Source organism: Acanthaster planci, linkage group LG16, assembly GCF_054643075.1.
Source record: "Acanthaster planci isolate LZ-2023a linkage group LG16, COTS_SCS, whole genome shotgun sequence".
NCBI lineage: Eukaryota > Metazoa > Echinodermata > Asteroidea > Valvatida > Acanthasteridae > Acanthaster > Acanthaster planci.
The window spans coordinates 13,747,603-13,855,372 of record NC_141792.1 but is presented as its reverse complement, the minus strand read 5'-3'; the positions used below and the strand labels follow the sequence as shown (position 1 = coordinate 13,855,372).

The following is a 107,770-nucleotide window of genomic DNA, read 5'->3' as shown; positions in this document are numbered from 1 at the left end:
GACAGCGACTCTGGTCAAGCATATAGTAATATACGCATTTAGAATTCTTGAGGAAACAATGTTATTGCAACTACTGCAGCGGCGAATCCAGCTTTTGGTGTCGGGGAGGGGGCAAATTAAAGTGAATGTGGCTTCAACATGATGTTTGGGGAGAACAAAATCAAAAGCCTTAAGATCTCGACATCCTTGCTTTTATTTGCTGGTGGTGTTTTCTAAGGATTTGGTGTTCATATTTGATAAATAAATATACGGATTACTTTCTTTCCTACTCACCTGTGACATATTCTTTGTTTAGGGGGAAATCCCCCCATGCGTCACTGAAAGGGCACAGTCCACTAATAGTATGCAAGCCCCATGCATTGAAAACAGTGTAAAATCAGCACTGTTCAGGGCCCAATAACATGCACGCCAACATCCCTGAGATTTCTAAATCACAAATGAAATTCTTGTCTGGTCACTAATCTTTCAATTTCTTTTCAATTTGTTGTGGGTTAACCAATTACTTTTTTAATTATTCCCACAAAACAAAATCACCCGCCGCCCCCCCCAAAAAGTCATCTTTCGGAAGTCTGATTGCAGCTATTCTTCAAGTGGCAACCCTCAACTTTCTGGGGCACTTAGGACCATTTTTTTCAACTGTAGTTTTTAGCCATTCTGCTCTCATATGAAAGCCCAAAGACCCAGGAAGTTGATCCTGGCAAGGATTTACACAATCTCACCATTTTGGGGGGCCAAACAATCTCCTTTTTCAAAAGATATGTGGGGGGGGGGCACTTTTAATGCTAATGAGCTTGCCAGAAACTCTCACTTGAATTTAGTGGTTTGCACCCTGAACTACTACTGCCAGTACTGCACTGGAGTCAACAGATTGACTTGTGAGTGCTCTTTTTGCCTTTTGGCTGTAATAGCGCCCTCTACAATAACTTAACTTTCCAAAATGGCAACCTACATCATGCGATGCCAAAGGAAACTGTCCGAAGAATGTGCTCAATTAATTCGGCAAATAGTCCTGCAGAAACGTGCTGGTGCAGTGAAGAATAAGCAATTTTCGTGTTATTCAAATCTTCAAGGATCCCAAAAAGGTAAGTTTTTGAACTGAATGTCGTCTAGTCTAGGTTAAACTATCACGCTGGCCATGGCGCGTTCTGGGCGCATTGCATCAGTTGCATTGGCCACTTTTGCACTCGAACTCGCCTAGCCCCACTCGTGTGACACGGACTCTCACTCCCGACCCATCCTTAGCCACTCATCCGTATGCGCAATTTCGTGTCGGCGTACTGAACATTTTCGGCGCACCCACTTATCATCGTGGGCGCAATTTCTTTTGCACACGAACATGATTCTTGACCTTTCCGTTTTCTAAAAACTATTTATTGAATGATTTCACTCACGTTATTGAGGTACTTGTATTTTCCAGTCTTTTTGCCTTTATCCATTCAATCTAACAGGCTCACTCTCACAGTCGCCAACTTTAAAATAAGGTCGTTGAACAATACGTCATTTGACCCCTCATCGTCTTGACGGCTCTTCCATGTGAAGACATCTAAACTGCTGCCAAAGTTTTAGAAGAGCCCATTGGTAAATGTAGTATCTTATCGCTCAGTCCGTTTATTACATATGTCACATGTAAAAATGTGAGAAAAAAATGTTGAAAAAATTTCGCATAGTAGGAGGACTTCCATACCCTGGACATTATTCGCAATGCAATGTAGACGTCGTCCAACCTGGACTACATGTACATTTGCACATGCATGCGATATGTACATCATGTACGGCACATGCTGCTGTTGGTCTCTGTGCTAGAACTGCCTACATGATGCAGGGTTTCTAGGGTTAAATCATCACTGTACATGTCATCCCACATGATGTATGTGGGGATAGGAGTGATCACCTTTCACCTCTGCGGTCTGGGTTCGATTCCCAGCTCGGTCCACATGATGTGGATTGGGTTTTCAGTCCCTATTTGATTCTGTGGGTTTTACCCAGAGTATGGCTCAATTGCAGAATACCGCGCCACCCCGCATGATCAACCTCATATCTAGATACTAGTCAAAGTATCACACTCTTAAGGGATTTTCAGTGAAATTTCACCTTGTACCCTCATAACCAGTCATTCTAGTCCAGGGGTCCTTTTTTTAGAGTGGCAGGGTATTCTGCAATTACCCCCAGAATATTCCTCTGGGGTTTTCCTCCCACCTCTAAAACTGTAACTGCTTCTCATTGTCTCCTCTCTACAGATTTCTTCAGACTTGCGAGCTACTATGCCTAGGGCACTTTTGAGGAATCCTTGGTGTCATTACCAGAAATAAATAATAATATTAATAATAAATCGATGTTAGCATACAATGCATGTGCACCTTTCATGTAGAGGAGAAGGGTGTCATGCTATGGCTAGTCTTTTGATATGGTTTACACTTGATGAATTAGGTTACTTCAAATTGTGAAAAAAAATGTTCCTGATTTTTATTGTGTATATCATTCAGATGCTTCAGATCTATTCCGCACTGATGAAGTCCAGGGGATCTTGACCCGCATCACAGGGATGGATCTATCAAAGGTTTTCCGTCATTCTAAACAGAAGCTAGAGCCTCCAACTTACAGACTTATTGGTGATACTAAGCTGAAAGAGGTACATGTAGCATCGATTGGCTTTTGAAAATTAAAACAGACAAATTGACATTGAACTCATGAAATTTAAACATACATGTAATCCTGTGGTACATTGCCCTGCTGTATATTGCCAGTATGCAAGACTATCAATTACCAGTCATGAAAGTAAAAAAAGAAAAACAAACATCAGTAAAAAGTGATTTTGATTCATAATGTATGCTACTGGACTGGTCCAGCCATTAAATATCAGTATCAGTAGCAATAATTCTATCATGTTGCATTGCTTTTGATATTGGAATACACGTCAGATAGGGTTAATTCCTGTTTTGCCCTCATTTTGCAGTTGGAGGAAGAGGCTAAAAATGAAGCAAAGAAGCGACTACAAATGCCTCCTGTCTTGGATGAGAGGGAGGAAATAACAGATATTCTATCAGAGAACCCAGAACTGGAAGGACTAGACTCATCCAAGTTTGTCTTTACAGATATCACTTATGGCATTAAAGACAGGGTGTGTTTAATGTAATGTTTTGCTAAAGTAGTTGGTTTCATTTCATACATATATGTTCAATTTGCAAGTGTGCTACCAAGAGGATGCCAGAGAGAGGCCCTTTTTGGTAGTGTACTGTGGGTTCTATGTGCTAGCTGGGCTGTGTGGGGAACTTAAATTTTTCTCAGTGTTTGTGTGTCTGGGTTGAAAATATGCAAGCTTGTGGATTTTTGAGGCAAGGAATGCCCCCATCAATCAGAAATTTCCTGAAATTCTCTATTGACACTTGCTAAAATGTAAATCGCAGCGAGTCAGTCATGGTTTGTGGAATGTAAATTTGAGAAAAATATTTGCCTCTCTGTGGAAGTCTTTTAGTAGTGAAGTATCATGAATTTTTTGTATTTTATTGCATATGTATGTGCCTCTGTCTTATATACGTGTAATCCTCCATATGCTGAATAACAAAATCTGAAAGCAGATTGCTCACTTCATTTGATTGCTTTTAGGAACGCTTCATTGTAGTGCGAGAGCCAAGTGGTACATTACGCAAAGCAACATGGGAAGAGCGTGATAGAATTACCCAGATTTACTTTCCTCGACCCTATCGCAATCTCGTACCACCACCTTTGTTTGATGATGAGAATTTATCGGTACGTACCTCATGTCAGTCTTAGTTATGTGAAATTTGGTTTGAGTTTAAACAAAAGTCATAAATATACACTCAAGTTAACTAACCAGCAAATCTTCCAAAGTCAAACTTTGTACAAATTACTTCTTGGGGGTCTTTTTTGTATTACATCCAGGTCATGTTTTGTCAGGATCGCCATCAGGATTTGTTAGATGCAACATGTGTTCAGTTTGAGCCAGATGCTGCTGATTTCATCAGGGTAAGGATCTTCTCCCACTGTTTCCTGTCTATAGTCTTCTGTTTAGTGTATTGTTTTTAATTAATTACAAGGACAGGAATTTGGCAAATTATTCCGAATGTACTTATTGGTGTAAAGAATTGTAACATTCTTTTACTATCTTTTTCAATTAAAATAAGGATTTCAAATCTGAACAGAATGCCACCTGCTTAGTCAATGGAGGATTTGCATATCTGCCACCTTGTAGGAAGGATCAAAAGAACTGCCCTGCAAGATGGCTACCACGCAAAACCTCAGTAATGGAGTCAGTAGTGTTTATCATATTTTCACCCTGAGGGGTTTCTACTCTATTTAACAGGTCCATCAGCAAGCCTATGAGCATATAGATGCTAAGGAGAAGTATGATCTTCTAAGATCAACCAGGCACTTTGGTGGTCTGGTCTTTTACCTCACAAGAAACCAACGAATAGATGGCATGTTGAGTGACATGGTCCAGAGAAACTTGTGAGTGTTACTTCAACTATCATTCAGCTTATATGCTATGTAATAGTTGATATGAGGTCCATAAGTCCCTATGGTATTGGAAATTAGCAAACTAGTTCCTAAGGCAAAACTTCCTATTCCTTGTTCAGCTATTAGTTACTACCTGCCTTGAAATCATGTGATATCTGTACAAACTATTCCAAAGAGATGTTACCACTCCGGTGACACCACACTCAAGTATGTGTTCTTTTACTTGAGGCATGCATCCATTTTGGCAAATCACGGCACCCTACGTGCATTAATTGAAGGGGTATTTATTAGGCCCCTACCACCTGCACCCAAGCATAATGCCTCAGCAGCCTTCTCATTATTCTCACCAGGTTCGGATGTGTTTATGTTCCAGCACTTTCATATTGGCTTAATGTTTTATCTTGGTAATGTTACTTCCAGGATTTCAGATGGAGTAGACTTGGTTCGATTGTACCATCTTTTGCATCCTGAGTGCCAATCATCAGCTGAAGTCCGTACCAAGGAACTTGAAGGAATTGATATTATAAAGGTGAAAGATTAATGAGGAAGGGGGGCTTATCAGTGATAAAAGGGGCGTGAAGTAAAGTAATAAGACCTTTTTACCTTTTTTGGTGGGGGAGAGGGAGGGTTGAATATTTTTGAAGAGAGGAAATGAAATAGGTCTCTTGCCTGGTATATTTATTTATAATATTGTATTACATTCTTCCATTTTCCTTTTATTCTGACAAAAGGCATTCATTGCAACTGATGCTAAGCGGAAAGGCAATTTGGAATTGGTACTTCAAGTCTATGAGAATGAACGAGCCTCTTGGAATGCCACGACAGATCATCAAGGAATTGTTGAGACACAGAGATGAGTAATATTTCTCACCTTCACAAGGCCAATTCTCGGCCGCATAAATTGCCTTTGATCCAAAGTTGGGCAAGCATTACTTGGAGTTGTCAATGAGCTGTGTACAGAACACCTAACCAAATCACTGAAAAGATCCCTGTTGAACCTTTAGTTATACTATTTTGTAAAATAAAAATTACAGTTTAAAATTTTAAGCTGAATTTAAATTGAAGATATGAATATTGCTGTGTTCCTCATATCTTGTATGTACTAGGGAACTTCTCTAAAGTACCATCCAATCAATAAATGTGATCAAACTGTTTTTTTTATTCCTTTTTTTCTACACCTACAGTTGTGATGGATATGAGCACTACATAAATATCCACTATTATTATAATTACACCTTTCAAACAACTTCAATAGTAGCATATTAGCAAATACATCTGGCTTGTTCAAAGAGCAAGGTGTGGTATATCTCACACACCCAGTGCTGAAGTTCTGTATTTTTCATGATTGAATGGAATGACAATTTTGGATTTCACGTTCTGTCAGGATGATAATCGGGAACCATGGATGGCTGTCCCCTGATTCAGAGTTGTACCGTCTATTTTGTAAGATTACCTGTTTTCGAGAACTACGTTTTCACAAAAGATTTGTTCAGGAAATGGGAAAGAAGTTTTGAAATTCTGGTAAAGTTTGGTGAAATCTTTGTAAAATTTCCCATCAAAACTACAGGCAAGTAGTATCAACCTCATTTACAGGACATTTTTCCATATTTATTTCATTCTGTAAAGAGTAATACATACATTTATTTCATTCAAGGCATAGTGCAACTCTGCTGAAATGCAATACGACAAATTTTGAACACATAGTACATTGTTTTATTTTCCGATCTTTTGGAGCATTGAGTGAAAAATCTTTTTACTACAGGCAAAAATCATCAAATAGAGAAGGCCTGTCAACCAACTTTGACTATTGACTAAGTCCCATCTGAAGAAGCTCTACAGAAGTTTGTAGGAGATTAATGGATAAAACCATCTAAGCTCGGCCTACTGTTAGTCTTGTCAACCATGTACTCCTTGTACCGTATCTCAATGCCCTATCAACTACAAGAATCAGATAACTTGTGCTTTTGAAGTGGAGTCTTCCAGTGTCTCCCCACACAAAGTTTTCACTTTGAATTCATTCCCCTAGCAAACCTCAGACTGACTCAACTGTTGAGGCATCAGAAGCTCAAGCCCTTAACTTTAATCCCTGATGATCATTATAGTCTTCCAGGCAACATTTGCAAGGCCTCAACCGTCTCCACCCACGAGTCACTTATTGCTTTGCAGTCTTACTCATACTTCCTGCCTTACTCCCTCTAGTTTCAAAAATATTACCAAGGGTACCCTATTGCCATTTCAAATGAAGAATTGGGCTGGAAAATATTCTAAGTTCAAACAACGGAAGGTTTAACATTTAGAAACAAGCACATTTTTTCAAGAAAGAGCCATAGCATAGCAGTTAAGGACACTGACTGCTGTGCGCAAGGACCAGGGTTCAAACCCAGGTTTGCATGCAGTTTTGCTAAAAACTTAATTGAAAAAAAAAATTCCTTTTCTGGGGACCCAAGCTTTTGGACTGGGGTCCCCTTGGCCTGGCAGCCAGCAAGCTGAACCACCAGGCCACAGGCCTCTTGTAAGATTTGTACTCGCAACTTATATTTAAAGGTTAGATTGCGCAGTAAAAAAAAATTGACCCTTGCCCCATTCAAAGCGTACTCGCTGAATAGGCATGTTCATAGAGACATGCTCATTTCATGTTTACGAGTGCTCATAATCTCAAAGCAAGAAGTATATTTTACAAGTTAATGACTATAGTAATGATGAATTCTTGTTCAATTTTCCCACATCGTAAGCTACCAGTATCTTCCAAGTAACAGCCCATTACTTCACTGGCCACTTGTCATGCTTGTGCTATTGGCAAAATCTTTTGATTCAAAACATTCACACTGACTATATCCAAAATACATGCACCTCACACTGCAGTGCCTTTTATTTTGACATTGTCACTAATTCTGTCAAGCTAAAATACACTCACATGAATGAAAGTTTCCGTCCTTGTTTTGCTGCAAACTTTATATGAAAAATAAATAAGTGATATGAAGTTTTGCATATTTTACAAATGGAATGACACTCCTCCAATGTGTAAGTATGATTCACCATTTTACCTGTTGGACCCCCCTCTTAAAAAATGGGTGTTCTTCATTACACAGGCAGACCTAGTAAATCTGACGACTATTAGAATACAACTAGACAGTACTTCACAGGTGGATGAGAAATACACAGACATTACACTTTCATAACTAATAAGATTGCAGCTAGTTTGTTTACTAATGAAAAGTCACACTTAATGTACTCAAATTCAATTACCAAAATGTCAGTTTTTAAGCCCGAATCTCACTCCAATTTATCACGATGACAGAACAACTTACACTATTTACAACAATGCCTTTGGTAAATGAGACTGAAGTTCCGAAAAACTTTGGAAAAAGGAAAATTATTTTCATAAAGCAAAAATGTGATTTGATGCACAACATAGTAACCATAAATTGTAACATGTTTGGCAAGACAGACTGCATTACGCAAAGCTAGTTTTCTTTTTTTTTCTCCAGCGTGGTACAAATTTCTGCAGCTTTGAATTTCCATTTAAAAATATCTTATTAATTTAAGAATTGTTCCATACTAAGAGTTTCTTTGTTTTCAACTCTCCCTGTGAAAAATAAAAGTGGAGGACTGTGTTTTTCAAATATTATATACATGTACTTCAGAAACAGAAAATTGTAATTTCAACCTGTTTTTTTTTAAAATATCCCCCTTCCTCCCATTTTAACTATGATTTGGGGTCTAACAATACTAGCTGACTGACTGAGGGTCAAAATAGGAAAGTGGAGGCCTACAGCTACGCATTGTATTTCACAATGATACCTACATTGGCACCAACGGTCATCTCAGTTCCAGCTAACAAAATTCAGTAAACTTTTATCCCCACTCAAGTCTTCACGTCCAAAGATAACATCTCTGTCTCTACAATGTCTTGATTTAACAATTGAACTCGAGCATTCCACATACAATATAGGCGATTCACAACAGCACACCTCCAAGAGCTTGCAACATGTTGGCCGATCACAATACACGAAATCCATCAACCCTTTCCAAAAACGCATTAGGTCGATTAATTTGGCATATTGTGATTGGCCAACGTGTTACAAACTCTTAGAGGCACACTATTGTAAAAAGCCTGTATTACCCAAGTAGTTTCTCATCAAATATCCAAGTCATCATCAGGATCTTCGTCGTCAAAATCATCAGCCTCATCCGGCTCATAGAATATCTTTCCTGACTGCTCAGAGCTTCCTATTTTAACTGGATGTCCATGTCTGAAATAAAGAACAGACAGAAGCTTGGTAAAATAAAATTATTCAGGTATTCCTGGATGTATCCGTTTTTAAGCAATCATCCATAATTGCATTTGCTCAATTAACTTCACTTTTCTTCCAAGATCAGACAAATGATCTCACCTTTGCTGGACTTTTGTGTACGGTAAGACCACATTATCTTTGGCTTTCCTTTCAGAGTCTTTCAAAGTCAGATTAAATGTCAGATTAGCTGTGGGATCCGGCTATTACAATAGAACAACATAAAATCACAGCTGTCAACAGGCTTAAGTTCTTTTTGATTAACAGAAAAATACCCTTATGCCTGCAGCACAACTCAATCATCAAAGAACATTTAACACAAAAAAGCCATATAACAGGTATGAGTGGCGCACACACGACAAAAGCTGACAACAGCTAGCAAAAGGCTGAACTCTAAAAGGTTCCAATAACTTAGTACCGAGCAGGTGTTCAGAAAAGCTCAAATCCAGAGTAAAATCTAAATAAGCTGAAAACTAAACTCTCATTCTCCTCATATCAAAAATAAACAATTGAAAAAAACTGAAGCGGTTATCTACGTACCTGGGGTTCAATCTCGACCTGGATATTTGCCATGGTTTTGTCTGGAAAGACAAATAATCTGTAATCGTGGTCGACACTCAAACCTTCTCTCTGCAGAATAAAAAGTGACAAATATTATCAAGTATATAAAATGATCAAAACAATCAATGATGAATGGTTGATTAACAGAGATTTGATAACCAAAAAATATTTGCAACACTTTTTTATTTATATTTGATCATCCAAAAGCTCATTTAGTGCCAATTACAGGATGATAATGAGTGAAGAAAACATCAAAGAAGTGTTCAGGTTTAGAGGTGGGAGAAAAACCCAGGATAAATGATCCAAGGAAAACCTATGGACTCCGGTAGGGACTGAAAACCTTGTCTACATGTGAACTGAGCCGGATTTGCACCCAGGCCCACAGAGATGGGAGGCTCAGAAAGAAACACTACACCAACCTGACCCCCATTTATCTTTCCAATATGCCGTATCTTGACCAACTATTCAAAGCAAAAAGGGGTAGAGTGAATACTATTTTTTGGAAGTACATATGTACTTCCTTATGTATGACCTACTTGTATCATTGAATTACCAGTAATGAACCCAAGACCAATTCCAATCATAACAAATCACATTTTTTCACAACCTACCATGCGTATAACCTTGCCTGACTTCCTACGATGAACTAAATCACACATTGCCATAGGTTCCTGTTGTATTGGTGCTATAGATTTATAAGGTTCCAGGTACAATACTGTGGTTGCACTGTGACAGACAGCACTTGTTGTGGCAACATCGTGCACATCTTGATGAAGTAGACATACCACCTCTGAAATGTCTGGACCTGAAAAGGCAAAAAACAAAACCTACTTTTGAGACTGCAGTGTATGTTCAATTATAAAAATTTGATTCAGAAAAATTTACAAATACCTCAAAAGTCTACACCATTATTTCAAGTTAGTGTCAACCTCGAAATTCAATGTCACACACAATAATATTGGAGCAGCTTTACAAAGAACAGATTACATTTGTCAAACGCATTTAACCGTCTGATAAAAGAAAATGTTCCATATCTACCTCTGGATTCAGTTAATACACTGAGGAAGTGATAAGGAGAAATAACTCTGCATTCTTATGTTATGAATGATTACATTGCCATGGGTCAGATTGGTATATAAAGACAAAAGCACAAAGCCTCCAGAGCAGTTGTGACAAAGATAACAATATATTTTGACTTTTCAGGGTCTTATCAGTGAGCCATTCCACACATCCTACCTTCCCAATCTGTTGACTGGATGAGCTGATGTAAACCCTTGCAGACAAATGTCACAGACTTATTGATAATAACTGGAGATAATGAATCAATAACGACTGCTACTGATTGGATTCCCTTGGTCATGTGATTCTCAATGTGAGACTTAAATTCAGTCAGAGCACTGAAGTGGATAACGTTGTGATCTTCTGAAAGACTGAAAACAAACCAAAAAAGTTATATACCCTGAATGGCAAATATCAACAGAAGTTATCGAATTAGTTCCCTTTAAAAGCTTACTATCACATAGCAAAACATCATTTACCATAAGTCATACAACAAATACCTCCACTTCACACTTCTGGTCACTTTACATGTATAACCATCTCAACAATCAGTCTTGTTAAACAATTAAATTGGAGAAAAATTGACACTGAATATCAAATATTACTATCATATGAAAAGGTAGAGGGTTTGCGGATACACCATGTAACCGGTTCTTTTCAGAACCACACATATTCAAAAGAGATATTTTCCACATGGTGTATCCGCAAACCCTCTACCTTATCGTATGCCACCATGCAAACCATCGAGAGCTAAATTACCATCATATGGTTGGATTGTCTGTTTAAGCAATCATGACATTTATCACATTTGGCAAAATGATTGTTTGAGTGCTAACTCATTGTACCTGATACCATTCCATTCCAAGGGGTCTGACCAGCCATCATGACATACAACCTTTGACCTCACTGCAGGGTCAAAGCCAGACAAGAACACAGTGGGCGAGCAATCAAACAGAAATACATGGACCTGATCAACCCTGTGGTGGTAAATAATTTAAATACAAAAATAGCAATTTATTATAAAGGTAAGTATACATTTAATTAAACTACAAGAATAAAAAAAGTGACAATGAAAAAGTAAAAAGAGCTCCAAAAGACAAACAGCAATGCCAAAAAGTCCATATACACAATGTACATTACAATCCCATTTTCCCCAACTCTTGTAAATTTGCGCACGGTGTGCATAATATACATGCATGACATGTAACCATGGACCTGTTAAATGTCAGGCACAAATATCATGACATGAACAAGTCAATGGAAAGTAAAATTGAGTGATTTCTCTGAAATCCACTTATTACATCCATGCCCTGTTAAGCTTTGTAAAATGTCTTCAGAGGCAGAATCAGCAAACATGTGAATAGTTGAAGAATATGTGCCTTCATGTATGTATTAACATGATGAAAGTAACAGCACGAGAAAGAACATCTACCGGTCTGACACTTGATTTGTAAAGCATCGGAGTAGAGGCCTTCCGCTGATATCAACAGAATCTGCAAAATAGAAATAATAGATTTAGCATAAATCACAGAATCTACCTTGGCAAAGGCCCAATGCTACTATCGAACAGTACTGGTATGGTAGTACCATGGAAACATTTGTGGAGGTAAGATTAAATTAAATAACGTTACGTTAGCAGTGCAGAGACCATGGAGGAATAAAACACAGAGACCGACTTCAAGTTCACCCTTGGTCCCATCATGCCCATACAATAGTGTAACAAAATTAGTTTTATTTTAGTTGTGTGTTACAGATTTTATTTTAAATTGTTATATTTTTGATGTTCATGTATATGTGTAGTTTGCTTTCCATATCAGTTGATCTGGATTTAAATGTAGGACTATACCACTATGTTTAGTCCCACTAAATGGAACAGTCCAACATGCCACACCTTTCATTGTGAAGTTAATTAGCCTACTGGGGACTTCTACCTTGGTTCCATGATCTCCTATTGTACAAAGATTCCTGGGACTTGGCATGCCACACTCTTACTGTTGGCATTCATTGGGCTATCTATAAAACTGGAGTGTAAAAATTCTCACTAGGGACTTCTTTGACTGGGACGGTCACGGGAACATCCACAACTGGGATGTTCCTGTATCTTTTCTGTAAGTTTTTGTGTTTATTTCTTTAACAAAAACTTGGGATACTCCGCTCCAGCCATTCCTTATATCTGGACTGCTATGCTCTTGTGCATGTGGCCAGGGTATTTTTCTTCTGTTACAGGCCCATTTCTGGGGGGAGGGCGTCGCCCGCTTTGGGTTTGAGGTAGTTTGTGTTCGCATGTGTGTGATTTAAAATGGCCAACATGTGCAGGAGCATATTTAATGTCACTGCACCCTGCAGGGAGCAACTACTTGTAGTTAAGTTAATTTGTTATCTCTATAGCCATATTCCTGTGTGATTAATTACTTGATTTTGTTTACTTTTTTTAGAAAATAAATAACCCGCTGAAAGATTTCTGCGGATTGGCAAGTTGGCCAAGTATCATACATTTCAGTTATTTTCTTTGATCCCACGTTTGTTATCGGGGTCCTTCTTGGATTCCGTTACAATACTTGGGCCTACCTACAACAGGCTACCCGTACCTGGCTACAGTCATGTATGTAGGCAGGTAGGCCTGTGCCCCTATATACCTTGAATTACGATCAAAGAGCTGCTTTCACTTCCATGGACAATTTGGTGCAAAAGTGACGCCATTATCAGACACGACTGACACCTGATGGTTGGGAAACTTCAATTTTACAACTAAGAAAATGAATAACACTATGCGGTTCTCCACACCGTCGACCATGTGTTCCTTTATGCCATCGCCACTGCCAGCTCCGAAGTCGAGTGTGGTATACACGGTAAGCCTTTGACCCGCGCAAATTGTACGCATGATCAGTAGCCTTGTCAACAAGAATAGCTTCAAAATGGCCGACGCCGGACCCGTTGACTGCGAGTGGAAACAGCGGCCGAAATCCCATTTTAAAACGAAAATCCCCCATATTGAAGTTGTAGCAGATGCTTTATTTTCAAGAAACGTCGTGAAAGAACGTCTAGGTAACATTTAAAAAGGAAAATATATTATGCAACTTCAGAAATAATGCGTAACCGGAGTCATATGGGCCTTTTCGCTCTGCTTAGCCTTAGGCCTAGGCCCCTATGTCGTGTTCTTGTTATGGCATGCCAGCTGGACTCGCCCATTAGTAGTATTAGGCCTACTTCCTTGTCAAAAGTGGCCTTTGCCAAATGTATGTGTTAGTGGGAAGTAATTTGTATCCATGTTATTGTGTACCGGCAAGCAGTAAGCTTGTCGTAAACATTCTTGAAAGTTGAATTTTTATTTTTTTTCTTTGTTTTGTTTTTGTTTTTTGTTTCAGCAATCCATCCTTTTTAACCTCTCAAAGAACTCACTATGTTAACCGCCAAAATGTTACATTTCACCTTTTTTTCCGGCTTGCATTTGTAAATGCATGGTACTGAAAGCTGAGATATACATTTTATGGTGTTTACAGGTTCAAATCAAGCTATGCAAAAAAACACAAAAAAGAGTGCTTCAGCTAGTAGACATCTGCCAAGCCCACCTGTAGCCTCAAAGAGGTCTTCTGAACAGACTAGGAATGTCTGCCGAACTGAATCAAGAGATCAACAACAGGCTCTTGCTGTTTCATCTTCCACAACCATGAGACCAGGATCTACCCTCTCCATCTATTCACCTCTACCTGGCATTGGACAGTCAGGACATGAAACAGAAATAACAGCAGGTATTCTGGACTTGGGATTAAATGAAAGAGATTTTGCAAGAAATAGTCCATTTTCAGATTCAGGAGTAACACATCCTACTAGATCTCCTGAAAGTGACAGACATACATGTACTTCTGGTGAGGCAGTGTTGCCTGATGCACAAATGAAGCGTTCATTATCGCAGTCCTCTGGAATGGCTAACACAAACAAGATATCACGAAGAGAGATGAGAAGCCAACAATTTGCTAGAAGAAGACAATCACAGAAATCACTTGCTGATGAACCTTGTGAAGGAGAAGACAGATGCTTAATTGCTGTTAAATTACCAGAGGGGGAAAGATTACAGAGGTACTTTCGTCCAAGTGATTCTATCGCTGATATTGTCTCGTATGCTGAGCATACAACAAGGCGTGTTTTTTCTGACTGTAACGTCTTCACAAGTGATGTCCCCAAAAGAATGGTCAGCAATTTATCTTCAACAATAAGTAAAGTTGGTTTGGGACACAGGACGTTGCTATACCTGGAAGAAAAAGATGAGTGAAAAATACAGCCAGCTTTTTTCTCTATTTTTCATGCTAAAAATAATATGACTGACCACCTACAAGTTTTATAATGCCTTGGAAATGCTCGCTTGTAATGGCCATAAGTTTCACAATTACAAAATGCATTGCGTTTGGTGTTGTGGTACCTAATTAGAAGCATTTTAAGTCCCTCTACTGTACAGCTATGAAGACAGAAACATAAAAAAAATTTATCCTAAAAGGTATGCGCTTTTGTTTGGAGTCCTTGATCAGTTCCTTAAACATTTTCATCATTTCCAGATTTACTGTAAAATGAAAGTTGAGGTTTCTCCAGTAGAATTCCATGTCAGACTTCTTGGTATTCAGTAACGTTTCCTTTTAATTCATTGAGAATATATGCACATTGTCACAAAAGTGTAACTCCTTTATTATCAGTGCCCCTTCCAGTTTCGAAATCCTGCATGTAACTAGGGTGACAAAAGAACTTTTATGACTTGACATGAATTAAATAAAAGTCAGTGCATCATCACTGGACAAAAGTCACCAAAACAAAAATGGTGCTTTCTTCATTCAATTGAAATTAATTTGATGAATTTGCTTGCTTTGCTATTTCCTGTGCCTTTCTCAGTTTAAATTCTTCTCTTGCCAAATAAAATCTCGGAGAAGTGCAGAGGATGTGGACTTTAAGTTTTCACGATTAAAATGAAACCAAATTGTGTTGGAAAATAAATATATACATGTATTACCTTTGTGTAATCTGTGTTCCTGCTTATTTTAATTACTTTTTTTCACAGTGCAATTTGAAAACTGCTTATCAAATTTATATAAATTTAGTTTCATTTTTTCGGCATAAAATTGATCATTTGCCTACCCACTTTAAAAAGCAAGTGTGAAGAAATGTAAAACTTTGCAAAATTATTTCATTACTTTTGAAAGTTATCTCTGAATTTGAAGAGGATTTGTTTTGAAAAGAGATTTCCTACACAGATTTTTAGCCTACAAACGCGTTCACAGCTCCTTATCAACTATTGCCCCAGTAAATGATACTTTTTATTTCTTCGAACAATTTGACACCGGAGACACAACAAACAACAGCTAAGTGTGCCAGATTAATTACCGTGAACTAATTAGCGCCCTCTGGCTGCGGGTAGTTAAATGTCGGGCGGTACACCTGTTGCAAGGTTAACACAGTTTTAGACCTAAAGTAACGAACTCGCATAAATGTGTATAAATACTATCCATATAAAATAGGCCCCATCTGTTTTCAACATTAGAATAGATGACAAGGGCCACAAGATTATGCCGGTCAAGGGAAAATATTTTACCATTTTTATGAAGATTTTTCAACAGAATTCAAAATTATAAAGAAATCGGAATGTCATTTTTCTAGTCTAGTCTGAACCGGATCTGCTTTTTACAGCAATGTTTGCGAACGATTGCGAAGTCCATGGTTCATTGCGTATCCCTAGCCTACGTCATAACAGTGAGCGACCTCGTTGCTAGGGCCAACCCTCGGCACGCGCCACGCGACGAAACTATCAACACGATCAACAACTTGACACGTCCTAACTCAAGAACGTTGTCGAAGCAACTTAGTTTACGCTCTCCCTGTGTTTCCTTCGAACATTTTGCTAATCTTGATAGCTCCTCTAAGTGTAAGAAATGGCACAGGCAGACCCAATGAAATGGAATCTTCCAGGATGGCGAATTGAGCAAAAATATTCTCCCGGGGTTTTGATTGGGAATTGGTCCGAGGATAGGTATAAGGTGAGTACACGCGGTACTGTGTGGGCCTACATCCATGAACATGTAGGCCTATGCACAACTTAATTTAAACAGTAGGCTAACTGGCGAGTCGTGGTCCCATCGCGGTAGTCAACTTCAAGTCTAAGACAAGAGCGACTAGAGTAAGGGATGTTGAATCAGGTCCAGCTGAACCTACTAACTATAGGGCCTAGTATAGGCCTACAACATTTCCGCAGCAGGGCCTAGGCCTACTATGGGTTAACCCCACTATTGGAGTGTGGCACGGACTCTCACTCCCGATCCAGTGAGAGTCCGTGCCACACTAGTGGGGCTAACTATGGGTAGGTATGTGTGGCAATCACTTATGAAAATAAATAAACCTAGTGTGGGCTGTGGAAACAAATGAACTGAACTGTTGCAGTAACACTGATAACACAGTAATAGTTAATGTCATGACTAACTGTACTGCTTGCATATTTAATCTAGGCTGACCATTTTGCACTTAACCCTAAATTTTATATGAATTTTTGTGTCTTTGTAATGGTGTTTGACTCAGTTCTGACTTTTTAAAGAAACTTTAAAAATCAACATCAGCTTTGCCCCACAAGTTTGTAAAATTCTGTTCATTGCCATAAATAGACCCCCTGTGTATGACGTCACAGTAGGGGGTGTTTCTTTCTTCCTTTAGAATAGGTCTGTGCATTTATTGTAATTAATTACAATAAAGAATAGCCTCTGACTCCGCCTTACTACAAGGGTTCTATTAGTTACCAACACCAGTTTTTTGTGACTTGTTTTTCATTGCAGTTCCAAAGGGCACCTTTAAAGTCTGGATCAACACATAGAACTGACTTTGTGAAGTATCCCCAGTACAAGCCAGATGTTATGACACGAAGAAATGCAATGATGAAAAATGATGTAGGTATATTACTTATCACATGCAATCTTAATTTACTTGCCCACTCTTAATCCGGCTCTTCCTTTCTTGAGATTTTATTCCAAGCTTTCCAAACATTTCATAATTTCATTTCCCAGGCATAGTCTATGCTTATTTTCTGTTTTCCATTTTCAGGGTCTAGACAACAAACACCTATTTGCCCATCATAATAATGACTTCTCCAGCAATCTCATCTCATGGTATGATGAGCAGTTTAACAAACGAGAGAGATCAGGTAGAGATGTATTACCAGAGCAGCGATATTGGGACTCAAACAAACTTGCCTGGGAACCTGAGAAGTCTGATCATCCAATCAGAGGTGGGTGGTGTTAGGTGTGATTGCCAATCTGTCAGATCGCTCAATTTTTGCACTTTCAATCGTATTGCTCAATTTCCTGATAATCCCAACATCAGCCAATAGGCATTTCTTTCTATTAATTTATGGTTGTGGAAGATTTTTCTACAAAGGAAGTAACTTGAGTCTGAGGTAGCACAACAGTGCTCATACTGAATTGTTCACACAATTCATACTATAGCTGACTATTCAAATTTCTATCAAATCTATCAGTTTTGATGGAAATGTTCCAGTGAGATTGATTCTTGTATTACCAACAATGTGGACATAATACCATTCAAAAGGTATGATAGTCACGTAGTTGTATCAATGCAGAGGTGTCTGTCCTTGCCATACCTAGTGGCCATGTTTCAGTTTAGATGAAATATAACAGGGTAAAGTCTTACGTTGATAGATAAGAGGTAGTGGAATTTCCATAGGGTTTAATTTTAATAATAAAAATATCTTAATGGCATCTGCTTAAATCACTTTCATGAAACTGCACAAAAGTTGACTAGGACCTCAGTTTAAGCTATTCTGCTGCCCTCTGGAAATCACGCACTGGACGAATATCTCCAGTTTTTAACCTTGCTGCTGCTAAAGAAATGAAACACTGAACATATAGAAATTGAATTGAGTTCTTTCATTAATTACATGTACTGTGCTTAACCTTTTTCTGATGTAGATGGTCCAGTCACAAACTTTGGCCTCAAAGAAAAGTTGACTGAAAAGTGGAAGGTTGAACAAGCTCTTGCTGGACTTGGAGAATACCATACAACCTACGGCCAGTCCTATGTCACTCTGCCTTCTAGTGCACTCATCAGGAACCACTATGCACCACCAAGGGCTCTCTCCACACGACTTCATCCTGTGAATCTCATCAATAAGGATCTGAACCTGCGAAGCATTAATGTTATACAGACGCCACAAGAGTTACAGTTACCAACGAGGACAGAACCTGCTACTAGGAGTCAACAAGGACCCACTCAAGTCTCGGTGTAAGGCTACAAAATATAAATATTATTTATCAACCATGTAAGTTATTTCATGGGGAAGGATTATATCCAAATAATTCCTTGGCTGTAGAATCGCTGAATCCATGAGGGGTACATTGTGAGATAAGGGAACAAATTGCATTGTTTTCTATTTGTTGGGAGGGAATGGTTTAAAGCCTTAAATTTGGAAAATATTGTTAAATACGTTTTTTTTCATAATGGAAGGGAAGATTTGCTGGCATTGCTTGTTTTGAGTCGAGTATGAAGATTCACTGAAATGTTTGAATCAGTATTACTCATTTTTGACTGATTACTTTTTTTAAGTTGCATTATGCATTCACTGACTTTTGTCCATCATGAAGTGATGTGTGTGGTACAAAATGTGCTGCTCTCATTGCAGTAAACCTCCATATGATAGCCTCCATGCATTGAGTGACTGATTTCACATCATACAACAGTAATTCTGGACAGGCTTTTTAACCTGTTCACTAACTGAAATCACATGGAGTATGGCCCCCCATGTCCGCATGCATTATCAGCACAGTGTACATGTACAACTGCCACATGTAGTACAGCCCACCCAAGGCTTGTGCATGTATTGCATAAGCTGGGCCCACAGGTGGCCCAGGTGGACTCCCTGACCGTGCTACTTTACGGAGGGAGGAAAGGAAAGATAACGTCCAACCTGGGCTAGGGCAACAGGTACTGCCTGGGTATGCATTGTGTTCAGATGCAAATTTTTGTAAACTCAGTGTAAGCAAGATCTGGAATGCACACTGTTCCTTCCATGTAGCTGGAACAATGGGAATTGTGTCAAATGAATTCAGCACATTTTACTTTAAGTAGATAATCCAGTCTTTAATTTCTTCCTGGTGAAAACTATGTGGCCTTAATGTCATTCTTATTACTCCAAATATTCAAATATAATCTTATCAACCAAATATTAGCGGTTTTATGTAAGGGACTGATGATTTGAAAGTTCCTAGTGTAGTCATGGAAACTAATCAATGCTATTTCAACATTTTAACCGGTATAAAAGTATATTAAGCATGGTATTGTTTTAGGGAGAAAAAAGTACACGTACATTGTGATAAATGAACGGGAATTTCCAACCGTGATTTCAAAACTTCCATGTTCTCTTTCATAAGGATGAGAATATTTTACAGTTGATGTAACTTTTCAATGGATTTTAGGATTATTGAAAAAATATTGGTTTTTACCGACACTGGGTCTGTGGAAAAAATTCACAAAAATCATGTTTTTAAATTTTGATGAAATACGAACTATCAGCATTATTGAGGCTTACATTTATTTTTTGAAAAGTCATAAAATATTTTGGCTGGAATTAATTCTGTATCTTCAGTTGAAGAACAGATTTTTAACTTCAGCCTTGTAGTAGCTGAACCTATTTCAAAAATGTATTTTATTGCTTTTTGAATTGTATGACAGTAATAAATTAATATTGTGTTCAAGACACAGAAAAGTCAGACAGTTATTGGAGGCTCTGTACTTTACTTGGGTAAGTTATAATAAAGCTCAATTAAATTATCCTGTTGAATAAATTGAACAAGCATAGACTATTAGATTCAATCACAGGGAGGTCATGTCCAACTGGCTTCAGTCTGATGGCCTTATAGTACCGTGAATTACTGTTGCATATGACAGGGTCAGGGTCTACTTCAAGGCTAGCTCAGCTAGTTGACCTGCAGGCTGAAAAATGACGTTAAACTTTCTTGGTTTTCCTCATATTTGATCACAGATTAATTGTTGGAAACCTTCATGAATGTCAAGACTTTTATTGCGATCATATACAATGACATTTTCTCATATGAATGAACGATTTTTCATAAAACTGTTTCTCACTCTCAGTATCAAGAAATGCAGCTCCAAAATGAGTATGTGTAATTTGATTGTAGAGTTTCCCAACTGCATTTTGTTTGTTAAACTTCTTTTTGGACTGTTCAAATGGTGATGTGCTTTCAATGCTATTATTGCCAATTCTACAGTGTATGCATTTGTGTGGCTTTACCTGCTAGTGCAAAATTAACAGCACAGGCCTTGCAGTATTCTTCTACAGCACTCGCATCAGCAAATGTAAATTTTGTAAATACACAAACTTGTAAATAAATACAGCTTGGAAGAAAGAAAATTTAAAGCACTGTCTGCATGAAGCAAGAGGACTTTATTTCTCTATCAGGATTTGTGTCTGTTGTGCTTTTGACAGTTGTACATGTAAACTGTACTACATATATACATATGTGCGTGTTGACTCCAAGAACTATTTCTACTATGGGACCTTGACTTTCTCCAGACTAATTTCTTGGAAACATTACATGCACATACATGTAAAAACACCTATCCCATCTATGAAAGTTATAAAAGTTCCGCAAAGTGTTTTGTTACGTTAGCTCACAACTAGGCCATGCATGACCACTTTCTTCAGGGCCAACTCGGTGTAGACAAAATGTCTACAGCATCAATAGAATCCTAAAAAGGTTAATAGTCTAGTGCAATGTCTATGAAAAGGTTTCTTGCTCCAGTTAGTTTGAACTTTGCAGGTGTACATGACTGGTCCATTTACAGACCTGTACATGTACTTCGTGCCCTGTTCTATTAAGTACAAACATGTATGAATTGTAAAACCCTCTGCGGAGAAAACTGGCACCAAACACACCGTCTGTAAATCTCCAAGCAGATTCAAAGAATGAATGCAAGTCACGTAACCAGCTTTACACTGTAGTGAAATATATATTTCCCTGGAGCGAAATCCTTTTAACTGATTTCTTTCCCAAGGAATCAAAAAGATAAATTCAGGCTGAAATAAGCTGAAAGCAAAGCAATGAAAGTTATAAATATCAATCTCCCAAAACTATGCATACAAGTGTGTAAATGGCAAGTTCTAAGTCTGCCTCGACCCAAAGGAAATTAAATCCAAAAATTTAAATTAATTCCATAAAAATACTTGACATTCAGGCTATTAATACAATATCTTGATACAATTTAAATATAAGGACACTTTAATTCACCTACATTTTATTTTAAGTTTGTTAAAATATATAAAGAAATTGCATGTAGCAGGATTTGCTACAGGTTTTATCTAAGCTCCAGTCCATTCTTTGTTCATCTTTGATCATGTCACCATCTAAAATCAGTCAATGTGAATTAATTTAACAGGCAGGATTTGTGCCTGTTAGGAAATCTGTTAATTCCTGTATTGCCATGTGATGCTTCATCATGTCACTACACTTCCAAAACAGCACCTTCTTAACACCTTCTTAGAAAAATAGCGATTTGTAGTGATCTGGGGCAAGTACCCCCAGTGTCAAATCAGTCAACACAGCAGTCAAGCCCCATATATGATAGCCAGCTCCACGGAAGACCGGTAAGACATATGGTCCAATCTCTTTAGTGGAAGCAGAAGTAGACTTGGAAGGATCAAAGCGGGTGTAGCCATGATTTTGAGGATCACAGAGATGAGAGATGGGTAATGTGAACACCAACTCCACCTGCATGTAGGCCCCCCCCAAAAAAAGGAATCAGGCAAAATGACAAGTAAAACAAGAATGTGGTGTTGCTCGATGAAAACCAATGAATCACAGGAATATTTGCTTTTTTTTACCCTTGATTTGATTCAGAAATAAAGTGAATTTTGTTTTATTTTACATTGTTAAATATCTGGTAATAAATTGCCAATTTTTGCAAAAAATGAAGACCCTCATCAATTCTTCATTCATATCTGTCCTACATATATACTTTAAGGGTGTATTTTTTCTAATAGAATGGTCCGGCAGTTTGTTATATTTCATTCCCTCTAAATTTAACACAAATGCAGATTAGAATACTCTGAAAAACAAACAGATGGAAAATTAAATGTTTTTATGGACCCCTCATACCTCCTTTTTATCATACTGAAGTTCTGTCAAGTCAATGTCACCAATATAAGCAACAATCGCTGTAACTGATGTCTTTCCAGACTGCACAAAAGACAAAGTTAAAGGGTAATCTTACAAATGAACCTTGAACCTGAAAAATTGGACAGACTTTAGCAGGCCAACACTGTAGTGCACTTTCATAATACATCCGAGTGGAAAATTTTGCACAATTTTAAAAATTGGATTCACAAGTTAGAAATGGCAGGCAAACCTGCCGACACTTTAGGGAAATCAAACATTCTGAGTATAAAGGAGGTGTTTCCATGTAAAAGTTTACAACTTTTAATGATCTTACCAACAGGCACCACACTGCACTTCAATTTTTTCTGCATAATAATGAAATGGTCTTCTAACATCTTTCAATTACAAAATGCTTGATTGCTTTTACTTAGGCCCTTAAACTTAGGATACCTACACGATCAGGAACTGACGGAACCAACTGTCCCCATATTTCTACTGATTCTGCACAAATTCCAAGTTCTTCTTTCAATTCTCTGAACATTGTTTGTGTGGCATCTACATCATTATCATCCTTGATTCCACCGGGAAAGCTTCAAGGGAAAATGCAAGAAAAATCTGTATCAGCAAAAAGTTCTTTGAATCATGAGCAACTGATGTTTTTTCATCAGTGACCCTAGATCATTCCTTGACAGAGTGAAAAGGACTTACTCAACCTCAGTGTAATAAATGGTACACACTGTATGCATTTTCTGGAAGCAGTTTGCAAATAAACACCTGCAAACTGCTAACTGAAGGGACCAGAAAAGAAGAATGCAGTATCACAATGAAGAAATGGATAATATAGATTTCTATTAAAAAGCCTGATGCCTTCAATAAATTCTCCAAGGGGTTATCAACTGTCTTCAATTTCAAAAGTTTCACAAGAAAATTTTCTAATCTTCAAAATCACCATTTAGGATCATTTCCTGAACTGCCCACAACCGCTGTTCGTGAAATTCCTTCATTTCATTCCCTATAAACTCATTTGATTTACCTGACTTCACCTTTGTGCCTGCTTACAAACTGCGACCGCAGAGTGTATAAGATTGAAGGAATCTCGTTGACTTTGCACAGTGGCACACAAACTCCTGCATATCGTGTTGGAATCCTCTTGAATAAAATTCTAGTTGTTGAAGGCTTCATGGTTGAAATTCGCTTCATTACTCTGACCTTATTTTCCTCAGAAAGTACCATTAAATCCAGACTGGATGCAACACCTTTATCAGATTTAAGAGATCTGATTTTGGAAACGTCTCTGGTCTGGCTTCCATTTTTTGCCCAAAGACACATTGTTGAATAGGTTTTTGAAATCTCCTTCCAACACGGGGAGAGTTGTAGAGGAAATTTCACAAATAGAGACATTGCTGAATTCGGGCCAACAGCTGAGTCCACCTGATCAAAGGATTTAGGGTTGCGCTACAGTTGAGGTGGCCTGATTGAAATTTGTGCCTCCCTGGCGTTGGATGTTGAGAGAAATTTTGTGACGTGTTGGCGCAGGTCTTCGTACTTACTCCATGCTAAAGTCAAAATTTTTTGTTCCTTTCTTGTGGCTGAAAAATAACCGCGGGACTACACTTCTTCCTTCGAAACCAAATACTTACCAATCCATTGAATCTATTCGCACCGTGACAAAGACGTCTGGCAAACCTGTAATGTACAGCATGCACACACATGGTGTATGTACTACTGCAAAATGTCATTTCTAGGTCATGGCCAACCGTAGACGATACATTCAAGTTCATTTACATAAAGTAAAAACTGGGTCATAGCTGTTGGTGGCATACAGTGATCACCGGTGCTAAATGGTTCTTGAGAAGTTGAGGGGAGACCAGTTTTCATGCCACGTAAGAGCTTCCCCCATTGAAATATAGGACCTTATTTCCCTAGCCCTCTGAAAAAAATCCTCTACATCCACGATTAAAGCCTTTATTCAAGTTGGATTTCACCAGCATTCTTTGTAAAATAAATTCGCGTAGTGCAGGGGAGGGTCGTGCATAATAACAACCGGATTGCAGAGGGCGCTATATTAGCCCTACATTAGCTTTGAAGTAGTACCGACTGCCAAAAGTTTCCAAAATGATTTTATACAACCTCATGACTGAGATAAATCTTCAGGATTTACTTTCACAGATCGTTCAAACATCATCCCTCAAGACTAAATGCAGTATCACAGTGTTATGATGTTACAATGTTAAATAGTCTGTGTTCAACTATCGTTCAAGCGGACGGATAAATCACAAAAGTGCTCCGTCCTCCTAGTGCAACGCTTTTGAAGATATTAACAATGCCGTACTTGTGTTGTGTTTACAAGTTATCTTTGGAACAGATTGTGATATTTGTTAGTGTAACTCCTCCAATTTGCAAAAGTTGTAATCTCTCTCATATTTAAAGCAGTCGCATAGTTTGCTCCTTTTGAAATTATCATAATTCGGAATTAATTTTGTCATTTGAATCCACTAATAGGCCCAATCAGGTGACAAAAAGAGCATTTTTCTTTAAGCTTAATGTGACTGACGCCTGAGTCACACACCGTTTCAAAGGCGCTTTATTCTATACCACTTCATTTACATCTCACACACCAACATTAAATAAAAACTGAATGCTTCAAATTATTATGCAGCTTTTGCTGGATATAACGACATGTACTTGCAAGACTATATCTTTGTGTCTGTATATTAACGAAACTTTGGAAACCTGGCTCGACAAAAGTCCAAAATGGACTTACTTCATTCCTGCAATCTCAAGAGTTTAAAGTTTTCCCGTTGATTTGAATGTTAAAAGGCATCTAAATGGATCTGATCACACAGAAACACTTTATGTTTCAGGCGCAGCTTTAGAATATCGCCAATCAACTAGAAATGACAGCTGAATAGTCTTCAGGTTTTCTCAAATCATTACCCACTGATGATTTTTTTTGCTGACATGATTAACATATATTAACATGCTTTAATAATAAATTATTTTTTCTTGCTAAACCTGGACCTATCTTTTATATATTAATGAAGTTATCCCAAATGGGTTATCTGTTGTACAAGTATATAACGATAAATGCATTGTTATTAAACAAAATGAACTTGGTTCAATCTCTTTGCACCTTTATTGTGATCCCAACAAACAATACTGATAGGGAATAAAATACTAACTAGGTTTTCTTTTGCACAGTTGATTCAGTGTGGGGAATCACACGATGGTAAAGTCTTGATGCCTGTAACAGCAACCAGGGGTCTGTGGATACCCCATTATATGGGAAATTGATGGCCAGTTTCTTTTAAACCATATCCCTTAAGAGGTTAGTTTGTAGGCTATAAAGACTGCAATAGAGTTAGATTATTGTAGGCTTTTTACACAGGAAAGGCTATGTATAACTCTGAACAGGTGCCTCTAACTGAAACCATTACTTGGGGAGTATCATTACATGTGCACGTACGTGCCAAGTGCTTTTGTTAATTAGTCTCAGTATCATTGCATAATGACATAACAGTGTGCTTTCATTACTTACACAGCATATGAAACTGACCTTTTTTAATTTACTAATGATCTCATTTAAGCAGAAAAAATTTATCTGGCAGCCCAACAACATAAACACATGACAGAAATAACAATAAGCTGGAATTCCTTTGAAAATGTAAGAATCTTCCTCCACGTAAGAAATAAGCCCTTCCAGGGAGGTAACTTTCCTTGGCCGACAGTACGTGTATATACAGACCTGCCAACCTCTCGTACTCCTTCCTGAGCAATACCACACAATAGATTAAAAGGTATTTCAATGAGTGCTCGATTCATTTACAATTCTAATTTATTATGTGGTGATGCCTGTCCTCAGGAAGGAGTACGACAGGTTGGCAGGTATGTATATAGCCTAATAAAACAGCACCATTATTAAATATATTATAATGCTGACACTGACAGTTAAATTTGACCAAGGTCAACTTCCATGGTCAATGTTTGGTCACCATCATCAAGGTTGGTTTATTATATTGTTCAGTCAAGATGTTGACATTAAGGGTTCTAACATGGAAAATTTATTGATCATCGTTTACTCAGGTCGTCAACAGTATTACATGTTTCACTCATTCACAGTCTTACTCTCATTAGTTTTTTAAATATCCAACAGCGATTGGTGCCTCCAAGCCAACCTTCACAAAGTCATCAAGTTTGTGTTTTTCACTGAAACCCTGCTGAACTCTCCCATTTACAAGAATGACAAGTGGACTAGTGCTAATGATGAAGACTTTACTGTAACCAATCAAATTCTACAGTTTCTACTGAGCAAAAGTGAGACTTCTTGAACAGTGTTTCACAGAACTCTGAATTGCTTACAGAATTGGTAACAAGTTCCACATAGTATATTTGGCAGCATTAAGGTAAAGCACTGTCACATCACCATTTTGATTTATGCTTGCAGACTGATATTAATATTGCACTGAATCCCAACTAAGTAAACTACCATCATCAGAACTTGACTTGATTTAATCCGAGGTGAGACACAACCTTGGTGACTGTGACACCTACACTGCTTCGTCTTGTTACCATGGTATTGATGGTGTTCCAATGATGAGATTTAGGGTCATAACGCTCCACACTATTCAGACTACTGCTGCCATCATTGCCCCCAACAACATAGAGTTGTCCATCCATGGCAACGGCATCATGGGTACTCCTGTTGAACGGTAATATAAGTTAAGATCATCAAGTTATCATCTGATCAAAACAGATCTGCATCCAAACCAGCTAGTTAATCATTCTACGTTTTTATCAAATGAACTCTCCGCAGCCATATTGGAATAGCCCAAGTTTTGCTTGGATAGTTGGCTTGCAACAAGCTGTTTGCTGTCACCAAAGGAGAGTTCAGGAATAATGCATCAATACCATTATTTGAAACCAAAAATCATTAATTGCTACCCCTACGTACCTCCTTATGCTCATAGAAGGCACAGGCTCCCATAAATTGATATCTGGGTTGAATCGCTCAGCGCTGCTCAGACATGCTGCTCCATCATTCCCACCAACAACGTACAAGACACCTTCAACCACCGCTGCCGCCGTAGAGCTCCTCCTACTGATCATGTGAGGCATCTGAGCCCAGGAATTTGTCTGTGGATCATACCTCTCTACACTGGATAGATGACATGATCCATCATAGCCTCCAAGTGCATAAAGACAACCATCTATTGGAATGATACATGTAATTACAGGAACATTGACAGGTTAAAAGAAGCAACAGACAAGGCAACCCACCCACAGGATTTCTGAATCCAAGTGGAAGCAAAGAGAACCAGTTCATAGTTCATAATTTCCAAAGCAGGAGATACTGTACAAGTCCCTGGCATTCACATAGACCCATTTATTATAGTAATGGGCAAAGCACAAAATTGCAGGAGAGTAAGTGATGATGTACATTCATTTAATATCTGGTTTTCTACATTTACACATTTTATCATTTTCATGATAAGCGCCATCACAGCAATCATACTCACCCATGACAGCAACTTTTACATATCGTCTTCTGGTTGCCATGGCAGCCACAGATGTCCATGTATTAGTCAGTGGATCATAGCGTTCAACACTATTTAGACAAGATGCACCATCGTACCCACCGATGGCATACAAGAGACCATTCAGAGAAGCAACTGCTAGACAACTACGCTTAGTACCCATTGGTGTGATTTCCTTCCATGTGTTTGTTTGTGGGTTATAGCTCTCCACTAAGGCTAGGTCATTGGAACCATCATATCTAGGAGACGAGTACAGATATACAAATAGTCAATCCTCTACACGAACAAGCTATGAAAGAATAAAAGTCTTCATTACTATAAAGAGGTGACTACATGTCAAAAAAGAAAATTTGTGTGTACATTATAGGCAGAGCAATTGGGGTATTAGTCAAAAGAATTCCTTCCTAGGCACTACAAATATCACAAAACATCAGGACTATTCCATAATGTCTCACAGTGGGCCTAATCACTCTGGTTGAGTAGATAGGAATTTTGCAAATTGTTTACAAACAGAAACTCTGCAATGCTGTACCATTTGCCATAATACTCACCCTCCTACAGCGTATACAAGCCTGCCAACGGTAGCCACACCAAGTCTGGCTCGCCTGCTACTCATAGGAGCCAATGGATGCCATGTGTCACTTCGGGGATCGTAACATTCACACTCGCTATGGATTGCAAATAGACTACCTCCACCTGAAACCAATTAGCCAAGAAATGAACTATGAACACCAGGTAAAGGGGAATTTTGACAGTAATTACATGAACCTTTCGTTATGCATGGACAAACACCTAATCTGTACAAAGGGTCAACATACAAAATAAAAGAAACAAAATAAAGGAAAATTTCTTGAAAAGGAATAATGGAACTGAGACTTTAGTTGAACTTGCAAAAAAAGAACTGGGAGAGAAATGGTGTAATGACACAGTATCTTTAACTTTTATTTACGATTCTTACATACCAACACAAAATAGCATCGGAACACAGGCTGAATTATGTCTCTCCTGGGTACGAGGTGATTGCATCACGGCTCGTTGCTCAGGTAGTAAGTGATATTTCAAGGCTTCAATCAGGAGATCCTTGCATTCTGGACTTGAACGAATGATAGGTTCAGTCTCTACAGTATTGACCAAGAAATCGCGTGTCAGAAGAGGAAGACGGACACGCTCCATCAACTACAGGATAAAAATGACACCAAGTGTATTATTGACATCCACCAACTTTTCATACACAAAACAACATCGAACACTTTCTCTACTTTCTTTGTTTCCTATCACTATCAATTTTATATGTCCTGATGCAAGGCAGGGCATTACCTTAGCAACGTATCTTTGTCTTGTTGGCATGTCTACTCTCACCCATAGCACCACAGCATTGAAGACATCTTCTTCTGATGTGATGTTCAACTGCTCACTGGATATGAGCTGCATAACCTATAACCAAAAAAGGCATGAAACTTGGGAATAAAAAGCTGCACTCCATGCATTAACTTGAACTAGAAACGAGTCATTAAGAAGCTGATTCTCTACAAATAACCTAATTAGATGACCTCTTGACCTTTTACACAATGCACCTTCTACCACATTTACCTCATCAGCAGGTAGATGTAGGTATTCCTCAGTATTGACAACATGGTTGAAGTTCTGCAATGAATAGAGATGAGATGATTGCTCCAAGTCGTAGCATCCATGCATATCAGCAAACCTCCTGATGCCAAGACAATTGGATGGATCCAGCTGACCAAGGAGGAACTTGCAGCAGGCATCGCGGACACTATGGAGTTGTAAAAGACTAGCTGCTGGCAGGAGAGACTACAGAAAGATGAGATTTGAAAAGAAGATTAGAGCACTTGTTTGAAGAAGCAAGCAAGCCATTATTACACTTGTCCTATAAAACTACTAAGAATCAATTTATCAGAGGTTAACATAAAATAATTTAGCATAAAGGAAGACCTCTTAAGGCTCAAAGATTAGCCATGAACAGCCAAAATGTCTTTCACAGAATACTTTGACATGGAGAAGTTCACAACTTTGGGTAAAACCTAATCCAAGCAGATACCTGCACATTCTTTTCACCAATGTTAATTTCTGCTGTGTATGCAAACTGGACTAGTTGCTCCACTGCCTGAGCTTCTATGTCACGAAGGTGAACCTCTGACTGACGAGATTCACTCATATCACCTGTAAAAAGCAGACAAACTATCTACATCACTCTTTATTTATTACAAAGGAAGTATGTGATATGGTAAGTTAAAAGTTGCATGGAAGGAAAGCATCCCAAACTGACAGCAGTGTTTACATTAAAAAATGTAGGTGACTGGGCACAAGCCGTCTATTTACCAGCAGCGGATTGGGGAGGGGGGAACACGACCCCAGCAAAGACCCCAGACCCCACACCGTAAGTGCATTTTACCATTGCTGTTTTAAATCACACACATCCTTTTGGAAAATCCTGGACCCGCCCCTGTGAACTCTGTAGTATTTACAATTTTGAAGAAAAATAACTCACTTGTAAACATTGCATGGAAGTAAGCACTACATGATGCCAATACAAGTTTGTGTGCCATGATTGTTTTATCTCCAACTTTCAGGACGATGTCACAAAGTGTGGCTTGTTGGCGCATACGGTTCATTGCTACAAATGCATCGTTGGCATGACGGGAAGCTCTGTGAGTGAAGAACTCTCCAAGCTTGGCATTCTGGGATATACAACCAACAGGACTGATCACCGGTGAAGCAGGGTGCCGGGATAAGGAGCGGTGATGACTGACTTGGACTGACAGTTCCGACTTCACCTCCATTCTGAGTAGTGTTTAATCCTACCCTGACAATTTGTGCTTGTTTAACCCGGATTTCTCCTTCAAAGTTTATGGTATCAGTACTTCAATTGATGTGAAGTTTATTCCGATCAGAATCTTTTGTTATATTTCAACATGAAATGGTAGCTTGCAATATGTCACTTCATGTCTGTACACATCCATTGATGAAGCATCACTCACGAGACAATCAAGTCATGATCCGCCACAATTTCTGCAGGCAAAAGGAAAGAAAATAAGATTTTATGACAATGCAAAATTGTATACAAATTGAATTACAACGTTTTACAAACTCAGTTACAGATTTAAGCTCATTAAGTCCAAGTACATGTATCAATTGATCAAACTGAACATGTCACAGCCCAACAGCACTTTAAAAGTACTAGCACAATTTTGTTTGTAGATCTCAAACATTTTAAGTTTCCTCCTCCATTTGGCTACCCTAGACCAGTAGACAGAAGGGAAGGTGTTTGTCACACCCTTCCAGGTAAAACCTACCTCCATGGTTAAACAAACTGTAAAGCTCAGTAACAAATGCATTCTGTAAGTACTGTACATGTAGGCTGACCCAGTCTGTACAGCTAAAGACAACATCAAACAAGGGGGCGTGAGGGGTTTTACAAGATCCTTTAGAGACCTAAATCCAATTTGTACACAAAGAAAGACTGGTTCTTGCAAACATGATCAGGCAAACACAAACACCCCACAAGCACTTACCACAACAATCACAGTAAAATTTTGTCCTTGTCTAGTTTTCAGCTCAGGGAGAAGTTTTTAAGGCAAATACGTGACTTCCTGCAATTTTAAACTGCTTGAATTCCTCAAGTTCACTCTTGCATATCATGAAAGAGCTTTAGCGTAGGCAAAAATAGCCCTCATCCTTCCCCTAAAGGCAGAAAGTTACAACAATGCACAACCTTGACTTCCAATCTGTAAAACTCCATGGATCATGCAACTTTGACTTCAAACCACTTTGGTAAATTCTTTTGAATCTATTTGGCCCAATAACACACAGTGGGTGGCTGCAGGTATTTTGTCAACAAACAGCAAGGTTTCAAAATGACAGGATGTATGGCCTGCTGACTCAAACAAGGCAACATACTTTTTCTTACATAACTATTTCATTCGTTGATGATTTTGTTGATGACACCCATCTGTTGTCTATATCATACATGTAGGAATCTTCTTGAAAAACAAATTGAGTGCAGATACAGATATTGGGCCACAATGGAATCCAACTTCATTTTTCATACACCAGCAACTGAATAAAGAACAAAAACAGAGAAAACTACACGTAATACAATAACAGTTAAAAAAGTTTCCTGCTTCCACCCCCTCCCCCAATAAGATGCTTCCTGTTTCCCTGACCTATCCTACATGTACTTTGACTGGCTGCAAAGCTTGTTTGAAAGGGGATTCTGGACCCCAAAAAAATGAAACTGGAAGTAAGAAAAAAGTGTCTATTGGCTGCAGTTTGAAAGATGAAAAAAGGTTCAGTAGACTTCTTTATTTAGACAGCTAGTACCCTCTAAAAATCTATCTTGCTATTCATATTTAATCAGTATTTAAGTGCCCCCAAAGGAAAACAAAACTGCTCCATCAAATTAGTACCCCAACAGAACCTAAAAAAAGGCTAAACACAAAGCACCTCAAAAGGCTCAATGTATGAAGCAAGCACATAATATCACCACTACATACTTCTCCCTGAAAAATGCTCCATCCAATAATGTCCAACGGAGAGTACATAAGCCAACATCAGTCATCATTTATTAATAACTTCACATTTCTAAATTTACCTGGACTGTGTGTGAGTGACTATGAATAATATCCAGAATGAATCACTCATATCGGTATGGTATGCAGGGATACAGTGTATGAACGTACATGTGCACTAACATGTACCATGTACAATGTACATGTACATAATAGTATCTATTGTACATGTACTGTGTAGGCTTCTCAGTGCCCTTTATTTCACTCACTGTGAGGTTTATCTACTGACCTACATGTCTATATAAGTACATTGCTTATTTCCATTGGCACAGTACTGTACAATGTATTTCATGATCATCTCCATGCACTTCTGGAATTTTTTCAGGCCTTTCTAATGTTTGGAATGTTGGGAATTATTTTGAATTACAGTATATTTGTGAAGATTTTCTTTTCTTGTCAAAATGATGAAATTTCAACTCAATTTTTACCATCACCTGTGATCAGTGATCACATCTTTTATGAAATACATATTCTTTTATTAAACGCTACAAATGCAAAGCTCCAATACATGCTTTAAAAATATGTCCATTGAAGTACATGTATTAAAATTATATTACATTGATATGAAAAAAGAATGGCAATTTTAATACATGTTTGTGCATGAATAAATAACAAATATGCAGTATGAAATTCTTTAGCAACAAGCATGATTGTTTATTTCTGATTTTGAGAAACTTACTTGATGATTTATTCAGTATCAAATTTGAGGTTTAGCTTGACCACAGAAAACAGACCAAAGACGTCCTTTGGATGGATGTGGACAAAATTAGGTCCTCATTTGGTATTGTTGGTGACGATGGGTCAGACCCACATTTATATCCTGATCTTGCACCCTCACTAGACAATAAAAACACATGTATCAAATGGACCACATGCCCACATGATAAGACCAGTCAATGATTCATGAGAAGGACAGAAGCATGTGGTAACAACACAAGGAAGGAAGTAAGCCTATTATTGTTGCTTATCTTCAGGTCCACAGGTTCTACAAATAATCCTTGCATTACACCAAGACAAAGATAATTAACAAAAACTGATGCCATGTCAACAAAGAAGAAGAAAGAAGTCTCCACAAGCTGGAATTAATGTCTTCAATACACAATCACCTGAGACTTCCAATTTTACATGTAACTCATCATTAGTACATGTGTAAGCACGGATGCTCTGACATTAAACATTTAAAGTTACTGCCAGGAAAAAGTGCCTGTATTTTTTATGGTGGGTTGTAGGTGATTGGAGCACTATCAACATTGTTACCAGGATTTCTGGTTGACAAAACAAGCTTATTAAGTAAGCAGCAATCATCATCAGGGCATATTTGAATACAATTGCAGTGCCGGTTCTGGTCCTTCTGACAACTGGGACCTCAGATGGAAAACAAAGACAAGTTGTACTGACTGGTAGGAATGCCTTTGACAAATTACTCAATTCTCCCTGTTAGTACACACTGTATTAACAAGGAAAAAAAACAGCTCAATCAACGATTACAGCACAGGACATACAGGTGCATGTATAAAACCCCAGAAACAAACAAATACATAAGAATAGCTAATATTCAAAGGTGAACATCAAGCATAAAAAAAAATACACAAAGAGGCACAAATAAAAATTATTAATTTTAGAAATACTAAAATTAAAACAGCATCAACTGTCCATGTTGAGCTCGCATCAATATCAATTTTGAGCTAGAATTAAAGGTTTTGCACACTTCTTTGTCCCACAAGGACTGTTTAAGCACGAGGACAAATACAAACTGAATAAAATAAGGGGAAGTAACTTAATACTCACTGAGGCCCTTGTTCTTCTCACCTCGGCACAAGGGCTACTGAAATTACAATTGAAGAATTATCAAATGGCTAGCCTACTTTAAGAAAGAGATCATGAATGGATTTCACAAAACCCGCCAAATCTTGACAAAGAACGAGCTCCAGCCCGTCCTTTGTCGAGGAAGCTATACAGTGATGGAATTGAACAAACCTTGGATTAAGAAAACATTCATGGCCGGTCCAGCTGTATGCAGATTGAAGAACATGCACCTGGCGTCAAGCCGGCGGACAGATGCTCAGACATGTCAGGAGTCTACATGGGCCGGGAGTGGTCCCTGGTCCATGCTAAGACCGGCCTGATTGATTGTTTATCATTTCCGCATGACTGAATTCACGTGATAAACCCTCAAAAATAACAACTGTACTCCAACAATCCTTGGCATTCGATGAACACACCTGTACACTATAGAAATGGTCATGGATTTGTTGAATTTGGATCAAAGTGGGGTGAAATTGCGGAATTTATACCGGGCTGGTCACATCATCAGACTAGCGCATGCGGCCGCCTGTTTGCATTGCACAAATGGACAAGTGTATTACATTTGAGGAGTTTTTTTATTGTAAAGCTTTCACGTTGTGCATAACTTTGTGTATTTTTCTTCTTTTGAGAGAAAATTACAAATAATTTGAAATTACAAAGGAATCAGTTATCACTGACCATCTGTTTTTCTTGTCAATATAATTAACTCAAAATAAATATGTGAATGTCCTCCCTGTAAAAATATGGTACAACCCTGTGACCCCGCCTACTGTCTAACCTAAATATGGCGGATCATATGAAGAAGCAGCTCTCGAGCGACGATTTTGATGCTCAAAAACGTACGTATCCCTTCCTAAAATAACAAAGCTTGGGTCATATTTCAAGACTCTGTGCATTAGAGCACATAAGCAATAAACTTATTTCAATTTCTATGAAGCCGTAAGCCGCCCATGAAGTTGAATATTTAAGTGCATTAGGCCCAACCCATTACCATTCCATTCACGCCCCATTCATAGCTGCAGCAGTGCGTAGTTGGGCTGGACCAACTAACTAGTAATATTGTTGACCAATTTCTTGGTGTAACTATAGAATGCAGGGCCATGCACGAATACACCCCCTAGAATCACCAGCTACAATGTCGCATCGGATTGGAGTGACTCCGGAAAGCTTCAAAGAAGTCGAATTCAGTCCAAATCGAGTCTACGAATTACAATGTCATGGATGTCCACAGAGTTCTTTTTGAGAATGAAGCAACATGAAATGAATGGAGATTGTCGAAAAAACCAAAGTCCAAACCGAGTGGCCCAAAATGTCAACCTTGTCCAAAAGTTTAGGCCTAGGCCCATGGCACTTCATCTAGGCCCCTATGACATGGTGCTGTAAATTTACTGATTACACTGTTATCAGTAAATTGTAAACAATATGACTGGCACATGCTGGGCATATGCAAACTGGACCTCTGTGCTGTAGTTGGGCTGGCTCAACTGTAGCACTCTAGTTGGGATGGTCCCAGTATAGTTGGGCCTGATGTTATACATGTAGTTGGGGCGTAACACCACTACTGTACTGCACCAAGTTTGATCGGTCGTGTTGGTACATGTAATTTCCTTCCCTCCTGCATAATGTAAACAGGACTAGGCCTAACCATCTCAAAATATGCTGTAAGTACCCTGAGTCGTCTGTACTCAATACAGTCATGACAGTTGCTCAAGTTTTGGGGATTGTACACATGTATATTTGGGGACCCTGTTCATATAAAAGAAGGCAGACCTACGTTTTAACTTTTGGATTCACCTTGGTAGATGTTGAGATGATCAATAGCACATAGGGCTGAGTCAATTTGAATTGTTCACTATTCGAATATTCGACCCTCAATTTGATCGAATATCCAAATAATTGGCCGCACAGACAGGCAGATTGTTTGATGAACAAACCATATTCAACATCAGTTGCAATAACACACACAATTGTACATTATGATCAATATAATAGCTTCTCACATCTAGGAGTGTCTCCAGCCTCGATTTAGCAAGATTTAAGAGATGAACAAGACTTCTTGCCCTGTTGAAAATTTCTCCTTTTAAATTGTTTAATGAATAATTTACTTTTGAAATCGTAAGATATCTGACCCTTTTTTTGAATCTGCTTGAAACAAGCCTCCATCGTGCAATTTTTCTCATTTAAAACAAAAGAAAATTTCCCTTCCTTCTCATGAATTTCGTATTCAAATATTCAAATTCGAAAAATAATATTCAAATATTTGACAATCGATTGAATATTCAGTTATTCAGATATTTGGCACAGCCTTAATAGCACATGACACATTGTGGATTCAAATTTGCATGGCAGGTTTACAGTTTGAAATTTCCAAAAATATATGTAGGGCCTAGGCTCGCCAGGGTGTTTTAGCTTAGGGGGCTTTGACGCTAAAAATCCTTCCTTGACAGTAAAAATGTGGCCTGGAAGATAACTCTTTTTTGCAGCAAATTTCTCATGAAACTTGAGTGTGGCAAGAAATTACAACCCTCAGCCACGTGAGATTACAAAAAGACTCAGAAATATTGGCAAAGTGCACCAAAAACTAGGAACAAAAGTTGCACCCACCATGACGGTGCATGTATTTGGCATACATTGTACACTACCCCACAAAATATCAGTTGGCTGCTGAAATTCCAGATAAAGTTCACAGTATTTCATTTCCTTCTTCCTGTATGTATTTTCTTTTCTAATGCGGGAATTTGATTTTTTTAAAATACTTTTCAGTGGTTTACTAAAGATGATTTTTTTTATACTTTTCAGTGGTTTGCTAAAGGTGAAGTTTTTTGACAAACACATAATGTTAACCCCCAAAATGTACATGTACATGGCTTGAGTTCATCCAAATGAAGGTTGAGTGTACTGTCGTATATTCACTAATAAACATGAAAAAAAATGTGTCTTGTTTTGCAGCAAAAGAAAAATAAAACAAAAAATAGCAAATAGTTTTTGATTTCTTGTTGATAAATATAATGATTGCCAAGGGCATACACTGGTAGGTAGCTCTGTCAACACAATAACTTTTAACATGTGTTACATAAGTGTCTGAACAGCACCCCCAGGTGTCCAATCACGGCCAGTCCCCACTTGTCATTGGTAATTTGTAGTGGGTACACAGACTAAAATGTTGTTGCTGGAAATGCTGAGAGCTTGATGAAAAAATATAGCAATGCACTCCAAGTGAGAAATCAAAATGTGCCATGTTACCAGCTCCACTGGTGTAGCATTATGTTAGGGTTCATTACCTGCATCATACATGTGTTGAATCATTCTACACTCTGATTTAGGAAAAATGTAGTGCCTGCATATGGAACTCTTTTCAGTAGAAACTGACTGCATGCAGTAAATATCAATTGGTCCTAAGTGAGTCAAAATTCCAAATTACATGTACAATGATTTCACTGGGAAACATCATTGGACTGTGGACTTAGTCTTATTCATTTTCAACATGTACTTACCAGAGTATGATGGTCTTCACTGGTGCAAGATCAAAGTTTATTACTAAAGTGTATTTTATCACAAGTCTTACCTGTGTTTTTCAAAGTACCAGTATTATACATGTAAATGGTGACTTCATTGCACGAGATGTTGTTTTGACAGCTGCTCATCAGGGCGTGGTGGAGGTCATCTCTTGTATTCATGGAACCCAATTGTTGAACTGGTTTGGGTTTGACACATACTGTACGTGTACATTAAGAAAACATGCTTTAGGTTTCACTGTACATGTAGCTGTGTTTGAGTAGTGATTTGTTGTTGGTCATTTTTCTCTTGTCAATGATGTCACGATCTTGGAAGATTAATCAAATGAATTTTAGGGGTAATTTTAAGATCTTAATTCTGATATTGAGATCCATGGCAATAAAAAAGTTCATCTGTATTTTTTCTCCCCAGATGTTTTTGACATCTGTTCAGGAGGTGACGTCTACAATGACCTCTTGGAACATCGTCAGAAAGTACAGATGCTCAGTGAGGACACAGCCATTAACCTCAAGAAGAATGTCTATAGAAATTACACGCAATTCATTGATACCTCCAAAGAAATATCTTGTATCCTTTCATAATAAATTCTGTTATTTAGGGGTTGTCCTATGTCAGTTCACTTTAACTTTGAATTCTGATTACTATCAAGATCCTCATTTTGATTGTTATGATAAAATTATCAACTTCACTTCTCATTCACCATGTCACCACAATCATTGGTGTTACCATAGTGATAAGTGTTATTATTACCTAAAACGGGTCACTTGGGAGACATTCCCATAGGAACGTGCATAGGAACATCCCATAATTCAATATTCCTTAATCGGATCTTAACCAAACTTTGCATGTTTTCCTTTCAGACCCTAATCTATCATCTCCCAAAATGTGGACACTAAAAATTGTCCTCCTTTTGGTAGTTGGAACATTAGGGATATATTGAAATGTCTCCCTAATGACTGATGTCTCCCTAATGTTGAAAAAATTACCACAAAATGTCTCCCAAGTGACCTATTTGGAAATATTACTCTACTTTTATTCTTATTTTTTTCATCGTCTTTTCAACCAAACAAGCAGCACTACATTATTATTATATCATGTACTTTATTACCACCCTCCTGACCATAATTAAGACCACCACCCTCGTTACTAGGTTCTATTCCTGTCTTCCTGTAATCTTCCTGAATTCATCAGTCTATCAGATCTTGAAGGGGAGATGTATCAATTGAGTCATGTTCTGACAGAACAAAAAGCCATCATGAGTCAGATGTTGGAAATGTCCATTGGAAATAAAGGTAATAACTTTTTGATTTTCTCATTAACTGTTATAAATTTTTGAGGTTCTGGCAAATTGTTTCATTTTTGTATGTTAACAAATCGTAAGTAATATATTTAACTAAGGCACATTTATTAATCTAGGAGTTATAATGTAATTTCTTCCAATATTTTTCATTTAAAATTTTTTTCTGCTTCCAGAGGCATCGGCAAGGAACAAAGATATGCCTCAAAGTAAAGATGACCAGAAGAGAACCATAGCTTCACTCCTTGACAGAGTGGAAGGATGCTCAGTGAGTAGTGATTAGGATCAATTTCTTGATCATGATCTCAAAGAATGTTAAAGTACTTGGAATGCTTCAAGCTCCCAAGGGCTGATTTGAGCTGCCATATTTTCCACTGTGATTCTTTGCAGCGGATTACGGAAGTCCCAGGTAGATACATTGTCCACGATGGTGACTTGGTTGAGTTAGACACGGACACGTTCTCTGAGGTTCAGCGTGTACATGCTTACCTGCTGAATGATAGTCTGGTCATTACAACATTTGTACCAAACAGGTGAGATCAGTACGAAGCAACCAACTTGTTTTATGATTAAATCTGATCACCATGGTATTATCTTTTCAAACATCCTGTCTTAGGTTCATTTCAACTCGGAACGTAACCCAGGAAGACATTTGTTGTATTGAAATAAACTTTAATGTCTGCAAAACTAAACTATAGACTAGGTTCTACAGTCAGATTTTGGTGGATTTAGGAAGCTTGGTTTCAATGGGATTTTGTATTGATGTCTCACACAGTTACTACATAATGCTGTAAGATTGCTCTCTGTCATATTTCCTCCTGTTATAGACGAGGTCCAGTAAGATACAAATATCAAGTTTTGTATGAATTGGACAGCCTGGCCGTTGTAAATGTCAGAGATGTTGGCCGTAAGTAATCAGTTATCCTGTGACTTTGTTGAAATTATAATTTTAAATTAGATTATGCTGGTACATCAAACTCTGTAATTTCACATTGTCTATCATTGTATCTGTTGCAAGCAAGGGTCCACACTTTCGTGAATGACTTGGAACATTAGTAAAGGCATCAGTTATAACATGTGTCATTCTCTTAACACAGATTAATTTGGATTTCATATGCAAATTTCAAATATGTGAAAATTCTTGATGTGTTGTGTATGCCTGTTTGGTTTGTTTGTAGCTGTGAAAAATGCCTTTAAGATTCTCATGTTTCCTGATCAAAGAATCTACAGGGCTGATAACTCAAGAACAAAGGTACATATTAAAAGTCATTACAACTTGTGACCTTATGTAAAAGTAATTGTCAGTAGATGTACCAGATGTAACTAATCAATCGATGTACCTAAGGAGAAAGACACGCTAATATTAGATGGGACTGTGACAAGTATATAGCACTAGTATCACTGTGTGGACCCATGTAGAAAGACATGCCAATAAGAGATGGGTGTGTGACTAGACAGAGCACCAGCACTGTGTAGACCCATGTAGAAAGACGTGCCAATAAGAGATGGGTATGTGACTAGATAGAGCACCATCACTGTGTAGACCCATGTAGAAAGACATGCCAATAAGAGATGGGCATGTGACTAGATAGAGCACCATCACTGTGTAGACCCATGTAGAAAGACATGCCAATGAGAGATGGGTGTGTGACTAGATAGAGCACCATCACTGTGTAGACCCATGTAGAAAGACATGCCAATAAGAGATGGGTGTGTGACTAGACAGAGCACCATCACTGTGTAGACCCATGTAGAAAGACATGCCAATGAGAGATGGGTGTATGACTAGATAGAGCACCATCACTGTGTAGACCCATGTAGAAAGACACGCCAATAAGAGATGGGTGTGTGACTAGATAGAGCACCATCACTGTGTAGACCCATGTAGAAAGACACGCCAATAAGAGATGGGTGTGTGACTAGATAGAGCACCATCACTGTGTAGACCCATGTAGAAAGACATGCCAATAAGAGATGGGCATGTGACTAGACAGAGCACCATCACTGTGTAGACCCATGTAGAAAGACATGCCAATAAGAGATGGGTGTGTGACTAGACAGAGCACCATCACTGTGTAGACCCATGTAGAAAGACATGCCAATAAGAGATGGGTGTGTGACTAGATAGAGCACCATCACTGTGTAGACCCATGTAGAAAGACACGCCAATAAGAGATGGCTGTGTGACTAGATAGAGCACCATCACTGTGTAGACCCATGTAGAAAGACACGCCAATAAGAGATGGCTGTGTGACTAGATAGAGCACCATCACTGTGTAGACCCACGTAGAAAGACATGCCAATAAGAGATGGCTGTGTGACTAGATAGAGCACCATCACTGTGTAGACCCATGTAGAAAGACATGCCAATAAGAGATGGCTGTGTGACTAGATAGAGCACCATCACTGTGTGAACCTATGTAGAAATACACGTTGATAACAGATTTTCCCAACTTTTGCAGCGTACTTGGTTAGATAAACTTGAAGAAGCCAAGAAGACCAAAGCTGCAGCTGATGCCCATAGGAGAGAGTTGGCTGAGCAGATGAGTGTGGAGTCCAGCGATTATAATCGTAAGTCATTATAAATAATGAAAATATTGATGAAAAGTCAGAACTGATTTGAAATTAGCATGTTAGTGGTTGGTTTGTAAGATGGCACTGTATTCTCGCAAGACCTGTTCACAGTTTACTCTTGCTAGGAATACTTTTGTCCCCATGTTGATAATTGTGCCTGAATTATATTGTCCACTTTAATTTTGTTCATGGAGAATTATTACATCCCAAAATACTCACCAAATAGCACTGCAGTGGGTTTGACACCAGGCTCTTTGGACATAAAAGAAAAGAAGGTACTTCTTTGATTTAAACCACCCTATTCATTTGTTTTAACCAGCCAGTGATGTTGAAGTTTAATAATTCCCTGTACTAGTTCATTAACATGAAACTAAGTTAGCATGTGCATTCTTGTATCTAATTTTTACAGTATATTTAACTTTCAGACAAATACGATTTGGGATTCTTGCCTTTGGAAGGTACACAATTATGCCTGCATTTCGCATGAATAGATAACTTGTATTGAGCATAACGGTCAACTAAGGATGAAGAAACTGGGTAGTTGTTTTGATTGAAGAAAGAGAAATGGAATGTGCAACTTTGCAGGGATGACTGCTGCATATTTGCATTGTGATGGAGAGTCCCAGTAGATCCATTTTTCAAAATAAAAATTGAACACAAATAACCATGTTTGTAATGATCTGATGTAGCATTATTGTACGTGCTTGCTTTTATATGAAGTTGTCTCCATTTGTCACAAATTCAGTGCATGACCAATTAAAAAGCATAGTGTACATTTACACCATACCATAAGGTGTTAGGATTTAGCCTTGATTCAAATAGCAAAGTATGTAGTTAGCATCCTGGATATAAAAATGTCAGTTATTTAGTAATTTCCCAGTCATGCTGGTAGCACTTTGGATGAGTTGTTTTTTAGCATGTATTTGTAACTTGTACCCCTGAAATGTAGGAATGCCCCCTCTTCAGGGGTTATATTGCATGTGTACCTGCACCTGTGGTTTGCTTTTTGCTGGTCTGGTGCTTCCAGATTCCAGAGTGATAACTTTTTACTTGGCGCATTTCTAGCCTTTGATGAGGAGGATGATGTGACATCACCTGTAGTCCCTGTAGAATCAACAAGCATGCTCAAAGTGGAATGGTTACTGGAACTTCCTGAGGATCTGGACATGTGCATTGCACAGAGGAACTTTGAGGAAGCCACGGATCTCATCATCAAAAGTATGTAGAAGATGTTTATCTTGAAGAATATGCATTCCTTGAAAGTTGACCTCCATCCATAGAATAATCTTTAAGGTATTGATAAGTTTTCTAGGCTTTTTTAATAATTGATCTTTGGGGGTTTGTTTTGCAGCAAACACCTACCTTGATTCAGTTCCACAAAGCCCTGCACTCAAAGAAATGAGGTAAAAAATTCAGTTCTTGTTCTTATCTTTTCCATGCTAATAATTACTTGCAGTCAAAGAGAATTTTCTTAGTGTAGACCTGATTAACTTATTCACTTTCGATGTAAACATAAATCAAACTGAGTCACACAAGGCTCTGAGTGAGACAAGGGAAATTTATTGCAGGAGAGACAGATTGAATCCAATTGTATGGCACCATTTACATTTCCCGTAATCCATGGTGTCACCATCGAACGGAAGTCACATGATTCCTGTCTTGTCTGCAGGGCTCGTGTTGATCACCGTGTGAAGCAGCTAACCGATGTCCTGACTCGCGAGTTACAGGTGTCACCTGACCGATCACTCAGAGGTGGTCCTCAGGTCACTCGCAGGGCAGTCACTCAACTCATTCGACTTGGACGAGCTACTCAGGTCAGAGTTTCATTCAGAAGTTGTTCTTAATGGCTGTATTTTAAGCTTGCTTCATATTAATGTAGATAGAAATAAAAAATAGATTTGATTTTGATGAGAATAAGACAAAATTAGTCATTTATTATTTTCCCAATTATGTTTTATTTGTAAGAAAGTTTCACTCTCCAGTCTTTGTAGTAATAAACAAAATTCCCCCCTCTTTTAAAGGCGTGTGATTTGTTCTTGAAGAATCGCAGTGCATCAATCAAGCAGTCTCTTCGTCAGTTGAGGATTGAAGGTGCTACAAGCATGTATATCACCAAGTTGTGTGGTGTCTTCTTCCATCACATCATTGAAACTGGGAAGGAATTTCGCTTTACCTTTGCTGAGAATCAAGGATGTTTCTCAGGTAATGAGGCATGTCTTATTGTCCCTCTTGTTTGCCGTTAGTGTGTGATTCTGTGGATATATGGACTTCTTGCTGAAACCGTCTGTATTGTGGTTGATACTTCCTAATTGAATGTGTTCCCCTCACAGCTTTTGTTGTCTGGAGCAAAGCTGAGCTGAAAACCTTTGCCAATCACTTCTCACGCCAAGCCCTTGCCAAGAAAACCAGCTTATCAACTGTTGCAGAGTGTGTGAGTATAGCTCGTAGTTACTGCCAACAACTGTCTGTAATTGGCTTGGAGTTGCTGTTTGCATTGAATTCATTGCTCTTGCGAGGTATTCGAGAAGCACTGCAGTACAACAAAGACCAACTGATCGAGGCTTCCAGGCATAGGAATGTGGTAAGTTATCAAACTTGTACGATTTTTGTTGTAATCAGTGTTGTGGAATCTTTTACTTCCAATTCACTCAAGTTATCCAGAATTCACTGCTTTTTTGGAGCATTTTTGTGGATTTAGAAGAGTAAATTTATTTTAAATCATGTCTTGTTTTTCTGTAGGACGAGCGATGGTTCCCATTGAACCTGAAGAACCGTACTGCTGCAAACACTCTCATCCAGGACATGCACCTGTTGGGATTTGAAGACTTTAATACTCTGGTCTATGGTGAGTGCAATTCGGTTGGACGATTGAATCATAAAAATAGAAAAAGAGTTTGCAATGGCACATAATGCCTATCATTTTGTCAAATTCATCAAGTTTTTTTTTCATCAGAACCATGTATACTACATCAGAGGCTTATCATACTTTGCTGTAAATCCTCCTATTTTTGTTTTGTGATCCTGAGAAATCCAACACCTGAATTCCTGACTTGAATCTTTTATACTATGATTTCAGACGAATGCTTTGTGAGGATTTCCAGCAGCAATGTTGCTTTCACGAAGGTATTACTGACGTTTCTTCACGATGCACTCAAACTCTATCTTCCAGAGGTAAGTCATAGTTTAGGACGTCCTCTTGCCCCCTACACAAACACCCCTTGATCCCCACCCCCTCCCCAACATGGGGGGGGGCGGAGATTATGCTTTTGCTACCATTAGGAAGAATGATATGACTTGTATATGACATGATTATCAACCTGTTTTCTCTTGTAGTTGTATCCTGATTTAGTCTGGACCATTAAGGATGTGATGGACAGCCATGTTCATCTGATGGAGACAGCTGTTACCTCAGACAGATTTGAGGATGAGAGACATTTTATCATGAAGAATGTTGATTACATATTCAACAGACTGCTGCCACTCCTTGAGAAGAAGTTGAAGGTGGGTATACTGTACCGTAGCGTGAGATGTATTACGGAAAGCCACAGTTTTTATTTTGTAATTATCTCTGTCGCAGTTGAAAATAAGATTTCTAATTCTCCTAGGACATTGAGCAAAATTATAATGTCACAGTACTCTGTCATTGCACCGTGTTGTCTCAGCAGAGTCACAGTATATAGTGAAACAGTTACTAATGCCACAACACAGTCTATGACTTTGAGTTTTTGCCAGTCATCACAGTTTTATCCAACACCAATTGATTTGTGTGTGACTTGCTTGCCTACAGAATGTTGCCGATCGTAGCTTGAAAGAACTGAAAGAGTTACACAAACGACATGAAGAAATCATGAAGAAAGTCCTTAATCTTGGAGCATTGATTTAAAAGGTAAATGATGAAAACCATAAAATGAGTTTTGGAGGTTGTGTCAAGGCTTTGATGTTGCCGTTATTTTTGTGGGAAACTATCAGAATTTTGAGCATTTTGGGGGATATTTTAATGCTTTAATCCGCAAGTTGGGTTGCAGTCCGTTGTGTTTATTTTCCATCAGTGCAATATTATCTTCATACGTATAAGGACAAATGCTGTACTTTGATTCTTACATGATGACGGCAAATCTTGATTGTTGGTATTAAATTTACCAGATAAAAAGTAGAGATTACAGAATGTTTGACATGAAACATCCATTAATTACCAAGCAAAATTGTACATGAGTCGCTAACATTATTAAGAAGACCTGAAGGCATTCCACTTACAGGGGATAACTAAGTCAATTTAATTGCAGTGTGTTGGCCTTTGACGTGGCATTATTTTTATCAGTGAAATTCAGTTTTTTGGTGGGTTTGGAAAAAATTCTTAGAATTTTTCTGATTTGCTCAGCATTTGGACTCTGATACATTGCGCAAATAGTAAATAGTAAATTTTAGTTGAAATGTATATGTGACATCTGCAACAGTCTCTCAAGAAAGTAATTTATTTTGAACGTTGCCTTGTAGGATTACAAAATAAAATGATGCACAAAAAAGACTGCAAAAATGGAATTCAAATATTGTCTGTAAATCTTGGGTATTTATTAGGCTTACTTCATGTTAATTACAATCCAAGATTGACTTGTAGGAATCTTAAAAAATCAACAGTAATAGGTAGTCAGTTTTTGGTTTCAATTCAAATTCTCTTGAGTTCCCCACATTATTCATACCAGAGAATTTGCCACTTGTTGAAAAAAGTAATTATGGAACTACATATATGTTATCAGGCCAAATTTCACTTGATTGTGTCATATTAGCAGTAAACGTTAGGATATTTGCTACATGTATGTAGCCTTTGCAGAGATTTTAAAGAGCAATATTGTGATGATAATGGACATACATGATGGAGTAATCATTCTTGGTAATATCAATAAAGACATGCCAGCAAGATCAAAGTTATTCGAAGGTTTTTTGTTGAAATGGAAGAAATTCATGAATAAAACCAGTATGATTTTGGGCCATTAAACCCCAAGATTCTATGAGCACTGCTTTGTTATGTTGGCAGCAGGCTATGCTTCATTTATGATCTCATTCAGCCGTTTGATCTTGAAGTCAGGACCAGTCTTGGACTCGCCAGGCATGGCAGTTGGTTCTTTGATCTTGAAGTCTGGACCAGTCTTAGACCCAACATGCATGGCAGTTGGTTCTTTAATCTTGAAGTCAGGACCAGTCTTAGACCCAACATGCATGGCAGTTGGTTCTTTAATCTTGAAGTCAGGACCAGTCTTAGACCCAACATGCATGGCAGTTGGTTCTTTAATCTTGAAGTCTGGACCAGTCTTAGACCCAACATGCATGGCAGTTGGTTCTTTAATCTTGAAGTCTGGACCAGTCTTAGACCCAACATGCATGGCAGTTGGTTCTTTAATCTTGAAGTCAGGACCAGTCTTGGACTCGCCAGGCATGGCAGTTGGTTCTTTGATCTTGAAGTCTGGACCAGTCTTAGACCCAACATGCATGGCAGTTGGTTCTTTAATCTTGAAGTCAGGACCAGTCTTGGACTCGCCAGGCATGGCAGTTGGTTCTTTGATCTTGAAGTCTGGACCAGTCTTAGACCCAGCAGGCATGGCAGTTGGTTCTTTAATCTTGAAGTCAGGACCAGTCTTAGACCCAACAGGCATGGCAGTTGGTTCTTTAATCTTGAAGTCAGGACCAGTCTTGGACCCAACAGGCATGGCAGTTGGTTCTTTGATCTTGAAGTCTGGACCAGTCTTAGACCCAGCAGGCATGGCAGTTGGTTCTTCAATCTTGAAGTCAGGACCAGTCTTAGACCCAACAGGCATGGCAGTTGGTTCTTTGATCTTGAAGTCTGGACCAGTCTTAGACCCAGCAGGCATGGCAGTTGGTTCTTTGATCTTGAAGTCTGGACCAGTCTTAGACCCAGCAGGCACGGCAGTTGGTTCTTTGATCTTGAAGTCAGGACCAGTCTTGGACCCAGCAGGCATGGCAGTTGGTTCTTTGATCTTGAAGTCTGGACCAGTCTTAGACCCAGCAGGCATGGCAGTTGGTTCTTTGATCTTGAAGTCAGGACCAGTCTTGGACTCCGCAGGTATGGGAGTTGGTTCTTTGATCTTGAAGTCTGGACCAGTTTTGGACTCCACAGGCATGGCAGTTGGTTCTTTGATCTTGAAGTCAGGACCAGTCTTGGATTCCGCAGGCATGGCAGTTGGTTCTTTGATCTTGAAGTCGGGATCAGTCTTGGACTCCACTGGCATGGCAGTTGGTTCTTTAATCTTGAAGTCGCGACCAGTCTTGGACCTTATAGGCATGGCAGTTGGTTCTTTCACTTCAATATCATGGTACGGGCCAATCTGTAATGGTATCATAAAATGTAAAGACAAACTTATGTTTAGGAAAAATTTGCTATGATATGTTATAGTTGTTAAAAATTGAATCGACCAAGAACTACAAAGTACATGTATTAGTGGGAGTGTTTCCGTTATAAAATTGTACAGAGATTGAAAAGTGCTGTTAATTTGCTTTACTTGATTGAATTGATTCGATTGGAAATCGTGAAAACTTCCATCAAAAAGAAGTGTTTCTGTTTTGAGAAAATGAGTTGCTGCCAGATTTTGATGAATTTGCACAAATATAGTTAAACTTTGACGGGCAGTTGCTGTGTAGAATGCCCGGATCTGATAATTGGATTAAATCCTATAATTTCTTGGCAGAAAGAAAGAAACATCCCAAACAGCATACTATTTCCCAACATCAAATCACATCAAATTGTTCCCATATGGGTCCTTATTACCCCGTGATCAGATTAAATAAACTTATCTTCAAAAAGTGTAACTTACCGGTTTTCCTGATGATAGCACGCATATGTAGATAAAGGTTGCCATGACAACCGTTTTGTACAACAGCGTCATCTCTGCAGCTTCTTTTTTTGGGCCAGAAACGGTCAAAGAAACTAACACCAGCTTTGCGAGTGTCAGGAAAAATGTTCCCCAGAGGATGAATGCATTTCATATCGTTCCTGATTTGTCGAAATACTTTGTGATTCTAATTATTTGTCGACCTTGATTTACTCTTACTGAAGTGGACAGAAATAATTGACTGCCATTTAGCATCAGACTATAACTACAGGAGCAAACATCGTGCACTAGCTGCATACGAAACCTAAAAGTACTTCCGCGCAATTTTTACGCACTACGGGACATTTAATGCGTTGCCTCTTGTCAGGAGATTAGTTTGGAAAAGTGATGAGATACCTTTATACTAGCCTTGCAGAAGAATGCAAGAAATATTTCCAAATGTCGGTGTATAAATTTTCGAGAGTCTTTAAAATGAATGACTCCATTTGTTGCTGGTACGTATGGGGTTGGATGCAACGGTTCCCCTGAAGTGTAAAATTGCTGACCTTGGAAGACTGCTTATTGGTCAGAACTCTGCCATTTGTGCTGTTCTCACTGTTCACCATTAGCGATATTGGCTAGAACGCGATACTGATCCCCTCGCAGTGGTAAGGCACCCATCTTGGACGTGTTTCAGTTCGCTTTGTAAATTTACGGAGTGTCTGTTGAGATCGAACAGTTATAGAAATTGGGAAACCAAAATTTCGAGAGAAAATAATTTATTACTGCAGACGGATGGATTGGACGGGCGACAGAAAGTGGAGGGGTAGATCGTGTGGAGATTAAACGTATCATAAACGTTTGCTGCGTTTGCCAACGGTCCAAAAGTAGCTGTACACCGTGCATTAATCTGGGCATACCCCACATCATCGCCTGCGTGTTGGCCTGAGTGAGTGTTTGGATTACCCGGCGTAGTGGTTATGTTATGGATCTGGAGCGACTTTCACATCATTTCGGTTGAATTCGATCGACTCTCGTAGTATTGAACATGAATGAAATTGTGATGAATCATGACGTTCAGACTGTTACTCCACTAGTTCCAAAAACGAAAATGTGAATTGCAACAGACACCGGCAATATTGTATAAGTACCGATCGGCGGTGGGGGGCGCCAAATAGGGGTGGGTCCATGTTTGCTCAGATGGATGTTCATCATTGGTAAAAAAAAAAGGTGGTTTTATACCGTAGTACCAGGCATCCCCGTTTTTTCCTGTTTTTAGCCCGGGAAGTAACCCCCCGTAGATCCACCATAGCGGATAATGATTTTTGGGAAGCGTCAATTTCGTTATCGTATACAGCTATCAAGTGTCTTAATTATAGGCTATCATGACGGATAAACGTCCTTACGTTTGTTTAAAAGATACTACATGTATAATAATTATTTCACTGCGATCATGCTCTTCGGATTACATACAGATATACGGGCAGAATTTAACATAATGTACTGTACGTGAGTTAAAAAATAAGCCCGAACAGCCATTGGTCGGTTGCTATGACACACCCCTGCCACACCTGCAGCTTACCGCGCACGTAACATAACCCTCCCAAGAATTTTATGAAAATATCGCCTGTAAAAATGCTTGAACAAAGTGAATTCGAGGTCCATCTTACTTCAAATAGTTCCAAGGCATTTGTGGGGGGCATTAAGTGACGAAGCAAGCCTACTCAAGAATGTTGCATAATATCAAACATTTAATATAGTGAACAAAGTCAGCCCTCTTGCGGCCGTATTATTGCGCGATGTGTCTGCGTGCTGGATCGCAAGGCCAGGCGAGAATAGGCAGATGCCCAACCAGTAACGCACGCCTTGATACATTGCATAACCGTCTAAAATGCAAGCTCCTTGTACAAGGCGTCAGACTTCGAAACCTGTGGGTTTCTACTAGTTTCGTGTCGTATTTCTTGAGGCAAAGAGCGGGTTGAGCACCATAACATTTCACGACAAGATGCTTAGAACAAGACTGTTTCTTCAGAGGGCATATCAAGGGTGAGTAGGTCAAAATTAGGCAAATATTAATGTGGTTTTCGTGTAATTTCCAATTCTAGGTAGTGCCAGGGACGTTAGTATTGTAATTTGGATACGCCAGATCAGGTGATCTCGCGCTCAGTGTCCATTATATGATAACGTGAACATTCACTTGGGAACTTCATGAACTTGTAGTTGCACCGACAGTCACGTGTGAGAATAACACGTGACATGGGTCGTTGAAGTGAACCGGAAACCTGGAAATATACTCAGACTTCCAGCTAATTGAGCATTCTCTCGTATCAGTTAACATGTCTTTACAACACATGTAACTTGGGCGACGCATGACGGACTGCACGATAACAGCCACATCTGGGGCAATTTGTGCAGTATATCGATCAAGATAAAGATCAAATTTGGCTAGGCACAGTCTCACCACAACGTTAGAGAAAGGACACATGTACTAGTAGATCAGTTTCGCATTTGTGGTCGAATCAGGTGGGGAAAGCCAACTCACTCTACATGTTCTACAAACCTAGATATTTACACCTTTCGTATACTACATTACTAGTTCGTTTTAACCTTCAGAAAGTTTCAAGTAAATATTAAGAAAAATGGTAAATTGAAAATTTCATAAACTGCCAGATAAAAAAAATGACCAATGATTGCACCAGCTCCAAGGAGGCTGTACGTAAAATGCACCGCAGAGCATGCACATTTCAAAATTTTCCCAGGGTCCATAAGCAGGACTGGGACTCCACGCTGTATAGGCTAATACTACTTTGCACTTGCAATTCCATTTATTTTCAGCTGTTTCTTTTTTAATGTGAGGAATTCTCAGACTTCGGGGAAGGTTATGTAAGAAATTTTAAAAATAGAGGACCAGTCAAAACCTTGGCGGACCAGTCAAGATGTGGCTCTACTGGTCTGGTTGGCTAGTACTTTAAAAACAAGTTATTGGGAAACCGTCACTTCATGCATAAAAAATAAGCAAGCAAGAAATCAATTTTTTCAGACAGAAACCACCCTATCAAGAAGATTTTCTAATGAAACATAAAAATTTAGTTCACTTAACAGTGTTCTAGTAAATAAAAAAAAGGGAAAGAGAGAACTTTGCCATTTTGCGTATAAAGTTAGGCAGGAACCAAATGTACCTGGCCCTGAAGTCGCGTAAAATCAATTAAGAACATGTTCAGTCTGTGACAGTTTTTAGACGTTGTTGAAAAGGCATATGCCTTGAAATAATTGACAATTTGAATTGTTTTAGTTTTTTGGGCTGATGGATGAGTATCATGCATTTCATTGTTTGAATGAAATAGTTTTAAACACTATTTTCTATGACACAGGGTACGATGTTTGTCATTCAAAGCTCAGAATGAACCCATCAAGCAATATGCCAAGGATTCTCCAGAGAGGAAGCTAACTGAAGAGGTACACATAAATGCCTGTACCAAGAATAATTGGAAATAAAGACTTCATTGTGAATGGATCCCCTCCTAGGATATCTGTTTGTATGTGTAGACTTGGAGGTTTAGTGTTCTAGGTCCAAAGTTACATCCTGTTTACATGGTACATGTACATGTGTGCTTGCAGTTGTCTTGTTTTGTGACATTTGCATAGTCATTCATATTTTGAACCTATTGCTACATAATGCTGGAACAGCTGGATTTGTTGGGATAGTCAGGTGCTACATGTATGTGTTGGGCTCAGCATTAACAATTGCCTTCAAGCAAGGTTCACTGTACAAATACACCCTGCCTGTGGTTATGGCAATGGCATATTAAATGTCATGACTATTGTACACATTCATGCGTGTGCATACAGTACATGGACATGTATACATTTACATGATGTACACTATTGTACACTACATTTCAACATGAGTTGAGCATTTCCTGTCGTCTATATCCTATCATTGTTTTTATGTCCGGTTTATGATGCGTGTCTCGAATACAATGCTGGTAGGTGATGAATTTTAATCAAAGGTGCTACGTCTGTGCATCTTTTTCACCTTCTACCTTTATTCACAAATGCAGTTCATATCCTTTTATCACTTTTGAATCATTCACAGAGTGATTTGATTGTGTTTCACTTAAATGTTTGTTAGAAAATTAAGAATTGTTTTATTTCAAGGATTGTTATCTCCTTTTTCAAATGTTTTTGTAGGCTTTGAATAGGTTGGGCAGTACTGTTCTGGAGATTCCTTGTGTTATTGGTGGGGAAGAAATCTTCACTGATGATGTCCAAACAGAAGTTTCTGTAAGTACAGTATTTATCTCCATGTTGCAAACAAATAAATGCAAAATCATGTACATGTAGGATTAACAAATTCAAAATGTAAAAATTCATGAGGGAAAGAACTTTGCAGATAAATAATCAGAAGCAGAATATCAATACACCATTTCGCTTGTGTGAAAAAATCTAGAACTGACAATGAGCTTCATCTTGTACATGAAATAAATGTTTTGATTGCAATTTCATTCTGCTTTGATTCTATGTATGCCTACAGTTTCAAATTTTTTATGTCATGTATGTGGACGTTTTAAATAATACACCTGAATGTTGTCAATTGTAAGTGGATAATATTTGTTTGACTTATTTGATAATGATCAGCATTGTAAACCAGCTCAAATCCAAAGGTTACATGGAATGTTTTTTTGCATTGTGTCCCATGATGTTCCTTTATTTAGTTAAGACAAGTCAAAGTCTCTCTGTAAATTTCCCTACAGTAAATAACAATGCTCAGTGTATGCATTTGACTTGCACGGAAAAGAAGACGAACTTTAAAATTTGTTAAAACAGATATTCCCAAGAAAATTTAGATATTATTTAGATATTCCCTAAAAAAGGAAGTCCAGGAATGGCTTCGTACATGTACATGTATTTCAAAGATTGATTTGGGCCGGGGAGATGTAAATTAATTTTGGATTTTTTTTTTCCCTGCCCGACGTGTAGTTTTAACACAGTATATTCAATGTATGCTCCTGAGGTCTTGTGAAAACCCACAAATGTACTCGGTTGGGACTTGAACCCACAACCTCCTGCTTACTAGTGCAGATGTCTTAACCACTCAACCACCGAGCTTGCCCTTGTCTGATGGTTGGTTTGAATCAGATGTAGCAGCGGGTACCGCGAACAACTATTTTAAAGATGAATTTGCGCTGGGGAGATGTAAATTAATTTTGGATTTTTTTCCCATTAGTCTCTGCATCACTCCACGTGCCCCATCATTATATGGTGATTTGTATTCGTGTATGATTCGTTTTCATCCCTTAGCTTTTGTTTTGTTTTTTCTGTGTCCATGGTCAAAGCAACAGTAATTGACTTTTCTTTTCCTTCTTTCTATTCTCCAGCCGTTTGACCACAGCCACAAATTGGCCTCTGTGCATTATGGAAACAAGGTATTGAAACTGTTCAGGTTTGTTTGGTACTTATGCCACTTTGACTTCAAGGGGTCACAACCCTAACCTCAGTGTCATGGGGGTCTTTTTGCATTTCTTGACATGACCATGTCTGTACGGGTACATGTACATGTAGTTGTTTCAAATCACCAATTTGAAACTTGATACAGACCACAGATCGTTATTTCCTTCCTTTCATCAAATATTTTGTCAGTGGCTCAAATAAGTTTTGGACAAGCGCATTGAGTGATCCAAGTGGAAATGATTCATTACTGATATTAGCCCTAACCATTCTGAACACAACAAGTTTATGCAGGATTTTGAAAGTGCCAAGGGGTAAGGGTTAATCTGAGAATGAGCAGTCCAAGATATCAGAAGTGCTCTAAATTTAGAAATAAATAAAATAACCAAACATCTTGTACATGAAGTAATTCCAGTTGACTGAATAATACAAGTAACTACATGTATAACTAATCGTTGCAGTCAAACCTCGTTAATAAGAGGCCTTTCAGACTTTGCAGATACATGTAACTTTGTTATAGCAGGAACCTTGTATTATCAGGAAATATATAGCAATGAAGAACAAAGGATTGGGGTCTAAGACTTTCTTGTGTTAAGCAGAATCTTATTAACGAGGGTGAACTTTACATAACCTTGAATTGACTTAGGAGTTGATCAACAAAGCAATCCAAGCAGCCTTGTCTGCCAGGACAGATTGGGAAGCTAGACCCTTGGAGGACAGAGTCCAGATTTTCCTGAAGGCTGCTGATCTTATCTCCACTAAATACAGAGCTGATCTTGTAGCTGCCGTCATGCTGGGACAGGTGGGAAATTCAAAAGGGGATTGCTTGATTCCAGTGAACTGATATATAATTCAAGATGAATCCTTACTTGACAGAGTTGACCAAGAAAGTTAGTTGAGGCAACTAAAGTTAGTTGACCGCTTTATGTTGGACAACTGATTACTTGACAACCTGGTTAGTCAACAACCAAAGTTACATGACAACTGTTCATTGGTCATAAAGGTTAATAACCAAATTGCTCACGACTGTACAAGGTTCTTTCCTGGGAGATGATTGCTTCAAAAACAATGTAGAACTTGTTTATCATTGGAATAATATTTTAGAAACAATCACAGATCCTTCCTGTTACAGTTTTAAGTTTAAACTAAAGTGTGTCTGGCAACATTGAACAATGTAAACAACTTTCTTGCTATACAGTAAACCACCTGTTCATAATTGTAATAAATGTTATTTTTCTTTGGATATACATTGTGCAAGTTACTGTCGTTCAGGGATGCAACATTATAAGCCGTAAATATTTGTCCAGTACTTTTGGAGATCCTGTGAGGAAAAAATAAAACAAAACTTAAAGAAACAAAAGAAAACCAAAAACAGTTAAGTCGGTAAGTACCTGGCTAGTTAATTGTAACAATAGTCCATTCTATTCTGATTCAGGCCAAGACAACATTACAAGCAGAGCTAGATATTGTTTGTGAGCTGGCTGACTTCTACAGATTTCATGGCCAGTATGCTCTGGATCTTATTAATGTTCAACCGCTCAGCACTGAAGAGAGTAGTAATTCTATGCTCTATCGTGGACTAGAGGGATTCGTTGCTGCTGTCTCACCCTTCAACTTCACAGCTATCGGGGGAAACTTAGCAGGCACCCCAGCCATGATGGTAAGATCACTTAGCTAAAAGTATCATGTTTCTTAACATAAAATGTGATGTGCCTATTCCTTCCATGAGAGGTTGTCTTTAGTCTCATTAGATGCCTTGTGTATGATTTTCAGTAAGTTTGAGATTTCATCGTCAAGATTTCTGTGTTGAAACAAATCATGACTACCTATTTGAAATTCAAGAACACTCGTTGACAGACCAACTTTCTTTGTTCACTATGGCTGTATGTCAATCCCAAACTGGTTTACAAGGAGTGCCTTGGCCTCATGGATTGATTCATGGACTGTGAATAAAGCTGCAGGTTGTTGGTTGAGTCCAGCCGAGAGTCATGTCATATGTGCCCTTGGGCAAGGCACTTACAGTCTGGAGTATTATCCTATTTGGACAGACTATATGTCACAAACCTTATGCAATCTGACCAATCACACCCGTTCTAGCAGCACTCAAGGGATTTGGGGGTGTTTCCATGACACAAGATGTTTTTCTTAAACTTAGAGCATATTGAACAAAAATCACCGGCTGAAAAATTCCATTTCCAATAATTTGATTTGCTTTTAGATTCTACAACACGTTTGTACCGATACAATAAGAAAGTCAGCGTTGCTAATTTGAAGTATAAAACGTTGAAGTTGGATGAAATTGCTGTATTTTAGTGATGACCAGTGTGCCCATATTTGGTAATGCATCTGACTTCTTCATTCTTGCGTCTCCCCTCCCAGGAGTGATTGGGTGCCTGTTAGGGCAGAGATGGTTAGCATGATTGATTTGAGCTGCCGTGTGCCAAAAGGGCAGCATTAACCTCTAAAATCCCCAGGGATCGAGCTGAGATGGTATTTGGAATATATTATTTGCTCAGTGAGCAGGGGTAATAATGATGTATCACATTGAGGATCAATTTTAGTGGACATGTGTACTTTATAAATACCTGTTATTATTGTTAATTGTCATGGCCTGCACAATAAGCATCTGTAGGCTTTATTTTTGTTGGCACTTTTGCTGCTTTTCTACATCTACCAGTATACATGTATGTCTTCAAAGCGTACTGAGTAGCACCTGTTGTGCTTGCTAATTAATTAATTGATTGATTGTTAATCTGCAGGGCAACACCGTAGTTTGGAAGCCCAGTCCTGCTTGTTGTTTTTCAAGCTACAAAGTCTATGAGATCCTTAGAGAAGCAGGTGTACCTGATGGTGTCATTAATTTCATCCCTGCACCTGCCACTGTGTTTGGAGACACCATCACAGCATCACCAGACCTAGCTGCTGTAGCGTTCGTCGGCAGTACAAAGTAACAATTTTTAAAATGGAATGATCTGTTCCCCCTTTTATAAAATTACTCTCCTGCTCAAAAAACAAGAAGTGATTTTCAAGCTTTGATTTTCAAGTTAAAGGTAACGTTTTCTGTCTTCGATAACTTTTAGGTAAGTTTTAACTTTTTTTCTGTATCCCCAAAGTTTTGAGTAGAAGTACAAGAGCCGACTTAAATTCCTTCTCATGAAGGTCTGTGTTTTTCTCAGAGACACAAGATGAATGCTTGGATCCCCTGAAAAATGAAATAATTTAACTGCTCTGTTACTAGAACCTTTCAGCATTTGTGGAAGCAAGTAGGCCAGAATCTTGACATCTACAAAACCTTCCCAAGACTCATCGGAGGTAAGTGACATTTCCTCCTTTTCTTTATGTTCTTGCGGTGAATCTATCAACCAGTAACATCAAACGCTACAGAATCCAGTAGAAGAGGCAGCAAGAGAATATTCCTTCTATTTGATCTTGGTGCTCAGGCAATTCCCAGCAGCTAGTGAAGTAAGATCAGAGATCTTGTGTTTTCTTGTGTAGAATGCGGTGGGAAGAACTATCACTTGATACATCCTTCAGCTGATATTGACACCGTGGTTAACTGCACTGTCCGTTCTGCCTTTGAGTTTGGTGGTCAGAAATGTTCTGCATGTTCCAGGATGTATGTGCCTGAGAGTCTGTGGTCAAAGGTCAAAGAAGGAATGCTGGAGATTCATAAACAGATCAAAATTGGTCCGGTGAGTGAAACATACTCAGTTCTTAACTCTTGGATTTTGTTAATGGTTACCCAATTTTTCAGGTTTTCAACTTTAGCTTCTTGTATGCACAGTAACTATTTTGAGCTTTTTTGGAAAGTTTGTCAGATCTTTAGTCACATCTGTTGACTGACTTGCTTTATTTCTTTTTCAGCCAAGTGACTTCTCATCATTCTACTCTGCTGTCATCGATGCTGCGGTAAGAAGTCTGTTGGCACTTACAAAATTATGAAAAATACTCATACATTTTTATAAGTGAACATTTATGAGGAGGTTATTTGCTTTGAATTTTATTTTCAGTACATTGCTTCTTTTGAGAACCTTTTCAAAATAATTATACATCCCTGTCAGTGCATACCTTTTGAAGTGCCTGTAGGTGATGTGAGTGATGCCCAACATTCATTGTAGTAAAAATTTGGATATTTCTCAATGTACAAGGCATATTCGTTTTTTGAAAGAGCTAGTTTTCTTTACAGACCAAATGACACATTTCACCAGTAGAAAGAATGATTACTTTGAGTGTGTAATTATTCTTGTATCCTGTAGGCTTTTGACAAGATCAAGAGTTATTTGGACTATGCCCGGACATCTCCCAGTGTCAAGACATTGGCAGGTGGAAACTGTGACAAAAGGTAATCAAAATCTGAGTGTAATCACATGTAGTAGTTTACACCAAGTAAAATGGCATTGTGTTTAGTCTTGATAAGGGACCATCAGATTGGGGTAGAATCCACAATTGGAAGATTTTGCACAAGTCTGAACTTGTTCCTAGTGTAAATACCTCTGAATTGCATCCTGCAGGTTTATAAATCATATACCAGACTTTACTTTAAATCAGTCACATAAAGAAATTGGATTCTCTGTCATATTTCACAGCAAAGGATACTTCGTAGAGCCCACTATCTATGAAACGAATGATCTAAATGACAAACTGATGAAGGAGGAGATTTTTGGTCCTGTAGTCACGGTGTATGTCTACCCAGACAACACATTCTCTGAGACAGCAGAGATGATCAGTAAGTCATCGGCATATGGATTAACTGGAGCCATCTTTGCCAGGGACAGGTTAGTGAATTCTGATATATATAACGGGTTTGCCCTTACCCAACGTATATTTATAAGCACTGTATGCTCAGTGCTTGTCCGAGAGCTTGCGAAAAAACCTCACAAGCTTACTCGGGTGGGACTCGAACCCACGACCTCCTGCTTACTAGTGCAGATGTCTTAACCACTTGACCACCGAGCTTGCCGGGGTCGGCTGGCCGGTCCGAGTCAAATGAAGCAGCGGGTACCGCGAACTATTATCAAGATGTATTTTTTTGCGTTGGGGAGATGTTAATTATATATAACGGGTTTGCCCTTACCCAACGTATATTTATAAGCACTGTATGCTCAGTGCTTGTCCGAGAGCTTGCGAAAAAAACCTCACAAGCTTACTCGGGTGGGACTCGAACCCACGACCTCCTGCTTACTAGTGCAGATGTCTTAACCACTCGACCACCGAGCTTGCCGGGGTCGGCTGGCCGGTCCGAGTCAAATGAAGCAGCGGGTACCGCGAACTATTATCAAAAATACATCTTGATAATGAATTCTGATATTTTGTCAAATCCCATATGGCTGATGGTTGCTATAATTTCATGGTTTGTTCTATTAAAACACTATATAAATGCTTTTACAACTAAAAGTTTTAAAAACTGTTATGATTTATGAAGCTCAATTTTGAGGTATTTTACTAACCTTTTGGAAAAAGAAATGAAGTTCTACCGAAAAGTTGTTTTTCTCTTTATTTAAAATGCCCCCAAATGGCCCATTTTTTCTTGGCCCTTTTTCTCCATCCTCTGTAACCATTTCTTGCACAAATCAAGTACATAATCTTCACCGCATCTCCTTTATTTCCATTTATTTTCTGAATGATATTGTTTGTGTGTTATCGTCCAGTGAAGTGACTGAGACAACTGCCAATTTACTGAGAGACTCTGCCGGTAACTTCTACATCAACGACAAGTCCACTGGATCTGTGGTTGGCCAGCAGCCATTTGGTGGAGGAAGATTATCAGGTAAAGAACTGTGATGTGTTGTAAGATGGTAGACTAGGGGATGGAGGAACTGGACAATTGTGAATGGTGATGTCAAAGTTGAGTTGTTGTTGTTGTGATAACTGAATCAAGTATTGTACACTGACTCCTTTAACCCCACGTTAGTTATTGGTAAAACTGGAGTGTAAATTAAATGGACAGAACCAAAGCAATCAATAAAAACCTCTGGTTGATAATTGAGCTTGTAAATCAAAAAATGGAAATCATTCAATTATTCAGTTTTGGAAACAGAGGCACACAGGGATTTGTTTGTGAAATTGTAATTTTTGGCAGTTTTTAACTTGCGCCTTTTCATTCTTTGAAAGGAACCAATGACAAGGCAGGTGGAGCTCTGTACATTCAAAGATGGGTGTCACCTCAATCAGTCAAACAGACACACAAACCTATCACTGAATGGAGGTATCCTAGTATGGAGGTGTAGAGGTTGTCATAGCAACCACATCCTGTGGTTATCACTACAGCAGGCAGAGCTCTGTATATTTGAAGATGGATGTCACCTCTGCCAAACACACAAACCTGTCAACAAATAGAGGTATCATAGGATGGAGGTCTAAATGTTCATTATTATTGCCATAGCAACTACATCCTGTGATTATCACTATGGTTCTCATAAAAACATCAGCAGCCACCTAGAAGAGAGGAACTTCACTTGATCAACTTTTTGGACTCATTTTTGCAAATATGCTTTGTACCTAAGGAATTTATCATTATTTTATACATATTTCCTTCGAAAAAGTGTGCCTTATGACAGATGAATGAACCAAGTCCAAAAATAGACTTTTTATCATTTTATGCCAGGTTTTCTGTTGATTTTAGGAAATTTTTAGTTATTCGTAAGCTTTGATTTTCATAGCTACTCGTCTGGTGCTGAATCAAACGGACAAACGTGGGCCTTGGGCCTTTCAAAGAATCAGCCTAAAATGGTCAACATACATTTTTCCTTCAGTTTTGGTTTCACTTTTGGTTCCATTTTTGACCCTTTTTTTTTACAATCTTGGCGGTATTTGAGCTATGAAATACTTGCTGTAAGCTTTAAATGCATTTTAAAAGAGTCCAAAAGAATTCCGTTTTGCTCACTAAGAAGAGCTCTACGATGAAAGTATGACTGTGCATGATAAAATCCACAGGATTTGAGCAGAGTGAAAAATATCCATAATGACCTGTAAGTGTACATTTCTGATAAAGCATGGTGCCGTTTTGACCACCATCATATTTAAATATATTGTATGATATTTTGCGATATTCAAATTTACTGGTTTCTAACAACTAATGCTGTACATTATATGTAGACAGCAAACAGCATGCTGAAAAAAGGTTTATACTCGCAGATGTAATTGCGAAATATTTTAAAACTATTCATAACTGCACTAAGTATTATACATGTATGTGTAACCATTATCTGCAATGAGGAACACCTGTAGTACTCTTCCTTCAGTTCAAGAACAAAAATGAATTTTAAAGCTTCTCAGTTTAGGGCTTCGCTTTTTTCCCTTGAACTTTCAGCATCCCATACCAAGTTTTTTCCTCAAATGCTGCAAGTTTTCCTTTCAAATTAAGTGGTCATCGTGATTCCCTTTAAAATGGCTAAGGGCTTACTTCTACAGATCTCATGTATCTCAGATACAATTCTAAACAACTGATTTAGCAAGTCCAAAAGCTGACTTCCTAATACATGTTCATGTCCAGTTACAGTATACATTTATCTACACCCATTTGGCCAGACTTGATCAAATAGTCGGAGGAACGCTAGTAATTTCCTGGAAGTCCCTGTCCTGTTCAGTTTGTGGCTTCCAATAAATTGTAATTCCCTCCACTTTTAGGATTGAGCTTGTTTTAAAGTTTTCGATCAGTTCTTACACATTCAAATATGAAAAAACAGAAGTGGAAAACTTGATTAAACCATTATTTGTAGGTACATTCAGTTGAAGAATGCGGCTGTGAAGGATACGGCTGTGAAGGATGCAGCTGCATGATATCGTTGGTAGAATGACCTTCAAGGTTTATCTGGACTGTTGTTGCAAGGAACAATTAGGCCTAAGTCTTATATTTTATCATTGCAGCATAAATTTACATAAGAGTGGATTTCTTGACAGACTGGTATAAACAAATACTTAGATTTTATGTAATTGATGTAGATGTGGTTGGGCAGTGCCATATTTTTGTCTTTCATCATGACTAAAAAACCTTTGGCTGTCATGAACATCTCGTAATTCATAGTTCTATATTACAGTTCTATATGTCATTGGTCCCTGTCACAAATGATCTACATTGTCTATAATCTGTACACTGATGGCATATGCCACTGAAATACATCAACGCAACAATTTGGCCATTTGTAAAGTACATTTAGATCTCTGGGTCATTTTTTTACCCTTTGAAAGGATTTAAAAGGAGAGGTACCTGATAAATTATTTAATTATCTTTATTTTAGTTAACAGAGAGGGTTAGTGGCATATAGTATTTGGTTTTATTCATGTATTTGGTCCATGTAGGTTATGGCAGTATAAACTTTGCAAGTGTTAACAGGATTTTGCATTTTACAGAATTTACTGGTGAAAAGAAAAAAAAAATCGTAAACAAAATCTAAATTAGTTATTAACCAGAGTGCATGTCAAGTCCGTATATTTTGATAAAATCTCCATTTTTACTCGTGATTGTTCTCTGTTGTTTGCATATTCAAATTTTCTCCTTTTGTTATTCAAATAGTTGTATGCCCCCTGACCTGTGCATTTTTGTCAAATTGCGCAATCTAACCTTTAAATATAAGTTCCGAAATGAAATCTGTCAAGAGGCCTGTGGCCTGGTGGTTAGCGAGCTGGCTGCCAGGCCAAGGGGACCCCGGTTCAAAACCTGGGGTCCCCGGAAAAGGAGGTTTTTTTTTTTTTTTTTTTTTTTATACTAAGTTTTTTAGCAAAATTGTGCATGCCCACCTGGATTTGAACCCAGGTCCTTGTGCATAGCAGTTAGGGTCCCTAACCACTATGCCACGGCACTTTCTTAAAAAAATGTGCTCGTTTCTAAATGTTAAACCTTCCATTGTTTGGACTTAGAATATTTTTCAGACCAAAACTGAATTTCTAGATGGCAAGGGGTAAGGCTTGCAGTCTCTTAATATTGGAAGGTCTGAGGCCAGGGTTTTAGAGGTCATGAGTTGAGGGCTTGGGACTATCAAAAAGAAAGCTAATAGGTGGAACTTGTAGAATGCTAGACCGGATACCATGGAGCTCAAAGATTGATTCTTAATGTTGCAAGAGGCAATGCTCAACTTAACAGCAAGAGATACTTTGGCATTCAGGAGGATAAAAGACACAAGGCCTTGACAAGGAGCTGCTACTTCTAGGAACTTGCAGGACTATGTTTTGGGGGTGGCATGGGGTTGGGATTTTGCAGTAAACACATGGAAGGTGATGAGTTAGATATGTACTGGTAGATCCTTTCAAGAACCATGACACTAAATAAAAATCAGGAAAAGGAAAATGGCTGAGATTTGGGCAAAGTAAATATGAGGAGAAAAGGGCACTAGCAGTATCAAGACTGATTTCAACTTTTAAATGAAAACTTTTGAACATTTAAGAAAACAATTATGAACAAATTTTGTTTACATTTTCTTAAGTAACATTTATTTCATATGCAAATAGAATCGAAATGGCTGTATTGTTACATGGCAATTTTGTCACATATAACCAAGAGCATTTTAGCAGGCTCAAATTTTCAAGCCAAGCAAATTTCTGATTTACCTTCGTGAAACTTTATGCAAAAGATTTTTTCGGATTCACTGCTGTAAACGGGCATATTCCTTGGCTGAAAATATCACAAAATAATTCTGCAAACTGTTAATGATTCTGGAAATTACAGGTTGTTCCAACAACCGTGTGTATCAGTCTGAAGCAAACGATAGCTATGCTCACTTTGAAGTTACAGATGCACATGAAACTTGGAGTGAACGACAATGTATATATTAACCCTAACCCTCCTAAATCCTTCACCTGTTGGAGGACTGAGGAGTGTTAGGGTTAAAGACATTTGTTCAGACAGAGTTGAACACGTACCGGTACACATGAACCAGGAAACCTTTTGATTTGATGAAAAGCAATGATGGTTTGCATAAATTGCCTCAATGATAAACATCATTACGAATGTTTAACATATTTTTCCACTTTCATAAGGAACTGCTCGAGCATGAGAGCTTGGTTAAGACCTTACAACCCTGTGACAATATTAGATTAAATTTTGTTTTAATGTTTTGTATTTACACTAATCACAAATTTGCTAGGTTGATTCAAAATACATCCAGAGGAAACATAATTATTCAGAATAATTCATAGTAATTCCACACAGGAACTCTTTTTTTTTTGGTAGATTTGTGAAATCAAATTGCAACAAATCCATGGGAACTTTTGTACGAAAAAAAGTTACCTTTCGTAACCAAACTCAAGCAATAAGTCATGTATGTTGATTAAAAAAGCAAGCATCCTAATAAATACATTAACTTGCCTTAACTGAAATGTCACACTGAACAATTTCAAATGTACAGTTTTAAAAAAAGACTCCTTATCAGTATTTACAAACATGAATACATGTACATCTCATCATGATGAGACTGTCTACCTCAGCTCACATCTTCAACATGTCTTAAGCATTAGCCCAGTAACTACTGTCTATCACCCAATTGTGTAATGTATTTCACTTTTTTACCACAAGAGGGCGCAATTTTCAAACATCTTCACAAATAGCCATGGATAAAGTTTTCGATAAAGGATGAAGAATTAGATCCTGACCAGTATCCTACATCAAACAAGCTTCAGTATCACCTGTATGCTATATAACAAATCTGCATGTGTACTCGATCTTTAATCACACATTTAAGATGGGCCAAGCACATATTTATTCCTTCAGTAAATTATAACCTGGTGACCATGTGCTAGCTATGTCCACTCTCCTTCAAAAATGACCACTAAGGTTGTCCAAAGAAAGAGTTGTCCTGTGAAGAGAATCCAAGTGATTGCAATCCAACCACCATTGTCAATCTGTGATTTAACCAGCAAGATCCTGAGAGGACGATTTCCTTCCCCACAGATTTCACTAAACGTAATGTACATGTTGGACATCAGATATATAGTGGGCTATGAGGTTAAAACATTCAAACAGTGCCCTCTTATGATAATACCTAAGGCAATGATCTCTGTACTTGGAACCTTTCATATCTTACACCAATCACCATGGGACATTTGCAAACAGCCAATCAAATCTCAACAACATTATTGCACACATATTCTTAAAACCAACTTAAACAGAACCAAATGAAATCAAACAAATCAAATCAAAGCACAATCGAATTACATTGTCTATTGAAAGCTCAAATTGTATGCAAGTCATTACATTAGATGTTAACCCTAACATTCCTCAATCCTTCACCTGTTGGAGGACTGAGGACTGTTAGGGTTAACCCTAACCCTCCTCAATCCTTCACCTGTTGGAGGACTGAGGACTGTTAGGGTTAATGAATCAGAATACAAAGAGTAAGGTGTAAATATCATTCAGACCTTAAAACCAGAAACTGCAACAAAATCCAAGACTGTGCATCATAGTTTGGCGCCAAAACAAAGTGCTATTCCTTTTTTTCTCTCCAGCAGTATTTGTAATCAAATTTGTTGCAGTACATGTACATATCAGGTTTGACAATAAGGCAATTATATTTATTTCAACACATAATTGAAACAAACTTCCAATATTATTCCACAATAGAAACAGAATGATCTTTGCCTCCTGAAAAAGAAATATCAAAATGACAAAATCATTGATATAAACATGAATGTTTGTGCGCTTTGCCACGTAAAAAAAGTACAAAGTTTGCAATGCTCGAGCTTCAATCACATGTTTTATCAATTAAAAAAAATTACTACCGGTTTGAGTCCTTACAAATACAAATTCCTCAGATATGCTACAGGTTGGAATACCCCTACAAGTAAAAATACAACTTCCAAACTTGAAGAGAATAGGAAACTAACTTTCCGATAAATCTCTACCTTTGTTAAAAGATGTTTTTGTTGCACCATAGAGAGAAACTTGACCAGGAAAAATGAATTACTGGTTTGGTTCAATGGATATACCAGTATTTACAAACAAATTTGGATGTATTCTTTGAACCAACAGATTGTGTGGTTTTGGAGTGAGATCTGGTAGAACTGGCGCCAACTTTTTGGCAAGTTTCCTCCATAAAACATTCCCAGTATAAGAAACCATGAGCTACTGTAACTCCTAGGCTAATGCTACACGTCTAGTGTAAATTGCAGCAAATTCTCTAAAGTATTTGAATATCATAAACGCTAAATTACAAGATTTGATGGAATTTCAGATCTATTGTTACTTTTCTTAATAAACATTAATGATTTCGGAGAGCTGATAATGTATTTCAAATCGTATTCCAATGTACAACAACTGCCTACTGACTCAAGTATTTATAACACAAGACATCTGACAAGATGACCCATCCAATGGATGTTCATCAATGATGGGATTGATGTACATGTAGTTGAGGTTGATTGTGTTGTTGGATACCAACAGTCACACATATTAAATGTGCAGCAGAAAACTCTTTTGCATTTTTGGGGGTTTCGGGCTACAAATTGTCAGTTTTGCTTTATCTTCACTTGAATTGTCCTGTTTTGTATTTTTGTGTTCCCCCCCCTGTTCTCTTGTCTGTGAGTGTACTAAATAAAACCAAACTGATGGGAAAACATGATTGATTGATTGATATTTATGACCTTCGATCAATAGAAAAACAATCCAGAACTTACAGAAATGCCCTAAAATATGAAAAATATAGAAATCCAGAAATTCCAACTGAAACATACTCCTTGGAATCTGCTTCAAGGCATTCAAGTCACTATCTTCTGCTCACACTAAATCCTTCATCCCTACATCAACCAGGAACCTCCCAGCGTCAGCTCAAATATGACATGAGCCACTGACATCACACTGCATCAATCTCTGTACCTCAACAAAAATTGTAACAGAAGTCGCTACATGCACCTTCATGTTGTTCTCTGCTAATTACAGAGTTTAGTGCAGGTGAATCCATACATCATATCCTAGCTGTTCCCCTTAAGTCTGATACACAATAGTTACCTGCTTTGCCCACATTCAATCCTAACCGGTGGCAAGTCAAGTCAAATTTATGAACGATTTTTGTCACTGGTTGTACTGTGCCAAATAACCAATGTCTTTGCCACACATAGAAAGTCTTAATGAATGAAAGCTACAAGTACATGTATGTCCATCATTAACATACTTCTCAGAATCAGTGTAATCAGAATGTTATTCGTTTGGTTTTTCTGTTAACCTGCTTCACACACAAAATACTCATGGAAATCGAACCTGACACATACCGGTACATGTACAAGACACAACACATCACTACATGTGAAAAGCTATAACTGCTAGAGCACAAAGACATGTAGTCCAAAATGAGTAGAGCAACATTCAGTTTCAATTAAGAAGCTTATTCATCATTTGGACAATTTAATAAATTTATCAATCAATTATTTCAACAAAAAATAAGCTGATGGCCGATCAAATGTTCATTAATTACCAATGCATTTAAAATACATTGATAAATAACCCGTCAATCATTCAATAAAACCTTAATATTACAAAGCAACCAAAGCGTTCACTTCGTTAGCATTCAGTGAATAACTAATGGCTAGCAAATAATCAGCTATTTGTCAATAATAAACAAACCATTTACATCGGCTTTATGAAAGATCTGGAGTAATATAAATATACTATGTACAGATATTCTACACTTAAGGCTTTTTGTATACTACAAACTTTGATAACAACTTTGAAAAGGTTTACAATGTTATTTATCATGAATACATGAACTCTCCAAAAACCAAACCAACCTGGTCAAGGTTACCCACGTTAGCACCCTCGTTGACAATAGTACACCAGGCAATAAAGGGTTGTCATCAGTGTGGCTGTCAACTATGTTAACATGGTAATTAAGATTCCAGAATATTTGGGCACTTAATGGCTGAACATGGACAAGTTTATATTTGAAAAGACTGCAAACTGCAATTTGAATTGGAACCCATTTAGTGCCCAAATACAATGGATTGCCACAACTCTCTGTACCTGATATCATTTCCTTAAATACAAACTTACCTATCGCTAAGGAATTCAATTTGAACTTTCCAACTCAACAGATTTAAAATTTCTCAAGCTGAGATAAAATACCTGATCAAGGTGATGCTGAACTCAGCCGGGATATAAGTCTGTCAGCTCCACTGTCACATGACCTATCACATGGTACCACATGAGCAGTCATATGACAGTCTTCTAGCGTCAGTCTTTCTTGCAGAAGCGTTTGACATCCGCACGGGTCTGACGCAAGGAACGAAGTCTGCGAATGATTAAAATGTAGCACGTTAATTAGGTTCTTTACTTCTATGAGTTACGTAATAAAGTTCATGCATTTACATGTACATGTACAAGCATGACATGCTGATTTTTAAAGCTTAGGATTTCAAGATTAAAACTGCAATGCTCTGTTTTCTTTTATCAATTTGCTTTCTCTCTTTCAATGCAAGAAATGTAGCCTGTACAAAACTGACAATTCCATTGCAGCATGAGAGCATTTAAAGAGACTTGAGCAACACCAGCAAGGGCTGAGGCAAACCTTAAGTGAGGTTTAGAATGGGGAAATCAGACCAAGTAGGACACAAGGAGGACTGAACAGTGTAGAAGGACAGAAGGCAGGTACTTAGGGTGCCTGACCAGGAGAAGGGGGAAAGATGACATGAACAATATGCCAACTGTTATAAAGCATGCAATGTATTCCTTAAAGCTCAGTGCAACATCCGTATCACAGATGGAGACACTGTGGCCCAAAATTCACACTGGTATTTCATTTTTGTGAGTTACTTTGGGTGGTAGCCAATGACATTTGACAGTGCCAATCACAGCCACAACCAAAGAATGTATAGCGCCATGCAGCGGCACAAAATGTGTAACTTCACCATGAATGCACATTAAACGCTGTTATCACATGGGCGCCATTTGGGTGTGAATACATGAACGCTACGTTAACGAAACAGGTGCAGTCCCTGTAACACCACAAAAGGCACGCACACTGGTATGCCTGTGCCTATGCATTAACGTTCACACTCGAATGGTGTCCATGGAGATAACACCATTTTGGCCAAGTTCGCCATCTTGCGCCGCTGCGTGGTGCTATACAATCTTTGGCCATGACCCCAAGTGATGGATTGCACAAGATTAACAAGCCTCTCATGACTTAACTAGTCTTTTATGATGTAACGAGCCTCTTTGCATGATAAGCACCACGACATCTGATTTAGTTCTTTAATTCTTTACATAGACATATATCTGCTTGTGCAAGTATAAGCAAGCCATCTAACACAAATATTTCACTAACACACCATACATGTCAATGCACAAGTGATACACAAACTCTTGAATTACTACACAGGAATAAACTCAACTACCATAAACAATGTATAGATCACCCCCTACATACTTACCCAGATGGAACATTCCAGAAATGCCTTCATGTGATTGGTTAAATGTTAGAATTCACACTGTTAGTAGGGGTACTATTATATTGATGGGATCAGATAGGATACTTGCAACTTCAGTTAGAGAATGTCATGTTAATCGCATGGTTAGTTTTACATTTTGTAAGAATAACTGGTATGTTGGCAAGCAGATGGTAAAAAGAATTGTTTGTCTGGTATTTAATACTTCCAGAAGTTTTTCAAAATTCCTTTGCACAAATCACACCTTGATGTATTGTAAAAAACCAATTACATAAGATGACTCGTGAAGAAAATTAAAAAGAAAAGGAAAGATCCACACAAAGCAGAAAGTGAGTGGCACCATCTTTCCAGGCAATCAACCACTAGCTTAGCCAATCAATACAATCAGTTAAGTTTTCAAATCAAACTTTGAAAAAGCTTCTCTCTAAATGTGAGCAACCCAGGATCCATGCAAAGGGTTCAGATAAGGGATTTAGTTGAAAGTTGAATCCACACTGAGCTTGAGATGGGATCTGACATTGCAATCTTTGACTCACCTGTTCTGACATCTTCGAATGAAGCGTTGAATCTTACGTGCAGCATCTTGCTGTAGCTTCTGACGAGCCAATCGTTTATCCCTACAAACATATCACCAAGAATAACACTTAGTAGTTCATCTGCATAAAGTAAAGACATATGATGACTCCTGGAATTAGCCACTAAGGCAAGGAAACTTATCCCCTGGTTGTTGAACAATAAGAAATTCTGGAAACAAAGAGGTAAAATTTCACTCACTTTGGTTCCTGTTTGTCGCACAACTCACCTGAATCTTTGCTGAATCAGGATGGCCGCATCCCGGCTCTTACGAAACTGCTCCTGTGCCCTGTAACCACGGTAATGGCTCTGAATGACAATGGCCGCACGCCGACTACGCTGAAACTGACGGTAATGGTTGTAACTACGGAAACGACTCTGAATGACCTTTGCTGCCTCTGACATCTTACTGTACATTATGTACTGAAAAATGAAAGTATGCAAGTCATCCTTGAAAAATTGTTGTGTGTGAAGAGCAAAGTTAGCTCAATACCCATGTTGATAGAATCAAGAAGTAAGAAGGAAAACAGAGAGACAGACAGGCTAACCAACTACCAGTACATCCTACCTGTTTGTATCTCCTGTAGTAATTCTGAATGATAACCGCCGCTTCCAATTCCTGCTGCTTCTGCTGTTGACGACCCTACAACACGAACAATAAATTCAACATTAAGATTCATTTTGTATTTATTATGACTATTTATTTGTGAATATTTCTTTCATTTATGAATAGGGTACCATCCTTTAACCGTAGGAATTTTGAATCCACTAAGCATATGCATGATTTCAATGGGCCCTAGGGGGTTAGGATCAATCAACCTGTTATAACAAGTGTAATAGCTCGACAGAGGTACCTTGTATTGTCTGAATGCATTTTGGATGACTAATGCTGCTTGGTACAGTTGCATCTGCTCCTCATCTGAAGAAATGAAAAAAAATAGATCTGAGTACATGTTCTTCTTGAAACCTCCAAAATCCCCTAAGGAAATCAATATATACTCATTAACAGCAGCTTGACTGTACCTCCATATATCCACCTACATCCTTCAAATCCAAAATCTCCCTGTGGATTTGAAGAATCTGGCACAGTCAGGGTTAATGAATTTGAGATAGGCTTGCCTTTCAAATAAATTTGAAATAACATCATTATTATTTAGATATAAATTGCAAAGGCTTTCAGACAATACTGTAGATTTTTTTAAATGCCAGAGCAAAGTATTGATGTGCACTGCAGTATAATTCTGCAGTCTTCACGATGACAATTCAGAAAAATGAAAAACAGAGAAAATCTGATGACTCATTTTTTAAAAAAGGAATCAACCTAAATAAACTGAAAGACTTACCTGAGAGTGTAAGGAGAGAGAATGCTCCAACTACCCCAAGGCTGTTACTGGCTCCTTGAAGGAACTCGCACCAATCTGCTGTAGAACTCTCCTCCTCAAAGCTGAGGTTACTAGGACTAGGCAGACAGGAATCAGCACTGTATGTACTTCCAGCTGAACTTTCCTCATGAATGGACCTACGTAAACCAAGAGACGAGGTTACATAGCTAGATACCCAGGAAGTACTGTTATACAACCAACCAGCCAGCTAGCCTGGCTTGAGATGGAAACACTCAAATCAATCTTTTCTACAAACATCTATAATGGGGCAGCCATCTTGCTAGTCTACTATTCAAAGCAATGTTACCAAACTGAAGCTGGAAAGAGAAAGTCTTTTCCCTTTTATCCAATGTGAAATTGTATTACTATTGGCAGAGTACACAGTGAAACATAGCAGCATCGTGATGAAGGTGTCTACCTGTGTGACTCTTGATCTCCAAATGTATCCATTCCATGACCTGACCCCGAAACACCAACAGAGGGCACTAAAAGACCGCAGTCATCATGCTGATCTCTTGCTTGTGGGAATTTCATACTATCCTTGATGCGAGCTGGTAAGGCATTCAAGATCTGTTCAGCTAGGTTCAAGTACTGCTCCTAAAGCAAAAAATACAACATTCAGTGTCTAGTAATTACCAGTTTCCTAAAATATTGAGTTTTCAAAAACCAAGTTTGGACGTATTCAACACTGACCACACTAAAATGTCAAAAGCAACTGACAAATTAAAACTGAATTCCACTCTGAATTCTCAGTTCAAATGAGTAAATTATGAAATGTCAAATCTGTGCCAAGGAAACGTACAATTCTTCTTGCTGTTTGTTATTCACAACACCTACCTTCTGATTTGGTTCGGTTATCCAACTGAATGGTGCAGATGGTCCTGCCGCTTCCCCACCTTCATGTATCAACGTGTCTGTCTGCATAGGGGAATCACATCGGTTATCTATCAGCCCGTGGGTCTGGGCTAGGTTATGGGATTGGTTTTGCCCAATACCATTGTTTGATTGGAATGTGTGTCCTGGGTTGTGCACTGGGGTGCTTCCAGAGATTTGTCGATGGATCTGTCCTTGGTTGTTGCTAAGCAACTCTCCTGGGGTCAGACCTGCAGTTTGCACTTGGATATGGTCTATGCCTAGACCCATCTCTGCTCCTAGTTTCCTAAGCTGTTCAGCATGTCGTTTTAAGTCTTCACGTTCTTGTTCAGAGAGTCGACTAACATCATCATGCTATAAATAAACACATTAAAAGCCAACGGTTAAAGTAAATTTGCAAAAAACAGTGAGTTTGTTTCTTTGAGTAAAGTGAGTAAAAACCAATATCAATATTAAGCACAATAAGGTTCTCAAATAACGACAGTTCATCAAACATTCCAAGTGACTCACTCTTTGAATATTCTCAATGCCCCGTAACAGCTGCTGCACATCAAGTAGATGAGGGCCCCTAGATTCATGACCTCGGGATGACCTCCGTGTCTTCTCAGGTACCGTGTCCACATCCATCGCATCTCCTAGACCACTGTAGAGGGCGCTATTTGGTTTCAGGCTCTGGCCAAAAGCTGGTTGGCCAGTAACTGAGACACGAGGACTGTGAGACTTGAAGGAGATTGGACTCAGGAATCCTTGAGAGACTGGACTAACAGAGAGTTGAGACATACAACCAGATGATGGAGATGGGGAGTCATAAGGAGAAGCCAGCTCCAACGGTGAACGAGGCGTATTTGATGAACAAGGTGTCGCAGTTGATGGGGAAGATAACATGAAAGCTGGTACCCTGTCAGTTGGTTTCTGCTGAGGTATTGTTATAGGTGGAGTGCTGAATGTTGGGAATAAACTTGGGCCATCAAACTCTAAGTGTTGCAAGCATTCAGCAAGAGCAGTGTGACCTCGACTCTTTGCCATATCAATTGGGAGACGACCCATGGAGTCACAGACGTGAAGAGCTTGGGGACTCCAGACATAAAGCAACATAGCTGTTTCTTTATGGCCCAAAGCTGCCGCCCACATCTACAACGACAATATCAATACTTCAACTTAAACAGGAACTGACATCACATTTTATGATGGAAAATATCATAACAAAGGTGATAGGTTAAGACAAAACTAGGTTTTCCTCACCAGAGGGGTGCAGGAGAAATGATCAATGTTCATTGGATCAACTTCCATCTCCAACACCAGGCTGTGCTGTTCATTTCTGAAAAGTAAGGAAACAAGGTACACAAATTTGCTCTTTATCTAATTAATTATGTAACACTTCCAACTTTGCAAAAGGAACTGAAAGTTTTCAAGAAACAACGAAACTAAAGAAGCAAAGACAGCAACATTAATAAAATCAACTAAGGGGTAAAGTTTGTTGAGTTCCATCTGCTAAGCTGACACTGCTGAATAATGTTCTCCCCTGACCAAACATTTCCTCCCACTGACCCTCCCGCAGATCATCCTCGATGCCATTTTTTTTTCACTTTCTTCTATGGATCTAAAGCTTTTGAAGAGCAGTGATCAGCATACTTCCAAGGGCCCTCAGGTTATTGCCATAGCAACAAAAATTAATAATCTCTTTAGATACCTCCACGTGACAAGAGTGCTTATCAGCTTTGTATATCCAAGTGCAGCGGCCAGATGAAGTAATGTCATCCCTCTATGTGAGCCTGACTCCGCCCCTAGTTGGGAAGAGCTTCCTGGTGCCCACTGGCCACGCATGAACTGCTGACAGAGTGCCACCACACGGTCTTCAAAGGATAGCTGCTGGTCACTCGGTCCACTGGACGATCCCTGCAAACAAAGTGAAGTCTTCAATTTAGAACATCTTATTCTTCTGAATCATTGAATTTTTATGAGCTTTGTAACTTTGTCTATAGTACTCCAAGTCAGTCATGCAGGGATCAGAGAAAAGAGGATCAAGCCTTTGTGAAACGTTAGCTGAATCATTCCAACTCAGTTTCCGCAATGGTGGGAACTGCACTTTGCTGGTTCACAGGCCACTTTGAAATGCATGTGTAACGGTCGTGTAACTACGAACAAAATGAACATTCCCCACCAGCATGGCTGCTTTGAACCAATGAGGGGGTGCTTCTGCACAAAGTGGATACTGGCCATAAGACACAACTGTGTGAGACTACAAAAAAGATAGGCCAATAAAATTCAAATTTAAGGATTGAGTATTTCAAAAGTGAATTCAGTTTACAAATTCCAGTGTTAGGTAAGAGTTGTTTCTACAAGCACAGACAACCAGAAAACAATGATCCTCTTACAGAGTGATTGTATCAAAATGCAAGAGGTTAATATTACCTGTTTGGAACTCTGTGATTTGTTTAAGACAACTCGTCTCTCCATGTGCTCCAATCGATCCAAGATGGCCACGTGGAACTGATTCTCTGTCGGTCAAAAACGAGGAAAGTGCATTTAGCAATAAGAACTTCAGTAATGTTATTGTTTATAATTTCAGCTAGGACAGTATGAGAATTAGAACATATGGACTTACCTTCAAGTGACAACCACTCATGTTGTCTATTGGGTCGTTGTTGAGCACTGCGAGCTTTGTACTCAAAGATAGCTGATTTGGAGATGACAACTCCATCACATAATACCTTAGTAACAGCAAGAAAACAACTCAGTTAGATACTTAAACAATGCCTGAAACAACAACTCCCATTTATAAGTCGGACTGTTTATTACCTACCTGAAGAGTTATGACTCAAGTTTCACAAGCAGGGCAGTAGCAGCTAAGTACTCATGTTTGTTAGTCTGTCTATTTAGTACCTACCTGTAGAGTTATGACCCAAGTATCATGAGCAGGGCAGTAGCAGCGAAGTACTCCTGTTTGTTAGTCTGACTATCTGTTTGACTAGTACCTACCTGTAGAGCGATGACCCCAGCTTCATGAGCAGGGCAGTAGCAGCGAAGTACTCCAGTCTGTACCAGTGATGCTGGTACACTGTAGTTATCAAACATGCATTGATAGTTTGCAGAAGTGGAATGCCATGGGCCTGTTACGAGAATCTTTACACCACCCTGTGTAGAAAAATGGGCACAAAGTCTGGTCTGTCAAAGTCTTTAATTTTTTCATCAAAAAATGTCAAGTTTAACTTAACCTTTATTGTTTAAATTTTCAAGTATTCCTACATGTAGCTCTCTCACCCAACACACATATAACAATCTTGTAAACCACTTAAAATACTTAAGAAATGTTTAAGACTGCGTGCCTTGTCTTTTAAGTAACTGTTATCAGGTGACAACATGTATGTATAACTTTATCAACAATGATACAAGCTCTTTAAAGAAAAATGAGATGAGTGACTTACCTCCGGATAAGACCAATCAGGAGAAAATTCAGTAATTGCTTCTAGACATTGCTCAGGTAAAGATGTTCCTTGCTGTAATGATAGTAATCCCTCTGAGTGAACACTGCTTCCACTGGTCACTTGCTGACCGGTCAGTCTGTTTGAATCTGACAGCTGGTGTGTGGCATCCGGAACAGGAGTAGTGCCTAGAAAAGTAAACAGAAATAGAGAAATCAGGAAAACACTAAGAATATTTCCTACTTCATAAAATTTCATTAGTAAAAAGGTTTAAGACAGGGGTACTGTGTATGCTTCCATGGGTAATTGGAGCTCCGTTTTTACGGCTAGAAATCTTCAAGTATCCTGAAACTTCACCAATGTCCAGTAAATCAATGCCAAGTTCTTTGCACCTCATCTTAGAGACAGGAAAATCCTTGTTATTAGCTGTAGCCTTGCTTCGCCTTCCTCGATCCGGTAAATCTTTCAAAAGATCCTTAGATTAGAGACCCAAGTATCACACCTTTAGGCCGTAATAGTCCTTATATACTACCGTACTTCTGTAGCTGAACCCACCTTGCAATGAACTATCCAGATTAATGTCAGCCAGGGCACTGTCAAACATCTCAGCATCAAAATCAAGTTCAATGTCCAGATCACTGATGCAGAAATCACTGCCAGTTGGCATAGCTGCTCTGGTGTCCTGGTGACTTGGTGGATGAAATGACATCTGTGAGGGTGACTCATGTGTCACTGTGATGGATCGTGAATTGCCCTGAATGCTGACTGGAATGACTGGATTTTCAGGTTGTGTCAAAGGTTTGAACACTAAAGTCTTCTCTTTATCAGAAGAACCAGAGGTGACTGATTTCGTAACAGTTCCATTTTTGCTTGATGGAAACTCTACTGGTTTTAAAAGGGCCTGAGCACTGAACATTCCTGACACTGCAGGTAAGGAAACAGCAGCAGGATGCACTAAGCCTGCAGTCTGCATCACTGAAGATGGTGCTGCAGATGGCTGTTTCATGTCTGAAGTTACTGACTGCTGAAGTGGATGCGTGGTAGGTGTTGCAGAGAATGTGAAAACTGTGTTGGCAATTACAGCATCAGCTGCCAGGGTGTATGGAGGGGGAGGGGGCAACAGCGGTGGTGGGGGGATGTTTGCCTGTAAACTTTGTTGGAAAGATGGGAACTGATTCTGTGGGTTTAAAGGTTGGAATAAACTTCTCGAATGTGTGACTTGTTGGGCATTAGCGTCAGTGGAGGTGACGGTTACTGAGGCAGATTCCTCATTGACTGAACCCTGTGCAGAGATGGAAATCTCAGTGGATCTTTGTCTCTGTAGATGAGCATCATAGGAAGGTAATCGACTAGGTTCACTTGCTGGTATGCTCTGAGGTTGACTGGTAGCCAGTACTTCCTGACTTGATTCAGGTCTTGCAGGCGAGGGCAGGTAAGGTGGCAATAAGACAATCTTCTGATGAATCCCTGGTTGGTTCTCAAATCGATTCCTACAAGTCTTTAAGCTGGGATTGCTAGCGACCATTGCTCGCAGCTCTACCGATTCTTCATTTGTGATCAATGGTCGACTGTTGAAATCACGCACAACCTGCCCACTCTGCATACCAACAGCTTTATTCTGACCTGTTTGTGTCGATGCCTCAGATGCTACAGGGGTTCCTTGTACTGTCCCACCACTTGTGCTTCCTGGTACCCCACTCACATTACCTTGCTGATTTAACTGGTAACCAACTAAGGTTGTGTTGCCAACGACACCTGTGCTTTCAACCTCATTATAAGCATTGAATAAGAGAACAGGTAACGGCGCTATCACACTGACATCCTGTAACTGGTGAGTAGGCCTAGCCTGGCTCTGGTCATTACTTGGCGTGCTTGCTTGATCTCCACTCAGTCCAAATGATTGAGAGTCTGTGACAGGCTGGATCGTGGAGGCTTCACTGAGGACTGACATAGGTGAGGGTGGGACACTGGAAATACTCTGAGGGCTAGGGGCAGAGCTTGAAGCTGGTTTAGGGGTGGAGCAAGATGCACCTGTGAAAGGATTTAAAAATTAAATTTGAGGTTTACATGAAAAGTGAGCAGCAAAAAACTCAGATTACAGGCTGTGCATCCTCCTCATCCTTGGGAGAAAAAAACAACGTTTGGTTTGGGTGCAAATGTTAATGTTTCTTCCATTAAAATGCATGATCACTTATGACTGGTATTCAAAATAGGAGCAGAGCCATCCTTTAAGAATTAACCTGTGTTTGTTCCAGCCTTTTCAGTTAATGTGCTGAAGACAACGGTCTGCTGATCTCTATGTTGGTTCTGCTGGTCTTGTAAATCTAACAAGTACTGCACCACAACGTTAGCTACGTCAGCCTCCTGTAGCAAGACAATTGATTGGTCATTTATTGCCAAAGCAAAGATGTAACGAGAAAGTAAAAATATACATCAAAATGAGACAAAAAGAGAAGTTTTTTCAAAGAGGCTTACCGATGTCAAATTATTCCCATTCAGCTGTACCTGTGTTCCAGCGACTAAATTGAATAATGAACAAGAAACTTTGGTTGAGGCAAAATATTGTTTGGCAAATGTTCAAGTAGTACACATGAATCTATTGTTTGTAGTTTATCTAGTTTCAAAGATTCCAACCATTTTACAACTTTTCATTTCAACATTTTCATCATAAAAGTTACTGCAGGATAAACCCTACTGGACATTTTGCTAAATCCTGATTAATAGATATGAGTATATAACGTACAAAAAGTCAAAACAACTAAGGAATTCCATTTTATTTAAAATATCATCATTGTCAGTTTGAAGGCCATTGTCTAGTCTGTTTTCGGTTGGCCAGAAATATCAACAAATCATTACAACAACTGTGGACAAAGTTAGAAGCTAAATAAATAAATAACAGAAAGTACACTGGTTGATATCATGGTATGTACATGTACAAATAAATCCAGAAAAACTAAACTCAATTGTCAAACAACATGCATTGTACATAATTATATATGTTCAACGTCAAACTAAAAAACAGCATTGCTACTGTACCCGATGTTGACACACATGCCAAAAATGCACTTAAGGAACACATTATTCATAAAGCCCACCAAAAGGTTGACTGTTCATATTCTATAGTTGGGGGGAGGATATCTGTAAAAGACAGGTGCTTCACATTTGACATTTTCAGTTGTTGCTGGGAAAAGGTCATAACCATAGCAACAGCAGCTTAGCTGCCGATTAGCATTGTGTTGCTATAGCAATGGCAATTACCAGTCACTGGTAGATGCACTTAATGGGAGAAAGGATCTGAAAGCGGATTGTTGGTTGTAGCTTGGATACCGGTGAATTGACTTTACGGTTTCTGTGCTACACTCATCATCGCTGAAATTGAAATGAATGTGTGTTTATAAACTGCAAATATTGATCCCTGGTAGAATCAATACGCTCAACGGCTAATACCAATACAATAGTTCAGGAATTAGCACCACATGCAATTCTACAACTTTACTTTAACATCTTAATATTTTTGGCCAGGACAATAGCAGGCCTATCTATGTCTTAAGGCCTACGTGTAGCACTCCCAAAATGTTACAACATAGGTAAAAGTGCACTTACACATTGGTTTGATTTGTTGTAAAAGTTCTTCTCTTTGCCAGACAGTTCCTTTATACCCCTTGGTGTCCAGCTGATGTTGAGGTGTAGGAAGGGAGGTGGGTAAAATTGAACTGACTAAAGGACTATTGTTGATCTTGGAGGATTCCTCGCTATGATTGGGGACATTCAGGTAATGGACAAGAACTATGTCGGGATTCTGATAACAAGAAAAAAGGGGGGAAAACTAGAGATTATGACCAGCAAATACAATCTTTCCTCAAAATGTCAACTTTTTTATTCAAATCCTTCTTGCTTTAATTTCCAGCAGCTGCTATTAAGGAAGAACGGTGATGCTACCATTGTAACCTAAACCTGCAATACACAGGCAAACAGTGATATTAAAGTTATGCTGTCTTAATCCAATCATCGCACATATATGTATTTATAGGCCATTAAATTTTACATTGCTTCATCATCCATTTTCCTAAAGTTCTGCACGTACATGTGCTTGAAACTCAATATCTGGTTTCAGTTTAGGCCAATCCATCTTCATTATTCTGTAGGCATGCCATATTTGTACATGTATTATATTTCAACTCCTGTACACCTAATTCTAATAATGTTAGGAAGTTTACAGCTCTTTGCATTCAATAAGGAGGAAAGTTCCACAAAGGAAGGTTCACATCAGACAATCCTCACCTGTAACAGCCAGTAGCTTCTCCTATGGAATGTTGGAATAAGGGCTGAGTGTACATAGCTCCCATATATACACTGTAAGACAAAGAGAAGTGTTCACAGGAGAATTAACAATGAGATTGTGGTGGAGACTTGTGATTACCGTGTAAATATTGTGGGCACTCTGGTGAAAACAAATCTCACAGTAGAATGCCTTTCCTGCAATCTTCCTGATATTTAGTGATTTAATTTAAATATCGACCATTTTTTCGTTCATGATTGAAGCTTAATTGAGAGGTATTTTCCAGTGACAGACCTCAACTCCTTGTATTTTAAGCTTCATGTGATCCACCCGTGTCGTCCGTTCATTCTTCCGCTTCTTCCAGAAGTAGCCATCCCTCCGAAACCGGACTCGTTTGCGATTGTAGAGAATCAACGACCCACTCTGAGGCCTATCAGTGTTAATCACAATCATCGCTACAAATTAATACAGCTGGCCAATCTGTCATTTTGCACAAAGACTAAACTGATAGATCTGCATGAATGTTCATCACACAGGCTGCAATATTTTGCCAAGACACACAAAATTCACTCACGTAAATAACCTTCAATGTGAGATACATACATGTACATGTAAAGCTTTTGTACCACAACCATTGTCACATTTCACGCTTGTGTGCAATATTTTTTTCAAGTTGTTGCTACTGAATTGGCAGCCCTGGGCGATATTTTCATCTCCCCAGGGAGCTGAGATGGTATTTTAGATTGCTTTGTGTATTGGATGAGCAGCAGTAATGACATACAATATGCAGTGTCTGCAACATCCACTTGAGTCAATTTGTATGCTTCATAAAGTATATTTACTGGTACAGGTACTTTGCAGGAATTGTGCTTGAGTTGTCAATTTCCATTTGGTTTCAACTTTTTACATGTGTATTGGTATATACATGTACATGTATACCATCTCAGCAACTGTTTGTAAAAAAATACCAGACACATATGGCAACCATTTTGAAGACTAGACAAAATGTTAAAGCATTTTAAAGTAAGAATGAGCATTAATAAGCATTGAGCATTATACCATACAAGCCATGTACGGTGCAGGTGCAGGTAGCACATATGCAAATTACTCCTCATCTGGACTGTGATTATCCACCACTGAATATTGTCAGTTTATCCTCCCCCCTTGAACACAAACATTCTCAAATAATTTGAATAACAATGTCTTTGTAACATTCATGTACATTCTCATCATTTTCCTCTCCACAAAATACCCAGCTGCCTGATGTATATGATGTACATGTACATTACTACGGGCAGACGTCTTGCTGAATTAATTACAGGTAGGCAGCATTCCTAACTTCACCGCCTTGGAGCTCTTTCATGATTAATTCCTGTTTGTCCATCTGTTTTTCCTTAGGTAGTTGGTATTCTGAATTGTTAATACCAGGATTATACTCTTGGCTAACAGAAAGCAGTAAAAAAAAGGATGAGAGAAAAAGCCTTCTGTAAACATGAGGCCTCCTGGTGCACAGCAAGGACAAAGTTCCACTCCGGTTCATGTTCATTTCCCTCTCTTGATGACGCATCTCTGATATTAGATAGATTTATGTGCCATCTGGGCTGTTTCATTACCAAAGGTGTAAGTTTTCTACACGTAAACACCTGGAAAGTTCCATGTTACATGACAGGCTAATTGTACAGTTTGATCTTTGTACAATCTGATTTTAATTGATTGATCCTCAAGTTGTATTGCCATTTATGTACATGTACAATGCCACAACATTTCAATCTAACAAGGTGCAAGCAAAGTGCACTTGTTTATACCTGTTCTTTGTGGAAGTACTAAGCCATTGATCATGGTGGTCAAAGCTGATCAGCCAAGATGCGATTTCCTACAGATAAGAAATGAGATTAGATTAAACTAGTATCAATTCAATGTCTCAAGTAAGTGTGCAGCATTTAGAAAAAGTACATGTACTTACCAGTGTGTTTATTTACAGTATGCAAAGGGCACTCAGTAAATGAATATTCATGAGATTATAGATCCAATTGTTGATACCATTTTCCAGTTGATATGTCTTTGATAGTGTGTAAAGCAATTAGCAAGTCTTGTTTCTCTGAGGTACATGTATGGTTAATTTCTGAAGCCTGCAGTATTGCCAATGAGTAGGCTCAACTGGTTACATTTATGCTTTCATCAGTTATCAATATAAGTATTGGAGCCATTTGACATACATGGACATGTACTAGAACATACACGTTACTGCCACACAACATGTATGTACATGTACATAGATGCCGAGATTTGTCAAGTCTCAGCCACACATTTCATCTCCAGGCTGATACATCTTTCAGAACTGACAGCAGGTGCTGTCTTTAATTATCAAACAAACAAAACAAACCAAACCAAATGAAAGACGCGTGGAACATGTATACATGTAGATCTCCACTGAATTTCAATTTCAAAGTACTACAATGCAGCGATATTTTAACTGCAACATGAACAAAATCCTTTCTATCATATTGCTATAAATCAGCTCAGCTATTTACCCAGTACATGACATTTATGTCATGTTCCGCTTGAACAACAGCAAAAGTATGGTACACGTACCACTACTGGGCCGGAACTTTGTAAAGAATTGGCAAATAATTCATTTCAAATTGGCAGCTCAGGTACCAGTATTCATTTTGTTTTTAAACGTTAAAATAACCTTCCAGTGAAGAGTCTGTTGAAGTTACGGTGTAAGTACAGTACATGTAAATGTGCATATTTTATTCATTAATACCATCTATATTCGTGGAAATTGAATTTCTATACAGACAGCAAATGAACAGGTTATCAATGTTAACTTTTGCATCTGAGTTTTTTACACCTTACGTTAGAAAGAGACTGCTGCACACTTTAAAAATCATTTGCACATGGCATACCGGTACGTGTACATGTAATACAGTATATGATTTCAATGTTTCACAGGGATCTACCGTATGTACAGTATTCATTAGATGCAGTGCTCTCGGACACAGCTTTTTTCCAAGCATGCCAATATCTCCAGGCACTTCCCCTAGAACAGGACAGCATTTCAATGCAAAAGCACGCCAAATGCTAATCAACGGAAGCTGCAGATTATGTGTCCATGTGGAGTAATTGATCCGACTTTCTAGGGACTTCAACACTTAAGATAGGCAGGTGCCAAGTCCTTGAGATGACGACGGAAATTCAACAAGAAGGCACAGATTCACCTGGCCCTCCTCTGAGTCTCTTGTTTATAGATTTCCATCTATAGACATTCAACATTAAACATAAATGCACATGCACATGTAAACAGTCAGCCTTCTGCAAGGTTACATAATGCATACCATAGTCTGCACTTCAATGTTGTACATTATGAAGGATACCTTTTTCTTGTAGGGTGAAAAGGTACCAGGTCCCAGAATATTACATGAACGTTCTATAAAATCCAGTGGCTGTTCTTACATGTATTACTTTTTCTTACAAGTAATATATTATGACTTGAGTGATTACACTTGATAAAGTTTAACTCTACCTCCCTGGTGTGCATGTAAAATCAGATTGATATCAAAGAAATCTGTCCTGTTGGTGCTGGAACCCTGGCTTTTTTCATCAACATCACAGTTTGTATTAATCATAAAAGTCTTTGCATAAAACCAAAATATCCCAGAACACTTGTAAAAGCTGTCTGAACAAAAACCCCAAACAAACAAAAACACAAACAAAAGAACCCATTCCCGAATGCTACAAAGTACTACTTAGTAGTAACATGTAGTACTCAGCCCTGTCACTTGTAAGAGGACATGACATTATTATTCTCTGAAGCCATAAAATACAATAGAGAAGACAATGTACCATACAGTGCTGTGGCACTATGAATGCATGGTTTCATTGTTCTCTGTACAAGTAACAATGGAATAAACCTAGCCAGAAGTAGTAATTTGTAGCGCTAGGTCCTTCAGGCTCAGAGTGTTACATAGTATTTTGTAGTACTGAGTACTCTAAGCCAAACAACACCCGGTACTGTTAGGGCTAAACAACCTGGCAATAACATACATTGTACCTATGTGCGTGTATTTAGCCTCTCAGTGGGATGACCACTTCTCTGATTTTGAATGCACAAAACGATTTCCCCGATCACTGATCAAATTCAGCAAAAAGGATGAACCCTCTTCTGAGTATCACCATTAGTCACCATTAAGCTCTCTTAACATAGGATCTACATGTATCAACCTAGTGAATTCTACCTATCTGATAGACCTAGTCATTACTATAGATCTTTTAATTTGACAGCAAGTACATGGCCTTTTCACATAGTCTCTGATGAGTCTGCTGACAAGTAAACCCACCTGTACCAGTACCTGGTTGCACCATGAATGTCAAGTTTAAATGTCAAGGTCCATTTGATGCACGACGCTGATTATAAGGCAAAAACACAAAGTCTTCATGAGTTAGGGGACATTTGCTATCGAAATTATTGGAGCTGTTGGGTTCTACACTACATGTACATGTACAATGTAAATGACCAACAAATTAAAAATAGGAATTTTAAAAACCCTGCCAACTCAAATGTACATGTAAATACACTGTTTTTGAATTCTGATTTTATTACAGTTTGGAATTCATATGATTCCCAAATTTTCGTCTTAACATAATTTGTAAAATTATGTACCTGTCATGAAAGCCAGCAAACATCCTATCTACCATTAAATGTACACATGACTACTTTAAGCAATACGGATCATACCAACAATTACTCACATATGCTGTATCCATGTACATGTACACTACTATACATGTACCAAATAAACAGGCAACTCAAATTCAAGCATACTCTACATATCTGTACTTGAATGTTTGTGTTTCTTTATCAGTGATCTTTTTCAGTATAATAATCCCTGTCAAAGCTTACATGTACTGTACTTCCTTTAATTAAATTTCTTGCTCTGATCAGTAATGTGGATATGAACGCTGAATCGATTTGACAGGCAATTGAAACTGAAGTGAAATGATAAATGCTTGTCACATTGTCCAACAAGGCTTATCACCAACCAGTGGTGGGGGGGGTTGTTTCTTAAGCAGTTGTTCCTCCTCACATAAATTCCAACATGCCTGGATATCTCAGCAGTAGTGTGCCTTTCTCCCTGCTTTGGTTTATGAACGTGTGGGTGGAAAGATGATACGCTGCACTTTTGATCAGTGAAGAGCCGACACAAATGCACAATACCAAGCCATGGTTATTGTAATCAGGCAGACCATATCAATAATCTTGTCACAGGCAAAGGGACGATTTGATTAATGAATTGGAAGGGGGATTGAATCAGTAAAGTAGGCAGAATGAAAGACTGTTTCTTGGTCTTGTTAATCATTTCAGGTACCGTAAGAGGACTTTGGTGTCTAACTGACCGCAACGATCAAAATAAATGTATGAGAGATTTATTTACAATCTACCAGAGGCTTTGCAAAAGACCCCGGTGTCTCATTAGTGGCTGTTGGATCAGCACTGGTGTCATGAAAGGGGAGGGAGGCTGGATGCCACACATACAGTATCCATGTATGAACTGTAGGAGTGAATAGCACATGATACAAAACTGCTGGAGGGGGGAAGTTAGTCATTTTTGAAAATGTTCACTCCTCCCTTCCTCATGTTCCTCCCAAAATCAGTCATGTACATGTACATGTGCTGTGCTTACATGTACCACATGTAAATGTGCATACATGTACATGTGCTGTGCTTACATGTAGCACATGTAAATGTGCATACATGTACATGTACATTACATGTAAACCGTACAATGACATAAATTTAAGGTCCAATTTTTTGTGTGTCCCTGTCTAATCTTGTAAGTATCCTACATGTATGGAACACATCCTTCAATTTTTGAGAGTGATAAAGTAATGAAAATTACCTGCCGAATAAATAAAACTAGTTAGAAGTTAATTTAAATGAAATAGCCCCGTTCAACGGGTCAGATGTACACGTGGTGTGTGTGTACATAAATGTATGCTGACACAAAAATGTCACACTTCTTGACCTCAAATTTACAGGATGATCCATGACCCAGCACCAGAACTACCGGTACTTGAGCACTGCTTGAACTATCCAGACATACATGTACATGTACCCTTCATATACGCATGTACATTGTACCAGTAACTTTCATTTGTACTTATGTAAACACGTAGACACAAGGACAGACAAGAAATAGTGTTGGTAATTTATAGAGCACCTTTAAGTAAAACATGTTTTCTCTGATTTTATCTGTTCGAATAAATATGGAAGTATCCAAATCGAACGCAGTGTCATTTGTCTTCAGAGCTCAACTATAACAAGCTCAAAAGGGCTTTTTCTGTTCATGCCAAGATGCAAATTCTGAATGTACCGTAGATTGCGTCATTCCGAGAAAACAGACTCAAATAACGGAAACCCTCACTTTCTGTTGGTAGTGGATAAACCCTTGTGCATGCCAAACAATGGCTACATTCACTGTTTGGCATTTGAACAGATAATACACATGTCTGAACATACATGTAGTGAACAGATCAAATCAGAGAAAACGTGTTTTCCTTAGAGGTGCTCTTTAAAAAGGATCACAGAAGTTAGCATTTAAACAAAAGGTGTAACAGATTCAAACACTAAATAAATGGAGATCATGGAACTTAACTGAAGAGCCCATCTGTATCGAGGTTGAAATGGAAATGCCACAAAAGGCTACAGCACAAAAATACAACAAAATTAATCAGTGAACCTGACTATTCAGTTAGGAATCTCATTTATTCAGCAAAAACTTATCCCCTTGTTGTGTGTGGCATTGTACACATATGCACACATACACCACATGTACCGGTACATGTACATAGGCGCTGATGTTCCCAAACAATCGTGGACGTTACACAAAAGAATTAATGACTGTCCACAATTCCCAATACGTCCACGATTGCCAAACGTGTACAAAACATATCACAGACCTTCCAAAAAGAGTTAAAGTATGAACAAAAGAGGACAATAGGAACATCCACAATTGCCCCCCAAAAACAGGTTTATACATTATGTACATGTGAGTACACACACCACGGCTACAAGTACATGTACATTACTTTGGACAGATGTCTCACTTCTACTCGACATATTGTATTAGTCTCTAGTTTATTACAGATCCTTCATCCCAAGATGATTAAAGAGACATATCAATGTTGGTCAAATAGAATGACAGCCAGAACACGACTTGGAATACAAAGAATGATGAATGTGTCACACGATACTGGCTGAGAATGCGATGGTGGGAGTTGATTTCTGTCTTTATCAGTGACTTTCCTGACGGGCAATGCACGTTTGAAATCATGTGACTGCTGAGATTCAATATGCCTTCGTGACAGTAAGCCAATAAAGACAAGCATTCCTCAACAATAACAGCCTGAACATCTATCACTCTAATCACCAGAAAGGATATGTGAAAGTAATATACATGTATGTATAAAAAGGAGAGAGATATATCAAGTTCAAGCGATGTGCGGTATGTGCGTAATTTAACTCTTCTTTCAAGGAATTGCTGGTATATGTACATTCAGCACATTTTTTATGAGCAAAGAAGATCTTGAACTGGGGAAAAACTGCAATCAGGAAGCGTAATCCCAAAGTGAGTCAGTGTACTAAATTTTTCCAGCTTGCAAGAGACACTTTCCAAATTTAAGCCCACAATAGCAGATCAATTTGACACAAACATGTACATTGGTATGTACAGTAACCTATTGTAAATTTTGTAGACAGGTCCCTTCGTTATTTGAAAGGTACCAGTATTTGGTATATTCATCTTCACAACCAAGCCATACATGTACCTTGGAATTCCTCCACAGTGAAACAATCCAAAGTGCCTGTACTGCTAACATTTTTGTTCTATTCCTTTAGAAGATGACAGTAGTGTACCGATACACACATTTTTACAATCGTTCTTTAAATTCTTTTAGGTCACTTAAAGTTCAGCCTGTACATGTACGGTGTTTTAACACAAACCGTACCCAGTACCACACGTAGGCCTACCGGTATATTCTTTACATTTTAACTTCTTCCAGTACTGGAGATATGTCATACAAAACTGCTACATACTGCTTGCTAACTACAGTAACCTAAAATACAAATCACAATATATGGAGGGCCTGACGTTTCGATCTTAGCAGAATCTTTCTCAAAAGCAAAAGTATTCTTCCTATGTTGCCATTAAAAACCACATCCACGTACCGCTACACGATGGACCATACACTACCGATAGTAACCAGCCTCTACATGTATTCAAACTCAAAAACCTCTTGAGTTTCACCAAGTTCTGTCAACACTCTACCTGGATGTGACAACAGTGCCAACTGCAAATTTTTCTGGGACTCTCTCTTACCAGTAGGTACACAGTTATCAATCAAGCTAATCGAGGGTGTCTGCTCAAATTTGCACTGGCCACTGACGCAGACTGCACAGTAAATTACACACTGTTAGTCTTGTCAAGTGTTTGGGTCGATCATTTATCACAGGAATACTACTGGCTTATTATTAATTCTCACAGTAAAGAACAGGACATGCTAGGAACATGTAAGCATTCCAAAATAAAAATAGTAACATTGTAAAAAACTGTAAAAAATAATAACACAGTAAAAAAAGTAACCTTATAAAAAATATTTGACTTCAACAATCTTGTTCAAGATGCACATATACTCTGTGTCTGGGAGGTGTTAATACTGTACATCAGGTAGATTACATCACCGTAGCGACAAAACCCATATTTCAAGAATCTGGTTACATTTGTCAGTTTCATACCCAGTTCTTTCTTTAGTCCATCAAAACTTCACAATTCTGAATTGGAGAGATTTAATAAATCTACTGAAATTCTTACAAATAAAAAATAGTTTTGAAAAATTTCAAAATATTGTAAAGATGTCAGAAAATCGAAAGACTTTTCATCCTAAAAAAAATCCATTCAACTCCCAGAAAAAAATCAGACGATGAGCAGACAACCTGGACACTGACTGGTAAGACAGCTTAAACTTCAGCTAAAAGTTTGCAGCTTACAAGTATGCGTACAGCTGCAAATGTCTAAACCAAACAGAGTGGTTAATTAAAATGTTGAGAACGTACATGTATCAGCAAGATGGTTCAATTAAAAAGACCTTTGGATCACCAGGCAAAAACAAAAAGACAAAACAGCCTGGGTTGAGGACTGGATCAAGGCCACATTTGATTGGGTTATTGGGCAGGTCTCATTCAAGACAAGGTGTTCTGAAGAAGGAGGTTTGTAGAGCGAGGGCTCAGGTATTGTAACATCCTCATTTGATGAGGGTGTGAAGAGTAATGGGGACACAGCTGGGCATTGGAATGATGAAGATGAACAAGGGCTTAAAAAGACATCTCATTAAAATGCTGTTAGATATTGTCCAACATATTATGAGGAATCAGATGGTGTCCATGAATTTAATACAAGGTCTTAAAACCCATGATCATGTGTGTGCCTTTTGTATATACATCTAGTGTGTTATACGGTTCATCTCCATTATTTCAATTAAATTGTACATTGTAGGTTCATTAGTTCAGGCCATACATGTACAGGTACTTGTACAGGTACTTGTACAGGTACTTGTACAGGTCCTTGTACAGGTACTTGTACAGGTACTTGTACAGGTACTTGTACAGGTACTTGTACAGGTACTTGTACAGGTACTTGTACATTGTGCACTTCTCACTCTTTTGATTCAGATTTTTCATTTTCACATTTCTCATTTTTTCTGATCACGTTTGGCTTATTATTAAACTTCCATTAACTTTCCTTTTGCTGTAACCGTCAAAAACAGTCAAAAATTCCTTCCACTTCCCCTGTACAGTAAAGAGACAAATCATATGTCACTTGACTGATTTTGACTGATAGGACAACTGTGTTGAGAATTGCATCTTTGCATAGGAGGTTTTAATCATTTTTAATCATTACAGCTAATGCTTTTACATTGCTGGAAAGGGTTACTTGCATTTATTTGAAGAAAAATTTGAGTCAATGGAGGAATATTCATTAAGAGACTGTTTCCATTGCTGTGCATCTTCTGTTGGATAGCTTTTAACTCGGTAGATTAGCATCAACTGACATCCAGGACCCATGTCACATTCCCAACAGCACTGCTAATGGCTAGAGACAGTTCAACTACACCATAGTCCAGCATGAATTACGCTGCTTGGCAGCCAAACAGGCTGAGAATGGCACCACTCTTCAATCATGATTACTTTCCAATAAAATCAGCAGAGGAACTAGAGGAAGTAACCAATGTGGGGAAGAGGGGGAATTTGCTGCATTTTTCATGAAAGCTCAGTCTAGAGGATAGTGTAAATAAAACATGAGATCAAACATAACGACAGCAATAAAAAAGACGGATGAAAATTTTATCAAAATCAGAAGATTGGATTGAGATTGAGTAGGAATAGCAAAAAGCGAACCAAAGTACGCTGGTACCAGTAGTGGTACATGAACACAAGAAAAGTGAATGGAAAAAAACCCCCAGAAAATAAAAGAATACAGGACATTACATGTACAAGATAAACTTTGAAGGTCATATTAAAAAGGGGTAATTTGTTAACGTTATGTAAAAAATCAAGTGGATTACACAAACATACTCGTACATGTATTTACCAGTACAGTCCACAGGCCACAAGTTAGAAATACATTTACATCTCACAGATAAGCCAACCAAGCACTGTACAAGTACATGTGTAAGTTCTACAAGCTTGTTTTTAATAAACACTGTCCTCACATCAGTCCCTGTGTCATGGACTATACACACATACATGTACATGTATGTAAAATACAGCATCAGCGTGGAAGGGTTTCCAAATTCCAGTCACAGAACCACCAACCAGGCCAGGTACCGGGTACATTGTACAGTACATGTAACCAGTATGGAAGAGGGTAACCATGTGAAACTGTCACAGAAATACTAACCAGGCCTGGTACCGGTAATGGAAGAGAGTAACCATGTGAAACTGTCCCCACGGTGATGAGGTAATGGTGCTAATACAAATAATGATGTGTACCAGTATTATCCTTCAAGGAATGAAGACACGCCTTCAATAACTAGTGCATTCTGCCTTAATAAGATGTTGAACAGACCGTGGTAATCAAGATGACCTGTTTTATCTTGGTTTCATTAGGCCGAGTGATACCTGGCTGACAAGCAGAAAGAGAACCTCATAATCTATTTAACTAACACGTACACGTAAGTAATATACATGTACATGTGGGGTAGTTGGGTCAAAGCATTGAAAAATCAAAAGAAAGGCTAAACTGGCTGTATCAGCAAACTGAATGTATTCTTATGGACATGTACATGAAATAGGGTAGCTTAAATATAGCTCTAATATAGTAGCTTACGAACGTTATGACAATAATTAAGAGGTATAAGCATTCATATGAGTACATGTACAGTGTATGGTGCACAGTACATGTATCTCACAATGTCATTCACAGCATATGTGGTGTGTTTTATTTTGCGTCAAGCCATAACTTTCATTAGTCCGAATTTAGACCATATTGAAGCCAAAATACTGTCATCAAATATACATTGTACACAATAATGCACATGTAAAGTCCTGAAAAAAAATGTACCAGTGCATGTATAGGAAAAGAAACCTCAAAATTTCCAAGATAATAAATGTTTGTTTCAGTATACAGGTACCGCGTACGTTATGTGTATCAGTGGACTGTGTACCGTACGTGTACCGGTACATGTGTAGGTGTTCCAACTCAACAATTCTTGTGTTGCGTGACTGGTGAAGTGTGCAATGTAGTCTGTCTAATAGTTTCTGATGCCATCTCAATAAACACACATGCTGGTGGAAGCAACAACACAATTTCTGATAACAACACAAAGTCAGACGAGTGGCTGGTAGGATATAAACAACCATAATCACTTGACATGCATGTATGCAGTGCATTCGCCATTCCCCTAATGATGGACAAAGCATACTCTTAGTAAAGTTGAGTTTCCTGGTTTTACACAGAACATTACTCAAAACAAAAATACATCCACCTGCTCTTAGTGCTGAAACCTTCCAATAATTACAATGTTTATCATGCAAACCATCAAATCCTATCAGTGCATATTTGTATGAAAGAAAAAACTTTATTCTGAAATTTATGAACGGGCCCTATAAGTTGAAGCCCCTGTAAATCAGTCCTTGAAATCTCACACGACACTGGATTTACAGTGTAGTCCTATAAATGTACACTGTGCAAATTCGTCCATGCGGAACTTTGAATTGCACAATTTTAATTTTTTTTTCAAAGTGGGAGGGACACGGTTTCAAGTGCGGTAACACAGTGCTCCTGCTGAAGAATTCTATTAATAGTCAAGGCTGTAGGCAAAGTTTACAGAAATGCAGCACTACAATACTACAGGTACATGGAAAGTGAAATGAAATATTGACAAGGAGGCCTTCCTGAAGTGAAGTGGCACAGGCCACAGAGAAAAAACTACACTATAGATGTACATGTACATTAAAACCGGTGTTCCACTAATGCATGCGACAAACAAGTAGAAACAGAAAACAAAAACAAACCACGTAATAAACAACACTTCAGAGGAACAAAGCCAATCAATTTAACACCTGGCTTGGTACAATTCCCTTTTTCTTTTAGTGATGTTCACTTTTTTTTATATTCTACGTACATGTACATGTGCAAATCCTGCAAAGCCTTTGGCAATAATTACATCATAGCACTGCAGTCACATTCAGGAAGGCAATTTCTTCACACCATGACACCAATGCCAATCACAGGACCATGACGGTTGGTTACTTGTGCAGATTACCTGTACATGTACCTACCTCATTAGTATTCCAACGATGCCGTAGGCACGGTAGTTCTGTCGCTGGTGGGATCTGTCGCAGTGTTTCAGGTAAAGTAATATGCTGCGTCTGGCTGGGCCTACCTGTAGCTGAGAACCCGGAGGAATAAAAGACAGAAACTTTGCTTAGTGTGAAGGTTTCAAATTCCAGAGTTCTGGGCATCATCCTCAGTAATGTGAGGCTTACATGTAACATGTTTACAACTTCCCGCAACTGAAGATGTTTTGTCCTTCTACTGTGCAAGGAAAACCTGCACCTAAAAAAAGATTTCACTCAAATCAATAAAATCTGAGAAAACGAGTTATGAATGAAATAAAGATCTTAATCAATTGATGTAAAAAGCCTTTTCTTTACTGCACCTGTGCCACAATTTGTTAACTGTTCATCTTAACTGTTCTGGATGTTTGTCATCTTGTTGCAAATAACTCACCACCTGCACAACAGCCTACATGTACATGTACTCACACTGGTACAAGTATATGGGTTTTTGAGTAATGTGATTCACTTGTAGGGTGTGCAAACAGCATAAACATAAGGGAAAATACACACACATGTATCCGTTGGAAACTGTACATGATATTGATTTCATGATTCACTGATTAAAATTTTAAGCAATCGCCAAATGTCATTTCAGACATTTCCTGTAAAAAAAAACCCGTTGGCAATTTTCCTTTAGATGCAATAAATCATTCACGAAGGCCGATGATACTGGTACATGTAGCTTGCTTAATGGCATCATAATTAGTCTTGTATGTAACAGCCACAGGTATGTTGGGCAACATCTCTACTGCAGCTAGTGAACACTCCTTAACATCTGGTTAAATCAAGATGAGTCATCCAGATGATCAATTATAAAGATTTACACCTTGGATTAAAGATGGATTATGCCGTCAAGAAACAGGGGTAAAGATACCCTGGATAAAACTTTCCCAGTAAATGTTCATGAGTTCAGTGTACATCTGAGGAGCAGTATTCAGGTCATTTGTCAAGGATTGAGTGCTACTGCACTCCCTCGGAATGGAGAATATCTGCTTGTTGGGGATGAACGTAAGTACGGCTTGGACTCCTGAAATATAAAATACCCTCAGGATAACGCCCAAGCCTAGCAACCCTCCTTAAAAACCCTCAAGCACTGATACCTCAAACATACCGCTAACGGCTGAAAGGAGCATATTCCTTCTTCATATACATCCACTCATTATCAGTCACATATTCTTAGGATGAATTCATCTTTCACTGCAATTACATGTGAACAACAGATTCTTGGAAATATGAGATGAGATCATAAGACTTTTAAAGTAGCCAAGCTTTTAAACTGGGGACTGCATGCAACAAGGGAGGCAGTGTGATGTATGTACTCATATCAAATATCTGGCTAAAGGAGAACTCAGTGGATTTCTTCTAAAAACCCATGCAATCAAGTAAAAGCCTGACCATTCAATCTCTGAGGTGTCTCAAGCAAAACAAGCCAGTGATGAAAAAAGCCAAAGGAAGATTCCTTGTACAAACATGATTCACAGTGTAAAATACTGCAAAGTACCAGTACATACAGTACTGTACATGTACCGGTTCACTTGTGTTCATATATGAGAATTTCTTCACTGATTAAAATTCCAATGAGTCTTTGTTACATGTACATGCAAGTGCATTTCATTATTTCTGTACATGCACGTGCACTTGTTCTGGTACACCAAATTAAATGCACACATACAGGTGTATGTGTATGAAACAAATTGAATATAGGGACTCCAAGTCCTGGACAAGTACCGGTAATTATCTGACTTAAGCCAAACTGGTGACAAGCACACAACAGCTCGCATCTCTGGTTGTCAAGACGATCCCACGGTAACCGTCTCATCTCCTACTGGGCTACAGTACATAGAGATGTGTTATTGTCATGATGAGCTGGTGCTAACTGTTGATTGTCACGCTTACACAGCTGCCGTGGGACTGCTAGGTCATGTGGGATTACTACTAAGAATTGTTGGCAATAACGAGTAGACAAGGTCTGTCAAGGAATGAAGCTTGCTCATTTTTCATACCTCCTGGTGATATTTGAAATTGCCAAAATATCTGCATATAATTTGTTACTGTTTAATACTTTGAGCACTGTGCTTGGTTCTACCGTTACCATGGAGCTATTAAAGTGTTTAATAGCTCCATGGTTCTGCAATGTCCATGTACACACGTGCCACTACCCATTACGCCAAAAAGGTTTACACTGTACCGTGCTTTTTCATAAATAAACCAACAAGCCTTATAAGTTCAGTGACAATTCATATCAGTTGGCAGCCCTTTCTTTATTGTTCTATCAAGCCTATTAAGAGTTGCAGACATACGAGTACATCGACATGTGCATGTACTGATACATGTACACATGAGTATTGCTCATTATCTCAATGACTGTGAAAGTCCAACTGAGCCAATTTTTTGCAAAAATAATTCACAGTCATTTCTCAATTTTCATTTGTGTTATTTCATCTTTTCCCAACAATTTCATTTGGCATTGAAAGTGAGAAATGATTCCTGAAGATATTTCCTAACTGGTGTTGGGGACTACACCTGTGTGGAGATAATGTCTTCAACTTAACTCCTCCATCCATCCACACTTACTAACCAGCAGACATTTACCTCCAGAGCCAAGTGGGTTAATGAGACCAGCAGAGCTCAAACCAGACCAAATGCCTCAAAGAAAAGTCTTGTTACTGGTTCAAACCCGACAGCAGTTTATTTACTGACTATATAACCACACTGGCAGGCCACAAAAAGCACATGTAGAATAGCAAAGACCTACATCCCATAGGAACTCCACAGATCTTGTATTTCTTATAAGGTACACAGTACATGTACACCTCCCTAAAATGTTTGAATGGGGGGACTACATGTACATGTACACGTAGGTTTGAAAAGTTGGACATTAATGTCAATGTTCCATGTACATGTAGAAAAAATGTAGACAAGTTTAGGCAAATGAGGGCTTTGATTCATGGGTACCTGTTACCTGTACCGGTATGATTACACTGTCTGAAAGTCACATGGGGGTGTTTTCATTACTTAAACAATTTCATCAAATTTAAATCAACCTGCTTGAAAGGTGCTACTAAAAAGTACATACATGTAAAAACATATATGTTCAAAGAGAGTTTATCCACACAATGCTCCAAAGCAACCTTAAAGATTTGCGAAAGGATTGTGCAATACGCAAATGATGTGTCTTCATTCAGGTTTCTATTACTACATGTACATGTAATAACTAATACACATGTACATGTGGCTCTGCAGGCACACGTACTCAATCAGATGTTGTATAAGAAAGGAGGCCAGAAACAAACTCGGAAAACCACACTCCAAGAAAACTCTACAGTTGTCTAATGGTACACGTACAGTACTCTGAAGTTTTGTAGGGGTATCCCAAGTACTGCTAAGACAATGCTAAGAATGCAAATTTACCAGTACAAGATATTGTTGCAAGATTTTTGAAGTTAGGACAAATTCCTTGAGAATTAAAAACAAAACAAAAAAAATCAAGCGTATTTGTATGGATACGCTTTGGATGGAACCACCAAGGCACATAAGAAATGATGACTTATTGTTACAGCAAACTGCCAATTTTATCTTAGTACCCGCATAAACTGAGGTACAGTACTGGTACATGTGTAGATTGTGTGCATGTATACTGAAGCGGGAATGACAAGCCTAAACCATGTCCAATGTACGCATGTATAACAGACACATACATGTACATCACTGCATGGACCATTTACCATGAGGTGTAGAAGGATGCATGCTATGCATCCACGCTAATTGGCTTCCATGTACTGTTCCAGTAAAAGTGGACAATAGAGTGAAATGATTCATAAAACCTGCTGGGAATAGGGCACTGAATGCCATTGGAGGGGTTTACAGGTTCATCAAGATAGTAACTGGTTAGCAATTACGACTACAAGCTTAGAGCCTGGAAATCTGATGAGGTGTAGGCTCATGATCCAACAATGTTACCACGGACATTCCAGTATCTGTATCTGTTCCAGTAGATTCCAGTATCTGTTCCAGTAGATGGCTACCAACAATAAGACAAACTTTACATACATGAGCATGAGTCCATTTTTCGTCTCCTCGTTTCGTCAGCTTTGAACTGGGTCCAATTGTTTATGTACATGGACATACACCTGTCCATACTAGTCTGACCTATCCATCTTGAGCAGAGACATATCCCCCTATCCGTTCAAAAGAGCCACTGTTGGCCAGGAGTGTTCATTTTGTTGGTAGCAATGCGACCGCAACACGCAAATTATATCTATTTTTTGTGAATCCGCAAGCTTCAGTTCTAACCAAAGGAGCCTCCATTACTAAGAAGTGGCGCCCTCTTTTGGACCAGCTCGGGGCTCATACGGTACAGTCCACAAGGAGAAAATGACAACGCCCATCAATACTGAACACCTGAGGACCACTTTTACCCTATGCTTGCACATGTACATGTACTGTAAATATTGTAGTTCAGTTGAAGTTTCCACATGCATACATGTACATGTATCACCTGTACCCAAGTAGGTGACTGTGCATTAAGTGTTACCTGTATGCAATACAAATACATGTACATACATGTATGTACCGGTACACTGAATTTACAACACTTAAATTGAATCTTTGTGTTTAAATTAACCTTATTTTTAAGTTTTGTTTTGCTACGCGTATTTTAGTCCAGTGCATAGACAAATTTCAAACAGTTTTCATACACTGAAGTAGGTGCACAAAAAAGGGAGTCCAAGAAAAAGTCCTGGCATCCAACCAGTAGAACATGTACCGTACCATACTGTACATGTACCCAGTACTGTACAAACATGTACATGCTGTAGTTTGTTGCATTAACCTTAAGGCTTTTTACAGGCGTGAACACATTACATGCTCTTTAATTGATGGCTCTCATGTTGAAGTTCTCACGCTGTTCTGATGGGGGATTCATCCTGTACATGTACATGTATGCACAAGTGTGACATAATTGTACCTGGTACACTGTACCACAATGTAGAGAAAACATACAATGTACTATAAATAGTAATTTGACAGAACTTTGTATCTTGTGATATTTTAGTGCAGCACACAGTGTAAGAATGTGCATGAAATCAACATCAGTGTTGGAACAAAACGCATATATATGTACATATTATATACTGAACACATTTTGCAGAGTGGCACATCATGTCATGACAGCTTAAAAAATCTGGATGACACAATCCCCATACCCAAAGCCTACTGGTACCAGTCTACTATTAGAAGACAGTAATGCACATGACGTGTTAATGAGTTACTAATTATAGGTTTACCATCCTCCTAAAGTGAGTGGAAAGAGAAGCAATGGACGACGTAATGGGAATGAGGGGAAAAAAACACACATTCATTCAATCAGTACCAAGAACTCAATCAATCTAGTTTGGTGGCATTTTGACAGATTTAGGATCTTGCCATGTTTGCTGTCTCTGACGTCACTTATTTTTTCACTGAACCTCAAGATCTATACATGTACATTTCCCTATTGTACAATTTATGAAAGAATTTGCCACCTGTTAAAACTTTCTGACTTACATGTAGACTGATCTGCATGTATTATTATTAATTAATGGTTTGCTAAAAAAGAGACTCTCGCAGCCAAGAAAGCTGAATTGAGGTCAATTTTACAAAGAAATACATAAATAGACCAGTTTAAAACACTACCATGACTACGGTATATTAAAAGTTATAATAAATCATATATTAAGAATTAAGAAGACAGACTGTAAAGGCATCCATTTGTACAGAATTTAAAGTCAAAGAGATTAAAAAGATTAAGAAATACCCGGTACGGCAAAACCATCTCACAAATATGTGACGAAACATACATACATGTAACTGTATGCCCAACGGACGAAGATTTCTAATAAACCTGCCAAAGGATGAAATTCTGAGAAGACATGGGATACCTTCCCATGAGGCAATTATTACAGCCCTTCAAGGCCCCCCCACAAATCATTCTGACATGCAAACTGTATGTACAATGTAGTGTATGTAAAGTCCATGTACTGGTACCTATACGTACATGTATACATACTGGTAAATGTACAACAATACTTTTCTCCCCTAATCAGACTCCATTGTCATTCTATTGAATGTTCTCTTCTCTAAGTCCAAGTAAGTCAATCTTGACTTGATCTGTCCTACTGTGAGCAGTGAATGGCATTGATCCATGACTCATAATCCAACATTAAAGACTACTAGACAAACACACAACAAAATAGGAAAGTTGACTATACAGAACTATCCCATACATTGTACCTATCGTGTAATGATTGTTTGGTGGAAATGCATGCTCTTATTCCTTGGTGTGTTCATACACCAGCAGCACCCGTAAAATTATTTACACAACGGGCATGTGTGATATGCTGTACATTATCTGCTTCATAGAATCACAAGAAACAAACTCATACATTACACTGTCTAGTTCCATGTCCATGTACATGTATGTATTGTACATGTACATGGAAGTTAATAACATAACAATACAATATGCAATTTAACATGATTATTAATTGGAATAATGTGCACTTATTTGTATAAACTCTACAGTATACCATATGTACAGTAGATGGTGTCTAAATGCATATCAGTATGAACCCTACATGTACAGTGTACTTCATCAGCAAAATTTTAATGGTGCTTAGGAACAGCCATATCTACTTGTTCAAACACATTATCTGTACATGTCCTCATGTGCTGGTACATGTTTGATTTAAACAAGGCAAGCTCCAACACTCAGCCCAAGTTCACACCTAAACTGAGACAAGGATGGCCATTAACGATGTCATCACATTAAAACTTCATTTTTTTCCCTCGAGAGGTGAAGATGTGATACATCAAATGCTGAATATTTCATACCGCTGTGATGAATAAGAAGAATAAAACCATTCCCATGGGACTGAAAGGTCTTTTGATAACTATGAATGTTTTAACTTAAGGCAGTGTAATTCACAAGAACTGCACCCAGACATGTCAGATGAAGTCGTCACTAAAATGCAACCATCCATTTTTTTTTATCAAACAGCAAATGCCTATTAGTATAAGGCCTACATGTATCTACACTAAACATTGCTAAACCTTAAAAAAAGTTCCATAGGTTGGCAGCAAGTAACCTGTCATGCTCTCTGAGTTCAAGAATTCTGCAACACCAAAAAGTGAACCATTCAGAAAAGCACTTTTTGAAAAGAAGTCTTTATTTACTTTAAAAAAAAATTAAATTAAAAAAATAGCTAGCATGCTACATGTAACACGTTTTAGCACATACTGTAGGAAACTACATGCATCATACTAAGCCCTTAAAAAAGCTTCCCTTATTCAAAGGATTTTCTTTTCATTCAAAGGCTTGGACATTAAAAATTGTATCACGGCTTACTCCTAAATTCTTCACAGCATTTCTAGACACTGTCCAAAATTGGGTCAGGCACAATGTGTAGCTTGAGTGCACAGAGGTCGTTCGGTGCATTCAACATACCCAGCAGCCAATTTGTGCATTAACATTTCCAAACCCAAGTACACTTAATGTGAAAATCTCATCAGCGTTTACACCGTGAAATGCCAACTCAGGAGCCTGGATGATGAACAGCAAGAAAATTACTCAATGATGCTTACATGTGCCACCTTAGGATCCGTAAAGGCCATTCCTGCCAACCCATAAATTTCCATTAAATTGGATTTTCTTCTTCACAGACTCAAGTAATGATGCATGACAGGTAGAACACACTGTCCAGGTCGGTACATGTGCCGCTACTGGGGGTGAGTCCATATGGCTACCTAAGTCTTCCCTACATAAAGGGGACACTTTCTTTTATAAGAAAGTCAAGCCAAGTTGTGATGACAGAAATTTGTCCCCATAAAATTTTTGGTCCCCATAACATCTATGTCAACATATAACACGTGTGTACTGTTGATAACCTGTACCGGTATGTACGTTTTTGTATGGAGGTACATACTGGTATAGTCATGTAAGTGTAATAAACATACATGTACGAATATACGTAACATACTGCATGTATACATTACATTACATGTACATACATGTACTACATGTACATGTAGCATGGCGTGCAGTGAAGACCAGTGGCTGCTAGTGCTAGAAGTGAACGGTCTTCAAACTCTTCATCTACATGTACATCCATCCTTTTGGCAACTTTTTTCCTTCAGAAAAATTATGCATGTTAAATCTTTTTAGCCAAGTACAGTATGTGATTAGAACCCACATCAATCCTCCAAAATCCTTCGGGCGGTTTGGGAGGATTTTGAAGGATTGAGGGTGAATTGCAAAAGTGCACGGCTGATGGTGAAGGATGCCATGAGTGAAGGTCGTGGGTTAGATCTTGTGTTGTTCTTGCTCAGTCATGTCAGTCAAGCATAAATTCAGCCCGATATTTCTTTTGAATCACCCGCACTGCTCAAGAATGCCGTTCGCACTGCCTCAACATAATGAGAGGAATTGCCAGAGGATTTTGAAGGATTTAGGCAGTAGACACAGTTTCAAATAACCTTTTCAAGAAATTTTGGCCGACTGAGGCTGAATACAATTTTCTTCATGTAGAAAATTGGAGGATTTTGGAAGATTAAGGATGGTTCCAATAAAATGGCCTGGAGGGTTAGGGTTAAACCTGCTGTGAGAGCAAACACATGAAAGCTAGGCACTTTTATGCTGACCACCTTTAAGCAGTAAAAAACAATAAGAGAAACAAAAAAGCTCTGCCTAAGACGTAAGACACATGCTAGACAATACTGTTGTACATCGTAGGCTACCAGGGTTCAGATTGAACCTGTGCCTTTGCACTATAAGTGCCTGGCTACCAATGAATGCAAAACCCCTGGACCTACCGTATTTTAAATATGCATTTGGTGCCAAAAAAAATGCCTTAAATGTACAATGTACTGTAGGTCCTCCTTTTCATTTACTACATGCACATGGGTGCTAAAAGAGACCCTTTGAGATACACACATGTACATGAAATGAATTTGGCTAATCAAAGGGAAACTTCCCCCACACTGAAAACTGAAGGCAATCAACTTCCTACATGTATATGTTAGACAGTCACACTCTATTCACTACAACTATTTGTTGTACATTATAATAATAGAAAATTTGACTAGACCTTTTTTCACTTCATAATTGTCACAGTACTGTAGATACTGACCTCATTATGGACCAAGAGAATTTTTTCAGTAAAGGTTATCTAACGTTAGTTACCAGATCAGTAGATAAAATCTGTAAACATCCTAACGATTCTCACAAACTGAGGATAACTCGAAAGCCAGAAAACAGCCGCAGGCTTACTGGAAATCAATGTCAAGGAAATCTGCATCCGGGTATCATGACCTATAACCTCTAGAGAAATACCGGTACATGGCAGCTACACTGTACTGTCAGTGGTGGAGAAAACATGATTTGTCCTGAATTCGGAGGGTCTGTAAAACAATTTTTCCGGGCTTATTCCTACATGTAGGTATCTTCAACCACGATGATTATTGGACTGAATTACTTGGATCCACATTATTGCCATTATTGCCAAAGGGTGATTAGTAGGGTCCAAGGTACTCGGACAAGGCTTCCAAATACTAGATGATTCAAGTTTAGCTCGATTGCAGAATACCCCTCAAATTCAAAAGAGTCAAAGCCGGCTAAAAGGTCAAAATATCGGACTGTTTTTATAGGGATTTCCACCTTGTACCCATGAAAACCAGTGGTTTCAGGGATGTACTTTAAAATGGGGGTTTTCTGCAATTATCAGAGGCTTACTCAACTTTGAAGTTCTACCGATTCCCAATCTTGTTTTCCGGGATCCTGCAGACTAGGCTTGAGAATTCTCTCTCTCCATACAACATCAAATTGACCATGTTGAACATGCCATAAAATGAAATTTAGACCTAGGGCTGAAGCCATGACAGCAAATGGAATGGTATCGTCATCACGTAGCTCACTAAACTTATCCAGGATTTATCCACAATTATGGGGCTACACTGACAAAGTCACATTTCATTAATAAGAGCACTGTTAATTAGATTCTGCTTAGGCCTAGAACAAAAAAAAAGTAGGTCCCAATTAGCCTACTTTGTTTTTATTCGTGATAATACTTAGGCTTATTAATATTATCAATAATAATAGGGCCTATCAAGCCTTAACAAGACAAGGTACATGTAATTTGCGAAGACCGAAAGACCTCTTAATCTTATTCACTAGTTTCAACTGTACATCTACTGTTGCCATGCTTGACATACACGCTTCCGGTAGGCTGGTGTCGACCCTCATGATCATGATGACCATCAATCCGTCCGGGTCTGAGCATGGTCTGAGTGACATTGATATTAATCACATGGTTAGTTACCGGCGCACATCTCTCATCATGTTGTACAAGTTGGGGAGTCTGGGGAGTTGGGTTGGCACAGTGATTCTTTCCTTGCCTTCCACCTCTGCAGTCCGGGTTCGATTCCCGGCTCGGTCCACATGTGGATTGGGTTTTCAGTCCCTACCTGATTCCTTGGGTTTTACTCAGAATATTCCTCTGGGGTTTTCCTCCCACCTCTAAAACTGTAACTGGTTCTCATAGTCTCCTCCCTACAGGTTTCTTCAGGCTTGTGAGTACAGTGCCTAGGGTGCTTTTGAGGAATCCTTGGTGTCATTACCAGAAAATTAAAAAAAAAAAATACTAGTTGCAGGCCTAACGATTGCCTGGGCTAGGGCGGCCTAGAACTTACTTGTAGTACTAGCATGATCAACATGACAAGCCTAGTCCCTAATTTTTTAATTTTATATTTATATTTAAACACCAAGGAAAACGTTCAGATTTTCAATGTCTTCTTCGAGAATCACATTCACAGTGTACGCCTACACTGACTTCATCCGCTGAAAGAACCTAATCGGGAATTTTATAAGGAAAACGATTTCCTACCTTGGTTAGAGTTCAGCTCCATGTTTCTGGATGTCCATTTTGCTCCATGTCACAAGCCTGCGGCGCGCGCTTGCAAAATTTACAGAATAACACGACGCTGGTTCTCGCACCTACAGTGCTGCTGGAATGAGACATGTACCGAGTACCAACTATTTTGAGGATGATGACACCAAGAGAGGGCGCTATACCACAAGCTATTACTGAACTGTTAGTTTGGACCAAAATGAGTCGACCGAGGGCGCTACTCTTATGTAATTATTGCGTAGCTCCCGCCCGTGCAGGTGATGTGCAGCGATAAATTTTGAGGCTGGCAGTTGCACGGAGTGGCAGTGGCAAATTGGTGGCAGAAACGATGAATTTAGCAAGAGACGTCACAACTGGTACGATTACTAAGATAGCTCTGTAAACCGCAGATTAACTGAGTTTGATCCAAGAAGTAATTTTTATTGAATTAGTAGGACTACCTGATCATGACGATCGAGTAGGCACGGAGCTGGGTCAATTTAGCAAAGTGTGGTTAGGCTATGTATTTATGTAACACAGTGCAACCGGTGCTGCATCTGTTATCGGGCGCACAATGATGGCTGATATCTATGGTTCATGCACACAAGCGTATGTGTATACGTGTACCTTGGACCCTGCATACTTTACGAGTAATGATCCTACAATTCATGCCAAAAGGGGTTGCGCAATGGTGATGCCAAGGTGAAAGTTGAACTTCAACCATGACCATGTTTGAACATGTCATGGAGGAAGACTGTGAAATTGTCCTCTTCAAGGCTTCAGGTTGTTTTGAAAATTTCAGGAAGATACATGTATGTACATTTCCTTAGGCTTATGGTATTCTTGTAATTGCGGTCATCGGTATTACTAGTGATGCCTGATAATCAGCTCAATTTTCCTGTACAATATCAATGTGTTCCAATAACTACTTTCTCATACAGTTGCTCTTGTTGAGAAGGATGACAGGCCGTGTGGTATTCGGTTAGTTCACACCGACAGAACAAATGTAGCAGCTGACCCTACTGATCTGGTGGAACTAGCCAGAGTTGTACAAAAGGTATCACACAGTTTATGAACAGTTTTCCTAATTGGATGTACCTAATCCAAATCGTAACTCACAGGATTAATGTCATGAATTCCAACCAGTGTAGTGCAACAAAACTACATGTAAAAGTTTATCAACTTGTGCTTTATGTTTGTCTTGGTCCAGGCAGATGAATTCACACGGGCTAATGCCAGTAACAAACTCCTGACAATTGCTGAGCAGATCCGATACTTACAGGAGCAGGCTCGGACTGTCTTAGAAGATGCCAAGAGAGATAACGAGCTTCATCACATAGCATGTAACATCAAAAAACGACCTGGTCAGATCTACTACCTTTACAAACGACAATCTGGTCAGAAGTACTTCTCCATTCTCTCGCCTCAGGTTTGAAATCTTCATTCTTACCCCTCAAAGAAAACAATATTCTTCAAGCCCTAACTTTATTTTTTATTCACATCCACCACGTAATAGGGTGATGCATAACGTTTAAAAGCACTTACTGGAGGTTGTTGATAACGAATTATATTTATTGATTGATTCACCCATTGTGACTTACAGGAGTGGGGTAAAAGCTGTCCACATGAGTACATAGGCTGCTATCGACTGGAACATGACATGTCCTGGACACCAGAGGAAGACATGAAAAGGCGGAGTCAGGAAATTGGATTGATTGACCAACTTCTCACATCACAAGCTAGTCTAACCTCAAATCCTCAGCCTAACTTCCAGGGACTTCTACAAGTCCAGGATACTAAGATTAAAAGCAAAGGATCCGAGAATAACAACTGAGTTAGATTTGGATGAACTGAGTTCTCAGCTTTACAATTCTGTAACTTGTTCCGAGCTAGGAACTAATGATAAGTTTGTCTAATAATCTAGACAGAGAGACTGAGTCAAAACATTTTTAGATAAAATTAAATGAACAAGCTGAATGGACACAGCATTTTCATTGTCATAAGTGGAACAGCGCTCTCTTCAGATATGACTTCTATTGGTCACTAATTAAGTGCTACATTTACTTTCATAGTGTAAAGTCTGTTAATGTGAAGATCTATGGAATTTGCATATTGACTCCAATCAACAGTTTCTCGGTATCACTGGTGTCACTAGAGGGGGGTCGAGGGGTGTCACCCCCGTTCCCATTGGTTTGTAGGAGTTGAAATTAATGGTGGTCAGCTGGCCCAAGGCCAGTAGAAAAGTCGGCGGACCAGCTGGTGGGCCAGTACAAAATGTACATGTACTTGACAAATTTAATGAAGTGTTAAAGAACTGATAAAAGATTTGCGTACGTACATCCAAATTGTAGCTTCACCACGTGTACGCATCATGCGCTTGGCTAACCTAGAGCGTTTTTGAATCGAGTGGATTCAGCTTAGACTTCATGGTCTATAGGCAAAAGAAAAAACAGAGAATGAAGATGAAGGGGGATACAATACACTCGTTTTGCATGACGGTCCGTCAGCAAATTTCCTGTAGCACCCCCGATTCAAAATGGTCTAGTGACACCGGTGAGTATCATGTAACAGGTACATGTATGTTGAAATCAATATTATAACAGAGATATTGACAAATACGAAGAGCTACCAGCTGGTAGCTGGTGGAGTTGGGCAGCTCAGTTTGTAGAGCACTGGTACGGTATTCCAGAGGTCGCAGGTTCAAATCCTGCTCCAGTCAATTTCTTGGTTCATTTTTATGCATTCATAAGCACTTAGTCAGTTTCCTTATATCATTTGTTTCAATATTATAACAAATAGTGACAGAGAAATTATCACAGTTAAAGATGGCATGATGTACATGCTGAATTTACCAAAGGCTTGGAACAAATTATTATCCTATTGAAGAAATGATGAGCTGTGCTGTGCTCCTAAGACCTACATTAACTGCATCATCCATGCAGCAATCGTCAGAATTTATTGGTTTATGTCCATCAGCTCTCTGTCATTTTGTCTCAGTTTATCAGCTTAGTTTCCATTTGCATAATTGTAATGCATGTACCTTTCTTAAGTAACAGTTACATTCCGTCACTGGCCTGCCACAGGTGCAGGTCTTACAATGGGAGAGGGCTTAATGTACCTATTAATGACTGATGCTTGATGGTCTCACAACTGCCCCCCCCCCTTTGAAAATCGTTCCGCTGCCAGTGAATTCTGTTAATGTAGGTCTGCAAGCGTGTTCAGAGACATTTGGCTTGTCAGGCTCGTTTTTATCTCAGGCTTCCTTGGCATGAAACAACTGACAAATATTACCCTCCCTCCGGAGGGGATGGCAGTCCATCACATACTGCTCATGCCAGTACCTATTTATACATTGAGTGGAGAGAGGCAAGCAGGGGTTAAGTGGCTTACTAAAGACCACAAATTATGGCCAAACTTTGGTTAATGGGTACCAGCATATTTTAAAGGATCAACAGTCGTCAGAATTATGTAAGTCAGCATCATTGCTCAGATATTGAAGAGTATTGTGTGGTTGCACTGTTGTGTTCAATTATATAAATCTTTTGCTTGTCTAGTGGACATTAATCAAAAGTACCACAGTAAAACACCACCTTTTATTTGAAAGGATCCATTCCAAGTTAAAAATAATTATATGTAGAAAACAATTAAATAGCTACATATTAAAATAAGAGGTGCTGGTGTTACATAGAGGATTTTTTTTTAGTTTGATTGATAAGAGCTTTCATCCTCATTTCACTAATATAATGAAATCCGCACAAGTCCTCACAAGGTGGCACAAGTCCTCACATGGCAATAAAATGCCCTCAAGTCACTACAGGTGTTCACCAATCAGCATAAACTCTCACAAGTGAGTACAAGTCCCCACAAGCCAGTTCAAGTCCTCACAGGCTATAGTACAAGTGCTCACAATTTCATCACAAATTGTCCTGT

The 107,770-nt window shown here is 38.6% G+C and overlaps 11 protein-coding genes across 19 annotated transcripts; 6 read left to right on the top strand and 5 right to left on the bottom strand.

The window, feature by feature from the left end:
* The first annotated feature begins 909 nt into the window (after positions 1–909).
* On the top strand, positions 910–6,350 carry mrps22 (mitochondrial ribosomal protein S22). Its single transcript, XM_022234418.2, has 8 exons — positions 910–1,082; positions 2,484–2,629; positions 2,954–3,118; positions 3,604–3,747; positions 3,901–3,984; positions 4,322–4,467; positions 4,897–5,005; positions 5,208–6,350. Exons 1-8 carry the CDS (start codon positions 938–940, stop codon positions 5,331–5,333), a joined length of 1,065 nt encoding a protein of 354 aa, XP_022090110.2. The 5' UTR covers positions 910–937; the 3' UTR covers positions 5,334–6,350.
* Positions 6,351–7,317: 967 nt separating this feature from the next.
* elp5 (elongator acetyltransferase complex subunit 5) lies at positions 7,318–13,226 on the bottom strand. Its single transcript, XM_022234420.2, has 8 exons — positions 13,025–13,226; positions 11,821–11,881; positions 11,234–11,365; positions 10,566–10,759; positions 9,941–10,134; positions 9,309–9,398; positions 8,871–8,971; positions 7,318–8,729 (listed from the first exon to the last, which is right to left on the bottom strand). The coding sequence occupies exons 1-8, from the start codon at positions 13,086–13,088 to the stop codon at positions 8,615–8,617; spliced, it is 951 nt and encodes a 316-aa protein (XP_022090112.2). The 5' UTR covers positions 13,089–13,226; the 3' UTR covers positions 7,318–8,614.
* Positions 13,227–13,276: 50 nt separating this feature from the next.
* LOC110978993 (uncharacterized) lies at positions 13,277–15,383 on the top strand. Its single transcript, XM_022234421.2, has 2 exons — positions 13,277–13,433; positions 13,889–15,383. Exons 1-2 carry the CDS (start codon positions 13,304–13,306, stop codon positions 14,656–14,658), a joined length of 900 nt encoding a protein of 299 aa, XP_022090113.2. The 5' UTR covers positions 13,277–13,303; the 3' UTR covers positions 14,659–15,383.
* Positions 15,384–16,151: 768 nt separating this feature from the next.
* LOC110978995 (cilia- and flagella-associated protein 107-like) lies at positions 16,152–20,805 on the top strand. The gene is made up of 4 exons (XM_022234425.2): positions 16,152–16,405; positions 17,192–17,302; positions 17,457–17,640; positions 18,341–20,805. Exons 1-4 carry the CDS (start codon positions 16,301–16,303, stop codon positions 18,655–18,657), a joined length of 717 nt encoding a protein of 238 aa, XP_022090117.1. The 5' UTR covers positions 16,152–16,300; the 3' UTR covers positions 18,658–20,805.
* On the bottom strand, positions 20,800–24,573 carry LOC110978994 (mitochondrial coenzyme A diphosphatase NUDT8-like). Of its 3 annotated transcripts, none has more exons than XM_022234422.2 (4): positions 23,577–24,570; positions 22,998–23,133; positions 22,544–22,624; positions 20,800–22,156 (listed from the first exon to the last, which is right to left on the bottom strand). In XM_022234422.2, the coding sequence occupies exons 1-4, from the start codon at positions 23,942–23,944 to the stop codon at positions 21,926–21,928; spliced, it is 816 nt and encodes a 271-aa protein (XP_022090114.1). In that variant the 5' UTR covers positions 23,945–24,570; the 3' UTR covers positions 20,800–21,925. The 3 variants fall into 3 exon arrangements, with proteins under 3 accessions (XP_022090114.1, XP_022090116.2, XP_022090115.2); XM_022234424.2 differs by having other exon boundaries at positions 24,184–24,567; XM_022234423.2 differs by lacking the exon at positions 22,998–23,133 and having other exon boundaries at positions 24,184–24,573.
* Positions 24,574–25,656: 1,083 nt separating this feature from the next.
* klhl17 (kelch like family member 17) lies at positions 25,657–37,998 on the bottom strand. 4 transcript variants are annotated; one of them, XM_022234551.2, is made up of 11 exons: positions 34,644–35,012; positions 34,455–34,491; positions 30,587–31,107; positions 30,137–30,258; positions 29,668–29,889; positions 29,395–29,511; positions 29,040–29,253; positions 28,629–28,773; positions 28,060–28,316; positions 27,495–27,750; positions 25,657–27,242 (listed from the first exon to the last, which is right to left on the bottom strand). In XM_022234551.2, exons 3-11 carry the CDS (start codon positions 30,876–30,878, stop codon positions 27,035–27,037), a joined length of 1,833 nt encoding a protein of 610 aa, XP_022090243.2. In that variant the 5' UTR covers positions 30,879–31,107; positions 34,455–34,491; positions 34,644–35,012; the 3' UTR covers positions 25,657–27,034. The 4 variants fall into 4 exon arrangements, with proteins under 4 accessions (XP_022090243.2, XP_022090244.2, XP_022090242.2 ...); XM_022234552.2 differs by lacking the exons at positions 34,455–34,491; positions 34,644–35,012 and adding an exon at positions 37,967–37,998; XM_022234550.2 differs by lacking the exon at positions 34,455–34,491.
* On the top strand, positions 35,214–46,852 carry exoc8 (exocyst complex component 8). 2 transcript variants are annotated; one of them, XM_022234548.2, is made up of 18 exons: positions 35,214–35,311; positions 38,400–38,555; positions 39,188–39,280; positions 39,462–39,553; positions 39,676–39,818; positions 40,113–40,192; positions 40,464–40,537; positions 41,748–41,856; positions 42,285–42,317; positions 42,925–43,077; positions 43,211–43,262; positions 43,529–43,673; positions 43,881–44,061; positions 44,190–44,440; positions 44,599–44,704; positions 44,936–45,030; positions 45,193–45,360; positions 45,647–46,852. In XM_022234548.2, the coding sequence occupies exons 1-18, from the start codon at positions 35,257–35,259 to the stop codon at positions 45,740–45,742; spliced, it is 2,082 nt and encodes a 693-aa protein (XP_022090240.1). In that variant the 5' UTR covers positions 35,214–35,256; the 3' UTR covers positions 45,743–46,852. The 2 variants fall into 2 exon arrangements, with proteins under 2 accessions (XP_022090240.1, XP_022090241.1); XM_022234549.2 differs by lacking the exon at positions 42,285–42,317.
* LOC110979027 (uncharacterized) lies at positions 46,681–48,823 on the bottom strand. The gene is made up of 2 exons (XM_022234471.2): positions 48,684–48,823; positions 46,681–48,197 (listed from the first exon to the last, which is right to left on the bottom strand). Exons 1-2 carry the CDS (start codon positions 48,753–48,755, stop codon positions 46,896–46,898), a joined length of 1,374 nt encoding a protein of 457 aa, XP_022090163.2. The 5' UTR covers positions 48,756–48,823; the 3' UTR covers positions 46,681–46,895.
* Positions 48,824–50,502: 1,679 nt separating this feature from the next.
* Positions 50,503–62,588, top strand: LOC110979168 (delta-1-pyrroline-5-carboxylate dehydrogenase, mitochondrial-like). 2 transcript variants are annotated; one of them, XM_022234736.2, is made up of 14 exons: positions 50,503–50,726; positions 52,052–52,136; positions 52,872–52,964; positions 54,059–54,106; positions 54,775–54,930; positions 55,564–55,788; positions 56,888–57,075; positions 57,367–57,440; positions 57,624–57,820; positions 57,993–58,037; positions 58,385–58,470; positions 58,715–58,903; positions 59,777–59,895; positions 60,240–62,588. In XM_022234736.2, the coding sequence occupies exons 1-14, from the start codon at positions 50,686–50,688 to the stop codon at positions 60,353–60,355; spliced, it is 1,662 nt and encodes a 553-aa protein (XP_022090428.1). In that variant the 5' UTR covers positions 50,503–50,685; the 3' UTR covers positions 60,356–62,588. The 2 variants fall into 2 exon arrangements, with proteins under 2 accessions (XP_022090428.1, XP_022090429.1); XM_022234737.2 differs by lacking the exons at positions 50,503–50,726; positions 52,052–52,136 and adding an exon at positions 52,560–52,666.
* Positions 62,589–66,573: 3,985 nt separating this feature from the next.
* LOC110979167 (calmodulin-binding transcription activator 2-like) lies at positions 66,574–103,975 on the bottom strand. Of its 2 annotated transcripts, XM_022234734.2 has the most exons (25): positions 103,838–103,975; positions 92,862–92,971; positions 81,829–81,896; positions 80,318–80,453; positions 80,026–80,097; positions 79,348–79,543; positions 78,220–78,263; positions 77,985–78,108; positions 76,300–77,775; positions 75,748–75,932; positions 75,302–75,457; positions 74,928–75,033; positions 74,735–74,820; positions 74,013–74,218; positions 73,565–73,640; positions 72,833–73,453; positions 72,287–72,676; positions 71,868–72,046; positions 71,411–71,586; positions 70,922–70,986; positions 70,636–70,710; positions 70,297–70,490; positions 70,031–70,111; positions 69,480–69,503; positions 66,574–68,338 (listed from the first exon to the last, which is right to left on the bottom strand). In XM_022234734.2, the coding sequence occupies exons 1-25, from the start codon at positions 103,857–103,859 to the stop codon at positions 68,281–68,283; spliced, it is 4,926 nt and encodes a 1,641-aa protein (XP_022090426.2). In that variant the 5' UTR covers positions 103,860–103,975; the 3' UTR covers positions 66,574–68,280. The 2 variants fall into 2 exon arrangements, with proteins under 2 accessions (XP_022090426.2, XP_022090427.2); XM_022234735.2 differs by lacking the exon at positions 69,480–69,503.
* A 94-nt stretch (positions 103,976–104,069) lies between these two features.
* On the top strand, positions 104,070–107,510 carry c1orf50 (chromosome 1 open reading frame 50). The gene is made up of 4 exons (XM_022234682.2): positions 104,070–104,217; positions 104,782–104,897; positions 105,051–105,269; positions 105,444–107,510. Exons 1-4 carry the CDS (start codon positions 104,190–104,192, stop codon positions 105,672–105,674), a joined length of 594 nt encoding a protein of 197 aa, XP_022090374.1. The 5' UTR covers positions 104,070–104,189; the 3' UTR covers positions 105,675–107,510.
* The last annotated feature ends 260 nt before the right edge of the window (positions 107,511–107,770 follow it).

Coding starts and splice junctions, on each gene's coding strand:
- LOC110979167 (XM_022234734.2), bottom strand. CDS start 103,859: ATGGAGCTGAACTCTAACCAAG. Junction 73,641..74,012: donor AGCACTCTTGTCACGTGGAG/GTATCTAAAGAG, acceptor CTTACTTTTCAG/AAATGAACAGCACAGCCTGG. Junction 69,504..70,030: donor ATTCGAAGATGTCAGAACAG/GTGAGTCAAAGA, acceptor AATCACATGAAG/GCATTTCTGGAATGTTCCAT.
- elp5 (XM_022234420.2), bottom strand. CDS start 13,088: ATGGCGTCACTTTTGCACCAAATTGTCCATGGAAGTGAAAGCAGCTCT. Junction 11,882..13,024: donor CTCTTTGATCGTAATTCAAG/GTATATAGGGGC, acceptor TCTATTTTGCAG/ATTCTGTTGATATCAGCGGA. Junction 10,760..11,233: donor TTGGAATGGAATGGTATCAG/GTACAATGAGTT, acceptor GTTTGTTTTCAG/TCTTTCAGAAGATCACAACG.
- c1orf50 (XM_022234682.2), top strand. CDS start 104,190: ATGAATTTAGCAAGAGACGTCACAACTG. Junction 104,218..104,781: donor AGCAAGAGACGTCACAACTG/GTACGATTACTA, acceptor TTTCTCATACAG/TTGCTCTTGTTGAGAAGGAT. Junction 105,270..105,443: donor TCTCCATTCTCTCGCCTCAG/GTTTGAAATCTT, acceptor TGTGACTTACAG/GAGTGGGGTAAAAGCTGTCC.
- LOC110978993 (XM_022234421.2), top strand. CDS start 13,304: ATGGCCGACGCCGGACCCGTTGACTGCGAGTGGAAACAGCGGCCGAAA. Junction 13,434..13,888: donor CGTCGTGAAAGAACGTCTAG/GTAACATTTAAA, acceptor TGGTGTTTACAG/GTTCAAATCAAGCTATGCAA.
- mrps22 (XM_022234418.2), top strand. CDS start 938: ATGGCAACCTACATCATGCGATGCCAAAGGAAACTGTCCGAAGAATGT. Junction 1,083..2,483: donor TCTTCAAGGATCCCAAAAAG/GTAAGTTTTTGA, acceptor TATATCATTCAG/ATGCTTCAGATCTATTCCGC. Junction 3,985..4,321: donor ATGCTGCTGATTTCATCAGG/GTAAGGATCTTC, acceptor TCTATTTAACAG/GTCCATCAGCAAGCCTATGA.
- LOC110979027 (XM_022234471.2), bottom strand. CDS start 48,755: ATGACGCTGTTGTACAAAACGGTTGTCATGGCAACCTTTATCTACATA. Junction 48,198..48,683: donor TGCTATCATCAGGAAAACCG/GTAAGTTACACT, acceptor ATACCATTACAG/ATTGGCCCGTACCATGATAT.
- LOC110979168 (XM_022234736.2), top strand. CDS start 50,686: ATGCTTAGAACAAGACTGTTTCTTCAGAGGGCATATCAAGG. Junction 54,107..54,774: donor CTGTGCATTATGGAAACAAG/GTATTGAAACTG, acceptor GAATTGACTTAG/GAGTTGATCAACAAAGCAAT. Junction 58,038..58,384: donor CTGCTGTCATCGATGCTGCG/GTAAGAAGTCTG, acceptor TGTATCCTGTAG/GCTTTTGACAAGATCAAGAG.
- LOC110978994 (XM_022234422.2), bottom strand. CDS start 23,944: ATGTCTCTATTTGTGAAATTTCCTCTACAACTCTCCCCGTGTTGGAAG. Junction 23,134..23,576: donor AGGCACAAAGGTGAAGTCAG/GTAAATCAAATG, acceptor TTTCCCTTGAAG/CTTTCCCGGTGGAATCAAGG. Junction 22,625..22,997: donor TTCCGTCAGTTCCTGATCGT/GTAGGTATCCTA, acceptor TCTTTTGTGCAG/TCTGGAAAGACATCAGTTAC.
- exoc8 (XM_022234548.2), top strand. CDS start 35,257: ATGGCGGATCATATGAAGAAGCAGCTCTCGAGCGACGATTTTGATGCT. Junction 39,554..39,675: donor ACAGAGTGGAAGGATGCTCA/GTGAGTAGTGAT, acceptor GATTCTTTGCAG/CGGATTACGGAAGTCCCAGG. Junction 39,819..40,112: donor ACAACATTTGTACCAAACAG/GTGAGATCAGTA, acceptor CTCCTGTTATAG/ACGAGGTCCAGTAAGATACA.
- LOC110978995 (XM_022234425.2), top strand. CDS start 16,301: ATGGCACAGGCAGACCCAATGAAATGGAATCTTCCAGGATGGCGAATT. Junction 17,303..17,456: donor ATGCAATGATGAAAAATGAT/GTAGGTATATTA, acceptor TTCCATTTTCAG/GGTCTAGACAACAAACACCT. Junction 17,641..18,340: donor GTCTGATCATCCAATCAGAG/GTGGGTGGTGTT, acceptor TTTCTGATGTAG/ATGGTCCAGTCACAAACTTT.
- klhl17 (XM_022234552.2), bottom strand. CDS start 30,878: ATGGAGGTGAAGTCGGAACTGTCAGTCCAAGTCAGTCATCACCGCTCC. Junction 28,774..29,039: donor TCCGATGCTATTTTGTGTTG/GTATGTAAGAAT, acceptor AATTGGTTTCAG/GTGGAGGTAGTCTATTTGCA. Junction 27,751..28,059: donor TGTAAAAGTTGCTGTCATGG/GTGAGTATGATT, acceptor TCATTCCAATAG/ATGGTTGTCTTTATGCACTT.